General features: G+C 43.7%; 2 protein-coding genes and 1 non-coding gene across 5 annotated transcripts; all 3 read right to left on the bottom strand.

Moving 5' to 3' along the window:
* Positions 1–8,704: 8,704 nt before the first annotated feature.
* SLC38A1 (solute carrier family 38 member 1) lies at positions 8,705–97,663 on the bottom strand. Of its 3 annotated transcripts, none has more exons than XM_038740854.1 (17): positions 97,634–97,663; positions 97,084–97,256; positions 76,540–76,763; positions 62,891–62,966; positions 62,224–62,339; positions 36,344–36,417; positions 34,218–34,310; positions 33,336–33,417; positions 32,089–32,171; positions 28,017–28,075; positions 27,373–27,489; positions 24,492–24,571; positions 22,694–22,794; positions 19,101–19,219; positions 16,123–16,264; positions 15,927–16,024; positions 8,705–10,086 (listed from the first exon to the last, which is right to left on the bottom strand). In XM_038740854.1, exons 3-17 carry the CDS (start codon positions 76,659–76,661, stop codon positions 9,985–9,987), a joined length of 1,464 nt encoding a protein of 487 aa, XP_038596782.1. In that variant the 5' UTR covers positions 76,662–76,763; positions 97,084–97,256; positions 97,634–97,663; the 3' UTR covers positions 8,705–9,984. The 3 variants fall into 3 exon arrangements, with proteins under 3 accessions (XP_038596782.1, XP_038596781.1, XP_038596780.1); XM_038740853.1 differs by lacking the exon at positions 97,634–97,663 and adding an exon at positions 97,393–97,595; XM_038740852.1 differs by lacking the exon at positions 97,634–97,663 and having other exon boundaries at positions 97,084–97,589.
* Positions 97,664–99,632: 1,969 nt separating this feature from the next.
* Positions 99,633–105,423, bottom strand: LOC119944061 (hornerin-like). The gene is made up of 5 exons (XM_038765290.1): positions 105,271–105,423; positions 104,868–104,921; positions 104,254–104,378; positions 100,983–101,545; positions 99,633–100,930 (listed from the first exon to the last, which is right to left on the bottom strand). Exons 1-5 carry the CDS (start codon positions 105,421–105,423, stop codon positions 99,633–99,635), a joined length of 2,193 nt encoding a protein of 730 aa, XP_038621218.1.
* A 30,862-nt stretch (positions 105,424–136,285) lies between these two features.
* LOC119925030 lies at positions 136,286–136,423 on the bottom strand. The gene has a single exon (XR_005449703.1). It is a non-coding gene; the product is annotated as a small nucleolar RNA SNORA7 (small nucleolar RNA).
* Positions 136,424–144,179: the final 7,756 nt, after the last annotated feature.

Below are 144,179 nucleotides of genomic sequence, written 5' to 3' on the forward strand. Positions count from 1 at the left end.
AACTTGTACTTCCCAAGCGCTTAGTACAGTGCTCCGCACACAGTAAGTGCTCAATAAATACAATTGATTGATTGATTGATTCATCCTCATAGAGGTGGAAGTTGAAGCCAAGAGAGTGAATGAGTTCCCCAAGAGCGTGGATGTAGAGGGAGAAGAAGGGGACCCAGAACAGAACCTTGAAGGACACTCACATTTAGGGGGTGGGAAACAGAAAAGAAGCCCGGGAAAGAAACTGAGAATCAGTAGCCAGATAAGTAAGAGAACCAGGAGGGGACAGTGTCAGTGAAGCTGAGGTTGGATAATGTTTCCAGGAGAAGGGGGTGGTTGACAGTTTCGAAGGCAACTGAGAGGATCAGGATGCGCTAGAGGCCTTTGGATTTGGCAAGATGGAGGTTATCAGTGGCCCTTGAGAGGGTGGTTTCTGTGAAGTGAAGGGGATGGAAGCTAGATTGGAGGGAGTCAAGGAGAGAACAGAAGAAGAGGAACTTGAGACAGCAGGTGTAGACAACTCGCTCGAGGTGTTTGGAAAGGAATGGTAGGAGGGAGATGGGGCGATAACTGGAGGGAGCTGTGGGGTCCAGGGAGAGTTTTTTTAGGGTAGGGGAGACATAGGCATGTTAGAAAGCAGTGGGGAGCGAACAGTTGAAGATGGCATTTAGGGAGGAGAGCAGGAAGAGGGCAAGTGTTTTGATAAGGTCCGATGAAAGAGGGTCAGATGTGCAGGTAGAGGGTGTGGATTTTGAAAGAAGGCAGGAGGTCGCCTTTTAAGATACTGCTGGGAAAGATGGGAGAGTTGAAGAAGGGGCAGGAGGAGGAAGGGTCTTGAGAGAGACCCTTATATATAATAATAATGATAGCATTTATTAAGCGCTTACTATGTGCAAAGCACTGTTCTAAGCGCTGGGGAGATTAACAAGGTGATCAGGTTGTCCCACGGGGGGCTCACAGTCTTCATCCCCATTTTACAGATGAGGTAACTGAGGCCCAGAGAAGTTAAGTGACTTGCCCAAAGTCACACAGCTGATAAGTGGTGGAGCTGAGATTTGAACCCATGACCTCTGACTCCAAAGCCCGGGCTCTTTCCACTGAGCCATGCTGCTTCATATATATATATACCTGTATATATGTATATATGTTTGTATTTATTACTCTATTTTATTTGTACATATTTATTCTATTTATTTTATTTTGTTAATATGTATTGTTTTGTTCTCTGTCTCCCCCTTCTAGACTGTGAGCCCACTGTTGGGTAGGGACCGTCTCTATATGTTGCCAACTTGTACTTCCCAAGCGCTTAGTACAGTGCTCTGCACACAGTAAGCGCTCAATAAATACGATTGAATGAATGAATGAATGAGGGGCAGGAAAGAGCCAGGTTTCAGTGTTGGCGAGGAGGTGCAGCGACTGAATCAAGAACAGGTCGGGGATGAGGGAAGTTTCCCCGTGATGGAGTAGGTGGTCCACAGGTGCACTTCATCATCATCATCATCAATCGTATTTATTGAGCGCTTACTATGTGCAGAGAACTGTACTAAGCGCTTGGGAAGTACAAATTGGCAACATATAGAGACAGTCCCTACCCAACAGTGGGCTCACAGTCTAAAAGGGGGAGACAGAGAACAAAACCAAACATGCTAACAAAATAAAATAAATAGAATAGATATGTATAAGTAAAATAAATAAATAAATAAATTATTATGGCTGAGGCTGTTGGTAGGGCTGGTTGGAGAGGGGACAGTGCATGCTGTGGGGAGGGGTTGGAGTCATTCATTCATTCAATTGTATTTGTTGAGTGCTTATTGTGTGCCAAGCAGTGTACTAAGCGCTCGGGAGAGTGCAATAGAACAATAAACAGACATATTCCCTGCCCTCAGGGAGCTTGAGCTGATAGGGGCAGGTGCAGGGGGAAGGGGGCTGGGACAGGATGGTTGGGACGGGGTGGGGGATGAGGGACAGTGGTGAGCTCAGGGAAGTTTAAGGGTTCTAGGTGAGGTAATCAAGTGACATAGGCACCTGTTTATACTTTTTCATACTAGCTTCTCGAGTTGCTCTACAGTTCAATTAATAATAATAATAATAATGATGGTATTTGTTAAGCGCTTACTATGTGCAAAGCACTGTTCTAAGCACTGGGGAGGTTACAAAGTGATCAGGTTGTCCCGTGGGGGGGCTCACAGTTTCAATCCCCATTTTACAGATGAGGTAACTGAGGCACAGAGAATCAGATGTTCATCCATTCATTCATTCAATCATATTTATTGAGTGCTTACTGTGTGCAGAGCACTGCACTAAGTGCTTGGTAAATACAAATTGGCAACAGCAGTAGATGTCAAATCATAAAATCTCTCCACCCCCTGAATAGCTTGGGTACCGGAACACCTCCCTTGATGTGAAACCTCTATATTCGGCTCTTTGCCACATGATTCTGTTGAAATCAACCTTAATAATAATAATAATAATAGTGATGACATTTATTAAGCACTCACTATGTGCAAAGCACTGTTCTAAGCGCTGGGGAGGTTACAAGGTGATCAGGTTGTCCCCTGGGGGGGCTCACAGTCTTCATCCCCATTTTACAGATGAGGTAACTGAGGCACAGAGAAGTTAGGTGACTCGCCCAAAGTCACACAGCTGACAATTGGTGGAGCCGGGATTTGGACCCATGACCTCTGACTCCAAAGCCCGGGCTCTTTCCCACTGAGTCACGCTGCTTCTCACCTTGGCTTTAACCTTGTTAAAACAACTCTTTTTTAAAACTTTTAGCGGGCTTGGCTTTCTAGAATAGTTTCAAACAATGGTCTATTCTCCACTTCTCTGTAAAACATGTACCAGGAGGTACCCGGGAGATAATCTGGAAGACCTAGGTTCACTGTTGCAATTCCTGAGCGAGCTTCTGAACATATTCTTCTTTCTTGCTCTCTAAGTTTTTGTGACACATCTGCGTGGGACACCCAAATGTCCAAATTCCTTAGGCTAGCTGCCTTCAACACTGTGGACCATTACCTTCTTGACATATTATTCAATCTTGGCTTCACTGACACTGTCCTTTTCTGTCTCCCCCTCTAGACTGTAAACTCATTATGGGCAGGGAAGGAGTCTACCAACTCTGTTTTGTGCTAATCTCCTAAAACCATTGTTTGTACAGTGTTCTGCACCCAGTAAGTACTCAATAAATACAATTGACCGATCGACATTCTCACGGTTTGAATGCAGCCAATAATGTTAAAAGCTGAAATAGCCTTCACCCTGTTGGATTGCAGGCTGAGTTGCAAGCAGGACCAGACTTGCTGGCAATTATTCTTTTTCTTTTTTTTGGGGGGGGGGGGGGGGAATTTGTTAAGCGTTTACTGTGTGCCAGTCACTCTACTAAGTGCTGAGACAGATACATGATAATCAGGTTGGACACAGTCCCTATCCCACCAGGAGCTCAGTCTTAATCCCCATTTTACAGATGAGGTAACTGAGGCCCAGAGAAGTGAAGTGACTTGCCCAAAGTCACACAGTTGACAAGTGGTGGAGCCAGGATTTGAACCCATGACCTCTAACTCCAAAGCCCGGGCCCTTTCCGCTGAGCCACGCTGCCTCTCTGACAGCAGCCAGTAAACCAGGCTTTTCGGACACCCGTCTATGCAAGGGATAATAATAATAATAATAATAATAAATGGCATTTGTTAAGCGCTTACTATGTGCAAAGCACTGTTCTAAGCGCTGGGGGGGAAACAATGTGATCAAGTTGTCCCACGTGGGGCTCACAGTCTTAATCCCCCTTCTTACAGATGAGGGAACTGAGGCTCAGAGAAGTTAAGTGACTTGCCCAAGGTCACACAGCAGACTTGTGGTGGAGCCGGGATTCAAACCCATGACGTCTGACTCCAAAGCCCGTGCTCTTTCCACTAGCCACGCTGCTTCTCTATTCATCATCATCATCATCATCATCAATCGTATTTATTGAGCGCTTACTATGTGCAGAGCACTGTACTAAGCGCTTGGGAAGTACAAATTGGCAACATATAGAGACAGTCCCTACCCAACAGTGGGCTTACAGTCTCTATTCTTTAGGGATAACGAGGGGTGGAAGGATTTGAACCACAACTTGTATGGGAACGTGAGGCGGGGCTGGAGGATTTAAAAGGGCCACCGTCCCAGTCCCTGAACAAGCAGGAGAGGCGGCTGGCACACGGGCCGCCCTCTGCCAACCGTGGTATGCCCTTCCCTCCCTTCCAGCGCTTAGAACAGTGCTTTGCACATAGTAAGCGCTTAACAAGTGCCACCATTATTATTCCGCCCTCCTGTAACCCACCCAGAGCCATGCTAGCCCTCCGCAGGAGCCCTTGGAGCTGCTGGCACGTAGCAGCTCAGGGCCCACGCCATGGCCTCAGCCGAGGGACAATCATCATCATCATCAATCGTATTTATTGAGCGCTTACTATGTGCAGAGCACTGTACTAAGCGCTTGGGAAGTACAAATTGGCAACACATAGAGACAGTCCCTACCCAACAGTGGGCTCCTTGCCCACGTGCCAGGGATAGGGGAAGCCGGGCCGCTCAGCTCAGAAACAATTCAAGTCTGCTCTTATTCTTCTCCCAAGCTGTTCTGCTTTACTTTCATCCTAGGAAATAAATCTTGAGAGCAAGAACACCTTCCTAAACACGGCAGTGGGGCCTAGTGAAAAAGGGTGAAAAAGAGTGAAAAAGAGTGAAAAAGAGAGCAGCGCTGGGAGTTAGGAGACCTGGGTTTGAGTTCTGACTTCTCTGTGTGACCTGGGGTGGGCCACAACTTCCCAATGCCTCACTTTCCTCATCTGTAAAACGGAGATAAAATACCTGTTCTTTCTATCTCTTCGACAATACGGACCCACTTGTGACAGGGGCTCAGTGCAATCTGATTATCTCGTATCTTCCCTAGCACTTATCATACACGCTGAATAAATAGTTAGTATTACTCCTCCACAAATATTTATCGGTACCCACTGTGAATTTCAAATTATATCTAGCACTTTTTAACTTCATGTCATTCTAAATTGGGAATGGCAACATAGAGAGATGGTCCCGACCCAACAGTGGGCTCACAGTCTGGAAGGGGGACACAGACAACGTAACATATTAAACAAAATGAAATACATAGAATAAATATGTACAAGTAAAATAGAGTGATAAATATGTACAAACATATACACATATATACGCACACAGTAAGCGCTTAACAGTTAAGTCATGCAATCGTATATATTGAGCGCCTACTGTGTGCGGAACACTGGACTTGTACATATTTGCTATTCTATTTTATTTTGTTAATATGTTTTGTTGTGTTTTGTTGTCTGTCTCCCCCCTTCAAGACTGTACTGGACTTGTCTACACTGGACTTGTACATATTTACAATTCTATTCATTTTAATTTGTTAATATGCTTTGTTTTGTTGTCTGTCTCCCCCTTCTAGACTGTGAGCCCACTGTTGGGTAGGGACCGTCTCTAGATGTTGCCAAGTTGTACTTCCCAAGCGCTTAGTACAGTGCTCTGCACACAGTAAGCGCTCAATAAATACGATTGAATGAATGAATGAATAAATTGTTAGTGGCCACAGACTGAACAACAGTTGCTATCTTACTGCAATTTTTCAGAATTAAAAGTGAACTTGCCTTCAACTCAGTTTGTGAGAAGGTCTTAAATTCCTGTCAGATGGTGATGGATTCTCGTCCCTCTCCAAGGGGCTGCACCGAAAACTAAGGAAGGGCTAGGTATCTTACTATCAGTCCACTAAGCATTTTCTTGAATTTTAATCCGACACGTATTTAATTCAGACCAACTTTTAGCGAAAGAACAATCTGCATAATTTTAGTTCACATTTTAATATTTAAAAACTATATTGTTTAACATTGAAGAAGAAAACTTACATTTCTTTATTTACACACGCAACCTGAAAAAAACCCAAAATCTATTTTGTTAGCTATGAACAGTAAAGTGTGAGGTGAGTTTCAGGCACCTATCTGAAATTGAATTGTACAGCAATAAGACAGTAGTACTCAACATGTACTGAAACCGAGGGAAGCCTAAAATACATTGGACTAAATACGAACAAGTGAAAATTAAAGTTTTATGGAAAATTTAATGTAGACATTACTTGTTGGCTGCAACACTGAAAATAGGAGGTAACCATTGCAAGAGTTTTAAAAGCTCAGCAAAACAATGACCTTTAGGTTTCTCTTTCAAATTAGTGCTCCCATTAAAATAAAAGTTAAATTCAAGTTTTATATTTCCAAAGCTCCCCTAGTTTGGAAGAAGCAATGACTCCATTTTAAACTTTTATATCCGACTCTTGTTTTTCATAAATACTGCGTAATACATACTACCAGTGCTTAAATGAAAGCACAATGTAAAGAATTTAATTGGTCACTTTTAGGTATAGTGTCAGTTGCACCACAAAGTAGTTTTATTTAATGTAAACGATTTACATGTAGTTCAGAAAACTTTTTAAATAGCGAATTACACCTAGCAGGAGAAATTAACTGAACTCCTGGGAAAAATTCTGACATTTCTTTTCTAAAATAAGAAGTATGATTTTTAGTTCACGAGGCAACTATAGACTATGGGAGAGGGCATATATTGAGCTAGTTTGAAAACTAAATTAATATCCATAAAACCACTAATTCTTTATGCACAGATACTACTTAACACTTCTATTTCCTTGTGGATTAACAACTGCAAAAATATACAGCCTATTAATTTACAGTATATTTACATACAAAGGAAACGTCTCCTACAATAAACCACAGCTGCATAGATTCTTCCTTTTAAAACATATATTTAGGCTTGTATACAGGATGGGCCCAATCTCATATGCCTTCTATATTTAAAAATTTCCATGAAGGGGAATAATATCAGAACTTGTGTGTGAATTTTTACCTCCTCAAGAATTTATTTGCCCCTAAAGTCATAGGCATTTTTCATTTTAAACTTTTCCCTGCTTTTCAATGAAAACCTTTCACTGTGGGCAGGGAACGCATCTATCGACTCTATTGTATTGTACTCTCCCAAGTGCTTAGTACAGTGCTCTACACACGGTAAGTGCTCAATAAATTCAGTGATTGATTTTTCGATAATGATTATCATTGAATCATTTTTTGGGCATTCATTTGGAAAACGGTTTCTGCTAACGAGGGCTTCTCAGAATGTTGGTGTGTAAATGTTGCGGGTTTTACCAGGTGAATAGAAAGGCATTTGCTGGTCTCACTACACAATACAGACTCTTTTCCCTCTATTTTTATGCCATGTGAATTTTTTTGTAATTGACATTAAAAGTTGCTTTGATGGCCCTTGTATTGAGTAAGTATTGACTAACAATTTTGCTTTAAAGCCAAAATATAAGCATAACTCATTGTAACCTTAAACACATTTCTCCCCCCTGAAAGGTGCATTTACCATGCCATGTGACTTACAAACAAATGGAACACCAACTAGGTATTCCTACTGGGAGAGATCCCAAATTCCTTAAACAGAGGCAGAACTTCCCACAGGGAACTTCTCTTATTTAAGGAGGACAGAATTCACTCCCTTAGATAATGAAGATAAACCAGGAGAACAAATCCTTGATCCCAAACACAGTATTTCTTCCAAGGCTGTAATGCCAGAAATGTTTAAAATCTTGTATTTTTAAAGGCAAAAAGCTTCCTTTTCATTTCTCTCCAAAGCCAAAGGTAAAAGATATATCTCCAATAAGATTAGGACCCTGTTTGAACTAACCCCCCCCCCCCCCCCCCCCCCGGCACCCTACCCTTCCAATGTCTATCATTAAGTAAATTATGGATTTAAAATATCCTGTATCTAGAAAGCAGTTCTAAATCCAAACTACATTACTTGCTTGCACTGTTCACAAGAGTGGAGAACATATCTACCAAAAGAAAGCGTGTTGCCATCTACTATTATGACACAGTACTCTCAAATCTACTAATGTAGCAGAGGAGCTCCTATAGATCTTTACTGTTGCTGGAATTCTAGCTAACATCTGTGATACACATATTTTTGGCTACAAGTTCACTATTTTGAACAAAGAGAATAATAACAGTACACTTAACAGCTAATCTGGCCCAAATAATGCTATCCACCAGAGATATCTGACAAATGACACCAGGGTTCTGTTAAGAACAAATAAACTTTTAACATAAAAAGGAGACTTAAAAGAAATTCTGTATCACAGACATCAATGAACGTGTGCTTCTCCAACAAATATCTTTTAAATAATTAAAAAAACATGTACTACACACAAAATCCACAGATCCACTGACATCACGAAATATCCCACTGCTAATGACAGTGTTCTAAATTTACTCTGAGTGTGTAAAATTACTGTTAGAGATGAATGAGTCTTCAGGGAAATGTTAACTAGCACAATTTGAAATTTTTAAGGACCCAACTGTGTCTTTGGATAAACGGAGGAGGAAGAGGACATCAATGCTCAAGTTGTCTCATCAATATGAGTTTGACACGAGCGTCTGTGGGCAGAATTTTGCCGTTTTGGGTTTGTCCACATTACTCCTTCAGCTAGAGCAGAAAATAAAGTAACGTAGCAGGACAGTGATGTAGTGATTCCGTTTTTGATTTACATTCAGTATATAAATTCCTGCCTGTTTACTTGTTTTGATGTCTGTCTCCCCGCTTCTGGTGGGAGGGATTGTCTCTCTATCTGTTGCTTAATTGTACTTTCCAAGCTCCTTAGTACAGTGCTCTGCACACAGTAAGCGCTCAATAAATACGATTGAATGAATGAATCCTGACCGTAAACAGATAACCCTGTAGCAGTTTCTAAAATTCTGCTGTTCATTCATTCATTCTGTTCTTTTTAAGCAATATGGAAGGGCAGAATTGGAACTGTAAATAGCTTTGAATTCTCTGTATTTACTCTTGATGGAAAAATCAATGGAGAAGAGATAGAAAATGAGGCTTTTTTTTAAAAAAAAGGTACAGAATCTTGTTTTCCCATCACCTAAATAGACAGATACAAAAGAAGTTTTCTTAGGATCCCTGAAAAGTATCTGATATAAAACAGGAATTAGTCATCCAAGATCATCCTTAATTAGATCTCTATGAACAATTATTGTTAGTGACAAAGCTGGTGGAGATGAGTAGAGCTGCTGGGATTAGATTTTTTGACAGTTTGCTTTTTATTATTTTTTTCAAACAAAAACGGGTGTAGCGATGCTGGCCACTTTGAATCATAGAAGCCCCCAGGTTTCCAAGACATCTGGGGCGATAGAACTGATCTGGAGCAGATCAATGCTTATGACGGAAGGCAAAAAGGGCCCCCAGATTAATTTATATTGTTTTTCCAAGACAATCAACTGCAACATGGGTTTTAAAGAATGATCCAAATTTGAATCTGGTTTGAGGGTTCCCTCGCCATTACTTTGGGATACGGTGTGCTATTCGCACCACCCCGCGTCCCAACTAGCTAGCTTTCACAGGTTGACGCTGGTTTTGCCCACTAAATATCCTAGTGTGCTACACTGATCCAAAATAGGCTAATTATTTACCAAGGCATTGTCAAAGCAAAGTGAAATATTTATACAAATTAAGTTTGGTCAAGAAAGGGACAGTTTGGGTGAGCTGAAGAGCAAGTGGAAAACCGTTACTGAATAAGCTGAATAAGCAAACCAGTCCCCTGGTTCCAGCGATTGAAGATTGTGTTTTCAAAAGGTCCAAGAGATTACCTCTGGAACAACAGAATGTAAAAAAATGAAAAATAATTGATTGTGAGTAGCAACAAGGACAAAGGCTAGGTAAAACAGAGAATGCAGTCAATGGAATATTTAAATTGATCCAAGAGGAGATTCTGATACAACTGAAATTGGAACGGGATTCCATTTGGAAAAGGTGTGTAACCTTTCTCAATATTACATCTCATTTTGCTGGTGCAAACTGGCCAAGAAGAAGCGGGTTGACTTCGATGAGCCTCCAACAGAAATGCAGGGTTTTTTTCATTCTAGTGGGGTTTCAATGACCTTCGCTGTTGCTGGCTGAGCAGGCCCAATCATAGATGACCAAAGGAATGCTTACTAAGGAAAATAATACTCCCAGTCCCAGGAAGAGAGAGGCCTAGGACAAAGACAAAAGACATTGATTCTTTCAAATGAGGCAACATTTCAAAGTGCATCAATAGCAAAGCCTGTTTTCCTTCAGTTGAGGAAAAAATAGAATACTTTCCCTCTAAACCCGCCCTTTGAATAATCATAATCGTAATTGTGGCACTTTTTAGACACTTACTGTGTACTGAGCACTGTGCTAAACCCTGGGATTGAGGGGATCGGACCACAGTCCTTGTCCCACATGGGGCTCATGGTCTGGTCAGTCCTTCCCGAGATAACAGCAGCATGGTGTGAAGCAGCATGGCTCAGTGGAAAGAGCATGGGCTTTGGAGTCAGAGGTCATGGGTTCAAATCCCGGCTCCGCCAACTGTCAGCTGTGTGACTTTGGGCAAGTCACTTAACTTCTCCATGCCTCAGTTACCTCATCTGTAAAATGGGGATTAAAACTGTGAGCTCCCCGTGGGACAACCTGATCACCTTGTAACCTCCCCAGCGCTTAGAACAGTACTTTGCACACAGTAAGCACTTAAAAAATACTATCATCATTATTATGGTTTGGTGGCTAGAGCACGGGCCTGGGATTCAGAAGGTTGTGAGTTTTAATACCGGCTCTGCCACTTGTCTGCTGTGTGACCCCAGGCAAGTCACTTCACTTCACTTCTCTGGGCCTCAGTTCCCTCATCTGTAAAATGGGGAATAAGTGAGCCTTAGGCAGGACAGGGACTGTACTCAACCCGATTTGCTTGTATCCACCCCCAGCGCTTAGTACAGAAGCACTTCACAAATACCGTAATTATTATTACTATTATTGTAACAGCACAAGAGAACCACCAGGGCCTAATGGATAGAGCACGGGCCTGAGAGTCAGGTCATGGGTTCGTGGCACAGTGGAAAGAGCCTGGGCTTTGGAGTCAGAGGTCATGGGTTCAAATCCTGGCTCTGCCAACTGTCAGCTGTGTGACTTTGGGCAAGTCACTTAACTTCTCTGTGCCTCAGTTCCCTCACCTGTAAAATGGGGATGAAGACTGTGAGCCCCATGTGGGACTGTGAGCCCCATGTGGGACAACCTGATCACCTTGTATCCCCCCAGTGCTTAGAACAGTGCTTTGCACATAGTAAGCACCTTAACAAATACCACTATTATTATTATTATTATATGGGTTCTAATCCCGGCTCCACCATTTGTCTGTTGTGTGACCTTGGGCAAGTCACTTCACTTCTCTGTACCTCAGTTCCCTCATCTGAAAAATGGGAATTAAGACCGTGAGCCCCAAGTGGGACTGGGGCTGAGCCCAACCCAATTATCTTGTATCTACCCTAGCTCTTAGAACAGTGCCTGGCACACAGTAAGTGCTTAAAAAATATCATAATTATTAGTATTATAATGGAAACTTGAGTTCTTGATTATTAGAAGGATGGGCTATACTAGAGCCCAGGAGCCTCTTCTGTAGCATTCTAAAGAGGAATATCAACCCCCAAATCTAGATAATTTGGAGACTGGTTACTTTCAAAACCTGACCTCTATTTAACATGCATGTAAAGCATGCAGGATTACTTTGAAAAAAAGGTTCTAATTGTTTCCAGTAAGGAAGGAAATGACACCTGGGACTTTTTCAGCTTAGTATATTTGCATCTGAATCCAGAGCGTTGAATTTGCAAACCAAAATATTTTCTGCTTTGAGTATGTCTGAGAGAAGAAGATAAGGAATGAGCAAGGAGTCAGCAAAAATATAAACACCAAACACGAAATAATAATTGTGATATTTGTTAAGTGCTTACCATTTGCCAAGCACTGCACCAAGTACTGGGGTAGATACAACATAAGCAGATTGGACAAAGGTGGGGGGAGGAGGGGGAGAAAGAGTGGGTGGGGGACAGAGGGGAATGGGGAGAGATCATGTTGAGGAAGTAGAAGAAAAACGATAGAGAGAGAGTGTAGAGAAAGTGCCACTAGCACAAATCTGGCTGTGCCCACACTGGGCAAATTATTATTTTTTTTAGGAATTTTTTTTGGGGGACAAACGTCCATTTTTGGCTTCAATCTGCATAACGTAGCTTAATTCGTATGCATCCAACTATAATGGCCAAAGAGTTTTTATACAAGATGGGGTTTTTGGAGCTATATAATAATAATGATGATGATGACGGTATTTAAGCCCTTACTATGTGCCAAGCACTATTCTAAGCGCTGGGGGAGATACAAGGTAATCAAGTTGTCCCATGTGGGGCTCACAGTCTTTAATCCCCATTTTACAGATGAGGGAACTGAGGCCCAGAGAAGTTAAGTAACTTGCCCAAGGTCACCCAGCTGACAAGTGGCGGAGCCAGGATTAGAATCCAAGACCTCTGACTCCTGAGCCCATGCTCTTTCCACTGAGCCACGCTGCTTCTCTTCTATATGTCTTAGTCCCACATCTGAGCTGGTCCCTGAGCTGTGAAATCAGCTCATCTGCCTGAATAGTAGACAGTATATCAGGTTTTTCCATGTGCAGTTGTGGTGCCCACCCAAGCCCCGGAGTGTGATCCTGGGGCAACTGCCAGAGTGCGGGCATAATCTCCAGGCCCAGAATCTCCATTCCCAGGGAATCCCCAGTCCCAGAAGAGGGAATTCTCACAACAAAAATACCTTATCTGCACAAACCCAATCTAATACTGGAGAAGCAGCATGACCTAGTAGATAGAGCACAAGCTTTGAAGTCAGAAGGTCATGGGTTCTAATCCCAGCTCTGTCACTTGTCAGCTGTGTGACCTTGGGCAACTCATTTCACTTCTCTGGGCCTCAGTTCTCTCATCTGTAAAATGGGGATTGAGACTGTGAGCCCCATGTGGGTCAAGGACTGTGTCCAACCCAATTATCTTGTATCTACCCCAGCGCTTAGAACAGTGCCTGGCACATAGTAAGCACTGAACAAACAATAATAATGATAATAATAATAATAATGACATTTGTTAAGTGCTTACTATGTGCCAAGCACTGTTCTAAGTGTTGGGGGGGATACACGGTAATCAGGTTGTCCCATATGGGGCTCACAGTCTTAATCCCCATTTTACAGATGAGGGAACTGAGGCCCGGAGAAGTGAAGTGACTTGCCCAAAGTCACACAGCTGGCAAATGGCAGAGGTGGGATTAGAACCCACGACCTCTGACTCCCGAACCTGGGCTCTTTCCACTGAGCCACGCTGCTTCTCCCATACCATAATTATTAATACCTTTCAGTGTTAACAAGGGGAATGACCACAAAGGAAACTGTTCTACTATTAGGAAACCCAAAATGATATTAATCAGCTAAGAGCAGGGACATTTCCTTTTAGTAGTTTGTAGGACATTTCCCCTATTTATGTCAATCAATCATATCTACTGTGTGCTTACTATGTACAGGGCACTGTACTCAGGTCTTGGAAGGGTACAACACAACAATATAACAGACACATTCCGTGCCCACAATGCGTTTACAGTCTAGAGGGGGAAAAGAACATTAATATAAATAATATAAATATGTATGTAAATGCTATTTGGCTAGTAGGGCGGTGAATTAAGGGAGCAAGTCAGGGTGATGAAGAAGGGAGTGGGAAAAGAAGAAATGGGGCTTAGTCAGGGAAGGCCTCTTGGAGGAGAGGTGCCTTCAATAAGGCTTTGAAGGTTGAGGGGGCAGGATGGGAGAATAATTGTCGGATATGAAAAGGGAGGGCATTCCAGAAATCTAAATCTATATATAAATTCAAAATCTGAATATCAGGCCAACTTCATCCATTTCATCCATGCATGCTGCAACTGCCCTCTCCTTTCCCCACAAAATTATTTTTCTGCCCCTATTGACACCCATGCCCATCACCCTGGCCAGTTGTTCCAGACATTAACTCCCTCCTCGGGCCCCCTGTTCCCCTGCCTCCCCCATTCCTTGCCCCCAGTGACCTGGCCACCTGCTTTATTAAGAAAATTGACACTATCAAGCATGAGCGCCCCAAAATCTCCCATATCCCTCCCCATTCTGTCCTCCCTCCTGTCCCTTCTTCAACTCATCCTTCCCAGCAGTATCTCAAGAGGAGATCTGCCTTCTCTCAAAATCCACTCCCTCCACAGGTGCATCCAACCCCATTCCATCACACCTTATTAAAACTCTCACCCCCTCCCTTCGTCCCTCCCTAACAGCCATCTTCAACTGTTCGATCTCCAATGGCTTCTTCCCCAATGCTTTCAAACATGAACCTTATTCTTAAAAAACGCTACCTTGATCCCACGGCTCCCTCCAGTTATCAACCCATCTGTGTCCTACGATTCCTTTCCAAACTCCTTGAGAGAGTTGTCTACACCTGCTTTCTCAAATTTCACTCCTCCAATTCTCTCCTTGACCCTCTTCAATCAGGCTTCTGTCCCCTTCGCTCCAAAGAAAACACCCTTTTAAAGGTCATCAATGATTTTTTTGCCAAATCTAATGGCCTCTACTCCATCCTAATTTCTCCCCGACCACTCAGCTGTCTTGGCCACTATGGACCATCCCCTTCTCCTGGAAACATGATCCATCCTCGGCTTTACTGACACTCTCCTGACACTGTCTCCTGATTCTCCTCTTATCTCTCTGGCCATTCATTCCCAGTCTCCTTTGCAGGCTCCTCCTCTGCCTCCCACCCCCTAACTGAGGCGATACCTCAAGGTTCAGTTCGGGTCCCTTGGAGAGCTCCCTTGGAGACCTAATTTGCTCCCATGGCTTCAACTACCATCTCTCTGCAGATGATACCCAAATCTACATCTTTGGTCCTGATCGCTCTCCCTCTCTCCAGTCTCACATTTCCTCTTGTCTCAAGACATCTCTACCTGGATGTCCTCCTTTCACCTCAAGCTCAGCATTCCAAAACAAAACTCCTTATCTTCCCACCCAAACCTGTCCTCCCCCTGACTTCCCCATCACTGTAGATGGCACCCCCATTCTTCCTGTCTCACAAGTCCATAACCTTGGTGTTACCTGGGACTCCCCTCTTTCATTCTACCCACATATTCAATCCACCCCTAAATCCTGTCGGCCCCACCTTCACAACATCAATAAAATCTGCCCTTTCCTCTCCATCCAAACTGCTACCATGTTAATACAATCACTCATTTTATTCCGCCTGGATTACTGCATCAGCCTCCTTGCTGACCTCCTAGCTTCCTGTTTCTCTCTCCCGCTCCAGTTCATACTTCAATCTGCTGCCCGGATAATTTTTCTTCAAAAACGTTCAGGACACATTTCCCCACACCTCAAAAAACTCTAGTGGTTGTCCATTCACCTCCACATCAAACGAAAACTCCTCACCATTAGCTTTAGAGCACTTCAATCACTTTGCCCCCTCCTACCTCATCTCGCTACTTTCCCACTACAACCCAGCCTGCACACTTCGTTCGTCTAATGTTAACCTTTTCACTCTGCCTCGATCTTGCCTATCTCGCCACCAAACCCTGACCCACGTCTTGCCTCTGGCCTGTAAAGCCCTCCCTCCTCATACCTGACAGCCAATTACCCTCCAACTCTTCAAAGCCTTATTGAAGGCACATTTCCTCCAAGAGGCCTTCCCTGACTAGGCCTTCCTCTTCTCCCTCTCCCATCTGCGTGGCCCTGACTTGCTCCCCCCTCCCATCTGTAATTTATTTACTTAATGCCTGTCTCCCGCCCCCTAGACTGTAAGCTCACTGTGGGTAGGGAATGTGTCTGTTTATTATTGTGTTGTATTCCCCCAAGTGCTGAGTACAGTGCTCTGCACACAGTAAGGGCTCAATAAATACAACAGAATGAAGGAATGAATCTGAACAGTTGACTCAGGCTACCGAATCTCAACCTTAAATAAAAGAATTGAAGGGAAAGAAATAAAACCAACCCAAATCCTCTGAGTTCCTTTCTCTCCATCTTGACTTATGATTTTCAAATATAAAGATGAAGGAAGAATGAAAATCAACATATTGGCAGACGTCACCCCTGTAAAATGCAAAGCAGCATTGTATTAATGTACTGTGAAAGTCTAGCTTTCTGAAAGATTGCCGTTATTAAAAACGTTGAGTTTTAACAGCCTGTACCTACGACTCCAAAAATATCCTTCATGGAGGGTATGAAGATTACCAAGAGGTTGATGAATACCAGGAGGATGAGAGTAACCACGATATGGCGACATAAATTGAACTTGGTCTTCTTCGCCAGTTCAAACAAAGATGAACGTACCTGCAGGCGAAGAAAACAAGGATTACCACATAAAATTCAAGTGTTTCTCCCGGATCGTAGTGACATGATCCAACCCTGAGCTTCTTCACCAGTGGGGAGGTGGGGCCCATGCAGGCAACCTCGTGGCTGGGCCCTCCCCCATCCTCCTGATTTTTGCTGCAGGGGAGAAGCCGCCATCACAACACTGAAGATGTTGAGAAACTGGAGCATTTTGGCCCGGCCTGCACTAATGAGAAACTTAAGGAGCAGCAGCAGAAGTAATGGGTTTGACTGAGCACCCACATCCACTGTACTAAGTGCTTTGGAAAGTACGGAAGAATCTCTATTGCACTGCAATATCTCCCCCCTTTCAAAGCCATACTGAAGGCTCATCTCCTCCAAGAGGCCTTCCCAGACTAAGCCCCGCTTTTCCTCATCTCCCACACCCTGCTCCCCTTTGCTCTTCCCCCCCTTCCCGCCCCACACCACTTGAGTATATATCTGTAATTTTTTTAATTTGTATTGATGTCTGTCTCCTCCGCTCTAGACTGTGAGCTCGTTGTGGGCAGGGATTGGTCTCTCTTTACTGCTGTACTGTACTTTCCCAAGTGCTTAGTATAGTGCTTTGCACACAGTAAGTGCTCAAGAAATATGATTGAATGAATGAATGAATGAATTATACTCTCCCAAGCGCTTAGTACAGTGCTCTTCACACAGTAAGCACTCAATAAATACCATTCATTGATCGACTGATTCTATTAGGTGCATATTGTGCGCACTGTAATGAACAGGAACATGAGACTTGTGTTTAAGGAGATGAGGCTTATTCCCCCTGAGCAGTTATGCAATTATTTCTGCTGCTATGGCTTCTGAACTCTTTTTTATTCAGTTTGATACTTTTTCCTGTGAGTCTGTCCTTCCTTGCCCTGATTGTGAGCCCCTTGTGACTGAACCAGTGCCGGTAAATTCTCTTCCTACTTAATTCAGTGCTTGGCATATTATAAGTGCTTAATAAATATAATTGATTGATTGTTAATTCATACTATGGCCTCTCCCAAGACCAAATATGAAATTATGGATGGCTGCAGGCTGGACTTATTTTGAAGGCTCTGCACACAGTAAGCACTCAGTAAGTACAATTAAATGAAATCTGAAGTTGTTTGCTTTTTTAAAAAAATAATACTTGTTAAGCACTTACTATGTGCCAGGCACTGTAACTAAGCACTGGGGTAGATACAAGCTAATCAGGTTGGACATAGTCCATATAATAATAATAATAATGTTGGTATTTGTTAAGCGCTTACTATGTGCCAAGCACTGTTCTAAGCGCTGGGGTAGATACAAGGTAATCAGGTTGTCCCACGTGGGGCTCACAGTCTTCACCCCTATTTTACAGATAAGGGAACTGAGGCCCAGAGAAGTTAAGTGAGTTGCCCAAGGTCACACAGCTGACAAGTGGCGGAGCTGGGATTAGAACCCATGACCTCTGGCTCCCCCAGCCCGTGCTCTTTCCACTGAGCCACGCTGCTTCTCTAACGTGGGGCTTATGATCTTAATATCCACTGTACAGATTGAGGTGACTGAGGCACAGAGAAGTTCAGTTATTTGCCCAAAGTCACAGAGCAGACAAGGGGCGGAAGCAGGATTAAAACCTAGGTCCTCTGACTCCCAGGTTCTTGCTCTGGACACCAAGCCATACTGCTTTCCATATGATCTGTCTGATTCCTATGTGGTTTTTAATATATTATTTTTTCCTCTGAAGTCTGGATTACAAACCAATTTCTATTCGATTCTTTCCCTAATATTCGCTTCGGCTCCATGTCTGATCTTGAGTCTATTTCATTCAGTCATATTCATTGAGCACTTACTGTATGCAGAGCACTGTATCAAGTGCTTGGGAGAGTACAAGGAAACAATAAAGAGACACACTCCCTGCCCACAACAAGTTCATCTGCCTAGAAATCGATCAATCGTTCATATTCATTGGGCATTTGCTGTGTGCTGAGCATTGTACTAAGTGCTTGGGAGAGTACGATGTAACAGAGTTGGTAGACACGTTCCCTACCTACAAGGATCTTACAGTCTGGAGAGGAGAGAGACATTAATATACATAAATAAATTATGGACATGTAAATAGGTGCTATAGAAGTGCTTTGGTTGTGTGTAAAGGAGGGCAAAACAGTGATTCTATTTGTTCTGACGGTTTTGACACCTGTCTATATGTTTTGTTTTGTTATCTGTCTCCCCCTTATAGACTGTGAGCCCGTTGTTGGGTAGGGACCATCTCTATATGTTGCCGACTTGTACTTCCCAAGCGCTTAATACAGTGCTCTGCAAACGGTAAGCGCTCAATAAATACGACTGAATGAATGAACGAATGAAACCAAACACACATTAGAGAAGCATCATTGCCTAGTGGAAAGAGCATGGGCCTGGAAATAAGAGGACATGGATTCTAATCACGGCTCCGTCACGTCTGCTGTGTGACCTTGGCCAAACCACTTCACTTCTCTGTGCCTCTACATCATCTGTAAAATGGGGATTAAGACTGTGAGCCCCAGGTAAGACAGGGACTGTGTCTGACCTGATTACTTTGTATCTACCCCAGTGCTTAAAACAGTGCTTGGCACAGAGTAAGTGATTAACAAATACAACAATTATTTACAATTATTAGAACATTTTATGAACTATCATTTTCTTTGCAAAAGGCCCTTCACTTTCCTTACTGGGTCTGGTTTCTCAGTTGTACCAGCCCATGATACTTGCTCAATTTAGGTTCTCTCTGTGACCACCCTCCCACCCGGAGCTGAGAGGTAACAGCTCTGCTCTGTCTGACTGGAGAGCAGCATTTACTTACGGTGAAAAATAGCACTGGAACTGTGAGAATGACTGCAACGATGACAGCCAAGCGAACTGTCAGGATGAGAACGTCATCTTTACTCTGGTACTTGTGAAGCAGATCTGAGTGCACATTGTCTACAAAAGAGGACAGTAAAATAAACATTCTAGAACAGGTAGCAAAGTCAGGCCACATGTCTTCTTGAACAAGTGACTGCTCTTCAAACGAAAAGGCACACAATAAAACATCTTGAATTTCAAGCCAATTATTCTCAAAGCAAAACTTTAGCTCCGCATGACTCTTAAGACTGCTTAAGACTGCTTATATAGTCTTAACTAAGGGAATTGAAAAGATATTACAGTTTGATTTTTTTTTTAGTGTTTTAAAACAAACACTTAAAGACATCACATGTGGTGGGGAGACTTGGTTTAAATTATTCTAACTAGAAAAAAACAATTGAAAAACATTTCCAAGGGAGAAAAACAAAGCCCATTTTAATCCAGTTTTTCCTCAATGTCAACAAAAGATTCCCTGTATATACCAAATAACTGCTGGAATCCAGTCTTCCACCTGGCCCTTCCCTAGAGATCGAACTTCAAACACTCACAAATTGCCCATGGCCCAGATCTGGGCCTGCCTCAGTAGGTAAGCAAGTTGGCTAAGGCAGTTCCAAGAGTTAGCTCTCTATTGACACGCATGAAGTCCCTGTGACGCTACTGAAAAGGCAATTTTGGCAAGCCATGGGGATCCCCTCACAAGGACACCACAACAAGCTTGGGCAGCTCCATCCCTTTCCAGAAACGAGGTTCGGCTCAGTTGGGTATCTAACAGGCCTAGGTTGGGACAAACCAATCCACAAAGGTTTTGTAGAGTCCTTAGCAACCTGTGCGAAATCCCTGTTCTCTTTACTTTTCCCTATTCCTTTTCGATTTTAGGCGAAGTCCTGCTAACTGTGATGATGATGAGAGGAGCAATGTCTCACTTTCTTTACCAAAAGCCAATTTTCTCCCCAGACACTGCTTTCAGCTCTTGTTAGCTTTGGAGGCTAGGTTTTGTGCTCAGGATTCAAATTCCAATCTCGCACTTGTCAGTGTGTGAAGCTACTCCACCAGGCTCAGTCAGAGTTCCCCTTTCACAAAAGTAATAAGACATTTTGTGGGTAAAGGAAAAGGTGCCAGAGAGATAGCACTCTTTTAACAGAGTAGGTAAAACACATTTCTTTTAGCCTTAAAGAAAATGGTTACAACTGAGGAGGAAAATCAGAAGAGTTGAAACTGGAAAAAAGGGTGAGAAGAAGCTTCACTAAGTAGAGAATATAGTTTCTTTCAAATGGTATTTGTTAAGCACTTACTATGTGCCAGGCACTGTACTAAGTGCTGAGGTAGATACAACCTCATCAGGTTGGACAGAGACCCTGTCCCACAAGGGACTCACAGTTTTAATCCCGATTTTACAGATGAAGAAGGAATTAAGACACAGAGAAGTGAGGCGATTTGCCCAAGGTCACACAGCAGAAAAGTGTAGGAACACGATTAGAACCAAAGTCCTTAAGACACCCAGGTCCGTGCTCTATCCATTAGGCCACGCTGCTTCTTCACTAGTAATAAAGGTAGAAGTTCATTTAAATCCATAAAAGTAGCACTTTTAGTCCTCCTTTCAAATACCATTTATTTTATCGTCCCATTTTATCCTTTAAATATTTAGAATGATTAAGCATTTTGTGAATAATTAAACATTTTATTTATAATTTGAGAGGAGTGTCAGAAGTGTTGGCACCTGGTTCCTTCTCACTTTCAACATTGTCTCATTTTTCTATTAATGGAGTTTGCCCTAATTTGCAAAAGTCAGTTAAGTACACCTTTTCTGATCACTTATTTTAATGTCTGCACATTTTTGAGTGAAGAAAATAGTTTGCTAAAACCTGATTTCTCTTTTGGACGTTCTTCAAAGAGCGCAATATGGGATGTCACTGAAACTTGTTTTTGTTTCGTGGCTAGATATCACTTTTAACTTCAGAGGAAGGAATCAGAGAAGCAGCATGGCCTAGTGGCAAGAACACAGGCTTGGGAGCCAGAGGTCGTGGGTTCTAAACCCGGCTCCGCCACTTGTCTGCTGCATGATGCTTGGCAAGTCACTTCACTTCTCTGTGCCTCAGTTACCTGTATCTCATCTGTAGAATGGGGGATTAAGACTGTGAGGCCCAAGTGGGACATAGGGTGTGTCTAACTTGATTAGCCTGTATTTTTCCCAGTGTTAAACACTGTGCTGGACACATAGTAAGTGCTTAAAAAATCTCATCCTATCCCAACTGGATTACTGCAGCAGCCTCCTCTCTGATCTTCCATCCTCCTGTCTCTCCCCACTTCAATCTATACTTCACGCCACTGCCCGGATTGTCTTTGTGCAGAAATGCTCTGGGCATGTTACTCCCCTCCTCAAAAATCTCCAGTGCTACCAATCAACCTACGCATCAGGCAAAAACTCCTCTCTCGGCTTCAAGGCTGTCCACCACCTCGCCCCCTCCTACCTCACCTCCATTCTTTCCTTCTCCAGCCCAGCCCGCACCCTCCGCTCCTCTGCCACTAACCTCCTCACTGTGCCTCGTTCTCGCCTGTCCCACCGACGACCCCCGGCCCACGTCATCCCCCTGGCCTGGAATGCCCTCCCTCCGCACATCCGCCAAGCTAGATCTCTTCCTCCCTTCAAAGCCCTACTGAGAGCTCACCTCCTCCAGGAGGCCTTCCCAGACTGAGCCCCCTCCTTCCTCTCCCCCTCCTTCCCCTCCCCATCCCCCCCACCTTACCTCCTTCCCCTCCCCACAGCACCTGTATATATGCATATATGTTTGTACATATTTATTACCCTATTTATTTATTTATTTTACTTGTACATATTTACTCTTCTATTTATTTTATTTTGTTAATATGTCTTGTTTTGTTGTCTGTCTCCCCCTTCTAGACTGTGAGCCCGCTGTTGGGTTGGGACGGTCTCTATATGTTGCCAACTTGTATTTCCCAAGCTCTTAGTACAGTGCTCTGCACACAGTAAGCGCTCAATAAATATGATTGAATGAATGAATGAATGAATGAATGAAAAAATACCGTAAAAAAATGAATACAGGAGCAGAATGGCCTAGAGGAAAGAGCTTGGGCCAGGGTGGCAGCAGTCGTGGGTTCTAATTCTGCCTCTTCCACTCATCTACTGTGTGACCATGGGCAAGTCACTTCACTTCTCAGTGCCTCAGCTTCCTCACCTGTAAGATGGGGATTCAATGACCTCCATTCTACCTATACTGAGCGTCTCATGTGGGACACGGAATATGTCCAACGTGATTAATTTGTATCTGCCCCAGCACTTAAAACAGGGCTTGTCACATAATAAGGGTTCACAAATGCCATAATAATAATAATAATAATAATACATGACATTTTCACCTCATTTTTTTTAAAAAAGCAGAATCACATTAAGAGTAAAAGTAATTCATTTTCTAATATTTGAAGAAAATACCCCAAGAGTCATAAAGAAATTGTTATTTTCATACTATCTCTTTCGAATGATATTTTTCTCCAATGTATATATGTAAGAAGAGACGGGAGGAGGTATTTCCTTACCATAGAAAGTCAAATAGCCAAAAATTGCAGTCATGAAGTACATAACAAACATAGCGAAAAAGGAAATATTGGAAACCATCTGCATTTTCTTCTGTGAACGACTGAAAAGAAAATTAAAAACATCATAAAAGGATCTGAACAGTATTGACACTGAGCAATTCCTAAGTAATCTCCTTTCCCTCAGATTAAAGCAGGCTTACTCACCTATAATTTCTAGACTGACGTAGAGAAAAGCTTTCTAAGTGGAGTACTGCTGTACTGGTGAGTCACAGGAAGCAGCTAAATGTGTTCGGAAAACATTCTTTCTACCATTCCTGTAATTCCCCAAAAAGGTGCTTGCAGGGAAATAGAAAATGTCATTGTTCCTTGGCCCAATCCAGAACCTCATTTCCCTTGTTTCTTGTTTTCAAGGGTTCTTTGGGGTTTCAGAATGAAAAGCATGGAGAAGGAGGAGATCAGTATGCAATTAGCTTAAAACAATTGGGATGGGCTCTCCTATGAGGCTGGAGAAATATGGATGCTTGGAGAATACTACTTCAAGTAATCTGAATTCTCAGTTTAGAGGAAAGTATGAAAATCTTTCTAGAACTAAAAGCATTGCTTAAGTCTCAATTTTACCATGTCTGTGAACAAAATGATATTTAAATCCCAAGTTTCAGGAGAAGTCAGTGGCAGAGTTGGGGTCTGAACTCAGGTATTCTGTTTAAATCTGCCACCTTTTACCTGATATTCCCTAGATAAAAGTGAAGGGTAGTTGGCTGGACTCTCAACCAGTCGTCATGGTGCCTGCCAGAAGTGTGATGTGTCTCTGATGACAATGGACAGGGTCTTTTTAAAGCACAATCTTTGGTTTAGCTTTGGAAAGGTCACGCAATTCTTTGCATTGCCTGAATCAGAATGGAATGAGTGGTAACTCTACTTCTGTTCTCAGTCCTTGATCAAGGAATCTGCACAGCAGGCTGTGCCATAAAAACTTTAAGAGCTAGAAAGAAGAATATGTACAGAAGCTCGTTCAGAAATTGCCAAAGTGAAAATTTCACTATTAAATTTCATTATTAAATATCAAAGGAAAAGCTACACAAAGGCAATATCTCATGAAGTCATAAAAATTCCACAAATGCTTCCTAAATTTTTCTTTATTTAGAACTTAAGCTGATAAAAAGATCTTTATTCAATAATTCTATTTCTTTGATCCTTATCACCAAGATGCCTAAGCCACTTTTAATTTTTAATGAGAAAGACTAACATGAAATAGCTGGCAGGCAGTCAACTCCTGGACAATTTAGCCCTGATAATTACTCTTTCTCTTTTGGATGCCCTCTGCTTGACACCTCTGTTCAGCCTAATTAGGCAAAAGTTTTGCAAATTAACATCTATCAACAGCTTTAAACATACTAGCAGATTTCTGAAGCAGGCATGATTTAAAGTTCAAACTAATCTTGAAAATCCAAAATGGTTTAAGAAACACCAATGTATCACATCCCTCAAACCATTCTTTAATTCCTCCTTGAATATAACACTTTCTGTTCAACTCTATCTTTGAGTTCATTTAAATTCTTAATGACTACCAATCAATTATACTTATTGAGCACTTACTACTGTGTGTAGTAAGACCTTGGGAGAGTACAACATAACAATATAACAGACACGCTCCCACCCATAACAAACTTACAGTCTAGAGTGGGAGACAGACATTAATATAAATAAGTTACGGATATGAACATAAGTGCTGTGTGGCTGGGAGAGTACTGCAATAAAATAAGAAAAATAATCTGATATAAAAAATTAAATTTCTTACTCTTTCAGTTCACTATAAATCGGAAGCACTGATGGGTGGCAGACAAATGCAAATGCAATGGTGGGTAAAGCGTAGACCGTCTGTTAAAAGAGAGGAAAAAAAAAAGGATTAGGAAAATGGGACAATAAACCTAAGTGTATCTTCAGTTTTCAGCCCTTAAAACAGCACTATAAGGTGCTATTATTAGTATTACTTCATTGTCATTAAAAAGGATTCACTCAGCAATTAGGTTTGAGAGTTGCTTATTTGGCTAGTAAATAAGTGGTAAGGAAGGTATTTATTGAGCACCTACCGAATGCAGGGCACTCAAAGACTACGAGAGTTATAGTGGAAGGAGAAAACATACTCCATGGGGCACTTACACTTGAACAGGGGGGAACAAACAGAAATATCGACTATGTACATATCTGTCAGTGCTGAAGGTAGCCATAAGGAAAGGCATAACAGTACCAGTAAACTGGCTTCCATGGAAAATCCTCCTTAGTGTTTCTGAGAAAGCTGGTCACAATCTTTTCATGCAACCATTTCTGGTCCAACTCAGTGAGAGTATCCATTAACATTCAAGAGATCCCATATTTTCCTAAAAACACTAACTTCACAGTCTCTGCTCTGGGTGCCACTGATGGTGCATAAACGAAACAACCAAAACCCATTTGTCTGGCATGATGCAAAACTTAAACTCATAATTACATCAAAACTTCAGGCTGAAACGAGGGCAAGCATTTTTTTTTAAGATGTGAAATTCTGTGCAGATGGAACAGTCTGCCCTTGTTGAATGTTGCAGTTATGTTCTCGAGCAATGGGCCTTTAAGCAAAACTATGTTAAACAAATGCAACTGCCCTCAAACTAATTCATGTAAAACTGGGAGAGAAGAATGAGGTTCCAGGGAAAAGGCACTGTACGCATGTACGGTATAAGTTTTAAATATCTTGAATGAAGTTTTAAAAATGAACCTACTCTTGTAAGAGTGCCTTGTATAATTATAATAATAGTACTTGTAAGCACTTATAAGTATTTCAAGCGCTTAGTACAGTGCTCTGCACACAGTAAGTGCTCAATAAATACGACTGAATGAATGAATAGTACTTGGCACTTTACTATGTGCCAAGTGCTGTTCTAAGTACTGGGGTGGATACAAGGTAATCAAGTTGGGCAATCAATCAATCAATCAATCAGATTTATTGAGCACTTACTGTGTGCACAGCACTGTACTAAGCGCTTGGGAAGTACAAGTTGGCAACATATAGAGACAGTCCCTACCCAACAGTGGGCTCCCACATGGGGCTCGCAGTCTTAAGAGAAGCAGTGTGGCTTAATGGCAAGACCACCGTCTTGGGAGTCAGAGGTTGTGAGGTTGTGGGTTCTAATCCAGGCTCTGCCACTTATCAGCTGTGTGACTTTGGGCAAGTCACTTAACTTCTCTGTGCCTCAGTTACCTCATCTGTAAAATGGTGATTAAGACTGTGAGCCCCACAGGCAACAACCTGATTACCTTGTATCTACCACAGTGCTTGGCACACAGTAAGCACTAACAAATACCATAATTATTATTATTATTAAATCCCCTTTTACAGATGAGATAACTGAGGCACAGAGAAGTTAATTGACTTGCCCGAGGTCACAAAGCAGACAAGTGACAGATCTGGGATTAGAACCCACATCCTCTGATTCCCTAGCCCATGCTCTTGCCACTAGGCCATGCTGCCTCTCAGATGCCAGATATCAGTTACCTGTGAAAGTTACAAATTACATTATCAATCAATCAATCAATCAATCGTATTTATTGAGCGCTTACTGTGTGCAGAGCACTGTACTAAGCGCTTGGGAACAACAAGTTGGCAACACATAGAGACAGTCCCTACCCAACTGAAGGCATCAAGATATTTACTGAGTACTTACTATGTGCATATATGTTCCTATGGATAAACTTAAAACACCTAAAAATTCCTATATATAAACATCTAAGAATTAGGGATGTAGGGAACCCCAACCCCCCATGCACCTAACAGCAGGACTTTTCAATCAGTCAGTGGTTTAAGAAATGCCAATGTATCCCATCCCTCAAATCATTCTTTAATTCCTCCTTGAATATAACGCCTTCTGTTTAATTCTATCTCCCAATTCATTTAAATGCTTACTTTATGGAATACACTGACTGCTTAACAAGTACCAAATACAACTAACAAATAGAATATGTCTGTTCATTGTTGTATTGTACTTTCCCAAACGCTTAGCACAGTGCTCTGCACACAGCAGGTGCTCAATAAATACTATTAAATGAACTTATTGAGTGCTTACTGTGGCCAGAGCCCTGTACTAAGTGCTTGAATAAAATTAAGGACTGAGTACAAAGACTTTTCTATTATGCCCTTCTGGTCCATGGAAGGGGTGAATTGGACGGTGGTCTGGCAGAGGCTTGGTGCAGGACATATTTACAGCAGCCAAGCACTGGCTCTGGTAGCCTTCTACGTTGATTGTAATGGGTCTTTCCCAGCCTCTCACTTTTTTGTTCATTGTCTGCTCCCACTAATACCCACCTACTTAGAGGACTTGAGACACTTCCCAAGAGGTCTGTGATTGGAGCTTCCAGGGGTACAGCACCTGAAGATGGATGCCACTCTTCCCCTCTCCCTCTGCAAAAATATCGCCTATCCTCCAGGCTTCTGAGTGAACGCACAAATACCCTTTGCGATAGTCCTGCCCCATAGAAGAATTTCCAATCAACCAACAATACTGACTGAAAACCTGCTGTGTGGCGATCCCTGGTCTAAAAGCTTGGGAGAACACAAGGGGGGAAAGCACGATTCCCACACCTTTGCTCCGCCACAGAAGGAATTCCAGTAAATACTCATTAAATTAAGTGAACATCAAGCAACGCACCTTGGAGTTAAAGGTGACGTACTTCGGCGTACATGAGTCATCGTACGTTGCGCTGGCATTTGATGTTGAATTTGTGTACATTGAAATACACTTGATTTCAAATTTCTTGTAGATAACCTGGAATTAAATAAAACAATCATAATGGTAACGGGATTTATTAAGTGATTACTGTGTGCCAAGCACTGTGCTAAGGGCTGGGTAAAAAAAGAAGATAATCAGATTGAACATGGACCCTGCCCCATATGGGGCTCCAAATCTAAGGGGGAAGAAGAACAGGTATTTTATCCCATTTTTACAGATGGCTATTATTATGGTATCTGTTATGCGCTTACTATGGGTCAAGCCCTGTTCCAGATGAGGAAACTGAGGTAATGGGAGTGTCAAGTTACTTCTCCAATAACCTAAAGCAATCAAGTGGAGGGGCTGGAATTAGAACCCAGATATCCTGACGTCTAGTCCCAGGCTCACTGACACCCAATAGACCGTAAACCAAATTTACATTGGATGTACAATTATGGTATTTGTTAAACACTTCCTAAGTTCCAAGCACTGTTCTAAGTGCTGAGGTGTAGCCAAACAAGGATACGTGCTGAAAGAGAACTGTGGCAAGAAAACTCAAACTGATAATTTCAAGAAGAATTTACCACTATGAGAAAAAAAACCATGCAGCTCAGGGAAAATCCACTTGTATATCCAAGGTATCCTGGAAGGAGTACAAAAAAAAAAGTTATTATTTTAGCTTTATGGACTCTGTGATTCTCTGTTTCAAAACACTGTTAATTCATTCATTCATTCATTCAATTGAATTTATTGAGAGCTTACTGTGTGCAAAGCAATGTACTAAGTGCTTGGGAAGTACAAGTCGGCAACATATAGAGACGGTCCCTACCCTACACTTTAGGTCGTATAACGGTTACAACCCTGCCCAAGTGGGAACCCAAGTTTGGAAAGGGCATTGCAGAATCAATCAATTGATCAATCAATCAATCATATTTATTGAGTGCTTACTATGTGCAGAGCACTCTACTAAGCACTTGGGAGATTACACCGTAACAGAATTGGTAGACACATTCCCTGCCCATGACAAGCTTACAATCTAGAAGGGGAGACAGTCATGAACATAAATACATAAATAATGGAGATGTACATAATTGCTGTGGGGCTGAGGGAGGGGTGATTAAAGGGTGCAAATCCAAGTGCAAGGGTGATGCAGAAGGGAGTGGGAGTAGAGGAAATGAGGGCTTATTCACAGAAAGCTTCTTGGAAGAGATGTGTAGAAACCACTAGCAATGATGTGAAGTGACCCCTTCTAGACTGTGAGCCCGTTGTTGGGTAGGGACTGTCTCTATATGTTGCCAACTTGTACTTCCCAAGCGCTTAGTACAGTGCTCTACACAGTAAGCGCTCAATAAATACGATTGAATGAATGAATGAATGAACTCCTTCCTGCACAAGTTCTTGGTCCCCAAGTCTTTACAACCGAATTAAGGCTCATCCGTCCATAATAATAATTATGATGGCATTTCTTAAGTGTTTACTATATGTAAAGCACTGTTTTAAGCACTGGGGCACATGCAAGCTGATCGGGTTGGACAGAGTCCGTGTCCCACAAGGGGCTCACGGTATTAATCCCCATTTTAGAGACGAGGTAAATGAGGTCCAGAGAAGTGAAGTGCCTTGTCCAAGGTGGAGCTGGGATTAGAGCCCAGGTCCTTCTGAATCCCAGGCCCATGCTCTATCCATTAGGCCTTTAAACTCCATTGTCATCATCACCACCACCACCACTACTATTGAAAAGAATTTTATACAAGGATATTTCACAATGCTTCTTAAGTTTGACTTCAAGATTTTGTTAAAGTTTGATTCTCATGTCCTCTTTAGGATTCCCCTTCGTCAATCTTTAGGAAGGAATGACCACAAGGGCACCGACCTATCACCTGGCCTCAGCATGTGTGGATTTGATTCCCATTCTCACGATTTCTGCATATGCTTATTTATTTATATGCTTATTTATTGTATGTGTACAGTAAATAGTTTACTCAGTTATTTCCTCTTAATATATTTGTGCTACTTCCTGCTCTACCGTTGTTCTTCCTCATACTTCTACTTGTATATAATTTCTCTAAGCCTGTCTTCTCCACTACACTGTAAGCTCCTTGAGGGGAGGGAGCTTCTGTCTTCTGTCTTCCTTTCTCAAGTGAGAAGCAGCGTGGCTCAGTGGAAAGTCAGAGGTCACGGGTTTGAATCCCGGCTCTGCCAATTGCCAGCTGTGTGACTTTGGGCAAGTCATTTCACTTCTCTGGGCCTCAGTTACCTCATCTGTAAAATAGGGATTAAGATTGTGAACCCCCTGTGGGACAACGTGATAATTTTGTAACCTCCCTGGTGCTTAGAACAGTGCTTTGCACATAGTAAGTGCTTAATAAATGCCATTATTATTATTATTATTAATACAGCTTCTCAAGTGCTTCTCTTGTTACGAGAAGCATCATAGCATAGTGTATGGAGCATGAGTTTGAGAGTCAGAAGGCCATGGTTTCTAATCAGAGAAGTAGCGTGGCATAGTGGAAAGAGCCCAGATTTGGGAGTCAGAGGTCATGGGTTCTAATCCCGGCTGCGCCACTGATCAACTCTGTGACTTTGGGCAAGTCACTTGACTTCTCTGTGCTTCAGTTCCCTCATCTGTAAAATGGGGATGAACACTGTGAGCCCCACGTGGGACAACCTCATTACCTTGTATCTACCAGGGCTTATAACAGTGCTTGGCACACAGTAAGCGCTTAAGAAATGCCATCATCATTATTATTATTAATCCTGGTTCTGCCATTTGTCTACTATGTGGCTTTGGGCAAGTCATTTCACTTCTCTGTGCCTCAGTTACCTCATCTGTAAAATGGGAAGGCTGTGAGCTTCACATGGGACAGGGACTGTGTCCAACCCAATTTGCCTGTATCCACCCCAGTGCTTAGTACAGTGCCTGGTGCATAGTAAGCGCTTAACAAATACCATCATTATCATTATTAGTAGTAATAATGATAATGATGGTATTTGTTAAGCGCTTACTAAGCACTGCTCTAAGCACTGGAGTAGATAGAAGATAATCAGGTTGCCCCACGCGGGGCTCACAGACTTAATCCCCAGTTTACGGATGAGGTAACTGAGGCACAGAGAAGTTAAGTGGCTTGCTCAAGGTCAGACAGCAAACACATGGCAGATCCAGGATTAGAACCCATGCCCTCTGACGCCCAAGCCCCTGCTCTTTCCACTAAGCCACGATTATCAAAACAGCATCTAGCCCTTAGCAGAACCTCAGTAAATATCAGGGACTGATTGAGTGAGAAAGAAAGACTAGGCGTGGGTACTGTGAATTATTAATGAAAAGGAAATATTAACATTAAATGAAATATTTAAATGAATATTCAAATATGAAGGCCGCGTTATTTTAGGGAGAGATTTGGCCAACTTCTTGCTGGGGAAAAAATACTTTGGAATTCCAACGATTCATGAACTGATGCTAAATCACATTACTCACACACTGTGAAAAACTGAAGGTATCATTTTGCATTGGTTGTAGTGTGAAATGCATGGCTTTTTTAACGGTATGTGTTAAGTGCTTACTATGTGCCAGGCACTGCTCTCAGCTCTGGGAGATACAAGGTAATCAGATTGGACACAGTCCCTGGACCACATGGGGCTCACACTCTTAACCCCCATTTCACAGATGAGGTAACTGAGGTCCAGAGAAGTAAAGTGACTTGCCCAAGGTCACACAGCAGACAAGTGGCAGAGCTGGGATTAGAATACAGGTCCTTCTGACTCACTGGCCCACTTTCTATCAATAAATCTCTCCACTGTTTGCCGTCCCAGAGAACTTCCATTCATTCATTCAATCGTATTTATTGAGCGCTTACTGTGTGCAGAGCACTGTACTAAGCATTTGGGAAGTACAAGTTGGCAACATATAGAGATGGTCCCTACCCAACAATGGGCTAGCAGTCTACAAGCGGGAGACAGACAACAAAACAAAACATGTGGACAGGACTTCCACCCGCTGTGCAGTGTCAACATGGCTTAATGGAAAGAGCCCAGGCTGAGGAGAGGACAAGGGTTCTAATCCCGGCTCTGCCACTCGTCAGCTGTGACCTTGGGCAAGCCACTTAACTTCTCTGTGCCTCAGTTACCTCATCTGTAAAATGGGGATTGACTGTGAACCCCAAGTGGAACAACCTGCTTACCTTGTATCTACCCCAGCGCTTAGAACAGTGCCTCGCACATAGTAAGCGCTTAACAAATACTGTAATAATTATTATTGAAGATGCAAATGACATACATCTTGAATTTATTTCAAAAAAACTTTAAAAAACGCTTGGGTTCCCTGGAGTGTACTTTGTCACTCTGATTGAAACAACTGTTTCTTGCTTCCAGACATGAAAACTGCCACCCGTCCAGCAGTCCTCAGAGGAACTAGTCATCCCACCATCTGTGCTACTTGGGGGACCCCAACCATTTTTAGGGGGACCCCCATGGTGGCTTTAGCGCTTAACAAATACCATCATTATTATTATTATTATTTAGGTCCCTTTGGACTGTGTTCCAGGCAGAAACAGATGGAATCAACGATGATTTCCAGCAGCGTCAGTTCCGTTTAAGTTGTTCCTATGTTGCTAACCCACTGTGCCCTACCCTGAATCACCATGGCAACCGTGGCACACTTACCTAAATTCTTAAGGAGACACAAAGGGAGAATGATACAAAATGTCACTCCCACCACAAGGATTCGTCCATCCACATACCATGCCCTGGAAAACAGAGATCATAAGTCAAGACGGCTTCACTTCTTTCTGAAATATAATCTTCAACTCTATCCTATTTTCTCTTCCATCCTTTCAGATGGTCTCCTAATTTTCCCTAGTACTACTCTAAACACAGTGCTGGCAAAACTGAGGAAAACTGTTGGATTTTAAGGGATAAGAGGATACTTATTTCATGAGGGGGAAAGGGATATTTTCTTTCTCTCTGCTTGAAGAAGTGTCTTCCCTGTGAATAATTGAAGTGGTTTTACAATTGGACACACACATCACATTCTGTCAGGTTACAAGATGTCATCAATTATTTAAGAATATACTGCCTTTCTAGTTTTATGTAGCTAGCAATGTCGGCAAGAAGCAATTAAACCACACCCCGTGTTTCCTTTCTTTTGCTGCTTTATGCAGTAAACCTCTTTATCTTGAAACTAAAGGGATATCTATTTAGGGAACTTTGTTACCTGGACCTTTTTTAGTGAATGTGTAAATGTGTAAATCAAAAATGTGTAAATTGCACTCTGAATCTTAGGACCAGTAAAGAACTTCATTTTGCTAGGTGTTTTTGATTACAAAGAGAGCTACACAATTTATTCTATAAAAAATTTAGGACATTTATCTTGGTATTGAGAATTTACTCAGGAACTCAGTTCTCTGAGAAAATAATGAAAATCATAAATGACTACTAATGACAATAATTATTATGATCCTACAGATGATAAGCAAATGGCAAAATGTCAAAAATGCTCTTCTGAATTATCAAGGGCATATACGCCTTAAAAGACACAGTCTATCTAGGTCAGGAAAATTGGTTGATTCCCACAAGCAGTAGCCAAACTCCAGTGGCTGCATACTACATCTCTGTTTTAACATCTCTGCAATAGTGACTTCAACTTGCCCTCAGATATGAGAGTAATAACTATTCTATTTGTGTTCATTTTTCCACTTTCCTAAGAAAACCTACCAAGTGGCTCTGAGCATAATCAAAAACGGTTCACTTCTTGCCATTTAATCAAGAGAATGTAAGGGCCATAACTAGCTGCATACTTGGGTATCACATCTAACAGACATGGTCCCTGACCACAAGAAAACCAAAACTCTAATAAATCTACAGTGAAATTTAACTATGAAGTGAAAAGAGAAAAATTGCCATTAACTTACGAAAATGTCTCTTCTTTTCCCATAAGAAATTTTATAGCAGAGGGCAGTTCATTTTTGACTATGAAGAGGTAGCTCAGCATTGCTGTGGAGGAAAATTAAAGTTCTTAAAGAGGAAACTCCTCCATGCATATTCCAGACCGTAGAAAAGCTACAAACGGGCTGGCCACTGAGGCCATTCATTCATTCATTTATTTATTCAATCATATTAATTGAGCGCTTACTGTGTGCAGAGCACTGTACTAAGCGCTTGGGAAGTCCAAGTTGGTAACAGATAGAGATGGTCCCTACCCAACAACAGGCTCACAGTCTAGAAGGGGAGACAGACAATGAAACAAAACATGTAGATAGGTGTCAAAGTCGTCAGGACAAATAGAATTAAAGCTAGATGTCAAAGTCATCAGAACAAATAGAATACCAGACACTCCTTTGTGGGCCCACGAAAATGGATACTTGTTTATGCAGCAGGTGTTTCATCGGTTATGTAAGGAGTCAAGGCAGAGGTAGGTAGGGCCCTTAAAATACCAGATATAAAGTTAACCAGTGTCGTACAGGACAGGGTTCAGGCCAGCTGAAAAATCAGACCATCCAGCATAAAATGGACAAATGCCACTTTATCTACTATCATTTACCCCAAGCTTACCCTCAGTAACTCACTGAAAAATGCCTGGCAGTGTGGTGAGTTCTAAATAAATGACAACTGTTTATTCCACGGTTCGTTCTCATGTATCATGAAAGCAACAAAAGGATAGTGTTGATGGCTTGAAATATAATAAACTGTATGCAGTCTTCCAGAAGCAAGTCACATGCAGAAGAGGAATATTCTTTTCAACTATAAAGTTTAAAATGGCACATGACTGTTCCGAGTTTTTACATTCTAGTTACCTCCAATGTTCTGAAGAGAAGTGGCTCCAAATATAACCAGTTTTCCCGGGGTGCCAAAGACTTGCTCTCCAAGCTTTTCATAAACCATACAGCCTGTTTAAAATCAATACGAGGCAACATCAGAAACAACAGATGGCATAAAATCAAAACAGCTAAGACTCAGTTTCATTTGAGGGACTATTGTTTGTCTCCTCGCAAAATGAAACCAACAGGGTCCTTTTTTTTAAAAAAAAATGGAATTTGTTAAGCACTTATTGTGTGTCAAGCACTGTTCTAAGCACTGGGGTAGATACCAGTTAATCAGGTTGGACACAGTCCCTGTCCCACATGGGGCTCACAGTCTAAATCCCCATTTTACAGATGAGGTAACTGAGGCACAGAGAAGTGAAATGACTTTCCCAAGGTCACACAGCAGACAAGTGGTGGAGCCAGGATTGGTGATCGTAAACTTGTTTTAAATGAAACTCTTAAGCATAAATGTAAAACGTGACCAACACTTCTCACTTTTAAGTTGGCTTCAGAAGTAAAAAAAAAAATTAGACCCATTAAGTCATCTGGCCTATTTTTAAATACCTCAAGTAGAGAGGGGCTGGTACTTCCCTTGGAAAATTACTGCTCAGAATTTAACTGAAGCCAGTCTACACAGTTAGAACACAGCGGAGAGTTGATACAATTAACCTAATAATTCAAGCCAAAGTTAGACTTTTATGTGAATATTTTGGTGTAAATAAGCTATAGTTGATTTTTTTTTGCCAGGGTGGTAGCCATTTATAGCCTGTCCTTAAATGCTTCTTTCCCCCCTTGTTTCACTAAGTATTTGATTGTTAAATTTCATTTCAGTCAAGGGATTTATTCTTCTTAAATGAAATAGGACAGCTATAATCAGTAAGACAACACAATACAGATACTTTTGGAGGATAACGTCAATAAAGTTCAAGTCAAGCTATCCAAGGGGACCATAAAGGAAGGGAGTGGCAGTTCAAAGTGACAGAACATATACCAGCTATGTGAAAATTTCACTGTCTTTAACGTACTATTTCAATGGCTTCTGGTGTCTAATTCACTCATTTTTTTAAAATGTGATGTGTATTCATGACGTTAAATTAATTTAATACCTCATTGAATGCATGAATGTCAAGCCATTATTAAAACTTTATTGTTTAAATGGGCAGAAACCTGATGTTCAAACAAAACAATAGCTAATTCCTCAATTTGTTTCAGAACACTCTAAATAAAACACAGGTCCAGTAGGTTGGGGTTCAAATGGGGCTTTAGCTAATGAAAGAGGTGAAGCATTACGTATACAATTCAGGGTGTTATAAAAATGGTAAACAAACCTTTCAGGCATTACACTGCCCAGATTATAAAATAGAATTGCCTCATAGAGCATGCTGACACACCAGTTATTGGGTGAGTAATATTTTCTCTTTGGAACTTGCACAAATGAGAATAAATGAATAAATTCCATTTCATTTAAATCTCTTATTTCTAAAGCCTGGCTGTGGCACTAGATTTTGTGGGATATTGGCTCTGAATGTTTTACTATAGACTGGGGATTAAGTGAGCTTTCAAAATGAAGTCAAAGAAAAGCGGATATAAATGGAGGCTCACCATAATCGGACTGCTATTTGTAGATTGTACATACACCTCAATAATTTAGAGCAACCATGAGCAATTTTACTATACCTACACTGACTCTGAACACCACCAAATTTGCTGTCCTTTAAACAGCCATCCAATGTGTTTTTCTATCTTGAAATGAAATTGCTAAATATAAACCAAGGTCCAGGGAACACAATAGCACAATGAACATTTCTCATCCTGACCCTTTAACTACTAAATTAGATGTAGCGTGGCTCAGTGGAAAAGAGCCCGGGCTTTGGAGTCAGAGGTCATGGGTTCCCGACTCCGCCACTTGTCAGCTGTGTGACTTTGGGCAAGTCACTTCACTTCTCTGGGCCTCAGTGACCTCATCTGTAAAATGGGGATTAAGACTGTGAGCCTGCCGTGGGACAACCTGATTACCTTGTAACCTCCCCAGTGCTTAGAACACTGCTTTGCACATAGTAAGCGCTTAATAAATGCCATTATTATTATTATGATTATGTAGCATTTCCTCAGATTACCTGTTTCTTTTGAACATATCAAGAGGAGATTTATTGAGTAAATGGACAGCAGAGTCACTGAAGTTAAAAGTATCCTGAAACAGAATGAAAGATTAGTCTCATTATAATAGCTGAAAATGAAAAGGTTCCTGACATTGACAGAATGTTTTTTAGACACAGATTTATTTATATCGTTAGAATTGTGCTGCTAATGGCACCTAGAGTTTGTCATTTCTTAATCACCCCCTGTTTTGAGCCACAATAAAAACATCCCAACAAGTGCTGATCAGAAGCTGAGTAATCCAACATTCCAACTCCTTTGTCTAATTCAGAGTAAACAAATACTCATTCCTTAAATCTGATCAATGATTTAAACTGATCCCATGACCAATTAAAGATGTTACACAAGAGCGCTTTTATCAGTTTTAGTTTAAAGTTTGCATTGCCAATTAGTGCTTAATTGGAATTCCTTGAACTTTTTTAAACTGCACATTTGTCTCAGCTTTCTATTCCTAACCTTTAAAAAACGTTTAGAAAACACTCACATCTGCTTTATAAAGTTCCGTCATTAAACATACTCATGACTTCTCTGAAGTCGCACTAATATTTTAGTTTTGTACATCTAAACTCTTCACTATTTCCTTCTCTTGGCAAGCAATTCAGATGAATTGCCCTTGGACAACGGGGGTGTTTATAAAAGTAAAAGTCTCCAAAATAGCACCCACGTATTGTTTCTGCATGGATCATTTTGCTGAAGTAGACGCAATCATCTTTTTTAAGATAGAAAGATAAACACCAATAAAGTCTTCCACTTAAATTATTCACTTCCAGGCTCATGGAAAAATAATTGTTCATAAAACGGCCTATGACACACTACTTCTTATGCAATGGAATATGAACATCGAGGAATAATTTTCATTAGCCAAAGGGTATTTTCCTAGTAAGTGAATGCAAAGGTCTTAATGTAACACCCTGTAGAAAGGACAAAACTGGGGGTGGCTTTTGTTGCTATGATCTCAAGGCAGAGGAGGACATAGGTGAACAGGTGAGGAGGTGGTGGAAGACGTTAGAGGGGAACTTGGAAAAAAGCTGTCACCACACCTGCTTTCTGTCTCCCTCCCCAACTGGTCCTTTGGTTGGCTGCCTGACCTATACCCTCATCCCCCAAACCGTTTCAAGTGTTGTTGTTCTGTGTGAGCCAGACTGAAGTTCTCTTCCAAAGGATGAAAACGCACAAGAAATATTCTTCTCAGTTCTAGCAAGCTTCTGAGAGGAAGGGTTATGCTTTACAAATTGAGAGTGGAAGCTTTTAAGCAGGGTTTAGACTTTACTAAAATCCACACATGAGTATTATTTAATAAAACCCCATACATGGGAAGGTAGGATGGCCAAATGGATAGGACATGAAAATGGAAATCAGATCTGGGTTATAATCCTGCCTCTGCTACTGGGAGAATTACCTATCCTTTCTGTGTGAACTTGGGAAAGTCATTTAACTTCTCTGTGCCTCAGTTTCCTTCTCTGTAAAATGGGGACAAGATATCACCTCACTTTGCTAACCCCAGGTGGCTTAGGGACTGGGTCTGATCTGATTTTAATTATATTAATAATAATTAAGGTACTTGTCAAGCACTTATTATGTGCCAAGCACTTTTCTAAGCGCTGAGGTAGAGACAAGTTAATCAGGTTGGACACAGTCTGCCTCACATGGTCTAAGGAGGAGGGAGTAGGATTTAATCCCCATTTTACAGATGAGGTAACTGAGGCACAGAGAAGTTAAATGACTTTCCCAAGGTCACACAGCAGACATGTAGCAGAGCCAGGATTAGAATCCAGGTCCTCCAACCCCTGAGCCTTGGCAGCTAGTGCTTAACTCATTCCTTGGTACACTGGAAGATGCAATGATTACCAGAAGTTCCAAAAGAGAACTCCTTATCTTCCCACCCAAGCTTTGTCTTCTCATGGATTTTCCTGTCACTGTAGACAAACCACCACCCTTCCTGTCTCACCAGTTTGTACCCTTGGAGTTATTCTGGACTCTTCTCTCTCATTCAGCCCACATATTCAACTTGTCACCAAATCCTGTTGGACCCACCCTCACAACACTGCTAAAATATACCCGTTCCTCTCCATCCAAACTGCTACCAAGTTAATACAATCACTCATCCTATCCCACCTGGATCACTGCATCAGTGACCTCCCAGCCTCCTGTCTCTCACCACTCGAGTCCATACTTCGCTCTGCAGCCCGGATCCCTCCAGGAGTGGCCCATCTACATCCTCATCAAACAAAAACTCCTCACTACTGGCTTTAAAACACTCCACCACCTTGCCCCCTCCTACCTCATCTTGCTTCTCTCCTTCTACAACCCAGCCCGCACACTTCACTCATTTAGTGCTAACCTTCTCCCTGTACCTCCATCTCACCTTTCTCACAGCCAACCAGTCGCTTACGTCTGGACACCCTCCCTCCTCAAATCTGACAGACAATTACTCTCCCCCTCTTCAGAGCCTTTCCTCATCTCCCACTCCTTTCTATATATCCCTGACTTGTTCCCTTTGCTCTTCCCACCTTCCAGCCCCACAGTGCTTACATACATATCAGTAATTTTAGAGAAGCAGAGTAGCTCAGTGGAAAGAGCACGGGCTTGGGAATCAGAGGTCATGGACTGTAATCCCATCTTCGCCACTTAGCGGCTGTGTGACTTTGGGCAAATCACTTAACTTCTCTGTGCCTCAGTTCCCTCATCTGTAAAATGGGGATTAAGATGGTGAGCCCCACGTGGGACAACCTGATCACCTTGAATCCCAGTGCTTTGCACATAGTGCTTAACAAATACCATCATTATTATTATTATTATTGTATTGATGTCTGTTTCCCCCCGGCCCAGACTGTAGGCTCGTTGTGGGCAGGGAATGTGTCGGTTTATAGTAGTATATTCATCTAAGTGCTTAGTAATGTGCTCTGCACACAGTAAGCATTCAGTAAGTACAATTGAATGAATGAATGAGTGATGGTGAGGAGTAGTATTTATGCAGCATTATACTTGTGTGCAGAGTTGTATACTAGCGCTGGGAGAGAATGCCCAGGTGGGCACTTAGAACAGTGCTTTGCACATAGTAAGCGCTTAATAAATGCCATCATTATTATTATTGTTAATTAGACACAGTTCCTATCCCTTGGGGGAAGCCCACAATCTAAGAGATTATAATACATAAATGATTGGATGATTATAAGGTAGGCCAGATACTGCAGCGTGAATTTCTTACGGGTAATTTGATCACTTTGGAGGTACAATGATGGATTACATTACAAAGGCTGGATGCTGCCTTTGCCTATTATGGAAGGGCAGCCTATAGTAACTGTATACCTGTATTTTATCCCTAGCCTAGACTCTTCAGAAATGAAATTAAAAAGTGCTGGATCTTTGAATAGAGGCACTGTTGGATTTATACCCACACACTGGCTTGTCTAATGCCATCCTGTGCCCACACCCATCTTAAATATGTTGAATACGACAACATTCACAGGAGCTAACATTCCAGTACTAAAAAACTGAAAAAGCAACAGTAAGAATTGTACCTCAAATGAGATACTTTTAATGACTATGAAATAATTGTAGTAGGAAACATATGTTAAGGGACATTAGATCTTAAAATTTAAAATTTTTATGGAATATAAAATTTAGAACTCAAAAATTAAAAAATGAGACTACAGAAGAGCACTTAAATGACTTCTAGCTGTATTTTGACTACAGTGTCTTATCCTGAACGGTTTTATTTTTATATAATAAATGTAATTTATTTTGTAATTTATTTATATTAATGTCTGTCTCCCCCTCTAGACTGTAAGCTTGTGGGCAGGGAATGTGTCTGCTTATGATTATATTCATTCAATCGTATTTATTGAGTGCTTACTGTGTGCACAGCACTGTACTAAGCACTTGGGAACTACAAGCTGGCAACATATAGAGATGGTTCCTACCCATATCGTACTCTCCTAAGTGCTTAGCACAGTACCCTACACACAGTAAGTGCTCAATAAATATGACTGAGTTAGTGAGTGAAACACAAATCCAAGACAACACAAGAAACTATCATACCCAAGGCCAGAAATTGTTACCCTAATTGCTAAAGGATCAAGTCTTTGTTATCTCGTGTAAATTTAGGGAATCAATCAATCAATCAATCAATCATTCATTCATTCAATCAATCTTATTTATTGAGGGCTTACTGTGGGCAGAGCACATTCAACCAATCTGTGATATTTATTGAGCCCTTACTGAGTGCAGAGTATTGTACTGAGATCTTCTGAGAATACAATGGAATGCGCAGACATTATCTGTGTCTTCTAGGAGCTTATGATCTAGCAAATTCAGTAGCATAGCCTGTTGAGAAGAGTGGAGATCTCAGTTTCAAGTTCAGTACACAGAATTTCAGGAAATTTTCAGCCTAAATCCTGGCCAAAATCCTGGCTGCATGCTCTTTGTGGACAGGGAACGTGTCTATCAACTTTTAAATCATACTCTCCTAAGCGTTTAGTACAGTTGCTCTGGCCCACATTAAGCACTTGAGAAATATGACTGATTGATTGAAGAATACTTAGATCATTGGAGGAGCCCCTGGATCTGTGAGCCATTCCTGGGTTCTAAAGCCCTTCATTTTTTCCCTTCATTCATTCATTCAATCGTATTTACTGAGTGCTTACTGTGTGCAGAGCACTGTACTAAGCGCTTGGGAAGTATACGTTGGCAACATATAGAAATGGTCCCTACTCAACAACGGGCTCACAGTCTAGAAGGGGGAGACAGACAGCAAAACAAAGCATGTGGACAGGTGTCAAGTCATCAGAACAAATAGAATTAAAGCTAGATGCACATCATTAACAAAATAAATAGAATAGTAAATATGTACAAATAAAATAAATAGACTAATCTGTACAAACATATATACAGCTGCTGTGGGGAGGGGAAGAAGGTAGGGCTGGGGGGCATGGGGAGGAGGAGAAGAAAAAGGGGGCTCAGTCTGGGGAAAATGGGGCTCAGTCCGGGGTTCCCTTCTTGGGTTGGGCAGGATTTGAGGATCCCTGCTTAATGAACCCCCAAACTTGGCTCCTCTATAGCTGCCACTATCCCTTGTTTCAAGCCCAGGCATCTTCCTGAAGGCAAGGGAGAAGTAGCGTGTCCTGGTGGGTAGAGGATAGTCCTGGGAGTCAGAAGAATCTGGGTTCTAATCCCGCTCCACCACTCACCTGCTGTGTGACCTTAGGCAAGTCACTTCACTTCCCTGTGCCTCAGTTACCTCATCTGTAAAATGTGGATTAAGACTGTAAGCCCCACGTGGGACAACCTATCTTGTATCTACTCAGTGCTTAGTTCAGTGCCTGGCACATAAAAATAACTTAAATACCATAAAAAAATGAGGGGGGCCCATTCAGGGATCAGCCACCACCATCCTCCAGGGGCTGGCTACTGGAAATTTGTAGAGAGGGAGCTCTAAAGCTCTTCCCTCACTGAGAGTCTTCCTCCCCAGTTATCTGTCGCTCCCTCCTGGCACACCCAACATGCTTCCCAATCCTTCCCCTGACTGACTCCCTTTCAAAGTAATACGATATAGGGCATTACTAGCTGCTCAAGTGAATGCCTCCCTACTCGTTCATTCATTTAATCGTATTTATTGAGCTCTACTGGGTGCAGAGCACTGTACTAAGTGCTTGGGAAGTACAAGTTCACACCTACTCTTCAAGAACCTCCAGTGGTTGCCCATCCACCTGGGCATCACACAGAAACTCTTCACTCTTGGCTTTAAAACACTTAATCACCTTGCTCCCTACTTCCTCACCTCACTACTCTCCTACAACCCAGCTCCTCTAGTGCTAACCTTCTCAGTGTACCTCAATCTCGTCTACCTCACTGCCGCCCACTCGCCCATATCATCGTCATCATCAATCGTATTTATTGAGCACTTACTGTGTGCACAGCACTGTACTAAGCGCTTGTCCTGCCTCTGGCCTGGAACACCCTCCCTCCTCATGTCCAACAGACAATGACTCTCCCCGCCCTCAGAGCCTTATTGAAGGCACATCTCCTCCAAAAGGCCTTCCCTGTCTAAGCCCTCTTTTCTTTTCTCAACTTCCTTCTGTGTCGCCCTGACTTGCTCTCTATACTCATCCCACGATCCCAGCTCCACACCACCTATGTACATATCTGTTATAATAATAATAATAATAATGATGGCATTTATTAAGTGCTTACTATGTGCAAAGCACTGTTCTAAGCGCTGGGGGGGATACAAGGTGATCAGGTTGTCCCACGGGGGGCTCACAGTCAATCCTCATTTTACAGATGAGGGAACTGAGGCACAGAGAAGTGAAGTGACTTGCCCAAAGTCACACAGCTGACACTTGGCAGAGCTGGGATTTGAACCTATGACCACTAACTCCTGACCACTGACCACTGTTATCTATCTATCACTGTTATCTATCTATCTATCTATCTATCTATGATCTATCTACCTATCATCTATCTATCTATCTATCTACCTATCCACCCATCCATCCATCTATACAGACATTATATAGACAGTCACCCTCTAGACTGTAAGCTCACTGTGGGCAGGGACCGTGTATGTTATAGTGTACTCTCCCAAGTGCTTAGTCCAGTGCTCTGCACACAGTAAGCACTCAATAAATATGACTGACTGACTGACTAACTGAATTTCCTCCAGGGAGGGGCATTTAGGACTCCTTCGCTGGAGCTCCTCTCCCCTGTCCTGAGTTGGAAACTAGTTAAAGTGACCGCCACAGGCCATATTTTTATAAGATAAAAATCTGGACTGACATTTCATCCACAGACAAGAGAAGCGTAAAACATAAAACATGATAAAACAGAACCTTGAGCCAAAGGATGAAAGCTTCAGGCAAAGGGAAGATCTGTTCCATTCAGATGGCATTTAAATATTACATGTGAGGCAGTAGATCACTCTCAGTTATTAAAAAAAAACTTGGAGCTCAACAAGTGAACTTCTTGGAATTCACATCACTTACATCGTGAGTGATTTCTAAACTACGTGTAACTTTCCACTCTACAAAATAATAACAATGTTGGTATTCATCAAGTGCTGACTATGGGCCAAGCACTGTGCTAAGCACTGGGGTAGACACATGAGATAGTGAGAGAAAACAAAGGGTGGGACCAACAGCATGTTCATGCTAACTCTGTTCATAAGGCGATCATTTATTTTTCCCCTAGTATATACACTACTTTTTTGGTAGCACTATTTTGTTCTTCTGAAGGTTTGTTCCATTCTCCATAGTTACATGCTTCCATCTCCTTTCCCTCTTTTTGGATTTCAAATGCTGGCAGGCTTGGATGTGTCCCTTCCCCTTTATTTTTAACAAACAGGAATCTCGGTTGCCAATGAGTTTGGTGCCAGCTAAAAGACAACAATTTTCTCTGCATTTCATTTCTAAGGAAACATGACTATTACTCAAAGAATTTTGAAAATGAATAGAAAAGATTGACAGGGCAGAAGAGTAAAATGGAACACACAGACTTTCTGGGGTCCCCAATAAAAGCTGTATTCCTTTGCTAATTCCCTAAAGTTTTTTGTCCGAGATCTTATTTGATCTTTTCACAGCAGCAGAAAACCTTATATGCACTCACAAAGTTACCTAGAGAATTATTACTGTTTTTGACTCAGTTCATACTAACCCTATGTGGACATGATTCTTGTTTTGTAGACAATAACAAGAAATAAATGAAAAGCAAGGCCCATTCTGTAGGAGTTGGGTATTTGCCAGGACACCCAGCTGGAAGATTTTCCAATGAACCACGGGAACCCTATATTCTCAAGATAAGCAATGTTGCCTAGTGGATAGAGCACAGGCCTGGGAGTGAGATGGTCATGGGTTCTAATCCTGGCTCTGCCACTTGTCTGCTGGGTGACCTTGGGTAAGTCACTTAACTTCTTTGTGCCTCAGTTCCCTCATCTGCAAAATGGAGATTCAATACCTGTTCTCTCTCCTACCTAGACTGTGAGCCCCATGTGGGGCCTGATTATCATGTACCGACTCCAGCGCTTAGTACAGTGCTTGATACATAGTAAGTACTTAACAAATATTATTATTATTAGTCAGTCAATCATATTTATTGAGCGCTTATGGTGTGCAGAGCACTGTACTATGCACTTCAGAGAGTACAATATAATTACTATTATTATTATCCTCCAGCTTAGAGCAGCACATTTGGGGTGGGAATAGGGTGTGGCTCACTTTCCAAGAAAATATAATAATGAACAAATACTTTAATAAACAGTAATGCAAGGCCCCAGCACATAATTTTCCCAAAAGTGATTTATGCCCTACAAGCTGTATGAGAACATTGCAACAAAGTAAATGATGGGGGTGGGATTTCTGGTTTGGTTCAGAAGTGATTTATCACTAGAGTGGTGAGCTGCAAACACAAGAAGATGCTTCCCTTTAAAAAAGAAAAATGGGTGATGGAAGAAATAGTAAGTCAAGCCTAGTATTAAAAGGGGCATTGAATGAAGAGTAATAAAGGAAGATGTGTCAACACAGAATTATTTTAATCTCTCTTCACTATCACTTCTGTTGCTGAAAGGAAGGAGACAAGCTTTGCTTTGTAAATTCATGATTTAACATGGTTTTATAATCAATGACAGTATGATGACATTATTATTACTGATGATAATAATAATAATCACTACGGTATTTGTTAAGCATCTACTATGTGCCGAGCACTGGGTTAGATAAAATATAATCAGATTAGAGACAGTCCCTGCACCACGTGGGCTCTCAATTTAAGGGAGCTAGAGAACAGATAATCGCCATTTTACAGATGAGGAAACTGAGGCACTGAAAAATTAAATCACTTGTCCAAAGTCACACAGCAGGCACATGGCAGAGCTGGAATTAAAACTCTGGTCTCTGACTCCCAGTCCTGGATTCTTGTCACTGGGTCCACCTGCTTTTCTAATTTGCTCTCTATTTGTTCTCTGCTTGTCTGTAAATAACTCCCCAATTATTTACAAATTCTTAATTAATAATGAATGGACCATGCATGGGAAGGCCCACAGTGTGACAGCCTCACAGGTAGAAATTATGGTTAAATTATGGACCGAGCCGGAGAGGCAGGTGGGGAAGGGTGGGGAAGGGGGGAAGGAGGTCACTGTACCTATCTATTCTATTCTACTTATTTTATTTTGTTAATATGTTTTGTTTTGTTCTCTGTCTGCCCCTTCTAGACTGTGAGCCCACTGCTGGGTAGGGACTGTCTCTATATGTTGCCAACTTGTACTTCCCATGCGCTTTGTACAGTGCTCTGCACACAGTAAGCGCTCAATAAATATGATTGATTGATTGATTGATTGATTGATTGACCCTTCCTCTCCCCCAGCCCACCAGAGGCCTGGAACTTCATCAGAGGGAAGGGAAAAAAGCCTCTATGGTCCCTTCTCCACACATCAGGGGTCTGAGAGTAAGGGACCCCCTCTCCCCCCAAAGCCCCTTCTCTGAAGAGCCAAGGGGAGGGTTGCCAATTCCCTCCCGCCCTCCCAACCTCGCACACCCCTGGCCTGGAAACAGTCCAGAGGGAACTTTAACTGGTCCAATACTTTGGTTTTATTTTTGGAAACACTGTGATAAACATTTTAAATGGGTATAATGTCACGGAAATAATTCAGGTCAGGCATCCCTGCTTTAAAACAACATTCTTACATTTAGTGGTTTTGGATTTGGAAAATCAGAAGCAAATCTAGAGTGGATGGGTTAATAACTGTGGTACTTGTTAAGTGCTTACTATGTGCCAAGCACTCTTCTAAGCGGTGGGGTAGATACAAGTTAATCAGGTTGGACACAGTCCCTTTCCCACATTGGGTTCACACTCCTAATCCCCATTTTACAGATGAGGTAACTCGAGTGACGTGACTTGAGATCACTCAGCAGACATGTGGCAGAATCGGGATTAGAACCCAGGTCCTTCTAACCCCCAGGGCCGTGCTCTATCCCCTAAACCATGCTGCTTTGTTACACTTGCTTTCCAAAAACATTAGAACTGTAAGAAAAGTCTGATGCTCTGAAACTCTGAACGTAACCCACTGCATCCAGTTAATCACATGGAAGTGACCTCGATTGGACTGAAATCTAAGAGCGGGCTAATCTCTGTATCATCCCTTTGACCATGGTAAAGTTGAAGAGCTCCAACCAAAAATGAGCTGATGGTTTTATCTTCCACAAGTCTGGGTATTTTAAAGCCTTCACCATATGAATGATAGCTGACCTGATAACTCCCCACTGTTACAGTTCTCACAAATTCTCAGCCTAAAAATGTTTCCGGTCTTCAATTTTTGTTCAGGCACGGCTGACGGGTCTGATTACTCTGGTAGTGAAGTCATAATATTTCAATCAATCCCTTGAAAAAACAGAACTTCAAGAGTTTCAAAGAGGGCACTCTCATATTGTGTGTGTGGAAAATACAGACACTTAAAACAATGAAGCACTTCGGTAAATTTTAATCAGAAGCCCTACTTTTCCTGACCATATCCAAAGCACAGAAGTATTATGACCATCTTAGTTGTGTTTTTAAGGAATTAGGGCATGTTTTTATTGAAATAATAATAAGGTAATTAAATAATACTGATTTAAAAATATGGAAAAACATTTTTTTTAGCTCCAGAAAGAATTCACTTGAAATTTCAATTAACCATATGAATTTCAGCCAATCAGTGGTAAAGGTGTAGTGGATACAGCATGGCCCTGTGAGTTAGAAGGTCATGGGTTCTAATCCCAGCTCTGCCACTTGTCTACCGTGTGACCTTAGGCAAGTCACTTTACTTCTCTGCACTTCAGTTACCTCATCTGCAAAATGGGGATTGAGACTGTGAGCCCCACATGGGACAGGGACTGCATCCAACTCGATTTGTTTTTATCCACACCAGTGCTTAGTACAGTGCCTGGCACATAGTAAGCGCTTAATACCATCATTATTATTTATTGAGCACTTACAGTGTGCAGAGCAGTGTACTAAGAGCTTGGGAGCAGCGTGGCTCAATGGAAAGAGCACGGGATTTGGAGTTAGAGGTCATGGGTTCAAATCCCGGCTCCGCCAACTGTCAGCTGTGTGACTTTGGGCAAGCCACTTAACTTCTCTGGGCCTCAGTTCCCTCATCTGTAAAATGCGGATAAAGACTGTGAGCCCCATTCATTCATTCATTCAACTGTATTTACTGAGTGCTTACTGTGTGCAGAACACTGTACTAAACGCTTGGGAAGTACAAGTTGGAAACATATGGGACACATGGGACAACCTGATCACCTTGTATCCCCCCCAGCGCTTAGAACAGTGCTTTGCACATAGTAAGCACTTAACAAATACCATTATTATTATTATTATTATTATTGGGAGAGTACAATGGAACAATCTTACTGACACATTCCCTGCCCACAATGAGCTTACAGTCTGACACCAGGACCACCCAAACTGCTACCACGTTAATCCAAGCACTTACCCTACCCTGCCAGCCAGCCTCCTTGCTGATTTCCCTGCCTCCTGTCTCTGCCCACTCCAATCCATACTTGCTGCCTGGTCATTTTTCTACAGAAATATTCAGCCTATATTTCCCCACCCCTCAAGACCTTCCATTGGTTGCTCATCCACCTCTGCATCTAACGGAAACTCCTTACCACCGGCTTCAAAGCACTCAATCATCTTGGCCCCTCCTACCTTACCTCCCTGATTTCTTACTACAACCCACCCTGCATACTTCGCTACTCTAATGCCAACCTGTTATCACACTCTTCCAAACCAATGCACAGAGTAGGTGCTCAATGAATACTAATGATTGATTGAAAGCTGAGTGTTGAAACCCCACTAGTCTATATGACAGAACTACATGCCAAAACATCATTCCTGGGCAGAAGTTCCAAATGGAAGGGAGATCCAGGGTCTTCTCTGAGCTTCAGTTATCTCTTCTGCAAAATGAGGATTCAGACTGTGAGCCCCAGATGGGATATGGACTGTGCTCAACCTGATTAGTTTGTATTTACCCCAGTTCCTGGCACCTTGTAAGCACTTAGCAAATCCACTGAACTGCAAAATTCCTGCCAGTGTAAGGCAGTTTCCTGGGACACTCTACTCGGTTCTATCTGCTCTGACCAGACACTTCCCTTTCTCATCCTTAGGGAAACCTTTTCCCTACCCTAGAGTAACCTTTTAGGCACCTAACACCTCGATCCTGAACTTCAGCACAAACCACCTAGACCGAGACATGCTTTCAGGAATTTTCCCAGCCTGGAACACCTCTGCTGATACACCTCACCTTGGTGCATTGAGATGGACAAGCAAACAAGCTTCTTGAACTTCAGTTCTGTACACGTTTGTTTCAGGGTTTGTAAGTTACAGGGAGACTTTTTTTAATGGTACTTGTTCAGACCTTACTACTAACCAGGCACTGTACTGAGCATTGGGGTAGACACAAGACAATCAGGTTGGACAATGGGCTCACAATCTAAGTAAGAGGGAGTAGGGTTTAATCCTCATTTTACAGATGAGGTAAATTAGGCACAGAGAAGCGAAGTGACTTGTCCAAGGCCACACAAGCAGACAAGTGATAGAACTGGGATAAGAAGCCATACGTTTCTTATGGGGCCCATACCCTTTCTACTCTTTCCCATCAAACTTTGCATCATTTGGGGAACAGATTTACCTGGGCTGAAGCTAATATTGAAGTTTAAGTGCAGATCCTAAAGGAAGTGTCTCCAAACACACCACGGAGCAGGGTGAGCAGGGCAGTGTACTAAGCACTTGGGATTGTAAAACACAGTTAGGATCATTGCCCTGTAGGAGTTAACAATCTAGTGGTAGGTGGGAGAAGGCAGCAATAAATTTAATTGTAGATAGGTGGAAGAAGACGACAGAAAGATGGATGTGAGGCTAAGTACTAAGGGTGGAGTAAGTGAACACAGCAGGAGACTGAACTAATTCAGAACTGTATTTTCCAGAACTGGGAAAAAGGGTTAGCTAGAAGGCAGACGGGTAGTGAGATCATTTATGCCATGTGAAACAGGGAGCAGAGACCGTATGTGGAGATGCTTCAGACATACCATCTAGCTTTGCCCACACAAAGAAGGGTGCTGATGACGCTAAGTTGGAAGAATTCCCTTTTCTAATGAGCCAAAGTTTGTTTAAACTCTAGAATAGGAATAAGTCTAGACAAAGCAAATATTTTGTTCCTTGATTTTATTAGTTAAGAGCATGATATGCTCTTAACTAATGATGTGTTGTGGGCAGGGATTGTCTCTATTTCTGAACTGTGCTTTCCAAGCGCTTAGTACAGTGCTCGGCACACAGTAAGCACTCAGTAAATACGATTGAATAAATGTTAAACAAGCACTTAGTACACTGCTCGGAACACAGTAAGCGCTCAATAAATGCGACTGAATGAATGTTAAACGATAATTACTTGTTTGTTCTGAAACTAATTCCCTAATCCACATTTTTGCCCTTGATGAAGTGCTTTCATATGACACTTAAAAAAACCCAAACCCTGTGAGCATGCTGTTTTTCTAGGATATCTAGGCTGCTATTTTGTACTATGAGTCAGGGGTCATGGGTTTGAATGCCAGCTCTGCAATTGTCAGCTGTGTGACTTTGGGCAAGTCACTTAACTTCTCTGTGCCTCGGTTCCCTCATCTGTAAAATGGGGATAAAGACTGTGAGCCCCCAGTGGGACAACCTGATCTCCTTGTAACCTCCCCAGCACTTAGAATAGTGCTTTGCACATAGTAAGCGCTTAATAAATGCTATTATTATTATTATTATTTTTACTGGAATTTAGGAGAGTAAAGATGATAGAGAAAATAATGGTCAAAGCCCAACTGGGAAGTGGTATGGCCTAGTGGAAAGAGAACTGGCCTGGGAGTCAGAAGTTCTGAGTTCTAATCCTGGCTCAACCACTTCTCTGCTGTGTGACCTTGGGCAAGTCAAAGCTTCTCTGTGCCTCAGTTACCTCCCTTGTAAAATATGGATACAATACCTATTCTCTCTCCGACAGACTGTGAGTCCTACTTGGGACAGAGGCTGTGTTCAAACTGATTGTCTGGTATCTACCCAGTGCTTAGAACAGTGCTTAACGAATAGTAAATGCTTAACAAATACCATTAAAACCCCCCACAAAAACGGAACTCAAAGGGTTCCCATCACTGATTTAGAGAATCCTGTGGGTCCCTGGCCGAAGGAGTTTGCTACATCAAGACATTACAGTTGGAAATATTCCATAAAGCTGTGAGAAACACCAAAGACCTTGACTTGGAAAAACTGAAGTGGTCAGTATTTCAAAATCAATCGTATTTATTGAGCGCTTACTATGTGCAGAGCACTGTACTAAGCGCTTGGGAAGTACAAATTGGCAACATATAGAGACAGTCCCTACCCAACAGTGGGTTCACAGTCTAAAAGGCCCAATGGACAAACTAGCAGCAGGTCAAGACATAATTCCACATGAGACTTTCAGGGTCCATTTTTTAACTCAACAGTGGGATCCAAGACATCAATCAATGAGAGGTATGGTGGCCTAGCTGATAGAGCACGGGCCTGTGAGTCAGAAGGATCTGGGTTCGAATCCCGGTTCCACCGCATGTCAGCTGTGTGACCTTGGGCAAGTCACTTCATTTCTCTGTGGCTCAGTTATCTGGAAAATGAGGATTAAGGCTGTAAGCCCTATGTGGTACAGGGACTGTGTCCAACCGGATTATCCTACATCTACTTCAGCACTTCAGTGCCTGACACACAATAAATGCTTAACAAATACCACAAAAAATTTAAAATCTGTAGCATTTATTGAACCCTTTCTTATTCTGGGCAGAGCACTGTACTAGGGCCTTGGGAGAATACAATAAAGTGGGTAGGCATGATCCTTGCCCTCAAGGATCCTAAAACCTAGCTGCGTAAAAATAATGCTAATAATAATGATAATAATGGTATTTGTTAAGCACTTACTATGTGCCAAGGACTGAACTAAGTGGTCGAGTAAATAGACACTGGAGTAGACAGGCACTAAAATAAATTACAGGTAGGGCAAAGCAATACATATGTACATCAGAGCTTGGGTGGGGAGAGGCTGGTGTGAGTATGCATATGTTTAAGTGGTAATAATAATGATGGCATTTGTTAAGTGCTTACTATGTGCAAAGCACTGTTCTAAACGCTGGGGAGGGGAAACAAGGTAATGAGGTTGTCCCATGTGGGGCTCACAGTTTTAATCCCCATTTTACAGATGAGGTAACTGAGGCTCAGAGAAGTTAAGTGACTTACCCAAGGTCACACAGCAGACATGTGGAGGAGCCGGGATTCGAACCTATGATCTCTGACTCCAAAGCCCATGCTCTTTCCACTGAGCCACGCTGGTAGTCAAAGCTGTCCCCCTGGGACAAGGACTGTATCTAATTCCCACCTATGTTTTCTCTTCCTAGTATAACGTAGTGAGTGCTTAGTAAATATTCATTCAATCTATTGAGCGCTTACTGTGTGCAGAGCACTGTACTAAGCACTTGATAATAATAATAATAATGGCATTTATTAAGCACTTACTATGTGCAAAGCACTGTTCTAAGCGCTGGGGAGGTTACAAGGTGATCAGGTTGTCCCATGGGGGGGCTCACAGTCTTAATCCCCATTTTACAATGACGGAACTGAGGCATAGAGAAGTTAAGTGACTTGCCCAAAGTCACACAGCTGACAATTGGCAGAGCCGGGATTTGAACCCATGACCTCTGACTCCAAAGCCATGACCTCTGACTCTTTCCACTGAGCCACGCTGCTTCTCTAGTATTCGAATAGTATTGATAAATACTCTTCCTAAACTACTAAGTTAACCAAAACCAAGAAAATGCTGCTACCTACTACGCAGCACATTGATCAATAAAGGAAATAGAAAACACAACCAAAGATGCCAGCACATGCTTTGGGAGACTAACAGAGTTTGGGGGTAGGAGTGGAATCGGACTCCAGACTAAACTAAAAGTCTGCGGAACTGTAGTGTCATCCACTCTCCTCTCCAAGTGTGAGTCCTGACGCTCACACAGGTGCCACACCTGGCTCCTTGAGCATTTCCCCCCAGTGTCACCTACGGGCCGGACTCATTATCAAGTGGCAGGACAAGACCATGAACAATGAAGTTCTGGAACTCACTACATTCTCCAAGCATTGAGGCTATGCTCGCCTTAAAACAGCTATAATAATAATAATAATAATAATAATGGTATTTGTTAAGCACTTACTATGTGCAAAGCACTGTTCTAAGCGCTGGGGAGGTTACAAGGTGATCAGGTTCTGTTCTGTTTTGTTCTCTGTCTCCCCCTCTTAGACTGTGAGCCCACTGTTGGGTAGGGACCGTATATGTTGCCAATTTGTACTTCCCAAGCACTTAGTACAGTGCTCTGCACACAGTAAGCGCTCAATAAATACGATTGATGATGATGATGATGATGATCCGGTTGTCCCAACGGGGGCTCACAGTTTTAATCCCCATTTTACAGATGAGGGAACTGAGGCACAGAGAAGTTAAGTGATTTGCCCAGAGTCACACAGCGGACAGTTGGCGGAGCCGGGATTTGAACTCATGACCTCTGACTCCAAAGCCCGGGCTCTTTCCACTGAGCCACGCTGCTTCTATAATGGGAGGGACCTGAGAGGAGAATGAGCGACAGCAGGATGCACCAACAGCTGCTGTTTCAAGACTTGAAACTGGGACACTGAAAGCAAGGAGAGCAGAGGAAGCATTTTATGGACCCGATAAAACGAAGCCTCAGACAATACTGAAGCCTCTAGAAGGGAAGCTTGTTGTGAGCAGGGAATGCATCTGTTTATTATTATACTATACTCTCCCAAGTGCTTAATATAGCGCTCTGCACACAGTAAGTGTTCAATAAATATATGTATATATGTTTGTACATATTTATATTACTCTATTTATTTTACTTGTACATATCTATTCTATTTTATTTTGTTAATATGTTTGGTTTTGTTCTCTGTCTCCCCCTTTTAGACCGTAAGCCCACTGTTGGGTAGGGACCATCTCTACATGTTGCCAACTTGTACTTCCCAAGCGCTTAGTATAGTGCTCTGCACACAGTAAGTGCTCAATAAATATGATTGATTGATTGATTGATTGAATAAATACGATAGAATAAATGAATAGTACATTCCAGCTGAAAACTGGAAGGTAACTGCTGAGTACCGACCTGCAAGGCATACTGCAATCAAGCAAGGACTGACTCTCTTTGATCAAAAAACTTTCACACAGAAAGAGAGTAGGAGGCAAAAGAGAAAACAGCACCAGGTGCTCCAATCACTGTGCAAAACAACACAAGGGATAAACTAGCTTGTTATCGGCAGGGAACCTGTCTACTAATTCTGCTGTATTATACTCTCCCAAGCACTTGGTTCAGTGCTCTGCATATAGTAAGCGTTCAATAAATACCATTAATCGATTGATTGATTGTGCCCAGTGTGACCAGGACTCTTGTCCTGGCTTTTCACCCACACATAGTGAACTTCACCATTAGTGGTGTCTTTTTTGAATACTCAAGACAACTACGTGGTATTTTTTTAAATGGGATTTGTTAAGTGCTTACTATATATCAGACACTGTACTAAGCGCTGGGGTAGATACAAGCTAATCAAGGTGGTCACAGTCCATGTCCCACATGGGGCTCACAGTCTTAATCCCCATTTTACAGAAGAGGGGTACAGAGAAGTTAAGTGACTTGTCCAGAGTCACACAGCAGACATGTGGCAGAGCTGGGATTAGAACCCATATCTTTCTGGCTTCCAGGCCTGTACTCTATCCACAGGACCACACGTGTAAGAAATTTCATTCTTGGCAGGCAGGGAAATAGGATGGGAAGATAAGAGATCAATCAGGGAAGGCGGACTAAGGGAGATGCGATTTCAGAAGTAGCGTGGCTTAGTGGAAAGAACTTGGGCTTGGGAGTCAGAAGTCATGGGTTCTAATCCCGGCTCTGCCACTTAACAGCTATGTGACTTTGGGCAAGTCACTTAACTTCTCTGTGCCTCAGTTACCTCATCTGTAAAATGGGGATTAAGACTGTAAGCCCCATGTGGGACAACCTGATTACCTTGTATTTACCCCAGTGCTTTGAACAGTGCTTGGCACATAGTAAGTACTTAACAAATACCATCATCATCATCATCATTTCAGAAGGGGACTGAAGGTGGGAAGTGCAGTTGTCTGCTGGATGTGAAGGGGAAAGGATTTCTAGGAAAAAGGGAGGGTGTGCCTAAGAGGTCGGCAACGAGGGGGACGAGAGCCAGAGGCACAGTGAGCACGCTGGTATTAAAGGAGCAAAGCATGCAGGCTGGGATAGAGTGGGGGAGAGGTGACCATAATTAGGAATAAGAGAGCCGATTGAGTGCTTCAAAGTCAAAGGTGAAGAGTTTCTTCTTGAGGCGGAGAGGGTCTGACAACCACTAGAGGTTTTTGGGGAGTGGGAAGTCATACCTAATAGCCCACAGGGAATACAGGGTCATTCATCCATTCATTCAATCATTTTTATTGAGCGCTTACTGTGTGCAGAGCACTGGACTAAGCGCTTGGGAAGTACAAGTTGGCAACATATAGAGACGGTCCCTGCCCAACAACAGGCTCACAGTCTAGAAGGGGGAGACAGGCAACAAAACAAAACAAGTAGACAGGTGTCAAGTCATCAGAATAAACAGAAGTAAAGCTAGATGCACATCCTTAACAGAATAGAATAGTAAATATGTACAAGTAAAATAAATAGAGTAATAAATCTGTACAAACATATATACAGGTGCAGTGGGGAGGGGAAGGAGGTAGAGCAGGGGGGATGAGGTGGAGGAGAGAGGGTCATCACAAAGACATCTCATCTAAGTCACTGTTTCTTCCAAGATATCCACCTGTATCCCACAACAACTCTTCCCCAGACTAATCTCTCATTTCCCCTACTCCCTCTTCCTTTTGTGTCACCTATGCACTTGCATCTGTACCCTTTAAGTACTTGATATTCAATCCACCCTCAGCCCCATAGAACATTTTTTAATGTAAGTGCTATTTTTTACTTTAAGTGCTAACTACGTGCCAGGCACTGAACTAAATGCCGAGGTAGTTACAAGGTAATCAGGTTGGACACAGTCCCTGTCCCACAGGGGGCTCACAGTCTAAGTAGGATTTAATCCCCATTTTACAGATGAGATAACTGAGGCACAGAGAAGTTACATGATTTCCCCAAGGACACACAGCAGGCAAGTGGTGGAGCTGGAATTTGAATCCAGGCCTTCTGGCTCCCAAACCCACGTTCTTTCCACTAGGCAATGCTGCTTCACTTATGTATATACCCATAATTTATTTTAATGTCTGACTTCCCCTCTACACTGTAAGCTCCTTCATGGCAAGGAACATGTCTACCAACTTTATTTTACTGTCCTCTTCCAAGCATTTAGTACAGTGTGCTACACACAGTACATGTTCCGCTGTGTGACCTTGGGCAAATCACTTAACTTGTCTGTGCTTGAGTTTCCTCATCTGTGAAATGGGGATTAAGAATGAGAGCCCCATGTGGCACAAGGGCAGTATCCACCTGATTAACTTGTATCTACCCCAGCACTTAGTAAAGGGTCTGGAACATAATAAGCGCTTAACAAATACCATAAAAAATACCACTGATTGACTGAACACAGGATCCACCTGACACCCTAGTACTCCATGCCTCTTCCCCAATACATGTGTTATCTCATTTATCTGGATCTAAACCCCTCTTCATTATCATCATTATCATCAACCATCATCAACAATGGTATTTATTGAGTGCTTATGGTGTGCAGAACACTGTACTAAGCACTTACACTCCACTGACTTCCCATATATCAGGGCCAGTGCCTATTTTATTCAAATTCAAAACATAAATACTTTTGTTAATGGGCAAAGCTGGATAAGGAGCACTGAACCAAATTGAAAGGTGACCTGTGGCCAACTGATATAGCGATGCCCTTAAGCATTCCAATCAAGTCCAAAAAAACAAGTCCCACCCTCAGCTGAAAAAAACAAGTGGCGTCTTCAATAAGGTCCAAGAAAGTTTCCAAATGTTCGCAGTGAATAGATCACCAGTGGGCCCTCCAAGAGTCAATTGGGATTTTCTACTGTTGCCATTCAAAAGGAATTTGGCCCAGTTTGCTACCTCCAGGGCTGGAAAATGATTCTGGAAAAGTGCCTTCGACCTGTTGAAACCTGCCAGTTACATCTTGGCTTTCAGCAGTGGCATAAACAGTTGGCCTTCTAGTGACCACAAATCCAAAGCCATTTACATTAAGAGGGAGAAGTCTGAATTTGTATATCAGTTTTGTTTCCCTGTTACTACATATGTAAAGTTTAGCCGATGTCCACAGCATGGAGCCCTACCTGTTAAGGCTTCTTCTCTGAATCCTCAACTGCTCTCTCTGAATACTTCTTTCTTGCTGCCATCATCTCCCCCATCCTAAGAAGGCCACCTCTGGAATGCACTGTCCCAACGGGAGATCACCCCATCTTCTTCCTCCCATGTCTGTCTAAATTCTTCCAACAGGCAGAATATGTTCAGAACCCCCAGTTCCTCTCAAACATCTGTCTTTGAACCACTACTGCCTTGTTTATGCTCCCTTCCCTCCATCCACTAGGACCGTTCTCTACAAGGTCATCGATGACAGACCCCAGCTCTTCCCACCTTCAAAATCCTTCTGAAATCACATCTTCTCCAGGAGGCCTTCCCCGATTAGTTGTTAATCTCCTTCACTTACCACTTCAGCACTTCCATGTCATCTAAGAATATGGGGTATTCATTTCCCCCATAGCACGTATGCATATTTTTCCAATCTATCCTAAACCTCCTCGACCTTTCAGCTGCCTTTGACACTGTGGACCACCCCCTTCTCCTCAACACGCTATCCAACCTTGGCTTCACAGACTCCGTCCTCTCCTGGTTCTGCTCTTATATCTCCAGCCGTTCATTCTCAGTCTCCTTTGCAGGCTCCTCCTCCCCCTTCCATCCCCTTATTGTAGGGATTCCTCAAGGGTCAGTTCTTGGTCCCCTTCTGTTCTCTATCTACACTCACTCCCCTGGTGAACTCATTCGTTCCCACAGCTTCAACTATCATCTCTATGCTGATGACACCCAAATCTACATCTCTGCCCCTGCTCACTCTCCCTCCCTCCCTCCAGGCTCGCATCTCCTCCTGCCTTCAGGACATCTCCATCTGGATGTCTGCCCGCCATCTAAAACTCAATATGGCCAAGACTGAGCTCCTTATCTTCCCTCCCAAACCTTGTCCTCTCCCTGCGTTTCCCGTCACTGTAGATGGTACTATCATCCTACCTGTCTCACAAGCCCTCAACCTTGGTGTCATCCTCAATCAATCAATCAATCAATCGCATTTATTGAGCGCTTACTGTGTGCAGAGCACTGTACTAAGCGCTTGGGAAGTACAAGTTGGCAACATATAGAGACGGTCCCTACCCAACAGTGGGCTCACAGTCTAGAAGGGGGAGACAGAGAACAAAACCAAACATATTAACAAAATAAAATAAATAGAATAGATATGTACAAGTAAAATAAATAAATAAATAAATAGAGTAATAAATATGTACCAACATATATACATATATACAGGTGCTGTGGGGAAGGGAAGGAGGTAAGGCGGGGGGTGGGAGATGGAGAGGGGGAGGAGGGGGAGAGGAAGGAGGGGGCTCAGTCTGGGATGGCCTCCTGGTGGGGGTGAGCTCACAGTAGGGCCTTGAATGGAGGAAGAGAGCTAGCCTGGAGGATGTGGGGAGGGAGGGCATTCGAGGCAAGGGGGATGATGTGGGCCGGGGGCCGACGGCGGGACAGGCGAGAACGAGGCACGGTGAGGAGATTAGCGGCAGAGGAGCAGAGGGTGCGGGCTGGGCTGTAGAAGGAGAGAAGGGAGGTGAGGTAGGAGGGGGCGAGGTGATGGAGAGCCTTGAAGCCGAGGGTGAGGAGTTTCTGCCTGATGCGTAGGTTGATTGGTAGCCACTGGAGATTTTTGAGGAAGACGTGGATGATATGGAAGACAATCATTCAAAACAATCATCATTCATTCATTAGTATTTATTGAGCGTTTACCGTGAGCAGAGCACTGAACTAAACCCTTGGGAGAACGCGTTCCAAATGTGGACATGAATTATGAGGAGAAGAGGGTGAGTATAAGTAGGCAGGACAATTCTGACAGTGATTTTCTCTCCATGAGTGGGACAGGAACGGGCTCTGATTAGAAAACAAGCCACTCAACTACTCTATGCCTCAGTTAACCCATCTGTCTAATGGAGATTAAGACTCTAAGCCCCGCGTGGGACAATCTAATTACCTTGTATCTACCCCAGCGCTTAGAACAGTGCTCTGCACATATATGCAGAGCGCATAGTAAGCGTTTAACAAATGCCATAATTATTATTACATTCATTCACTCATTCAATCGTATTTATTGAGCGCTTACTGTGTGCAGAGCACTGTACTAAGCGGTTGGGAAGCACAAGTTGGCAACCCATAGAGCCGGTCCCTACCCAACAGCGAGCTCACAGTCTGGAAACTGCACGTGGCTCTGGACCCTTTAAGCACCCTTTAAGCAAATCAATGATGATTGATTTGAATGTTTGTCCACTCCATAATTCATTAATTTCTGTTAATGGCGGTCACCCCTTCTAGACAGTAAGGTCGTTGTGGGCAGGGAACGCATCTGTTTATTGTTACATCATACTCCCCCAACTGCTTAGTACAGTGTCCTGCACACAATAAGCGGACAGTAAGTACGATTGACTGACTGGCTAAAGTGGAAGCTCCTCATGGGCAGGGAACCTGGCTTCCAATTCTGCTGTGCCATCTTCTCTCATGTCCTTGGTTCAGCGCTCTGTCCACAGTAATAGCTCAATAAATACCATTTATTGTTTCTGTAACCCGATGCTTCACACAGTGCTTGTCACCTAGCAAGAGTTGAATAAATTTTCGAGCTCGGGAAGGGAAGGGCTCTACGGCACGAATCAGGGATTTTATTTCCTCTCCTCGACTCTGCTCTCTCGTTCACCCCACACATCCAATCCGTCACCAAAACCTGCCGGTCTCACCTCAACAACATCGCCAAGATCTGCCCTTTCCTCTCCATCCATACCACTACCTTGCTGGTTCAATCTCTCATCCTTTCCCTACTGGATTACTGCATCAGCCTCCTCTCTGATCTCCCATCCTCCTGTCTCTCCCCGCTTGAATCTACACTTCACTCTGACTCCTAAACGTGTGCTCTTTCCACTAGGCTTCTAAGAGAGGTCTAAGAGATGCCTTAGCCATTAGCAACTCCTACTGCCTCTTTGGTAAGAACACAGGTTGGCCACATGTCCTTCTAGCAAACAATATTTTGAAAAGCTGGATAAAGAAGAACCACCCACCATTGCTATAAAAGGGACAAAAGTATGAATGGGCAGCAGCAGAGCAAAAAAAAAAATCTCACAGTTTACTTCCTCCAGGCATAAAATCGGATATTTTTGAGTTAGAAAATGGAACAAACCTTCCTCAACAAGGCAACTGCCAACAGGTAGCATTCCAGTCACACTCAGCAGATAAAGGACTTGCACAATATGGAAAATAAACAACATTCTACACATCACAGTCCTAAAAGAAATCAAGAAAGCTAGGATAGAAATCAGGTACATTCAGTTCTGCCATAATGCTTACTTTCACTTTTTCAAATGCTGAATTCTTCAATGGTTAGGAGGAAAAGATTGAAAATTGGACAAATATAAAATTTCTCTAGTCACAAGATTCAGCCCTTACTATGAAGCATATTACAGCAATCTCAAAACAAGGCCTAGATACACTCGGTTCTCCACAGACAACAACACCATCTTTTCCTGTTTCAAATAAGCCTGTAAAGTTGGCATTATCTTTGATTCATTTCTCTCGCACAACCCACAAATTCGTTGTCATGAAATCCTATCGGTTCCGCCTCAAAACATCACTAAAATCCACCCTTCCCTCTCCATCTAAACTGCTACCTTGCTAATCCAAGGTCTAATCACATCCCTCCTTGATCCTCCTCACTGACTTCATGGCCGTCTGTCTTTCCCCACATCATACTTCACACTGCTGTCTGGATCACTTTTCTAAAGAAAGTTTAGTCCATATCTCCCCACTCCTCAAGAACCACCAATGGTGGCTCAACCACCTCTGCATCAAATAGATGCTCCTTACCACTGGTTTTAGGCACTCAATCAGATACTGCACCTCTTACCTTATTTTACCTCCTTATCTCCTACTGCTGCCCAATCAGCACACTCGGCTCCTCTAATGCCAACCTACTCTCTGTACCCCCAGCTCATCTATCCCGTTGCCAACCTCTTGCCCTCGTCCTCCCTGGGGACTGGAACTTCCTCCCTCTTCATATCTGACAGACCTCCGCTCTCCCTGCCTTCAAAGCTCCTCTAATAATAATAATTATCATCATAATTATAATTATGGTATTTGTTACGTGCTTACTATGTGCCAGGCACTGTATGAAGTGCTGGGGTGGATACAAGCAAATCAGATTGGACACAGTCCCTGTTCCACGTGGGGCTCAGAGTCTCAATCCCCATTTTACAGATGAGGCAGTAAAGTGAAGTGAAAGTGCAAGTCAGAGAAGTGAAGGGACTTGCCCAAGATCACACAGCAGACAAGTGGCAGAGCCAAGATTAGAACCCATGACATTCTGACTTCCAAGCCCATGTGCTATCCCCCATGCTGCTTCTCTAAAAGGCCTTCCCTAATGCCTCATTTTTCCTCTATCCAACCCTCCCCTCTGTGTTGACGATGAACCTCTTTCCGCTCCCCACAGCACCTGTATATATGCTTGTACGGATTTATTACTCTATTACTTTTACTTGTACATATTTACTATTCTATTTATTTTGTTAATGATATGCATCTAGCTTTACTTCTATTTATTCTGATGACTTGACGCCTGTCCACATGTTTTGTTTTGTTGTCTGTCTGCCCCTTCTAGACTGTGAGCCCGTTGTTGGGTAGGGACTGTCTCTATATGTTGCCAACTTGTACTTCCCAAGCGCTTAGTACAGTGCTCTGCACACAGTAAGTGCTCAATAAATACGATTGAATGAATGAATGAATGAATCTGGCTATCTAGCCCTAAAGCACTTTGATATTCACTCCAGCCCCACAGCACTTTTGCAAATGTTAAATATTCTTATATTCTACTATTTCCACTAAGCCTACTCGATTTTAAATAACTCCCCATAGAGACTGCATAGGCCTTGGGGGCAGGGATCACATCTCTCAACCATATTGTCCCAAGAGCTTAGTATCATGCCCTGCACACAGTAAGCCCTCAGTGAATATCACTGATTGATTGATTGATGGATCCTAAAATGTGGGGGGGTTATGGTCTTCATGAATCTGGTGTGAAAGACCATTCAAACTGCACCACGCATGCCTTCATCGTGCATACATATGCACAACCTCTTCTTTCAACATTGCATTTTGTCCACAAGGATGTACTGCTACCAGAGGAACGCTCCCTAATTCCCCAGCAACATTTTCTCCAAAAGTAAAGTGAAAATATGACTTAAAGACAAATTGAGTGTACCCTCCTTAAATGTAAGACTAAGTCTGTGTAACCTCTTCAGCAATTTCTATTTTGACTGCTAAATTTTTAGGGGTTTGTGACTTTTAAAACCATGAACTGGTGATTTACCTAGGTTAGTAAAAAAAATGCTATTCTCAATGGTTTATAAACACTCTATAAATGCAAGTAGTCTTAAAAATGTGATTTCAAGAGACAGTGCTTAAGCACTTACCAAAAGAGTACTTACAAAAAGAGCAGTATTCCTGTGTTTGCTAATGCGAAGGCAAGTCCTAAAATTCCACTGCCCATGATAGCATTGCTTAGATTAAAAACAGACATCCCTAATGAGGTGGTTCCTGGAATCTGTACAAAGGGAAAAATTATTAGGGAAAGTGCTTTGATTTTAGCAGTTCATATCCTAAATCAAATAAAAGCCTGAGTTACTGCAGAGAAAACAACCCAAAAGTGAAATTCAATGGAACCTTTCACAGAGAAACAATAAACCGTGTTCTGAATTATTGAATTATTGCATCATAAAAAATAACTACAATGAAGGAAAGATATTCAGGGAGACACTGTATTCAGTATAAAGCCAATCAGATGAACTTAGGTTATCCCAAAAAGCTGATTATCTGGCCTACGACTCCTTGAAATAACCCCAACAAATTTGTATAAAGGAATAAAGCAGTACACATTTCTGTTTCAGAAAGCCAAATAAAATAGGTTTTTTTAGTTACGATTGCCTAAATTAACTTCAGTTCAATTAACTGGGTGATCATTTTTCTTCTGCTTACATTGATGTTAGCTTTATACTGTATTAGGTCAATTACATATCCAATGGCTCCAGTAATTTAGAACCACATTCCCCTCTACACTGTAACAGAAATATTTGTAAATTAAGTAGTGGGACTTACATATTCATCACATTTCTTTTTTTCCAAGTGACTGTTGGTCAGACTTCTTCTACTCTCACGATCTGAAATAAACTTGCTGTAAAGAGAGATGGTCCATTTTAGTAAGGCAACGACAAAATAAGAATTGTAAATCTTGACTATTTAATGATGTATCATTTTCCAAAATAGACAGTACAAAATAGGATACAATTTTGTGACTGCATTTGTTAGGGAAACATTAAGTCCATAAAAACTATCTATATCACTTAAGTAAGAAATTTAAAAAACTGTTCCTATAAAAAAGCATGGTAATCAACTTTTAAATAGATTTTTATCTGAATGACAATGACATCATGCATAATTTAAAGACTTGTAAAAATACAGTCGTAATGCCTTAAAATGAAACAAATTTTTAAAGGCAGGCCTAAAAAGAATAAGTTTTACTAGGGATCGCTTTCCACTCATTTGTTCACCTTGAAGTCTTCTTTCTGCCGTCTCTTCACTTTATTTCTGATTTTTAGATGCTGCTGTTTTTCAAACAAAAATTCCTCATAACTGAAGTATACTTTTAACCGGAACTCAGCACTGCCTAAGAATTGAATTTGCATTTCCCTGAAACTAAACTGTTGTTTGGTCACTTGACAGGAAGTTATCACATGGCTTGAGTATTACCCATTAGAGGTGAAAAATACTCAAGCAAAAAGCAATGGCACAGGTGTTCCAAATGATTGAAAGCATGCTCAGTTCTTCCGTAACACATGTTTTTACTACACATGTGGGGAACCTTCCAATATCTCCCATCTTATTGGCGAGAACCTTATGCAACGTCAGAAGTGTATCTATAGTGTGGCCTAGTGGAAAGAGCAAGGGCCTGGGAGCCAAGAGGCCCTGGGTTCACTCATTCATTTATTCATTCAATTGTATTTATTAAGTGCTTATTGTGTGCAGAGCACTGTACTAAGCGCTTGGGAAAGTACAATACAACAATATACAGTGCCAATCCCTGTTGACAATGAGCTCACAGCCTACAAATAAAATTACAAAATAAATTTTAATAAATAAAATTTTATTTATATACATGTGTGTGATTTATACATATATAAATATATATACATATATTGGTATGTATATGTGTGTGTGTGTGTGTGTGTGTGTGTGTGTGTGTGTGCTGTGGGGCTGGCAGGGGGAAAAGCTAAGAGAGCAAGTCAGGGTGAAACAGAAAGGAGTGGGAGAGGAGATGAGAATCATGGCTCTCCACTTGCCTGTTCTGTGACCTCGGGTATGTCACTTAACTTCACTGTGCCTCAGTTTCCTCATCTGTAAAATGAAGATTCAATACCCATTCTCCTAATTAGACTGTGAAACTGAAGTGGGGCAGGGACTTTGTCTGTCCTGATTAACTTATGCTTACCCTGGAACTTGGTGTTTGAAACATAGAAAGCGCTTAACAAATACCATAATAGTACCCACAATGCGTGGAGCTCTGATCAAGGTTACATACTAAAGGGTGTGTTTCCTTTACGTGACATTCATCTGGAACAAAACCCCTGGAGAACTGCGGATAATGTTTCCCCAACCAGGGTTGCCTCAGTAGTGGGTTGTGTAAGTAGTGGCTCAATGGAAAGAGCACGGGCTTCAGAGTCGGAGGTCAGCGGTTCAAATCCCAGCCCCGCCACTTGTCAGCTGTGTGACTTTGGGCAAGTCACTTAACTTCTCTGGGCCTCAGTTACCTCATCTGTAAAATGGGGATTAAGACTGTGAGCCCCTTGGGACAACATGATCACCTTGTAACCTCCCCAGCACTTAGAACAGTGCTTTGCACATAGTAAGCCCTTAATAAATGCCATTATTTATTTATTTATTTATTTATTTAATGAGAAAGAAAAAAAAGCAAACCTGGTTTAAATGTATTCTCTACCTCACCTAGCAGGATTGTTTTTTGCAGGTAATTGTGACTAGGTAGAGTAATACTTCCTGCTGCAAACAATTCTGCCATGTTTCTATTGGCAGATGACCCATAGACTACTATTTTTAGCATTAGGACTATGAGATAGTTTGGGGATGTGTCTGTGATATAGCACATTCCTCAAGTTCCCTTTGCTGGAGGAAGAACAATGAACTCCTTGTGTGGTGGCCACACAGTTGATGGCCCAGAAAAAGGGGGAACTGAGTTTTAGCCACAAGCCCAGACATCTGGAGAGAGAATATATGACTGCATTAAGGTGATGACAAAAACTTCATTAAACCGTTTGCCTCTCAGAGCAGTTTTCTTTTCCTTCTGAAGATAAACAGCTCGTTGTGGGCAAGGAATGTGACTGTTTATTGTAATACGGTATTCTCGAGAGCACTTAGTACAGTGCTTTGCACACAGTAAGTCCTCAATAAATACAGCTGAATGAATGAATGTATGTTTATTGTTATATTGTACTCTCCCAAGCACTTAGTACAGTGCTCTGCAAACAGCATGCGCTCAATAAATACGATTGAATGAAGGTCACCAATGACCTCCTTCTTGCCAAATTTAACGGCTCCTATGTGAAAGTTTTCACGGCTCCCAAATGGTTAGTACAGTGCATTGCACCCAGGAGATACTTAATAAATACTACTAATACTGATATCACTACTACTACTAATAATAATAATGGCACTTATTAAGCGCCTACTCTGTGCAAAGCACTGTTCTAAGTGCTGGGGAGGTTACAAGGTGATCAGGTTGTCCCACGTGGGGCTCACAGTCTTAATCCCCATTTTACAGATGAGGTGACTGAGGCACAGAGAAGTTAAGTTACTAATAAGTACTACTACTACTACTATTACTACTACTGCTATCACTGAGAAGCAGCACTGTCTCTGACTTCCTAGTGCCTGGGAAGTCAGAGGACCTGGGTTCTAATTGTGGATATTCCACTTGTCTACTGTGTGACCTTGGGCAAGTCACTTAACTTCTCTGTGTTTCAGTTTCCTCATCTGCAAAATGGGGATTCAATACTGGTTTCCCCACTTAAGACTGTGAGTCCCTTGAGGGACCTGATTATCTTAAATGTACTTCAACACTTAGTACAGTGTTTGATGCATAAAAAGCACTTAACAGAAACCATATTAACTAAATAAACTACTTCTACTACTAACTCAATCTGAGGGTGAAGGGGAGAAATTCAGTCTGAATTACTGATAAATCCAAACTGATGCATTTTTTAAATGTAGTTTACAAAACTGTGGTGTAATTCTCTCTGTATGTCTATGGGTGTAGTTGTGTGTGTGTCTCTGTGTGTCTGTATATGTTTGGGGCTGTGTGTCTAAGCATGTGGTGAGTTCATTCATATCTGGCTGATGCTTCTATTGCTTTTTTTTATTATTTTACAACTCTCTGTCCACAGCTTAGTCAACAGGAAGTGCTCTAAGCATCTCTATTTCTCTGATTTCCCTAATGTTCCTTATATTTTCCGGTTGCTAGTCCAGAGCTTTATTAATCTCAGTATGCTAAGACTGTAAACCTGTTGTGGGCAGGGAACGTGTCCACCAACTCTTGCAATGTCCAGGCCTGGGAATGAGAGGTTTTAATCCCTGCTCTGCAACTTGTCTGCTGTTTGACCCCTGGCAAGTCATTTAACTTCTCTCTGCCTCAGTTCCCTCATCTGCAAAGTGGGGATCCAAACCTGTTCTCCTTCTTAGACTGTAAGCACCTTGTGGGACCTGATTATAAGGAAGGGTGGAGCCAAAAAAGAATCCCTTCTAGACTGTGAGCCCATTGTTGGGTAGGGACTGTCTCTATATGTTGCTGACTGTACTTCCCAAGTGCTTAGTACAGTGCTCAGCACATAGTAAGTTCTCAATAAATACGATTAAATGAATGAATGAATTATCTTTTATCCACCCACCACTCAGTAAAGTGCTTGGCACATAGTAAGCACTTAACAAATATTATTATTATAATCATCAACATCATCATTATTACTCTCCCAAGTATTTAGTATAGCGCTCTGCACACAGTAAGTGCTTAATAAATACCATTGATTGATTAATTACTAAAATATCTTAACCCTGAACAAGTATTTTGGGGGACAACAATGGACTGTAAAGCTCACTGTGTACACGGAATGTGTCCGTTTTTTGTTATATTGGACTTTCCTAAGTGCCTAATACAGTGTTTTGCACACAGTAAGCACTCAATAAATATGACTGAATGAATGAACAGCAGAGAGAGTAAAAAGAGGGAGCAAGAAGAGTGCCAAAATGAATGAAGTTCTACTGTACTCTGAAAAAAAATCTAAAAATCATAATGGGCCCTAAAGTGCAAATGAGAAGGTGTTTAGAAAGTGAGCCAGAGTATGACAGAGCATGAAGAAAATGAAAAAACTTGCCCTCTCAACTTAGGCACTACTCAGGTTCTTGCTGGAACAGTCTAATTTGGGTCTCAGGAACTTGAAAATGCTATGAAAAAGTTGGTGAGGGGAACAGAGAGCTAACAAAAGTGATTAGCAATAAGAGAGGATAAGACTCTCCTCATGTGGAGAAAACCCGAGGAGAGTCAGGAGACCCGGGTTCTCATTCCAGTTCTGCAAAACACCTGTTGGCTGAATGACCTTGGGCAAATCACTTAACCTTTCTGAATCTTGCTGTCCTCATTTATAAACGGCAAATAAGATACCTGCTCTCTCTACCTCTTCGACTGTGAGCTGCATGTGAGACCCAAAAGATAAACAGTATGATTATCTCCTATCTTCTGTAGCACTTAGCACAGTGACCCTTAAAAGTCACTGTTAATTTGAAAGATTGGGATTACCTCAGAGGAATTTAAGGGTAATATTGTTTATCTTGAAGAAGAGCAAGATAAGATAGGGAAGAGCAAGATTGGGAAGCAATGTGGTCTAGCGGAAAGAGCACAGGCCTGAGAGGCAGATGACCTGGGTTCTAATCCCAGATCTGTCCAATGTCTGCTTGGGCAAGCCACTTCATGTCTCTGTGCCTCAGTTATCTCATCTGTAAAATGGGGACTGAGACTGGGAGCCCCACGTGGGACAGGGACTGGGTCTAACCCAACTTGCTTGTATCCACCCCTGTCCTTAGTACAGTGCCTGGCACATAGTAAGTGCTTAAAAAATACCATTTACCTTGCCACCAGTTCTTTACTCAGGTCCTCCCTCTGACCTGGAACTCTATCCCCCTTCATATCAAACGGAGCATCACTTTTCCCCACCTTCAAAGCCAACCTAATATCACTACTCCTCCCAAAGTTCTTCCCTGAATAAGCCCTCCTTTCCCCCACTCCCTCTCCCTTCTGCATCATCTATGCACATGGTCTGTACCCTTTCAGTATTTGATACTGACCCAGCCTCAGTCAATCAATCAATCAATCACTCGTATTTATTGAGCGCTTACTAATCTACGTACCCACATACCTTATGCCTTCTCCCCTATCTGTATTTATTTCAGTCTGTCTTCCCCTCTAGACTTTATGCTCCTTGTGGGAAGGGATTGTGTCTATCAACTCTATTGTACTGTGTCAACCAATCAATGGTATTTATTGAGTGCTTATTGCCTATTGAGCACTGTACTAGAGTACAGTGTACTGTAAAGAGCATGGGCTTGGGAATCAGAGGTAATGGGTTCTAATCCCAGCTCCGCCACCTGTCAGCTGTGTGACTTTGGGCAAGTCACTTAACTTCTCTGGGCCTCAGTTCCTTCATCTGTAAAATGGGGATTAAGACTGTGAGCCCCATGTGGGACAACCTGGTTACCTTGTATCTACCCCAGCGCTTAGAACAGTGCTTGGCACATAGTTAGCGTTTAAAAAATACCATCATTACTATTATTATTATCATTATTACTAAGCACTTGGGAAGATAAACTACAACATATCATATTTTCCCAAGCTCTTAGAACAGCGTTCTGCATTCAGTAAGCACTCAATAAATACCACTGATTGATTCCCTCATAGTAAGGGTTTAATAAAGGATTAAATGTTGTTATTATTATTATTATTATTGTTACTATCACCATCATAATCAGTTGTCTTATGGTTCAGGGGAAGTGTGGGCTGTGATTCTGGCTGCCGGACCAGTTCCTGGGAGGTCTCAGGGGTCCAGCATGACTTGCTCTGGTAGCTCTTAGGGAGCCACAGTTCGGACCATCCCAACTTTCAGTCTGGTGGCCCTTCAGGAAAGCCCTGTGCTGCTGTCCAGGGGACCTCTTGGATTCCGAGACCTAAATTCTGCAGCCTAAGTTCACCAGCAAATTAAGCCATTTCTGCCTTCATTTTTGTGCTTTCCTTTGACTTCCATGTCTCTTTCGCATCAATCAATACGACTGATTGATTTCGCTGGCTTGGCCAAGGGAATGGGGGCTGCTAGAGAAGCAGGGGCCCTTGCCCTGAGACTTTTTCACTCAATCAGTGGCATTTACCATAAATACCATTGAGAATTTTGTGCAGTGAACTTTCCTAACCATTTGGGAAAGTAGAGCTGGTAGACACAGTTCTGGCTAATATGAAGTAGAGTGAGTAATAATAATAATAGTAATAACTGTGGTATTTTCATTCATTCAATCATATTTATTGAGTGCTTACTGTGTGCAGAGCACTGTACTAAGCTTTTGGGAAGTACAAGTTGGCAACATATAGAGACGGTCCCTACCCAACAACGGGCTCACAGTCTAGAAGGGGGAGACAGATAACAAAACAAGACATGTATTTGTTAAGTACTTACTATACACCAAGCAGTCATTCATTCAATCGTATTTATTGTATATATGTATATATGTTTGTACATATTTATTACTCTATTTATTTATTTATTTATTTAACTTGTACATATCTATTCTATTTATTTGATTTTGTTAGTATGCTTGGTTTTGTTCTCTGTCTCCCCCTTTTAGACTGTGAGCCCACTGTTGGGTAGGGACTGTCTCTATATGTTGCCAATTTGTACTTCCTGAGCGCTTAGTACAGTGCTCTGCACATAGTAAGCACTCAATAAATACGATTGATGATGATGATGATGATTTATTGAGCGCTTACTGTGTGCAGAGCACTATACTGTTCTAAGTGCTGGGGTGGATACAAGCAAATCGGGTTGGACACGGTCCCTGTCCCATGTAGGGCTCACAGTCTCAATCCCCATTTTACAGATGTGGTAAGTGAGGCCCAGAGAGGAGAAATGACTTGCCTAAGGTCACACGGCAGACAAGTGGCTGAGCCGGAATTAGGACCCATGACCTTCTATCCACTATGTCACGCTGTGGGTTTACATGGGGCTTGTCTTATGGGCTGCCTGTCGTCTGTCTCTCTTGGGATTTTTCAGGGTGGGCCTGGCTACAAAACAGAGACAAGAAGCCTCTTTTGGAGTCAGACGAGATCCAGGCAGAGCGGGAACAGAAAGCAACGTAAGCTATTTCTGCCTGCCTGTCTTCCCTAATGGTTTTGAAGACAGAGGTGGCCAGGTGAGAGATACAAACAGTGCCTCGGTGACCCGCTCCAAATCCGAGACCTCACTGTGGGCCAGAAATCTGAGGCTTGGCCCCATCCCCGCCTAGTCGGGAACGCAGCTGTTGTAGACACAGCCCCGCTGACTCGACATTATCATCATCAATCGTATTTATTGAGCGCTTACTATGTGCAGAGCACTGTACTAAGCGCTTGGGAAGTACAAATTGGCAACATATAGAGACAGTCCCTACCCAACAGTGGGCTCACAGTCGACATGGCCGTGCGGGGAGCCGGGGAGGGAGTCTTATGTCCTAAAAGGCCAGAAGATAATGCCAAATCTATACAGCGTTGAAATGAAAGCTAGAACGGCTTGAAACAAACCAGGACGGGCCCTGATCTAAGATGTGCCCTCCTTCCTCTCCCCCTCCTCCCTCTCCCCATCCCCTCTGCCTTACCTCCTTCCTCTCCCCACAGCACCCGTATGTTTGTACGTATTTATTACTCTATTTACTTTACTCGTACATATTTACTCTATTTATTTTATTTTGTGAATATGTTTTGTTGTCTGTCTCCCCCTTCTAGACTGTGAGCCCGCTGCTGGGTAGGGACCGTCTCTATATATTGCCAACTTGTACTTCCCAAGCGCTTAGTACAGTGCTCTGCACACAGTAAGCGCTCAATAAATACGATTGATTGAATGAACTTACACCTTATCAGATAGAAGTTTACCTTGGGTACTTTTGAAAACAACACAACCAAAAAACAAGAAGTAGAGTAAATGACGATGCTTCAATTCGCTCTAGAAGCAGTAAGGCTCTATGGAAACAGAATGGGCCCAGAAAGCAGGAGGCCTGGTTTCTAATCCCAGCTGTGCTGCTTGCCTGCTGTGTGACCTTAGGCAAGTCACTTAACTTCTCTGAACCTCAATTTCCTCATCAAAACATGATGACTAAATATCTGTTTTCCCGCTTAGATTATGAGCCCTTTGTGGGACAGGGACTGTGTCTGACCTGATTATCTTGTATCTATCACAGTGCTTGGCACATGGTAAATGGTTAACAAATACCACTATTATTATACTTCTGGCTAGAAAGCATTATTTTTTGTTGTGGGTCATTCACTTGTCAAACTCGATATTTGTCATAGCAGGAAATGGAAAAGAATGGCTTTTAGTTATAAGGAAGAACGTTCTATACACAGTAAACGAATCTACCATAAATTAGTCATAAACCACCCAAGTAGGTTAGCTTGTGGCATGACATGATATTATACGGAAATGCATTTTTAACTGCTGGACCTACAGGGTGAGGGAGAAAGAGTAGTTTGTACAAAGAGTTTTTATAGAATAAAGATTATTTCTACAGTTTATACTAAGGACAGCTTCTGCCTGTGCCCAAGCTGCCTGTTTCAAAAGACTCAGTGATGCTTAAAAATGTCCCAAAGTTCAGTGTTTATCTGAAACTTCTGAGACCACACTGTTTGAGCATAAACTCCAATAATAATAATAATAATGATAATAATAATAATAATAATAATAATAATAACCCCTCGATATATTTATGCATTTTCACTTTGGGTCTGGAGAGCCACCAAGAATTCTCAGGTGTGTCGAAATGGAAAAGCATGCTAGCTGAGCCACTGTGGACGCCAAAAAAGATTATGTTTCTTTGCATCTTGTTTGAAAAACATACTTTGTTTTTAATTTTTTCAGATTGATGCATCCATTCTTCACTTTGCTTTCCTCTGAGCTCTAGTTCTTGGTCATCATTTGACTTTACAGGGTAAATAAATCATGTCACATGAACATTATAAATGAAGATGGATGAAAAAGATGAAAAAGTGGGGGTGTACTGAAAAATATGCACAAAACAATAAGAAACAAGTGGTGCACACCCACAAACCCTCTCTATATCACACATATTCTTAATCACAGGTTGTGGAAAGGCGAGATCACTTTTGACCTAAATCCTGATTAAGTTAGGGATGAAGAATGAATCACCCTCTCACAAACAAGTGGCAATTGCAGACAAACCAAATAATTTTTGTTCATATTTAAAAGAACCCAGGATCTCAAGCAGCATAACTGGTAACCTTGGTTATGGCCACCCAAGTATAATCCAAAAAGGAAAAGTTAAAGGGAGACTTCGGAATTGAAATTTAAGCTTGGAGAATGATGCCAGCTTTATCCTGTAGATTTTCGACATTTAAAGTGGTTCTTGCCTTCGTCAATGGTCAGTTGCTGTGGGAATTAGAATTAGATCACTCCTTTGTAACTGTAGAGAATGAAAACTGCATTATATTTGACAGTCTAGGCTTCTCTATTCAAGCCTCTGGTGGTGCAATACATATTAATACCTAAAAATGTGAATGTCATTGTTGATCAATCAAAGACATTTATGGAGAGCGTACTGTGTGCAGAATGCTGTACAAAGCGCTTAGGAGAGTACAATACAGTAAAGTTGTTAGACATGACCCCTACCCTCAGGAAGTTTACAATCTAGTGAGGAAGACAGACCTTAAAATAGATTAGATAGGGGAAGTGGTAGAGGGAGGGGTGACTATCAAAGTGCTTGAGGGGTACACATCCAGATTCATTCAATCGTATTTATTGAGCGCTTACTGTGTGCAGGGCACTGTACTAAGCACCTGGGAAGTACAAGTCGGCAACATACAGAGATGGTGCCTACCCAACAACGGGCTCACAGTCTAGGTACTGACTGCTACAAATGCCCCAGAGCTACGGCAGTTTCCGTGTTAACTTTCAGCCACATAATCTAATGCTGAGGTGGAGGATTACTTACGGAAACTTCTAAGAAGCTAAAATAATGAGGGTACAGTGGTCTGCACACGGTAAGTGCTTAATAAATATGACAATGAATTTATTAAGCACTTACTATGTGTCAAGCACTGTTCTGAGAGCTGGGGTAGATACCAACCAGCTAATCAGATTGGACACAGTCCCTGTCCCACATGGGTCTCAGAGTCTTACTCCCCACTTTACAGGTGAGGTAATAATAATAATAATAATTATTATTATGGTATTTGTTAAGCGCTTACTATGTGCCAGGCACTTTTCTAAGCACTGGGGGAGATGCAAAGTAGTCAGGTTGTCCCACGTGGGGCTCACAGTCTTAATCCCCATTTTACAGATGAGGTAACGGAAGCCCAGAGAAATGAAGTGACTTGCCCAAGGTCACACAGCAGAGAAGTGGCAGAGCTGGGATCTGAGGCCAAGGTATCAGAGGTATCTAAGGCCAAGGTCATGCAGCAGACAAGTAGCAGGGTCAGGATTAGAACCCAGGTCCTTCTGACTCGCAGGCCTCTGCTCTATCCACTGGGCCATGCTGCTTCCCTATGACCCCTCCCTGTTAATAATAATAATAATAATAATAATAATAATAATAATGATGGCATTTATTAAGCGCTTACTATGTGCAAAGCATTGTTCTAAGTGCTGGGGAGGTTACAAGGTGATCAGGTTGTCCCACGGGGGGCTCACAGTCTTCATCCCCATTTTCCAGATGAGGGAACTGAGGCCCAGAGAAGTGAAGTGACTTGCCCAAAGTCACCCAGCTGACAAGTGGCGGAGCTGGAATTTGAACCCATGACCTCTGACTCCAAAGCCCGGGCTCTTTCCACTGAGCCACGCTGCTTCTCTCTTGCCTTAAAAGGAAACAAACATGACCATGAACATGAGTCGCCCTATCTGGCACTTGGAGGCATTTTAACACGGCTCCCTTTTCCCTCCCTCCCCACTGTCAGCCCGTCAGCCCCTCCTATGCATGACATCTCCAGAGAATATCTGGGAAGTCACGGAGATTTGGAGATGGACAGGTTGGTGTGTTAATAATAATAATTCATAGTAATGGTATTTGTTAAGCGCTTACCATGTGCCAGTTACTGTACTAAGCGCTGGGGTGGTTACAAGCAAATCGGGTTGGAAACGGCCCCTGTGTTACAGGGGGCTCACAGTCTCAATCCCCATTTTACAGATGAGGTAACTGAGGCAAAGAGAAGTGAAGTGACTTGCCCAAGGTCACATGGCGGACAAGTGGCAGAGCCAGGATTAGAACCCATGACCCTCTGACTCCCAGGCCTATCTGAGCTCTATTCACTACACCATGCTGTTTGTGGGGGGCAGAGTGTAAATGTAAAATGTGGGGTGGGGGTAACTAATGTACTTTAAGGCATGAGGTTTCTGATGCTGAGCGGGAGGAGAAAGGAAGAGGAAGGAAGGGGAGAGCAGGGAGGCTGATTTCCTAATCTCGGGCAAAATGGCACAGCTAAACTATGCAACATATAACCTCCAGTTAGGGACTGCGTCCAGCCTGATTTACTTGTATCCAAACCAGAGCTTAGAACTGCTGGACACATTTTTGTTCTGTTTTTTTTTTTAATGGTATTTGTTAAGCCCTTACCTTGCACCAGACACTGTATTAAGTGCTGGGGTAGATTCAAGTTAATGAGGCTGGACACAGTCCAGGTCCCACACGGGGCTCAAAGTCTTCATCCCCATTCTTGAGATGAATAGCTGAAGCACAGAGAAGTTAAATGACTTGCCCAAGGTCACACAGTAGACAAGTGGCCCCTTTAAGACCCCCTCCCCCCACTTTTAGACTGTGAGCCCACTGTTGGGTAGGGACTGTCTCTATATGTTGCCAACTTGTCCTTCCCAAGCGCTTAGTACAGTGCTCTGCACACAGTAAGTGCTCAATAAATATGATTGATGATGATGATGATGAAGTGGCGGGGCTGGGATTAGAACCCTGGTTCTTCTGACCCCCAGACACGTGTTCTATCCATTAGGCCATGCTGCTTAACAAATACCATAAAACATATATGTATATATATATAAAATATATATTTATATATATATATATATATATTCATTCATTCAATCATATTTATTGAGAACTTGTGTGCAAAGCACTGTACTAAGCACTTGGAAGAGCACAGTATAACAGTAAGAAGACACATTCCCTGCCCCAAACTAGCTTACAGACTAGAGAAAGACATTAATATAAATACAGTGAATAATAAATTTAATTTATTATATATAAATAAAACCATTCAGGATGTGACACGCTAGTTGAAATAAAGCTAGAAGTCATTTAGGGGCTTTCCTGTAATCTTGTTTATTTTTGAGTCTAAATTTTATATTCCATAAAAATCTTAACTTATAACATCTAATGTCCCTTGATATGTTTCCTACTACATCTACTTCACAGTCATGAAAAATATCTCATTTGCGGTACTATTCTTACTATTGCTTTTTTAGTTTTTTAGCATTGGAATGTTAGCTGCTGTGAATAATGTTGTATTCAACATATTAATTAATAATAATAATCACAGTTATAATAATAATTATGGTATTTGTTAAGCGCTTACTATGTGCCAAACACTGTTCCAAGCGCTGGGGTGGATATAAGGTAATCAGGTTGTCCCACGTGGGGCTCACAGTCTCAATCCCCATTTTACAGATGAGGTAACTGAGGTACAGAGAAGTTAAGTGACTTGCCCATGGTCACACAGCAGACAAATGGCGGAGGCGGGATTAGAACCCATGACCTCTGACTCCCAAGTCCGGGCTCTTGACACTAGGCCATGCTGCTCTGCATGGGTGTAGGGCGTAGGCACAGGATGGCATTAGACAAGCCAGTGAGTGTGTCAATATAAAATTAACAAAGCCTCTATTCAAAGCTCCAGCAGTTTTTAATTTCATCTTTGAAGATCCTAGGCTAGGGATAAAATACAGTTATACGGTTATTATACAAAATTGAAAGATTTGAAAGAATAAATAAATTACTCCTCTGTTTGCTTCATCTGCTACTGCTTTCTTTCCCCAACAGATGTCACATATGAATATGGATGGGGAAGCAGAGTGGTCTAGTGGCCTGAGAGGCAGAAGGACTTAGGTTCTAGTCTCGGCTCTGCTTTGTGACCTTGGGCAAATCACTTGACTTCTCTGTGCCTCAGGCTACCTCATTTGGAAAATGGGGATTGAGACTGTGAGCCCCATGTGGGATACAGACTGTGTCCAACCTGAGTACCTTATATCTACCCCAGTGTTTAGTACAGTGCCTGACACATAGTAAGTACTTAACAAATGCAATAAAAGTGTTTTAAAGTATGAAGTTCAGCATGGCTTAATGATGAATAATTCGGAAGAAAGAATGAATATCAGAATACTTAAAAAAAAGAATTTCTTGCACTGGATATAAAAGGCATCAGTTAAAAAAAACCTCACCTATTTATTTGTCCATTTTCAACTTCAGTAAAATCATTGGAGTCATTACTGACATTATCGTCTTCCGGAACAGTCATATTCTGCAACTCGGTTAATTCCAGTCCACTTTTAAAATGCATCATGGTTTTGGAAGAGTATGTTTCCAAAGTTTTCCTCAAAATTTTAGGGATTGTTATAGCCTGTATTTATCACAGGAGGGCACCAATCCTAAGCGCTTGATATACCTGAAATGCAATAAAAAATAGTTAAAATATTTTGATAACATTTCTGATCAGAAATAACTGAAACAGTAAAAAAAATTAATTTGTTTTCTTAAATAAACACAGTATTTAACCACTCTTTAAGGAAAAGGAAGACTATATAGGTAATAATAATAATAATGATGGTATTTGTTAAGTGCTTACTATGTGCCAAGCGCTGGGGTAGATACAAGGTAATCAGGTTGTCCCACATGGGGCTCACAGTCTTAATCCCCATTTTACAGATGAGGTAACTGAGGCACAGAGAAGTGAAGCGACTTGCCCAGTCACACAGCTGACAAGTGGTGAAACCGGGATTAGAATCCACGACCTCTGGCTCCCAAGCCCATGCTCTTTTTCATTCATTCGTTCATTCGTATTTATTGAGCGCTTACTGTGTGCAGAGCACTGTACTAAGTGCTTGGGAAGTACAAGTTGGCAACATATAGAGACGGTCCCTACCCAACAGCGGGCTCACAGTCTAGAAGGGGGAGACAGACAACAAAACAAAACATATTAACAAAATAAAATAAATAGGCTCTTGCCATCGTCAAGCCTCTACACTTTGCTCTCCCCTTTGAATGACGAAATGACATCTATTAGAATTTTTATTTTCTAAAGCCCTAAGAGTACCAGTTGCAGGCAGCACAGAAATATGCTTTGGTACAGTGCTCTGCACACAGTAAGCACTCAATAAATACCACTGATTGATCATTGGCAAGCTCCTTTTCAAGAAAATCTCTTTTAAAATGGCTTTGATCCAGTTATTTAATATGCAAGATCAAAACTTTGTATTTAATGGGTGAAAATTGCTCAAAAAAGTAAACATCTTCCTTGGGCATCCGGTCTTAATAAAAATGTAAATCCGAACTGAACAACATTGTGAGTAATCAAATTCAAACATGATGAGCAACCCAAGGTGGATAAATAGGTATTTTTAAACTCAGAAAATGTTTATATTCCAATGTAAGTGGTTAAATCAATCTCTTCAGTGGAATCACTCCACTTAAGAGAAACACAAATGAGCCCCAGAAGGATTTAGGATAATCCATCTGAAAATAAATTTATTCATAGAAATCTAAGAATATTTCAGAAACCACATTCTGCTGCAATCAGTTGATTTTTCCAAAGTAACATTCACTTGGTTTTATATTATATTGGGAAATACAAGTCTCTATTTCAAAAGTAGAAGTCCATATACTGAGATTGAATCACTACACCATTTCAGAGGTAGAAAATCTAGTCTTCCAGAATATAGCTGAGATATATTATTTTTGGAATATCATTCTGAAAGCCATGATATAGAATACATTTGTCTTCAAACAATAAATCAGAAGTCAGCATTTTCAGGAGCATATAACAACATACACATCACCCCATCTGGGTCCCCTTCCACTTTTCCTCTACACCCACTCCTTTGGAGAATTCATTTGCTCCCATGACTTCAACTATCTCCTCTATGTGAATGATTTCCAAATCTACATCTCCAGCCCTGATCTCAACTTGAATGTCCTGCTGTCACCTCAATCCTAGCATGTCTAAAACAGAACTCCTTATCTTCCCACCCAAACCCTGTCATCTCACTGACTCTACCATCACTGTACACAGCACCACCACTCTTCCTGTTATCCTTGACACCTCTCTCTCATTCAACCCATATATTCCATCCATCACTAAATCCTGTAAGTTCAACCTTCACACCATCGTTAAAATCCATCCTTTCCTCTCCATCTAAACTGCTACCATGTTGATCCAAGCACTTATCCTATCCTGGCTTGATTAGTGTTTCAAGCCTTTTTGCTGATCTCCCAGGCTCCTGTCTCTCCCCACTCCACTCGGCTGCCCAGATCCTTTTTTCTACAAAAATGTTCGGTCCATGTTTGCCCACTCCTCAAGAACCTCCAGTAATTGCCCATCTACCTACACCTCAAGCAGAAACACCTCACCATTGGCTTTACTACTCTCTTACAACCCAACCCACACACTTGGCTCTTCTAATTCATTCATTCATTCATTCATTCAATTGTAGTTACTGAGGGCTTATTGTGTGCAGAGCACTGTACTAAGCACTTGGAAAGTACAATTTGGCAACAGATAGACAGTCCCTGCCCAACAATGGGCTCACAGTCTAGAGGGGGGAGACAGACAACAAAACAAAACAAGTAGACAGGTGTCAATACCATCAAAATAGATTAATAGAATTATAGATATATACACATCATTAATAGAGTAATAAATACGTACAAATATACACCAGGTGCTATGGGGAGGGGAAAGGGGAAGGGCAGAGGGAGGGAGGCGGGGTGGTGGGGAGGGGAGGAGGAGCAGAGGAAAAAGGGGGGCTCAGTCTGGGAAGGCCTCCTGGAGGAGGTGAGCTCTCAGTAGGGCTTTGAAGGGAGGAAGAGAGTTAGTTTGGCGGATGTGTGGAGGGAGGGCATTCCAGACCAGGGGTAGGATGTGGGCAAGGGGTTGATGGCGGGACAGGCGAAAACGAGGCACAGTGAGGTGGTTAGCGGCAGAGGAGCGGAGTGTGCGGGCTGGGCTGCAGAAGGAGAGAAGAGAGGTGAGTTAGGAGGGGACAAGGTGATGGAGAGCTTTTAAGCCAACAGTGAGCAGTTTTTGTTTGATATGGAGGTTCACAGGCAACCACCGGAGATTTTTGAGGAGGGGAGTGACATGCCCAAGACGTTTCTGTAGAAAGATAATCCAGGCAGCAGAGTGAAGTATAGACTGAAGCGGGGAGAGACAGGAGGTTGGGAGATCAGAAAGGATGCTGATGCAGTAATCCAGTAGGGATAGGATGAGTGATTGTACTAACAGGGTAGCGGTTTGGATGGAAAGGAAAGGGTGGATGTTTTTAAAGGAGTTAGCCCAATGTCTTCATTTGAAATGTGTCCTTAAAGTGGGACTTTAAACATGCACCTTTTAGTTGATTTTAGGAAATAGTAAATTAAGAATTATGGCACTTGCTAAGTGTTAATTGCATGTTATGCGCTGGGGCCGATACAAGGCTATGAGATCTGAAATATTCATTTGCTCTCTAGACTGTTAAGCTCGTTGTGGGCAGGGAACATGTCTACCAATTCTGTTGCACTATACTCTCCCAAGTGCACTCTACACACAGTAAGTGCTCAATAAATACCATTGATGATGATGATGACAGAGTATTTTCAAACAACGAGGTGATCTGGATATCACCGATGCATGTTGTTTTCCTTCTCCAGCTACGTTCACCATCAATTTAATTGGCCTTGTTGGCTTTCTATTTAATAATAATAACAATAATAATAATAATGGAATTTATTAAGTGCTTACTATGTGCAAAGGACTGTTCTGAGCGCTGGGAGGGATACAAGGTGATCAGGTTTTCGCACGTGGGGCTCACAGTCTTCATCCCCATTTTACAGATGAGGTAACTGAGGCTCAGAGAAGTTAAGTGACTTGCCCAAAGTCAAACAGCTAAGTGGCAGGGCTGGGATAAGAACCCATGACCTCTGACTCCCAAGCCCGGGCTCTTTCCACTGAGCCACGCTGCTTCTCGTGAATTGTTTCTTCAGTTCTTAAACTATTTCTTCAGTTATTTCACAATTGACAGGAACAGATCCTTCCAATCATTATTCCTTGGGCCTGTCACTTGGTCCTTTAGAGATTTATTTCTAGCTCAATCTCTTTATTATTATTATGGTATTTGTTAAATGTTTATTATATGCAAAGTACTGTACTAAACGCTGGGGTGAATACAAGCAAATCAGGTTGGACACAGTCCCTGTCCCACATGGGGCTCACAGTCTTAATCCCCATTTTACAGATGATGTAACTGAAGCCTACAGAAGTGACTTGCCCAAGTTCACACAGCAGACAAGTGGCAGAGCAGGATTAGAACCCATGACTTTCTGACTCTCAGGCCCAAGCTTCATCCACTAGGCCGCTCTGCTTCTCTTGTAATGACAACTTTAATTCTTGAATATGTGGAAGCATTTTGCCCTCTAGACTCTAAGCTCATAGTGGGCAGGGAACATGTCTACTAACTCTATTGTGTCGTACTCTCCTTAGCACTTAATACAGTGCTCCGCATATAGTAAGCGCTCAATGAATACCACTGATTGATGTGATTGATTATATTGTACTCTCCCAAGCACTTAGTATAATGCTCTGCACGCAGAGAGTGCTCCATAAATACGATTGATTAACTGATTGATTTTCCTTTCCAATTCGGCTGCACCACTTCCAAATATACCCCATGTTCTACTTGCCATCAGTATTTATTGATTCTTCCCTGTTTGGTTCTCTAATACAACTGCAAAAGTTCTGGTGAGCTTCCATCCCCCTGCTTGACTCCTCTGAGCAGATCCAAACAATAAGGGCAACTGAACATTTTGATTTCAGTCACACAATCGTGCCTCATTTCCCCCTGAAAAACCTATGCCGCGAGTTAATTCCAGTTTCATCAATCAATCAATCAATCAGTCAATCGTATTTACTGAGCGCTTACTGTGTGCAGAGCACTGTACTAAGCGCTTGGGAAGTACAAGTTGGCAACATATAGAGACAGTCTCTACCCAACAGTGGCCTCACAGTCTAGAAGGGGGAGACAGAGAACAAAACCAAACATATTAACAAAATAAAATAAATAGAATAGATATGTACGAGTAAAATAAATAGAGTAATAAATATGTACAAACATATATACATATATACAGGTGCTGTGGGGAAGGGAAGGAGGTAAGACGGGGGGATGGAAAGGGTGGGCGAGGGGGAGAAGAAGGAGGGGGCTCAGTCTAGGAAGGCCTCCTGGAGGAGGTGAGCTCTCAGTAGGGCCTTGAAGACGACATTAAATTCTGATGAGTCAAAATGCTTTCTGCAGAGCTTCGTTGGCCCCCAAGACGTGCCGGTGTCCTAATTTTTGCATCACTTCCATTACCATTAGCCACGATAAGATGGGTGAGAGGGAGAAGAGAAGAGAATCAACAGATGGGAAGAGCTGAGCTATTGGATACCATTTCCTCTGGCCCTGGGGGCTCTTTGTAAAAGACGCCAGGCCTGTGCCGACAGGTTGTCCTGTTTTTTTGCAACCCACAAGCCTAAAAACCAACCAGGATTTGGAATTCTCAGAATTTTCAGTTGGCTGGCAGAATGAGTGAACGTGGTCACAAGTTGCAAATCTTGAACAAAATCCAGCTTGTTCTCTGACGGTATGCAGTCCGAGGTCATTATTGATGTGGTTACTCTGGTGAAGATTTTGTATATTTGTAAGAAAGTTACTGGATAGTAGTTTTGAAGGTCTTCAGAGTCTTCTTTCTTCATCAACAGTATTGTCCGTTCTTTTCCATGCAGTCGGCAGGCTGTCGTTCACAATGGGCCCATTGAAATGTTGTGCCAAGGCTTTTGAGGTAAACCTTCTGCTTTGAAACATTCCAGTCATATATCATTCCTTCCTGGGACAGTTTCTACATTTCACACACCGAACAGAATGTTCCACTTTTTCCCAAATTGCTTCTGGGACTGGTTCTTCATTTACTCAAGAGACTTACTGTGACTTTAGAGAAGTAGTGATCACTGTAAAATGTGATTTTGATCCTATTTGCCGTTCTTGGCTTTCAATTACTAGTTTCTGTGTTTCAGCCTTATATTTCTTCAACTCTTCTCAAGCTCTCCCTCATGTTTTGTTCTTAATCTCAACATATTTCCAAACAATTCTTGTCTATTCCCTGCCCTTCCTCCTGCCTCTGCCCACTTCAGTCCATATTTCACTTTACTGCTGGGATCATTTTTCTTTTTAACTATTCAGTCCATGTTTCCCCACTCCTCAAGAGCCTTCAGTGGTTGCTCATCCACCTCGGCATCAAAAAGAAACTCCTCACCATTGGCTTTCAATTCAAATCAATTCAATCGTATTTATTAAGCACTTAATGTGTGCAGAGCACTACACTAAGCACTTGGGAGAGTACAACAATAAACTGACACATTCCCTGCCCACAACAATCTTACAGTCTAGAAGTGGGGAGACAGGCATTAATATAAATAAATTACAGATATGTACATAAGTGCTGCGGGGCTGTGAGGGGGGAAGAAAAAAGGGAGCAAGTAAGGGTGACACAGAAGGGAATTGGAGAAGAGGAAAGTGGGGGGCTTAGTCAAAGAAGGCCTCTTGGAGGACATGTACTTTCAATCAGGCTTTGAAGAGAGGGGGAGAGCAGTTGTCTTGTAAGTAACTGTAAGTGTCTTATTCACTTTGATGTCCTGATCCAAATTCTTGGTCACTTTTTTTTTTTAATTCTGTGACTGCATTAAAGTCCCTTTTGTTCACCTCTTGAAGCACATCTTTGCACTGGGCTTTTCTATCTTCAGTATGCTGTGATGTCTGAATGGCAAACAGTGCCATAACTGTCACTCTCTCTACCAACACCCTTATGATCCACTTCACAATAAATCCAAAGCCTTTGCGTCTGATTTTGTAGTCTGCATTTCCATTAGACTGTAAACTCCTTGTAAGCAGGGAACAGGTCCTTTGCTACTTTCCCAAACTCTTAGTACAATGCACTGCACTCCAGAAGCGCTAAGTAAATACCATCATTACTTCTTTACTGTGGCCTACTTCCTTATTATGAGCTGATGGTGTTTGCTTAGAGCCATAGCATCTATGAGTAGCCCATCTCATGACAGGATTTGAAAATCTTGGCCTCCTCAAAGCAACTTGAGTCTTTCTCCACTGTATCTTGTGCAGCCCCAAAGGAAGTTGTTCTTTACTCTCATTTGCCAGTTCGTACCACTTCATTCCCCGCTCAGGATTGCGCCTGGAGAGTTTCCAGTACTGTTCCAGTCTTGGCTACGGGAGGGAGAGTCCAAAAGAGGCATACCTATTTCATTCCTAGCTTGGGCAGTGGCTAGAGATTGGAAGGCAATCTGCTACAGGTCAAAACTCACTTGTGCTGGGCAGCAGTGGCATGGGAAAGGGTCAAGTTCAGAGACCTCGTTTACTGAGTAAACCACTTCCATATTTTTACCAAGAAAGTTCTATGGATCCACTACCGGAACGATTGCTGATGGAGGTGGGGCGTTCTGAGAGAGAAGTGTCCACAGAGTCGCTATGGATTGGAGACGACTTGACAGCGTAAGACAAGGCCACTTCATTTGGCATTATTTGCCAATTTTTGCAGCGGACATCTATAGATGCCTAGCTCTGGATTCCATGATTGTGATAGTTCTCCCACTCTCACCAGGCTGGTCCTCTCATGACAGGGACACAATCATATATCTATAATTCTATTTATTTATACTGATGCCTGTTTACTTGTTTTGATGTCTGTCTCCCCCCTTCTACACTGTAAACCTGGTGTGGGCAGGGATGGTCTCTCCTTATTGCTGATTTCCAAGCGCTTAATATAGCGCTCAATAAATACGATTGAATGAATGAATGTGAGCTCGTTTTTGGGTAGGGACTGTCTCTATATGTTGCCAACTTGTACTTCCCAAGCGCTTAGTACAGTGCTCTGCACACAGTAAGCGCTCAATAAATAAGATTGATAGAATGAATGAATGAATGAATGAATGAACAATCAAAGTCACTAATGTTCAAGATCTTAACCTGACTTTTGGGTAGCTGGGCTCGACCTAACAGAACATACAGACTACCGAGCTTCTCACTATAGAGCTCCCACAACACCGACAGAGAGATTTTTTTTGTGAGTACAGCTTTATCTATAAAATTTATACTCTATAAAATCATTTTAAAATCTATTAAATGCTACACGATACACATAATAATAATTGTATTCATTAAGTTCTTATTATGTGCCAGACAGTACTAAGCCCTGGGGTAGATACAAGACAATCGGCTAGGACACATTGTCCCACACGGCGCTCACAGTCTTAATTCTCATTTTACAGACGATGAAACTGAGGCACAGAGAATTTAAGTGATTTGCCCAAAGTCACACAGCAGACAAGTGGTGGAGTCTGGATTGGAACCCAGGAATTCTGACTCCCCAGCCACTACTTCCCATGTAAATTTCTTGCATTACAGGTAACTCCTGATTACCCGGTAGGTTATAAAATTTTGCATTAGCCATAAAACTTGTTCTTTTTTCTCTCCTTCAATGGGAGAGATGTCTATGTCTCAAAACTGTTTAGACAGGTAGGTCACACCCAAAGCAAAATAGGTCTGGCTGAAAGAAAGCAAAGGAGTCGCAGGGGAGGAAAGGACAAAAACTACATTACGCAGAGATCGAAGGGCTGGTGTGCCTACATTTCCCGGAAGCTATTGGGGCATTCAGGGAGGAATCTGCCTTCTCTGCCAGAGGCAGTGAGTTCTTCCACTCTCTGGGAAAAGCTGAGGCAGAGTTTGGTTTTTTCCTAAGGGCTTGCTCAAAGGGAATCTTCTCTCAGCCTATCGCTTTTGCTCCAACTGGTAGAACACCTCTTTCTCTGGTTGCTGACTGCTTAGCCACATTCTGATCTGCCAGAAGATTTCCCGATGGTGAGATCGTTTATCCTGGCTACACCGAGTAATGTGACATAGTGAGAAGCAGCATGGCCTAGTGGAGAGAGCTTGGGTCCGGGAGTCTGAAGGTCATGGATTCTAATCCAGGCTCTGCCATTTGTTTGCTGTGTGACCTTGGGTAAGTCACGTCATTTCTCTGAACTTCAGTTACTCATCTATAAAATGGGGATTAAGACGGTGAGCCCCATGTGGGACAGGGACTGTGTACAAACATATTAGCTTTACCTCAGTGCTTAGTGCAGCGCCTGGCACACAGTAATAATACTAATAGCCATGGCATTTGTTAAGCGGTATCTGTACTATGTGCCAGGCACTGTACTAAGCGCCGGGATGGATACAAGCAAATCAGATTGGACACAGTCCCTGTCCTACATGGGGCTCACAATCTTAATCCCCAATTTGCAGAAGAGGTAACTGAGGCACAGGGAAGTGAAGTAACTTGCCCAAGGTCACACAGCAGACATGTCACAGAGCCGGGACTAGAACCCATGACCTTCTGATTCCCAGGCCCATGCTCTATTCACTACACCATAGTAATTGCTAAACAAATACCATTAAAAAATGTCTGTGGTAAAACAGGACAAGGTGATCTAATTTGGTGTTATTTCACTTTTAAACCTTTTCCACTCATTCATTCATTCAATCATTCAATCGTATTTGCTGAGCATCTACTGTGTGCAGAGCACTGTACTGAGCGCTTGGAAAGTACAATTCTGCAACATATAGAGACAGTCCCTACCCAACAAAAGGTCCTTCCCTAAGGAAAAGCCTTAAATGAAGAGAACCACGTTTGCTTTGTAGACCATAACCAAATAACATATTAAAACCTCTCTGCATCTCTTCTTTAATCCCTGGATCTTCAGTGACAAATCCCGGTGTTTGAATTTCTGTGCGCGTACCGTTTCCAACAATATTATTGGTTCCTCCTTAACTTTGGCCATTATTTTGTTTGAGGACCTTGTTAAGCTTTGGTTACCAGGGCTCCTGTAGAACTAGTTTCTCTACCCCTTCTTTTCCTCTGCGAGGTGCTGAATATAGGAGGGTACATTTCAATTTTCGTCCTTTTTCAGTGTTGTGCAGCAAGATGGCCCCATTCTTATGAGGCATGTGCTTTTCTGAATCTAATAGTACCTTACCTACTAAAATCAGTCATAAATCAGAAAAGCAGGGCTGCCTCATTGATGGAGCGTGGGCCTGAGATTCAAAAGGACCGGGGTTCTAATTCTGGCTCTGCCACTTATCTGCTGTGTAACCTTGGTCAAGGTTAACTTCTCTGCACCTCAGTTACCTCATCTGAAAAATGGGGAGTAAGACTGTGAGCCCCATGTGGAACATGGACTGTGTCCTACCCGATTAGTTTGTGTCTACTCCAGTGCTCAGTACAGTGCTGGGCACAGAGTCGCCACTAAACAAATACCGTAAAAAAAGGACTCTGATTGTTCAGTGATACTGACACTTTCAATCTGTCCCGATCATGTTACTCTCACAACTCAGATAGCTATTCATAATCAAAATAATTCAAGTAAATGTAAAACTCTAGTTGTTTTCCAGTCAGAAAGCACTGATGAAGAAATCAGCAAGAATGTGAAGGTCTGGAAGATGGAAGGGCACCAGTTTGAGGCAATGAGGAATCTCATTGTTTAAAAGCAGGAGTCCTTGCCTCATACAGTCACCAAATAAATTTTTCTAAAAGGAGAAGTTGATGAATTTAGATACAACTGGGTACTGGGAGTTGGTAACCAAGCCCTGAGGGAAACAATGCACATTGTTATGAAAGCCTTTGATATTCTTTGACATAAGCAGGCTTAAATTTCAATTTCAGGGCTTCTCAATATTGCATTTGAACGGATGTTTGCATCCATTTTGCCATTTAAAATACATAGAATATAAAAGGGGTATGAAAAGGAAATGAAGAAGATAACGAAAATGAAGAAGGAAATGAAAAGGTAATGGCAGGCAAGGGCAGTTCCATAATGGGGCAATAATAAATAAGTTAATCCTTGAATTAATTTTAGAAATCCAGACTGGTTTAACATCCTTTGATAGTGGTTAATTGAATGGTTCTTACAAATAGTTAAGAGACATTTGGCTCTTTCAATAACCAAACCATATATAGTAACTATAGGAACAATAAAAGAATTAATGGTCTAATATATCCCTACACCTAATCAATCAATCAATCGACGGTATTTATTAAGCACTTACTGTGAGCAGAGCACTGTACTGAGCACTTGGGAGAGTACAATTATTCATATTTATGTGTATCTCCCCCCTCTAGACTGTAAGCTTGTTATGGGCAAGGAACGTGACTGCTAATTCTGTTGTATTGTACTCTCCCAAGTAAGTACATATTAAGAGTTCAATAATTATGGTTGATTTATTGATACAATGCAACAGAGTTGGCAGAAACGTTCCCTGCCCACAAATAACCTATGGTCTAGAGAGGGAAGAAAGACATTACTGTAAATACATAATTTATAGATGTGTACCTAAGTGCCGTGGGGCTGAGAGTGGGGCAAAAACCAAATGCCCAAAGGTCACAGATCCAAGTGCATAGACCTAATTGTATGAATATAATCTTAAAAGTAACAGAAATCTAATCAAAAATGTTCATTCATGTGTGCCAAAAATGAACTGTAATTAATACACTTTAAAATTTAAAAGTCTTTTTTTAGTAGTAGCATTTATTTATTTTACCATTTACTGGGCACCCACTAGGTGTGGTGCACTGTACCGGGTGATCGAGAACATAAATTTGTTTTGGGCAGGGAATGTGTCTATTGTTATATTGGACTCTCTCAAGCACTTAGTACAGTGCTCTGCACACAGTAAGTGCTCAGTAAATACAATTGAATGAATAAGCTTCTGCATATGAAAATACATTGCTTATCCACGACCATGAATTCTTATGAAAAGCAAACAAAAGAAAAGAGACAAATACTAACTTCTGGGCCTTTCAACCAACTTTTATTAGAGTCACCCTGACTTTTTGACAGGACTTTGGTATCAATCAGTGATGTTTATTGAGTAGCGTGGCTCAGTGGAAAGAGCACAGGCTTTGGAGTCAGAGGTCAGGGGTTCAAATCCCAGCTCCACCAGTTGTCAGCTGTGTGACTTTGGGCAAGTCAATTCACTTCTCTGTGCCTCAGTTACCTCATCTGGAAAATGGGGATTAAGCCTGTGAGCCCCCCGTGGGACAACCTGATCACCCTGTAACCTCCCCAATGCTTAGAACAGTGCTTTGCACATAGTAAGCATTTAATAAATGCCATTATTATTATTATTATTTACTGTGTGCAGAGTAGTCTATGGGTGGGAGGGTGAGAGACAGACATCAAAGCAAGTAAACAGGCATCAATAGCATCAGTATAAATAAATACAATTATAGATATATTTACACATCAAAACAAGTAAACAGGCATTAATATGAATAAACAGAATTATAGATATGTACATATATACCCATACGCTGTGGGGCGGGGAAGGGGGGGTACAGCAAAAGGAGCGAACAGGGATGATGGGGAGGGGGACCTGAGGAAAAAGGAGGCTTAATCTGGGAAGGCCTTTTGGAGGAGGTGGGCCTTCAATTGGGCTTTGAAGGTGGAGTGGGTGTGATTGTTGTCCCATGTGGAGCACACAGTCTCAATCCCCGACTTACTTGTAACCACCCCAGCACTTGGTACAATGACTGGCACATACTAAGCGCTTAACAAATGCCACAATTATTATTATTATTATTATTATTATCTCTGCCCTCAAATAATTTACAACATAGCAGGGAAGACAGACATTGAAATAAGTTATAGGTAGGGAAAGGCAATCGATTATAAAGATGCTCTTTGAAAGCCCTACCTATACTTGTGGCCTTTTTATTTAGATCTTTATTAATTTTTCACCTTTTTGACACTACTTGGTCTCCTTCCAAGAGGAAAGCACGATCACCTAGTTGAGCCAACGAAACCAACCTATAACTCTATTATTGCAAAGAGAGATTTAGTCATAAAGTGCATATTATATTAAGAGCTAAATTAAATCAAGAGCCAGGGCAGTGTTGTCAATATGGCCAAAATTCACATGATGAAAAAATTGCTGGACTAATTTTAAGTCAATCAATCAATCAATCAATCGTATTTATTGAGCGCTTACTATGTGCAGAGCACTGTACTAAGCGCTTGGGAAGTACAAATTGGCAACACATAGAGACAGTCCCTACCCAACAGTGGGCTCACAGTCTAAAAGGGGGAGACAGAGAACAGAACCAAACATACCAACAAAATAAAATAGGATAGAAATGTACAAGTAAAATAAATAAATAAATAAATAAATAGAGTAATAAATAAATAGAGAAATAAAGTCATTTCTCACAACATACTTTTTGGGTTGAAATTAATCTGGATTTGTTTCTGACCCAAGGGAAATACTTGATTCTTTCTAAACTTAATCTAAAAGTATTCACTATGTGAATGTTTTAATGCTTCCACCAAATGAACTGCTGTGAAATTAAAATCACCCGGTCAAAATGTAAGCCACTGTACGTTGTCCTTTCCTCACCAAAATGGCCTTTTCTAGGAAAAACACAGGCAATGAATAATGCTTGAAGATGTCGTGCAGTGGCCAACATTAAAAAAAAAAAAAACTATTTAAATATGCCTTGATTGCTCATGGGTGATTCTTGGAAGTCATTTCGAAGTACGGAGAAATAGGGAACAGAGAGTGAGCCACTGGGGTTTTGGCTGAGGTAACGGTATAATTCAGTTCTGTATATCAGAGCTGGAGTGAGCCGCCTCTACAAGTGTCCTATTCATATTCCAACCGACTCTGCAACAGCCAGTTTTTACAGGAGGAGAGAAAGAAAGGTTCCCCCTCCAAGGATGCCCATGGCCATTTTGGGCAGCGGCTATTTCTCTGGCTGTGCTTGTAGCCTGTGAGCTCCAGAGGCGGGGACTGGGTCTAACCCGATTATTTCACGCACCTGCTGTGTGACCATGGGTAAGTCACTTTCACTTCTCGACACTTCAGAAGCAGTGTGGCTCAGTGGAAAGAGCTCGGGCTTGGGAGTCAGAGGTCATGGGTTCAAATCCCGGCTCCGCCACTTGTCAGCTGTGTGACTTTGGGCAAGTCACTTCACTTCTCTGGGCCTCAGTTCCCTCATCTGGAAAATGGGGATTAAGACTGTGAGCCCCCCGCGGGGCAACCTGATCACCTTGTAACCTCCCTAGCGCTTAGAACAGTGCTTTGCACATAGTAAGTGCTTAATATATGCCATTATTATTATTATTGTTCAGTTCCCTCATCTGCAAAATGGGGATTCATTACCTGTTCTCCTTATTTAGATTGTGAGCCCTATGTGGGTAACCTGATGATTTAGTATCTACCCCAGTGCTTAGTACAGTGCTTGGCACATAGTAAGCACTTAACAAACACCACTAGTATTACATCAATCTCAGCCCTTAGTACTGTGCCTGACACAGAGTATGGGCTTAACATAATAATAATAATAATAATAATGGCATTTATTAAGCGCTTACTATGTGCAAAGCACTGTTCTAAGCACTGGGGAGGTTACAAGGTGATCAGGTTGTCAATCAATCAATCAATCGTATTTACTGAGCGCTTACTTGTGTGCAGAGCACTGTACTAAGTGCTTGGGAAGTACAAGCTGGCAACATATAGAGGCAGTCCCTACCCAGCAGTGGGCTCACAGTCTAAAAGGGGGAGACAGAGAACAAAACCAAACAAACCACAGGGGGCTCACAGTCTTAATCCCCATTTTACAGATGAGGTAACTGAGGCCCAGAGAAGTTAAGTGACTTGCCCAAAGTCACACAGCTGACAATTGGCGGAGCTGGGATTTGAACCCATGACCTCTGACTCCAGAGCCCAGGCTCTTTCCACTGAGCTACACTGCTTCTCATGTCCCATAGTTGGTATTTGTAATACTTGACAAAAACAAAAAGAGGATTAATGTAAGGGGTGGAGGGTGGGGAATGGTTCTGGCCTAGTGGAATGATCACAGGACTGGGAATCAAGAGACCTGGATTCTAATCCCAGCTTCTGCCACGTGCCCTCCGTGTGACGTTGGGCAAGTCATTTCAACTCAGTGGGCCTCACCTTCACCTGTACAATGAGGAAAAAATCCCTGTTCCCCCTCTCCCTTAGACTTTGAGCCCCATGCGGGCCAGGGACTGTGTCCATTCATTCATTCAATCGTATTTACTGAGTACTTACTGTGTGCAGAGCACCGTACTAAGCGCTTGGGAAGTACAAGTTGGCAACATATAGAGACGGTCCCTACCCAACAGTGGGCTCACAGTCTAGAAGGGGGAGACGGAAAACAAAACAAAACATATTAACAAAATAAAATAAATAGAATAAATATGTACAAATAAAATAGAGTAATAAATATGTACAAACATATATACATATATACAGGTGCTGTGGGGAGGGGAAGGAGGTAAGGTGGGGGATGGGGAGGGGGAGGAGGAGGAGAGGAAGGAGGGGGCTGAGTCTGGGAAGGCCTCCTGGAGGAGGTGAGCTCTCAGTAGGGCTTTGAAGGGAGGAAGAGAGCTAGTTTGGCGGATGTGTGGAGGGAGGGCATTCCAGGCCAGGGGAAGGACGTGGGCCGGGGGTCGATGGCGGGACAGGTGAGAACGAGGCACAGTGAGGAGGTTAGTGGCAGTGGAGCGGAGGGTGCGGGCTGGGCTGTAGAAGGAATAATAATAATCACAGCATGTGTGAAGCACTTACTATGTGCAAAGCACTGCTCTAAGCGCTGGGGAGGATACAAGGTGACCAGGTGGTCCCACTCGGGCCTCACAGTCTTAATCCCAATTTTACGGATGAGGTAACTGAGGCATAGAGAAGTTAAGTGACTTGTCCAAAGTCACACAGCTGACAAGTGGTGGAGCCGGGATGTGAACCCATGACCTCTGACTCCCAAGCCTGTGCTCTTTCCACTGAACCACGCTGCTTCTCAGAATGTTGGTATTTGTTAAGTGCTTACGATGTGCCAAGCACTGTTCTAAGCACTGAGTACAGGGTACTCAGGGTACTCAGGTTGTCCCACGTGGGGCTCACAGTCTTAATTCCCATTTTACAGATGAGGTAACTGAGGCACCGAGAAGTTAAGTGACTTGCCCAAAGTCACACGGCTGACAGGTGGCGGAGCTGGGATTAGAACCCACGACCTCTGACTCCTAAGTCCATGATCTTTCCACTAAGCCACACTGTCTCTAATCACCCATTCATCAAGCCATTACCTGGAACTCTCTCCTTCCAATCTGCCAAGCCACAGGTAATTCATCTTCAAAGACCCACTGAAATCCCATCTCCTCCAGGAATGTTACACCGATCAATGGTATTTATCGAGCACATACTGTGGGCATAGCACTGTGCTAAGCGCTTGGGGACATACAATACAAAAGAGCTGGCAGGTATATTCCCTGCCCACAAGGAGCTAACAGCCTACATCAATCAATCAATCAATCAATAAATCAACCAATCGTATTTATTGAGCGCTTACTGTGTGCAGAGCACTGTACTAAGCGCTTGGGAAGTACAAGCTGGCAACATATGAACAAAATAAATAGAAAAAATTTGTACAAATAAAATAGAGTAATAAATACGTACAAACATATATACATATATACATGTATCCTAGTTACTTCCGTTAACTAGGATGACCAAGAGGACAAGGTGAATTTCCAAAATCTGGGACAGAACCACAACTTTGCCCTGTTTTCTGTCTCCAGTCATGCGTTCTCGACTACGGACTTGGCTGCACTGAGCACACTGGAGAATCTAATCCCCAAACAAATGCAAAATTGTTATGACAAATCAGTCCACCAGTTGCCAAGCACTGCTTTTATTTCCAATGTCCTTCTGACGTCAATTTTTTTAAAAAAGTTATTGTACCAATATGTTCCCTACTGTCAAGGTGACAAATGACAGACACACTATGCGCTGCCCTCCAGCAAACAACAGATTTAAAATCTCTTCCCCCAAGATCCGGATGATTTGAAACAATATGCCCGTGAACTAGCCCCCTGAACAGAGGTCTGTTTCAAATCATTTAAGGCTTTTGGGTTATCTTAAGTTTTAAGAGAAGCAGCATGGCTTAGTGGATAGAGCCTGGGAATCAGACGGTCATGGGTTCTAATCCCAGCTCTGCCACTTGTCAGCTGCGTGACCTCGGGAGAGTCACTTCACTTCTCTGTGCCTCAGTTCCCTGAACCGTAAAATGGGGACTAAGACTCTGAGCCCCATGTGGGACAGAGACTGTGTCCAACCCAAGTATCTTGTATCTATCCCTGCGCTTTGAACAGTGCCTGGCACGTAGTAAATGCTTAAAATACCGTGATAATAGCAATATATTAATTGATAGAGCTCCGGTGCGTTTCTGTTGGAGATCATATGGGAGGTTGTCCTGCGTCTGGGTCGTTTCCGATCTGTGACAGCAACACCGGCCTCGGTGAGGATTCACAGACACAAAGGATTTCAATTTTAGCACCTCCTTCCACGAATAGAAAAGAACCTTTCACAGTGCATGCTAGCATCGTGACGTTGACAGACAATTTTTTTTTTTTTGCCGCCATAATCTACTTCCTATCTTTTCGATTCATCATGAAAGCAGAGAGCAGCCCCTGAGTTTTCGATGCAATCTGGGAGAGAGCCAGGAGAGGGATCAGATCAGGAGGAAAGGATCCGTTTTAGGAGATGCTCCTGGAAGCACGGGGTGGGGAACGGGGAGAGAAAGTGTTTTCCTTCCCTTGAAAGCCTGGCTGGGTTTCGGTGCCTTTTGCAGAAGTCCCAGATACAGAATAGTTTGCCTTCTGCCTTTTGCAGAAAACAAACTCCCAACACAAATGAATGGTCGAGGAAGCAAGAAATATTAGGGAGCCCCGGCCCAATGACCGGAGCCTTTGTTAGTCAAAGGTGGGTGGATGGGTGAATCACCCCTTCCACAGTCACCCCGGCACCCCAGTTCCCCCTTTTTTCCTTGAAAATGACTTTTTTTTTTTCATTTAAAAGCATTTCTTCGGGGCAGGACAGGACGGTGAGTCACCATGGATGTCGTTTTGCAGTTTCCTCCACATCCTCCCACTCATCGAGCAGAGGGGGGGAAGGAAGGAAGGAAAGAAGGAAGGAAGGAAGGAAGGAAGGAAGGAAGGAAGGAAGGAAGGAAGGAAGGGAGAAAGAAAAAGGGAAAGGAAAGGAGAAAGGGAAAGAAGGAAGGGGGAAAGAGGAAAGGGAGAAAGGAGGGAAAGAAAGAAGGAAGGGAGGAAGGGAGAAAAGAGGGATGGAGGGAGGGAAAGAAGGAGGGATGGAGGGAGGGAAGGAAGGAGGGATGGAGGGAGGGAAGGAAGAAGGGAAGTGGGAAGGAGGGAAGGGAGAAAGGAGGGAAGGAAGAAGGAAGGAGGAAAGGAAGGGAGAAAGGAAGGAGGGAAGGGAGAAAGGAAGGAGGGAGGGAAGGAAGGAAGGAAGGAAGGAAGGAAGGAAGGAAGGAAGGAAGGAAGGAAGGAAGGACGGAAGGAGAAAGGAAGGGAGAAAGAAAAAGGGAAAGGAAGGGAGAAAGGGAAAGAAGGAAGGGGGAAAGAGGAAAGGAAGGGAGAAAGGAAGGAGGGAAGGGAGAAAGGAGGGAGGGAAGGAAGGAAGGAAGGAAGGGAGGGAGGAAGGAAGGAAGGAAGGAAGGAAGGAAGGAAGGAAGGAAGGACGGAAGGAGAAAGGAAGGGAGAAAGAAAAAGGGAAAGGAAGGGAGAAAGGGAAAGAAGGAAGGGGGAAAGAGGAAAGGAAGGGAGAAAGGAAGGAGGGAAGGGAGAAAGGAGGGAGGGAAGGAAGGAAGGAAGGAAGGGAGGGAGGAAGGAAGGAAGGAAGGAAGGAAGGAAGGAAGGAAGGAAGGAAGGAAGGAAGGAAGGAAGGTAGGAAGGAAGGAAGGAGAAAGGAAGGGAGAAAGAAAAAGGGAAAGGAAGGGAAAAAGGGAAAGAAGGAAGGGGAAAAGAGGGAAGGAAGGGAGAAAGGAAGGAAGGAAGGAAGGAGGGAAGGAAGGAAGGAAGGAAGGAAGGAAGGAAGGAAGGAAGGAGAAAGGAAGGGAGAAAGAAAAAGGGAAAGGAAGGGAGAAAGAGGAAAGGAAGGGAGAAAGGAAGGAGGGAAGGGAGAAAGGAAGGAAGGAAGGAAGGAAGGAAGGAAGGAAGGAAGGAAGGGAGAAAGAAAAAGGGAAAGGAAGGGAGAAAGGGAAAGAAGGAAGGGGGAAAGAGGGAAGGGAGAAAGGAGGGAAAGAAAGAAGGAAGGGAGAAAAGAGGGATGGAGGGAGGGAAGGAAGGAGGGATGGAAGGAGGGAAGGAAGGAGGGAAGTGGGAAGGAGGGATGGGAGAAAGGAGGGAAGGAAGGAGGAAAGGAAGGGAGAAAGGAAGGAGGGAAGGGAGAAAGGAGGGAAGAAGGGGGAGAAAAGAGGGAAGGAAGGTACAAAGGAAGGAAGGAAGAGGGGAGAAAGGAGGGAAGAAGGGAAGAAAAGAGGGAAGGAAGGTACGAGGAAAGGAAGGAAGAGGGGAGAAAGGAGGGAAGGAGGAAGGAGGGAAGGAAGGGAGAAAGGAAGGAGGGAAAGAAGGAAGGAAAAACGTGGTCCTTTTTGCGGGTCTCTGGCTGCACCTTTTCAGCAACGGAGGAGGGTCGGAGGATGGAGAATAGTAATAATAACGGCATTTGTTAAGTGCTTACTTTGTGCCAGGCACTGTACTAGGGGATGGGGTGGATTCAAGCAAATGGGGTTGGACACAGTCCCTGTCCCATGTGGGACTCACGGTCTCAACCCCCATCTTATAGATGAGGGGACTGAGTTCCAGAGAAGTGAAGTGACTGGCCCAAGGTCACACCGCAGACAAGTGGCGAGGCCGGGATTAGAACCCATGGCCTTCTGACTCCTAGGCCTTTGCTCTCCCCACAAACCAGCCTCCCTGATAACCCTGCCCCTTTCTAAATGCCCCTTGGGGGAAGCGGGGAAATTCCCCAAATTCCACGAACTGAAAGACTTTCTCCCCCCGCACGGATACTCGCTGTTGGCGCCCACACGGTCGGAGTCACATTCAGATTATTCACTCACAACGGATCTCTCTGTCTCGGGACCGGGATATTTATATTGCCCTTGGCTACTTAATTTGGTGCCCGCCTCTACTTGGACAAATCTTAAAAGACAACAACACCCCAACAGACCCAAAACCCTAAAAACAAAACCCAACCCAACAACGAAAACCAAAGAAAAACCCAGAAAAGCAAAAAGGAACAGCTCGCAACGTGCAGGTGAAGCATCCAGGCATTGTTTGATTCTTGCCAGAATGTGGAGGGAGGGGGACATAGGCGTGGACAGCACATTTCACCAGCTCTCACAAATGGTCCTTTTTCGGTGGGCAGCACATTTCAACAGCTCTCGCAAATGGTCCTTTTTCGGTTATATTTTCCGGGTTTGGAATCTCTAGATATTCACGCCTTCGTTTCACATCAGGAAAAATACAAGGGTTTTTCCCCCAGGTCGCCCACCTTGGCAAGATCCTCCGGCCTCCCCCGGGCTCTTTCATCCTCATCCTCCTCATCATCAATCGTATTTATTGAGCGCTTACCATGTGCAGAGCACTGTACTAAGCGCTCGGGAAGTACAAATTGGCAACCTATAGAGACAGCCCCTACCCAACAGTGGGCTCACAGTCTAAAAGGGGGAGACAGAGAACAAAACCAAACACACTAACGAAATAAAATAAATAGGATAGATAGGCACACCAAACGAGAAGAAAGCCAGAGAATGGAGGATCGCCCTACCTTGGCGAATAAAAGGCGAAGATGCGAGGAAAAAAAGGGCCTTCAAGGTGTCCTCCACATCCCCTCTTCTCTTCCCCCAGCCTGATGTCCTTTGTGAAAAGCTGAGGCCGCCTGGGAGTGGCTGCGAAGAAGACGCAGAGCCTTCTGATCTCTTAATCTGATCTCTTTTAATGCTGCAGAATTAAAAATAAAAATAAAAAAATAAAAAAAGACCCCCGAGGAGGTATTGTCCGCCGCCGATGCTGGGAGGGAAGGGGATGCTGACAGAAGGGGAGGAGGAGGAGGAGGAAGAAGGAGGTGCAGGTTGACCTTCAGTCGGAGCAGCGTGGCTGGGGACCGCCTGTAAATGTAGCCGATTTTGCACTTCCCGAGCGCTTAGTCCAGTGCCCTGCACGCGGTGGGCGCTCAGTAAGTACGACTGAAGGAGTGAGTGATGCCGGACGGAGCGTGCAGGCTCCCGGTCCTGCTCCCTCCTGCTGTCCGGGGCTGATGATTGCATCAGCAACGTCCCCCGCCCCGGCTCGCTCCCCTCCGCCCTGGGGGCCCTTACGGCGAGCGGCGGCGGCGGCGGGGTTGGCTGGCAGGTTGGCAGGCTGGCAGGCTGGCAGGCTGGCAGGCTGGCAGCGTGCCGGGCCTCCCCGGTTTGCAAGCCGTTGTCCCGGGCCCCGGGCATCCCGCCCTTCGCCCCCGCGCTCCGCTGGGCTCAGCCACAGACCGCCCCGCCCCGGCCCGCAGGCTCCCAGCCCAAGCGCCAGGTGGCGCTGTGGCTGCTCCGGGTGCTCCTGCTCCTCGTGCTCGCGCCCGCGCCCCCGCTGCTCCTCCTGCTCCTCGCCGCGCTCGTGCTCCTCGTGCCCGCGCTCCTCGGGCTCCTGCTCCTGCCCCCGCTGCTCCCGCTCCTCGCGCCCGCGCTCGTGCCCGCGCCCCTCGTGCTCACGCTCCTCGCCCTTCTCGCGCGCCTCGCGCCCGCGCTCCTTGTTCTCCTCGTGCCCGCGCCCCCCGCGCTCGTTCCCCCGCTGCTCCTGCTCCATGCGCTCGTGCCCGCGCTCCTCGCGCCCGCGCCCCCCGTGCTCGTGCCCCCGCTGCTCCAGAGGCTCATGTTCCGGCTCCTCGCGCCCGCGCCCCCGCTGCTCCCGCTCCTCGAGCTCCTCGTGTTCCTGCTCCTCGTGCTCGTGCTCCCCGTGCCCGCGCCCCTCGTGCTCCCCGCGCCCGCGCTCCTCCTGCTCCTCGCGCCTGCGCCCCTGCTGCTCCCGCTCCTCGTCGCGCTCGTGCTCCTCGCGCCCGCGCTCCTCGCGCTCGTGCCCGCGCTGCTCCTGCTCCCCATGTTCCCGCTCCTCGTGCTCCTCGCCCCAGCGCTCCTCGTGCCCGCGCTCCTCGCGCTCGTGCCTCCCCCTGCTCCTGCTCCTCTTGTCCCTGCTCCTCGTGCTCCTCGCGCCCGCGCCCCCGCTGCTCCTGCTCCTCGTCGCTCTCGTGCTCCTCGTGCTCGCGCTCCTCGCGCTCGCGCCCCCGCTCGTCGTGCTCCTCCCCGCGCCCGCGCTCCTCGTGCCCGCGTTCCTCGTGGTCCTCGCGCCCCTCCTCCCCGCGCTCGCGCTCCTCGCGCTCGCGCCCCCGCTGCTCCCGTCCCCGCTGCTCCTCGTGCTCATGTTCCTGCTCCTCCTGCTCCTCGAGCTCCTCGTGTTCCTGCTCCTCGTGCTCGTGCTCCCCGCGCCCGCGCCCCTCGCGCCCGCGCCCCCGCTGCTCCTGCTCCTCATGTTCCTGCTCCTCGTGCTCGTGCTCCTCGCGCTCGTGCCCCCGCTGCTCCCCGCGCCCGCGCTTCCCGTGCCCGTTCTCCTCGTGCCCGCGCCCCTTGTTCTCCTCGTGCCCGCGCCCCTCGCGCCCGCGCCCCCGCTGCTCCTGCTCCTCGTGTTCCTGCTCCTCGTGCTCGCGCTCCCCGCGCTCCTCGTGCTCCTCACGCTCCTCGTGCTGCCCGCGCTCCTCGTGCTGCCCGCGCTCCTCGTGCTCCTCGCGCTCGTGCCCCTGCTGCTCCTGCTCCTTGTGTTCCTGCTCCTCGTGCTCGTGCTCCCCGCGCTCCTCATGCTCCTCTCGCTCCTCATGCTCCTCACGCTCCTCGTGCTCCCCGCGCTCACGCCCGTGCCCGCTCTCCTCGTGCTCCTCGCGCTCGTGCCCCCGCTGCTCCTGCTCCTCGTGTTCCTGCTCCTCATGCCCGCGCTCCTCGTGCTCCTCGCTCTCATGCCCCCTCTGCTCCTGCTCCTGATGCTCCTCATGTTCTTGCTCCTCGTGCTCTTCATGTTCCTGCTCCTCGTTCTCGTGCTCCTCGCACCCACGCTCCTCGAGCTCGTGCCCCCGCTGCTCCTGCTCCGCGTTTTCCTGCTCCTCGTTCTCGTGCTCCTCGTGCCCGCGCCCCTCGCACTCGTGCCCCCTCTGCTCCTGCTCCTCATGCTTCTCCATGTTCCTGCTCCTCGTGCTCGCGCTCCTCGAGCTCGTGCCCCCGCTGCCCCTGGTGCTCCTCGTGTTCCTGCTCCTCGTGCTCGTGCTCCTCATGCCCGCGTTCCTCACGCTCGTGCCCCCACTGCTCCTGCTCCTCGTGTTCCTGCCCCTGGTGCTCCTCGTGTTCCTGCTCCTCGTGTTCCTGTTCCTCGTGCCCGGGCTCCTCGCGCCCGCACCCCTCGCGCTCGTGCCCCCGCTGCTCCTGCTCCTCGTGTTCCTGCCCCTGGTGCTCCTCGTGTTCCTGCTCCTCGTGCTCCCGCTCCTCGTGCCCTCGCACTCGTGCCCCTACTGCTCTTGCTCCTCGTGCTCCTCATGTTCCTGCTCCTCGTGCTCCTTGCGCTCGTGCCCCCGCGCCCGCGCTCCTCAGGCCCCCGCTGCTCCTGCTCCTCATGCTCCTGCTCCTCACACCTGCTGCTCCTAGTGCTCATGTTCCTGCTCCTCGTGCTCGTGCTCTCCGTGCTCCCACTCCTCGTGCTCCTCGCGCTCGTGCCCCCGCTGCTCCTCGTGCTCCTCATGTTCCTGCTCCTGGTGCTCCTCGTGTTCCTGCTCCTCGTGCCTGCGCTCCTCGCGCCCCTCGCGCTCATGCCCCCGCTGCTCCTGCTCCTCGTCGTGCTCCTCACACCCTCACTCCTCGTGCCCACGCTACTCGTGCTACTCGTGCCCGCGCTCCTCGTGCTCCTCGCACCCGTGCCCGCGCTCCTCGTGCTCCTCGCTCTCGTGCCCCCGCTGCTCCTGCTCCTGGTGCTCCTCATGTTCTTGCTCCTCGTGCTCTTCATGTTCCTTCTCCTTGTGCTCGTGCTCCTCACGCCCGCGCTCCTCGTGCTCCTCGCGCTCGTGCCCCCACTGCTCCTGCTCCTCGTGTTCCTGCTCCTCGAGCTCCTCGCGCCCGCGCCCCTCGCACTCGTGCCCCCGCTGCTCCTGCTCCTCGTGTTCCTGCTCTTCCTGCTCCTCACGCCCGCACTCCTCGTGCCCGCGCCCCTCGCACTCGTGCCCCCCGCTGCTCCTGCTCCTCGTGCTTCTCCATGTTCCTGCTCCTCGTGCTCGCGCTCCTCGAGCTCGTGCCCCCACTGCTCCTGGTGCTCCTCGTGTTCCTGCTCCTCGTGCCCGTGCTCCTGCTCCTCGTGCTCCTCGCGCTCATGCCCCCGCTGCTCCTGCTCCTCGTGTTCCTGCCCCTGGTGCTCCTCATGTTCCTGCTCCTCGTGTTCCTGCTCCTCGTGCTCGTGCTCCTCGCACCCGCGCCCCTCGCGCTCGTGCCCCCGCTGCTCCTGCTCCTCGTGTTCCTGCCCCGGTGCTCCTTGTGTTCCTGCTCCTCGTGCTCGTGCTCCTCGCACCCGCGCCCCTCGCGCTCGTGCCCCCGCTGCTCCTGCTCCTCGTGTTCCTGCCCCTGGTGCTCCTCGTGTTCCTGCTCCTCGTGCTCGTGCTCCTCACATCCTCGCACTTGTGTTCCCGCTGCTCCTGCTCCTCGTGCTCCTCATGTTCCTGCTCCTCGTGCTCCTCGCGCCCGCGCTCCTCATGCCCCCGCTGCTCCTGCTCCTCATGCTCCTGCTCCTCGCACCCGCTGCTCCTGGTGCTCATGTTCCTGCTCCTCGTGCTCATGCTCCTCACGCCCTCGCACTCGTGCCCCCGCTGCTCCTGCTCCTCGTGCTCCTCATGTTCCTGCTCCTCGTGCTCCTCGCGCCCGCGCTCCTCATGCCCCCGCTGCTCCTGCTCCTCATGCTCCTGCTCCTCGCACCCGCTGCTCCTGGTGCTCATGTTCCTGCTCCTCGTGCTCATCACACCCACACTCCTCATGCCCGCGCCCCTCGCGCTCGTGCCCCCACTGCTCCTGCTCCTCATGTTCTTGCTCCTCGTGCTCGTGCTCTCCATGCCCACGCTCCTCGTGCTCCTCGTGCTCCTCGTGCTCCTCGTGCTCCTCGCTCTCGTGCCCCCGCTGCTCCTCGTGCTCCTCATGTTCCTGCTCCTGGTGCTCCTCGTGTTCCTGCTCCTCATGCCCACACTCCCTCACCCCTCGCGCTCGTGCCCCCGCTGCTCCTGCTCCTCGTGCTCCTCATGTTCCTGCTCCTCATTCATTCATTCATTCATTCAATCGCATTTCTTGAGCGCTTACTGTGTGCAGAGCACTGTACGAAGCGCTTGGGAAGTCCAAGTCGGCAACATATAGGGACGGTCCCTACCCAACAACGGGCTCACAGGCTAGAAGAGGGAGACAGACAACAAAACACTTAACGAGAGCGCTCGGTAAATAGGACGATTTGACGGATTTATGAAAGCGTTCAGTGAATAGGCTGATTTTAGGGATTTATGAGACCGCTCAGTAAACGGGCTGATTTTAAAAAGTTACGAAAGTGCTCAGTCATTACGGTTTTAGGGATTTACGAGCGCTCAGTAAATAGGATGATTTGACAGATTCCCGAAAGCGGTCAGTGAACGGGAGGATCTTACGGATTGAGGAGCGCTCAGTAAATAGCTGACTTTACAGATTTATGAAAGCGCTCAGGAAATAGGCTGATTTTAAGGAGTTCAGTCATGACGATTTCTCAGCGCTTACAACAATGCTCAGCACCTAGTAAGCGTTTAACAAATACCACCGTTGACAAATTGCAAAAAGCACTCAGTAAATAGGAGGATCTGACGGATTTAGGGGCACTCAGTAAATAGACTGATTTCATTCAATCGTCAAATCCGTGATTTTACGCGCTCATGCCCCCGCTGCTCCTGCTCCTCATGTTCCTGCTCCTCGTGCTCGTGCCCCCGCTGCTCCTGCTTCTCGTGCTCCTCGTGCTTGTGCTCCTAAATAATAATAATAATGAGAATAATAATAATAATAATAATGGCATTTACTAAGCGCTTACTATGTGCAAAGCACTGTTCTAAACGCTGGGGAGGTTACAAGGGGAACAGGTTGTCCCACGGGGGGCTCACAGCCTTCATCCCTATTTTACAGTTGAGGGAACTGAGGCCCAGAGAAGTTAAGTGACTTGCCCAAAGTCACACAGCTGACAATTGGCAGAGCCGGGATTTCATTCATTCATTCATTCAATTGTATTTATTGAGCGCTTACTGTGTGCAGAGCACTGTACTAAGCGCTTGGGAAGTACAAGTCGGCAACATATAGAGACGGTCCCTACCCAACAGTGGGCTCACAGTCTAGAAGGGATTTGAACCCACGGACCTCTGACTCCAAAAACCGTGCTCTTGCCACTGAGCCATGCTGCTTCTCTAATAATAATAATGATAATAATGATGGTATTTGTTAAATGCTATGTGCCAAGCACTGTTCTAAGCACTAGGGTAGATAATAATAATAATAATGGCATTTATTAAGCGCTTACTATGTGCAAAGCACTGTTCTAAGCGCCGGGAAGGTTACAAGGTGATCAGGTTATCCCACTTGGGGCTCACGGTCTTCATCCCCGTTTTACAGATGAGGGAACTGAGGCACAGAGAAGTGAAGTGACTTGCCCAAAGTCACACAGCTGATAAGTGGTGGAGTCAGGATTAGAACCCACGACCTCTGACTCCCAAGCCCACGTTCTTTCCACTGAGCCACACTGCTTCTGCTTCTGCTCCTGGTGCTTTTCCTGCTCCTCGTCCTCCAAATAATAATAATAATAATAATAATAATAATAATAATAATAATGGCATTAATTGTTAAACGCTTACTATGTACCAAGCACTGTTCTAAGCGTTGGGAGGGGGGGAATACAAGGTAATCTGGTTGTTGCACGTGGGGCTCACTGTCTTAATTCCCATTTTACAGATGAGGGAATTGAGGCCCAGAGAAGTGAAGTGACTGGCCCAAAGTCACACAGCTGATAAGTGGCAGAGGTGGGATTAGAACCCATGACCTCTGACTCCCAAGCCCAGCCTCTTTCCACCGAGCCACGCTGCTTCTGCTCCTCGTGCTTTTAATAATTATAATAATGATTCATTCATTCATTCAATCGTATTTATTGAGCACTTACTGTGTGCAGAGCACTGTGCTAAGCGCTTGGGAAGTACAAATCGGCAACAGAGACGGTCCTTACCCAACAACTGGCTCCCAGTCCAGAAGGGGGAGACGGAAAACAAAACGAAACAAGTAGACAGACATCAATAGCATTAATATAAATAGAATTATACATATTTACACATCATTAATAAAATAGAGTAATAAATATGTACAAATATACACCAGTGCTGGGGGGAGAGGGACGGCGGTGGGGCAGTGGGGAGGCGGAGCTGAGGAAATGGAGGGCTCTGTCTGGGAAGGCTTCCTGGAGGAGGTGAGTTCTCAGTAGGGGTGTGTGTGTGTGTGTGTGTGTGTGTGTGTGTGTGTGTGTGTGTGTGTCTCTACATGCGCATGCACACTGGGGGTTGGGGGAGAGTTGGAAAGGTCTGGGCCGAATACGCTCCCGTAATACTGCTAATAATGCAATAATAATAATAATACTAATGTTGGTATTTGTTAAGCACTTACTATGTGCCAAGCACCGTTCTAAATGCTGGGGTAGGGAAGGCCATCAGGCTGTCCCACGTGGGCCTCACGGTCTCAATCCCCATTTTACAGATGAGGTAACTGAGGCCCAGAGAAGTGAACTGATTGGCTCAAGGTCACCCAGCAGACAAGGGGCAGGGCCGGGATTCCCATCGCATCCCATCCCATCCCATCTCCTGCCCGCCGGGGTGGCCCTGGACACAGGGCACTTTTCCCCCCGTTCCGGTTTGGTTTGGGGGCCGAGGCTGCGCTGCTGCAGGCCCTCTGCCCCGATGCCCCCCATGCCCCCTGCCCCGCTGGCCCTCTGCCCCAACGGCTCAGCGCCTCCAGGGCTCTGCGCCCGGGACCAGCCCAATAAGACTTTGTAGGGCTTCCCTTCAAAGCCCTACTGACAGCTCACCTCCTCCAGGAGGCCTTCCCAGACTGAGCCCCCTCCTTCCTCTCCCCCTCCTCCCCCTCCCCATCCCCCGCCTTACCTCCTTCCCCACCCCTCAGCACCTCTATATATGTATATATGTTTGTACGTATTTATTACTCTATTCATCTATTTTATTTGTACATATTTATTCTATTTCATTTTTGTTAATATGTTTGGTTTTGTTGTCTGTCTCCCCCTTCTAGACTGTGAGCCCGCTGTTGGGTAGGGACCGTCTCTATATGTTGCCAACTTGGACTTCCCAAGCGCTTAGTACAGTGCTCTGCACACAGTAAGTGCTCAATAAATACGATCGAATGAATGAATGAATGAAGGCCATGGCTGATGGATGGACCGATGAGCGGACCCACACGGGGAAATTACCCTCTCCTCTCTTCTCCCTCTCCTCTCTTCTCCCTCTCTTCTCTTCTCCCTCTCCTCTCTTCTCTCTTCTCTCTCTTCTCTCCTCTCTCTCCTCTCTTCTCTTTCCTGTCTCTCTGTCTCTCTTCTTGCTTCTCTCTTCTCCTCTCTTCTCTCCTTTTCTCCTTCTTCTTTCTCTTCTCTCTCTACTCTTCTGTCTACTCTTCTCTTCTCTCTTTTTCCTCTCCTCTCCCCTCTCTCTTCTCTTTTCTCTCCCTCTACTCTTCTGTCTTCTCTTCTCTCTACTCTCTTTTTCCTTTCCTCTCCCCTCTCTATTCTCTCCCCTCTCCCCTCTCTATTCTCTTTTCTCTCTCCTCTCCTCTGCACCTTTCTCCTCTCTCCTCCCTCCTTTGTCCTCTCTCTCCCTCCGCCTCCCTGCAGCTGGCATCACCTCTCTGCTTTTCTGCTTTCTGATTTCTCCCCTCTGCCTTTCTCCTCTCTTTCTCCCTCCCTCCCTGCAGCTGGCTTCATCCACTGGCGCAGGGGTTTTCGGTGTGTGGTTCCCTAAAATGGCGACAGGAAATCCCACCTGTCCATCAACCATCAACTCGGGGCATTACAGGGAGGGTTTGCAAGAAAGTTTTCCGTTGCACAGACAGGCTTGTTCTTTCTCCTTCAATAGGTCAGGCATCCGGTGACGTCCAAAACAGGAAGGAAAGGTAAACTACCAAGCTGCATCAAGAGATGAGAATGAGCCTGAGGATGTTCTCAGTGCTTCTTCGACCCTCGTGTTTGTCTCCGGCATCTGCCGACAGAAAATATAAGCTCCAACCTCAATGGCTCCTTTAAACTAGTCAAAACATTAATTAGGAAACATGGAGTTTTCTCCACTGAATAATGCAGATGAGTGAAATCTCTCTTGTAAACATTGGCCAACTTAAAAAGATGTGAAGGTAGAAAACATAGCGGTCAGTCTTCAGAGAGATAAAGCCAACCTTATTTTAAAAAAATGCTACTAAACACCTTTCTTACCAGTCAATCAGTGGTATTTAATGAGAGTTTACTGTGTGCAGACCGCTGAACTAGCCCTTGGGGAAAATACAACAGTAATAAATAACTGTGGTAATTGTTAAGCACTCACTGTGTGCCAGGCACTGTACTAAGCACTGGGATGAATACAAACAAATCAGGTTGGACACAGTCCCTGTCCCACATAATAATCATAATAATAATGATGGCATTTGTTAAGCGCTTACTATGTGCAAAGCACTGTTCTAAGCGCTGCGGGGGGGTACAAGGTGATCAGGTTGTCCCACATGGGGCTCACAATCTTAATCCCCATTTTACAGATGAGGTAACTGAGGCTCAGAGAAGTGACTTGCCCAAGATCACACAGCAGACAAGTGGCAGAGCCAGAATTAGAACCCAGGTCCTTCTGACTCTCAAGCCCATGCTCTATCCACTAGGCCACACTGCTTCACTACAACCTTACAGTACAAGGGTACAACAGATTCAGTAGATGCGACCCCTGCACACAAGGAGTTTACAGTCCTCAGGGGGAGACCGACATTAAAATAAGTTAGGGATTGACTAGCTCCATCTCATTTTTCCATACTTTGGACTGGGGCTCAAACTACTGGGTCTATTCTATTCCATCCTGGATTTTTGGCTGTGTAATTCCAATCTCCTGCATCCTCCTGATTGACTCAGGAGTTCCCTCAAAGGATAATTGCTTCCCTGAAATGCTGAGAGCTCACTGCTGCTCTGCTCATCCTGCTGCCCTCAATCAATCGACCAATCAGTAGTATTTACTGAATACTTAGTGCAGAGCACTGAACTCTCCTAGGAGAGCACAATAAGATTAAAGAAAGAGTACAGGAATGGGAGTCAGGAGCCCTGAGTTCTAATCCCAGCTCTGTCACTTGACTGCTGTGTGAAAGCAAGTCACTTGATTACTCTGTGCTTTACTTTCCTCATCTGTAAAAGGGGGATCAATCAATCAATTGTACTTCCTTCATTCAGTTGCATTTATTGAGCGCTTACTCTGTGCAAAGAACTGTACTAAGCACTTGGGAGAGTACAATATAACAACGGACACATTCCTGCCCACAACAAGCTCCCAGTCTAGAAGGGGAGTGCTGTGGGACTGAGGGTGGGGTGCATAAAGGGAGCAAATCAAGGTTACACAGAAGGAAGTGAAGCAGCGTGGCTCAGTGGAAAGAGCCCGGGCTTGGGAGTCAGAGGTCATGTGTTCAAATCCCGGCTCCACCACTTGTCAGCTGTGTGACTTTGGGCAAGTCACTTAACTTCTCTGTGCTTCAGTTACCTCATCTGTAAAATGGGGATTAAGATTGTGAGCCCTACATGGGACAACCTGATCACCTTGTATCCTGCCCAGCGCTTAGAACATTGCTTTGCACATAGGAAGCACTTAACAAATATCAAAATTATTATTATTATTAAGTGGGAGAAGAAGAAATGAGGGCTTAGAGAGGGGCTCTTGGAGGAGCTGTACCTTCAATAAGACTTTGAAGTTGAGGAGAGTAATTGTCCGTTGGCTATGAAAAGGGAGGGTGTTCCAGACCAGAGGCAGGACGTGGACCAGAGGTCCGGGGAGAGATAGATGAGATGGAGGTACAGGAAGAATGTTTGCGCCAGCGGAGCCATCCTTCGATTGTGAGCACAGTGTGCAGCAGAGACTGAATCTGATCTGACTGTATTGTATCTGTCTCAGGGCTTAGCACAGTGCTTGGCCCCATGGTAAGTGTTTAACAACTACTGTGATCCCTGCCCTTAAGGATCTTACAATCTAGCAGAAGAGACAGAAACTAAAATAAACTAATGATAAGGGGAAGCAACAGAATGTAAAAATGTACACATAATTAATAATAATAACAATAATAATAATAATGGCATTTGGTAAGCACTTACTATGTGCCAAGCACTGTTCCTACATAGGGATGGGGGAGGGCTGATCCAAGTGCTAAGGTGACTTGTAAGTAGTGGGCCCGGGATGGCAAGAGGCTGAGGGTCCAAGGCTAGGGTCTGGAAATAGCTCAAATTGGTCTTGTCTATCAGGTGATTCACAAATTAGGGTAAATATCGGCTTCCAAACACCCATAGTATAGTAAGTAAGGGCTTCCAAACATCTCAACATAGGTAGCATAGTCTTCAATTCTGGGGGGTCTGTCTCACTTCTAGACTGTAAGCTCCTTGTGGGCGGGGAACGTGTCTGTTATATTGTTAGAGAAGCAGCGTGGCTTAGTGGAAAGTACACAGGCTAGGGAGTCAAAGGTCATGAGTTCTAATCCCGCTCTGCCACTTGCTTGCAGTGTGACTTTGGGCAAGTCACTTAACTTCTCTTTGCCTCAGTTCCCTCATCTGTAAAATGGGGATTAAGACTGTGAGCCCCATGTGGGACAACCTGATCACCTTGTATCTGCCTCAGCACTTAGAACGGTGCTTGGCACATAGTAAGTGCTTAACAAATACCATCATTATTATCGTTATTATATTATACACTCCCAAGCATTTAGTACAGTGCTCTGTACACAGTAAGCTCTCAGTAAATGCATTTGACTGACTCCTGCTCTAGGTACCTTGGAATTAGGCTGTGGTTTAAAACAGGCCATTTCCCTTGAGACCACCAGCCCAGATAAAAGCAGCAGTCTTTTATGTAGACGAATCTGGCCAGCTTGGCCCTTGTCTCTACTTTCTCACTCTCTCCAATCTGACCTCTTTCATTTATTTCCTCTCTCTCCCCTTTTGTCCCTTTGCTGTCTCCTTTTTTCATCCTCTTCCTATCCTCTCTCTCCCTATCTCTTTCTTTTTCTTTTTCTTTTTGGTCCCACCCAAAGTGGTCAGATTTCTGTAGCTGTAAAGGTATAACCCACTCTTCCTGGCTCTTGCCACGCATTCGTATTTTGGGCCCGTCGTTATTGTGTCATGCGGATTCAGGCCATAAGAGGAATTTTCCACTAAAAAAAAAAAAAATTGGCACCGGCACAATGCAGAACCAACTATGAATTAAGAAGTTATTTCTGTAGGTAGTGACCCCTATCTGTTCCAAGTTATTTTTATGAACCTAAGTTTTACCCAGATAATTTCTAACAAGACTTTTTTTTTAATTGGGAAATTTTATTACTACCATGTTTAGTCATAACATGAAGGCTGCAAATGGATGCAAGTATGCCTACCTTTCTTCAACCAATGGGATTTGGGGGATAATTACAGCTCCATTTAAACCTGAAGATCATCATTACTAACTTTTCCCTTAAGTGCACAAGATATGCCTTCGGTTCCAAAAGCCCGCATCTATAAAATCCTGAGCTATGTCCTACACATATCGCTAATTTACTACGGGATCTCCAACTTTATGTCCAGCAATCCCTGCAATCAATCAATGATATTTTTTAAGCACTTAGTGTTCACAGAGCACTATATTAAGCCCTTAGGAGAGTGCTGTAGAGAAAAGAGACGTGAACTTTGCCCTTAAGGAGCTTACAGTCTTTAATTCCCTCCATACCTCTTCCTCCCTTTACATCACCTCCTCCCTGTCACTTCCCAAATTTAGCCTAATTCCTCCACTTTGTCCAGGATCCTGGGGGAGAGGTGCCAGATGTAGGGGCCAGATGGAAGGGACAGAGATCTTAGGCTTCTCTGCTCCCTTGATTCTATACTGCTGGAAATGGAAGGCTGAAAGGCTGAAATGGAAAAAATCATTATTTGATCATCCTCCTGCCTCGCCTCCTTCTCGTATCTCCCAACACACATTGGCTGTCCAGTTTCTCCATTTTATCTGAAAGCAGCACAGAATCGGGATGAAATAGGAGGGGGTGCCTAAATCCACCTAGGATCTCTGACGACTCTACTTCACCCCGATTCTTTATTGCTTTTGGATGAAACGAAAGCCCCCATTTCCCAATGTCGATGCTGGATGCAGAAGAGGTTGTGATGGCTTTCAGAGAAGCAGCGTGGCTCAGTGGAAAGAGCACGGGCGTTAGATTCAGAGGTCATAGGTTCGAATCCCGGCTCCGCCACATGTCTGCTGTGTGACCTTGGGCAAGTCATTTAACTTCTCTGAGCCTCAGTTCCCTCATCTGTAAAATGGGATTAAGACTGTGAGCCCCATGTGGGACAACCTGATCACCTTGTATCCCCTCAGTGCTTAGAACAGTGTAAGTTATGTTATGCACATAGTAAGCACTTAACAAATACCATCATTTTTTTTCACTAAGGCTAGAATCCTAGCTCCACCACCAGATGAAATTTTTGAATTAGAAAGCCTTGCATCAATTTTCAATACGGTAACTGAGGCACAGAGAAGTTAAGTGACTTGCCCAAAGTCACACAGCTGACAAGTGGCAGAGCTGGGATTAGAACCCATGACCTCTGACTCCCAAGCCCGTGCTCTTTCCACTGAGCCACGCTACTTTTCAGAGGAGACAGACATAATATGTATAAATAAATTACAGATACTTACATAAGTTCTTTGGGGCTCGGTGTGGGAATGAGTAAAGGGAGCAAGTCAGGGTGACAAAGAAGGGACTGGAAGAAGTGGGGAGAGGAGGGACTTAGGGAAGGTCTCTTGAAGGAGATGTGCCTTCGGTAAGGCTTTGAAGCTGGGGGAAGAGTAATCGTCTGTCAGATTTGAGGAGGGAGGGTGTTCCAGGCCAGAGGGAGGACATTGGCGAGGGGTTGGCAGCAAGATAGGCAAGATCAAGGCACAGTGAGAAGATTCACATTAGAGGGGCGAAGTGTGAGGGCTGGGTTGTAGTAAGAGAGTAGCGAGTTGAGATGAGAGGGGGCAAGGTGATTGAGTGCTTTAAAGCCAATGGTGAGGAATTTGTGTTGGATGCAGAGCTGGATGGGCAACCACAGAAGTTTCTTGAGTAGTGGGGAAACACGTCCGGAACGTTTTGATGCCTTTCACTGAGGCTAGAATCCTAGCTCCACCACCAGATGAAATCTTTGAATTAGAAAGCCTTGCATCAATTTTCAAGAAAGCAGATGAACTCTTAAAAAAGATTAAGATTAAAGCAAGCGCTTAGTACAGTGCTCTGCACACAGTAAGCACTCAATAAATACGATTGAATTGAAAAATTTAAGATAAAAACCCTGATAGCAAGGTAGCAAGTCCTGAACATTTTTGTAGAAAAATGATCTGGGCAGCAGAGTGAAGTACAGACTGGAGTGAGTAGAGACAGGAGGCTGGGAGCTCAGCAAGGACGCTGATACAATAATCAAGGCGGGAGAGGATAAGTGATGTATTAATTTGGCAGCAGTTTGGATGGAGAGGAGAGGGTGGATGTTAGCGATGTTTTGAAGGTGGAACTGACAGGATTTAGTGATGGATTGAATATGTGGATTGAATGAGAGGGAGGAGTCAAGGATGATCTGTAAAATAGGATTAAGCCTGTGATTCCCATGTGGAACATGGGCTGTGCCCTACCTGCTTACCGTATGTCTACCTCACGCTTATCCCTGGCACATAGTAAGTGATTAACAAATACCGTAAAAAAATAGAGTAAAATCATTACCACTCCTGGAAGAGCAAGCTTCTATGCTTGCAGACTCCTGCAATTGTATTACAACTCCTTATTTAGTTAATGTTGTGATTTTATGTTTTGAATTTATGTAATAGAGAGTAAATAGTAGTTTAGTGATTACAATTTTATATTATCTTTCCAGAGGTTCTGGAAAGTATCCCAATTTACAGCATGCAAGTCTCTGGGAAGATAGCCTAAATTGGGCTGGGATGCATTTGAAAGTGTAACGCGCTGTATGGTGCTTGCCGAAACTTGCAATCCTGTGGTTGAGCATCATTCTAGTTAATCGGTCAGGCTCTTCAGTCCATCAGTGGTATTTATGGAGTGCTTCCTATGTGCAGAGCACTGTACTAAGCACTTGGAGAGTTCAATACAAAAGAATAGAGACGAGCCTGGCCCACAAGGAGCTTACAATTAGACGGGAAACAGGCATCGAAATAACTTACAGAGAGCTATGAGCATAAGTGCTATGGGCTAGGGGATGGGTAAATATCAAGGGGCTTAAGGAGAACAGATGCAAGTGCTTCAGATGATGAAGGAGGCAAGGCTTAGACAGGGAAGTTGTAAATATTTTTATATTTTTTTTCTCTCCCGTTCCATGTATGCTTCTTGTGGGTCACCTTGTTATTTTGTTCTTCCCAACTACCTAATAGTAATAATAATAATAATAATAATAGCATTTATTAAGCTCTTACTATGTGCAAAGCACTGTTCTAAGCGCTGGAGAGGTTACAAGGTGATCAGGTTGTCCCACAGGGGGCTCCAAGTCTTAATCCCCATTTTATAGATAAGGTTACTGAGGCACAGAGAAATTAAGTGACTTGCCCAGAGTCACACAGCTGACAATTGACAGAGCCGGGGTTTGAACCTATGACCTCTGACTCCAAAGCCCGGGCTCTTTCCAATAAGCCACGCTGCTTCTCTGCTTGCCTAGTACAGAGTACTGGATTGGGGGGTGGAGGAGGGTGCTCTTTCCTCTTTTGAAGCCCACATCATCTGCCGCTACCACCCATCTACTGCCCACTGGATCCTACCTCCAATTTTCTGAGTGATTTTGATGGCTTTCTCCCCTTTTTTCTCTCCTCCTTCTTTCCACATCGATCCTTGAGGACTTCATATCCATGTGGATATTCCTGATGGCCTCCCAGATGCCAGCTTCCTCTCACTCTTCAATTCCACCAACCAGCTCCACCCTACCTTCCTTATTCACCAGCTCGGACACACTTTCCATCTCATTATCCCTAAGCACTGTACAATCTCTGACCTCGCCAACTCTGAAATCCCACTCCCCGACCATAGCCTCCTCCTCTGCCTTCTTCTCCACACATCTCCTGCCGGCTTGAGGAGCTCGTCTGCTCCCACAGTTTCAACTAGAAGTTTCAATGAGAAGGAGCATAGCATAGTGGATAGAGCACAGGCCTGAGTGTCGAAAGGTTGTGGTTTCTAATCCCGGTTTTGACACTAGTCTGCTGCATGACACTGGTCAAGTCACTTTATTTTTCTGGGCCTCAGTTACCTCATCTGTAAAACGGGAATTGGGACTGTGAGCCCCATGTGGGACAGGGACTGTGTCCAACCTGATTTGCTTGTATTCACCCCAGCACTTAGTACAGTGCCTGGCAAATAACGAGCACTTAAAAAATACCACAATTATTAACTACCCTCTTTGTACTGATGATTCCCAGATCTTCCTCTTCAACCCTGACCTCTCTTCGTACTTACGACTTCTCATTTCCTCCTGCCACCAGGACATTCATTCATGCATTCATTCAATCTTATTTATTGAGCGCTTACTGTGTGCAGAGCACTGTACTAAGTGTTTGGGAAGTACAAATCAGCAACATATAGAGATGGTCCCTACCCAACAAGGGGCTCACAGTCTAGACATCTCTACTTGGATGTCCAATTGGCACTTCAATCTTTTTTATGGTATTTGTTAAGCTCTTACTTATGTCTAACACTGTTCTTAGCACTGGGGAAGGTACAAGTTAATTAGGTTGGGCACAATCCCTGTCCTGCATGAGGCTCACAGTCTAAGTAGGAGGGAGAACAACGTCATACAACAAGCAACTGGTAGAGCCAGGATTAGAACCCAGGTCCTCAACAAATTTAAACTCAACATGTCCAAAACTGACTCTTCAACTTCCCTTCCAAATCCTCTCGTCCTGTTTTCCCATCACTGTTGGCAATACCACCAACCACTTCATCTCTCACAAACCCACAACCTCGTCATCATCCTAAACTCCTCTCTCTCCTTCAATCCGTCCATTCAGTCAGTCACCCAGTCCTCTCAGTTTTTTCTTCACGACATCTCCAGAACCGCTTCTCCATCCAAACTGCTCCCACACACTGGTCCAAGCAGTTGTCTTGATGGCTGCATCAGCCTCCTCGCTGACCTCACTGGCTCCAGCCTCTTCCTTACATCTAAACTCTGCTGACCAGATCATTTATTTAAAACATTATTCTGTGCAGGTCTACCCACTTCTCAAAACTTACAATGGTTACCCATCCTATGACTATTGATTGAGAAGCAGCGTGGCTCAGTGGAAAGAGCCCGGGCTTTGGAGTCAGAGGTCATGGGTTCAAATCCCCGCTCCGTCACTTGTCAGCTGTGTGACTTTGGGCAAGTCACTTCACTTCTCTGGGCCTCAGTTCCCTCACCTGTAAAAATGGGGATTAAAAGTGTGAGCCCCCCGTGTGACAACCTGATCACCTTGTAACCTCCCCAGTGCTTAGAACAGTGCTTTGCACATAGTAAGTGCTTAACAAATACCATCGTTATTATTATTATTATCCTTCACTACATCAAACAGAAACTCCTCACCATCAGCTTCTAGTCACTTAGTCAACTTTATTCTCCCCTATTTATCCTCACTCCTCGCCTCTCCAATCCAGCCACACACTTCATTCTTCTTTTGACGATCTCATTGCGCCTTGCTCCTGTCTCTCTTTCCGTCATCCTCTTGCTCACACCCTCTCTCCAGGAAACCTTCCCTTTCTAACTAATCTCTCATCCCCTCACCCTACCATCCCTTCTACTGTGTCACCTGCGTGCTTGAGTCCTTACCCACTAAGCACTTTGGTATACTCACTCCTGTCTCCCTGGTAGCACTGATGTACATATCTTTAACTATCTTGCTTTCCCCTACCTGAAATTTATTTCAGTATCTTTATTCCCACTCAACTGTAAATTCCTCAAGGTCAGGGATTGTGTCCACTAATTCTATTGTACTCTCCTAATCACTTAATACAGCCCCTCGAACAGAGTAAGACCTCAGTAAATACTAATGATTGATGGATTGATTGATTGACTATCTCTTTGGAAACTAAGGGAGCCAAGATGTCAGCTGGTTTTCCTTCCCCTGGCTTGGCAGCTTTAGGCCCTATCCTTAGTCAGACCCTGGCTCATCCTAACCAGCTTCATATCTGGACCAGAGATTTCTCTCATCCCTAGTCCATAAGCCCAGTGAGGTGGCCCTATTCATTCATTCAATCATATTTATTGAGCACTTACTGTGTGCAGAGCAGTGTACTAAGTGCTTGGGAAGGACAAGTCGGCAACATATAGAGACGGTCCCTACCCAACAACAGGCTCACAGTCTAGAAGGGGGAGACAGACAACAAAACAAAACATGTAGACAGGTGTCAAAATCGTCAGAACGAATAGAATTATTTGTCTATGCCTATGCCTGTCTCACCCCAGTCCCTAAGACATGGAGGATGCTTGAGGTAAGCTTCCACCTCTACATCAAACAAAAACTCCTCACCACTGGCTTTAAAGCACTTAATCACCTTGCCCGCTCCTACCTCACCTCGCTAGTCTCCTAATACAACCCAGACCTCACACTTCAATCCTCTAACGCTAACCTTTTCACTGTACCTTGATCTCATCTACCTCACCGCTGACCACTCGCCCACATCCTACCTCTGGCCTGGAACACCCTCCCTCTTTTTATCAGGTAGATAATTGCTCTCCCCCATTTCAAAACCTTATTGAAGGCACATCTCCTCCAAGTAGCCTTCCCTGACTAAGCCCTCCTCTCCTCTTCTCCCACTCCCTTCTGCGCCGCTCTTCCTTGCTCCTTCATTCACCCTCCCTCCCATCCCCACAGCAAATATGTATATATCTGCATATATCTGTAATTTATTTATTTATCTTTTTATTTATATTAATGTCTGTCTCCCCCTCTAGACTGTGAACTCACTGTAGGCAGGAATGTGTCTGTTGTTATATTGTACTGTCCCAAGGGCTTAGTACAGTGCTTTGCACACAGTAAGCTCAATAAATATGATTGAATGAATGAAAAGTAAGACAAGTGTTGGGGTTTCAGAGCTACCAATACAGCATGAATCTTTAGGGACCACTCTGCTTTCTAGTTTGGAGTGGCTGACTGCAGCACTTAGAACAGTGCTTGGCCCATAATAAGCTAACAGATACCATAATAATAATAATAATGATAATTAGCCAGGGCCACTGCTACTGCCACCACCATCACTTTAGCTTTCCACCCAGGGCTGGAAACCAGAACTTCTGCCCCTTGGCTGCTGATGGTGGTGGCGAAGGAAAAGATGGCGTGGCAGCAGAGAGTAAGTACTTTTTTCTCTTCCACCTTCTTCCTCCTCCACCTTCATAACTTCCTCTTTCAATCACTCCTCACTCTTGGCTTCAAGGCTGTCCATCTCCTCACCCCCTCCTACCTCACCTCCCTTCTCTCCTTCTCCAGCCCAGCCTGCACCCTCCGCTCCTCTGCCGCTAACCTCATCACTGTACCTCCTTCTCGCCTGTCCTGCTGTCCACCCCCGGCCCACGTCCTCCCCCTGGCCTGGAATGCCCTCCCTCTGCACATCCACCAAGCTAGCTCTCTTCCTCCCTTATAATAATAATAATAATGATGGCATTTATTAAGCGCTTACTATGTGCCAAGCACTGTTCTAAGTCCCTTGAAAGCCCTAATGAGAGCTCACCTCCTCCAGGAGGCCTTCCCAGACTGAGCCCCCTTTTTCTTCCCCTCCTCTTCATCCCCCCACCCTACCTCCTTCCCCTCCCCACAGCACCTGTATATATGTTTGTACAGATTTATTACTCTATTTATTTTACTTGTACATATTTACTATTCTATTTATTTTGTTAATGATGTGCATCTAGCTTCATTTCTATTTATTCTGATGACTTGACACCTGTCCACATGTTTTGTGGATAAAAAAAAGGGATAGATCCAAGTGCAAGGGTGAAGCAGAAGGGAGGAGGAGTGGGGAAAATGAGGACTTGTCGGAGATGTGATTGAAGACGGCTTTGAAAGTGGGGAGCATGATTGTATGTCAGATGTGAAGGGGGAAGGAGTCCTGGGCCAGAGGCAGGCAGTGGGTGAAGGGTCGACACTGAGCTCGATGAGATCGAGGTTCAGCAAGTAGGTTGGTGTTAGAGGAGTGAAGTGAATGTGCCAGGCTGTGGGAGGATATCAGTGAGGTAAGATAGGGTCAAGGTGATTGAGTGCTTCAAAACCAATTATAAGGAGTTTCTGCTTGACGAGAATAATAATAATAATAATAATAATAATGATGATCGATCAATCAATCAATCATATTTATTGAGTGCTTACTGTGTGCAGAGCACTGTACTAAGCGCTTGGGAAGTACAAGTTGGCAACATATAGAGACGGTCCCTACCCAACAGTGGGCTCACAGTCTAGAAGGGGGGCTCACAGTCATAATAATAATGATAGTGGCATTTGTTAAGCGCTTACTATATGCAAAGCACTGTTCTAAGTGCTAGGGTGGATAAAACGTGATCAGCTTGTCCCACGTGGGGCTCACAGTCTTAATCCCCATTTTACAGATGAGGTAACTGCAGCTCAGAGAAGTTAAGTAACTTGCCCAAAGTCACACAGCTGACAAGTGGTGGAGCCGGGATTAGAACTCAGGACCTCTGACTCCGAAGCCCGTACTCTTTCCACTGAGCCATGCTGCTCCAGCGTAACGTGGCCTAGAGGAAAGAGCACAGGCCTGGAGTCACAGGGCCTGGGTTCTAATCCTGGCTCTGCCACTTGTCTGCTGTGTGACATTGGGCGAGTCACTTCACTTCTCTGTGCCTGAATGACCTCATCTGTAAAATGGGGATTAAGACTGTGAGCCCCATGTGGGAAATGGACTATGTCCAACCTGATTAGCTTGTTTCTACTCCAGCACTTAGTACAGTGCCTGGCACATAGTAAGTGCTTAACAAAATGTTGCGATAATAATAATAATAACAATAATTGTGTTATTTGGTAAGTGCTACTGTGTACCAGGGACTGTACTAAGCACTGAGTGAATACAAGCAAATCCCGTTGGACACAGTCCCTATCCCACATGGGGCTCACAGTCTCAATCCCTATTTTTCAGATGAGGTAACTGAGGCACAGAGAAGTGCAGTGGCTTGCTCAAGATCACACAGCAGAGGAGGATGGGCAACCACTGGAGGTTCTTGAGGATGGGGGAAACATGGACTGAACCGTTTTGTAGAAGAACAGTCTGGGCAGCAAAGTGAAGAATGGACTCCTCTTCTCTTTCTAAGCCTACTTTCCCTCCCATCTGCCCCTTGTTTCTTCCCCCTCCCTCACCTCCATCCTACCCACATTAACCTATTTCTCAACATTCTGCTTCCACTGTGTTCTAGTGCCTAAAGTGAAAACTGGGCGCACACGATAAGAGAAGTTTACCAACATCCTGAAGTTATTTCTTAACGAAATGTGTGGTCAAGTGAATGTTGATGGACTTTTGACCAATTCATTTCCTATTACCTACAGATCTAGGAACATGGCGTATCGGGCCTCCACATTAGAAAAAGGAAGAAAGAATTTGCCCGTAAATCAGTCAGCTTCCATTTCCTGTTTATTGCAGTTGCCCCCTTTAAGCCAGCAGATGTTCTTATACGTTTAAAGTGTTTCATTTTATTTTAGCTGATGTGACCAGAGTCCTCTCTCTGATTTAGCCATCTTCATACCAAGGGAGCCCTTAATATCCTTTATGCCTCATCTGCATTTAAACATCAATTTTTTTACTTCTATCTGTGGCTGAGGACAAACAGAGAGTTACATTCTATTCTATGCACTGCTGTACAACATAATAATAATCATTATTATTATTGTGGTACTTGTTAAGTGCTTACTTTGTGCCAAGCACCGTTTTAAGCACTGGGGTTGATATAAAGTAATCAGGTTGGACACAGTCCCTGTCCCACAAAGTGCTCACAGTTTTAATCCCCATTTTACAGATAACTCAGGCACAGAGAAGTGAAGTGACTTGCCCAAGGCCACGCAGCAGACAAGTGGCAGAGCCAAGATTAGAACCCATGACCTTCTGTCTCCCAGGGCTGTGCTCTATCCACTTCTCCGTGCTGCTTCTGTTGTGGAGACCTTTTCATAAGTGATAGAGTCTATACAACATAATACCTAGCTATGTGATATGACATAATCGTCATGTTACATGCCTACTGGACACTGCACTAAACTCTTGGAAAATATATGTACAGAAGAAGCATAAAATGTGATCTCTGCCCTTAAATCAGTCAATTGTATTCATTGAGTGCTTAGTGTGCAGACATTAGGGAGAATACAACACAATATAACAGACACATTCCCTGCCCAAACTTAAAGAGTTTAGAATCTACAGGGGAAGATAAGCAGGAATAAGTTGGTAAGCAGACTTACTTGTTAGGTTTAAGAGTTTGAGAATCGATAAACAAAATAAACTGATAAATAAATCAACAGCAGGTAAGCAGCAAGTAATACCTGCAAAGGAGTGTTGAGATAACTGAGGGAAGAGCAAAGACAGGAAGGTGGGATTAATCAAGGATGGAGGACGTGGGTCCTCAAGCAGGGGAGGGATGTGGTTTGTTGGAAGGAAGGAGGAGGAAAGAGGAGGAAGGAGGAGGAAGGGTGTGAGCAACTCGGAAGGAGAGTTAAGATCAAAGGATGGATAAGAGATCGGTTTGGAAGGAGGGGAGAGAACAACAAGGTGAAGTAAAGAAACAGAGAAAAGAGAAAACTAGCCTTATGTGGGCTGGTTCAATCTCTCATCTTATCCCGACTGGATTACTGCATCAGCCTCCTCTCTGATCTCCCATCCTCCTGTCTCTCCCCACTTCAGTCTATACTTCACTCTGCTGCCCGGATTATCTTTGTGCAGAAATGCTCTGGGCATGTCACTCCCCTTCTCAAAAATCTCCAGTGGCTGCCTGTCAACCTACGAATCAAGCAAAAACTCCTCACTCTTGACTTCAAGGCTGTCCATCACCTTGCCCCCTCCTACCTCACCTCCCTTCTCTCTTTCTCCAGCCCAGCCTGCACCCTCTGCTCCTTTGCCTCTAACCTCCTCACTGTGCCCCGTTCTCGCCTGTCCCACCGTCGACCCCCAGCCCACGTCCTACCTCTGGCCTGGAACACCCTCCCTCCGCACATCCGCCAAACTAGCTCTCTTCCTCCCTTCAAAGCCCTACTGAGAGCTCACCTCCTCCAGGAGGCCTTCCCAGACTGAGCCCCCTTTTTCTCTCATCCTCCCCATCCCCCCGCCCTACCTCCTTCCCCTCCCCGCAGCACCTGTATATATGTTTGTACAGATTCATTACTCCATTTATTTTACTTGTACATATTTACTATTCTATTTTGTTAATGATGTGTACATAGCTATAATTCTATTTGTTCTGGCGATTTTGACACCTGTCTGCATGTTTTGTTTTGTTGTCTGTCTCCCCCTTCTAGACTGTGAGCCCGTTGTTGGGTAGGAACCGTCTCTATATGTTGCCGACTTGTACTTCCCAAGCGCTTAGTACAGTGCTCTGCACACAGTAAGCGCTCAATAAATATGATTGAATGAATGAATGAATGAACGATAAGCTTGGCGTGGGCAGGGAATGTGGCTTTTATATTGTTATATTGGACAGTGCTCTGCACACAGTAAGCGCTCCATAAATACCACTGAGGATTGATGGGGACTATGCCCAACCAAATTATCTTGTATCTACCCCAGTGCTTAATATAGCATAAGAAGCAGTGTGGGCTAGTGGATAGAGTGCAGGTTGGGAGTCAGAAGGACCTGAGTTCTAATCCCAGCTCTGCCACTTGTCTGCTGTGTGACCTTGAATGAATGAAGGGAGGAAGAGAGCTAGCTGGTGGATGTGTGGAGGGAGGGCATTTCAGGCCAGGGGGAGGACGTGGGCCGGGGGTCGACGGCGGGACAGGTGAGAACAAGGTACAGTAAGGAGGTTAGCGACAGAGGAGCGGAGGGTGCGGGTATCTCTATATTCCCCCCACCCCGCCACCATTCAGTGTTATTTATTGAGCACTTAACTGTGTGCAGAACACTCTACTAAGCGACTGGGAGAGTATAAGACAACAGACTTGGTGGACCCGTTTGTAAAATAAGGGACAATGAAATCTATTCCTCCCTTCCAGCTCCATGAAAGCATTTTCAATTCTTCAATAGCACATTGAATAGAACGAGAAACAGCTTTGCCAAGTGGATAGCACATGGGCGTGGGAGTAAGAAGGACCTGGGTTCTAGCTCTGCCACTTGTTTGCTGTGTGACCTTGCGCAAATCATTCAACTTCTCTGGGCCTCAGTTACCTCATCTGTAAAATGGGGATTAGGACTGTGAGCCAAGCAGCCTGGCTTAGTGGAAAGAACACAGGCTTGGAAATCAGAGGTCGTGGCTTCTAATCCCAGCTCCACCACTTGTCTGCTGTGTGACCTTGGGCGAACCATTTAACTTCTCTGTGCCTCAGTTACCTCATCTGTAAAATTGGGATTAAGACTGTGAGCCCCATGTGGGACAACCTGATTACCTTATATCCACCCCAGTGCTTAGAACAGTGCTCGGCACATAGTAAGCACTTAAGAAATACCAGCACTTAGTACAGTGCTCTGCACACAGTAAGTGCTCAATAAATACAATTGAATGAATGAATAGTAAATGCTTAAGAAATACTGCCCCCCCAAAAAGGTGCTCTACTGATGCAAAGATTTATGGTTTTCAACTCTGAGGTTTTATATGCATAGATTTTGTGGGCACCAAAGTGCAGCCCTTCAATTTTGTATTTATTGACTGATTTATTAGCCAAGTTTTCTTCCCCAGGTGTTAGGTAGGCAGCTATAGCCCTTACTTATAACAACTTCAGATAATTAAGAATAAAGAGAGCTTTATTCTTATAAAGAATAAAGAAAGCTTGCATCTACCCCAGCACTTAGTATAGTGCCTGTCACATAGTAAGCACTTAACAAAAAACCATTAAAAAACACTACAACCTAATATATCAAATTCATTCTTAAGTGAATTTCAAAACTTTGACAGAAGTCTTTGTTCTGCAACTGCAAATTCAAAACATTTCTACAGTTCAACTGAGCTTAAAATAAACCTTCGGTTTCAAAAGACGGAATTCAAGTCATTTTTAAAAAGACCTAGTCAGTGTTTACCTGGAAAGTGAAAAGAATGGTTGGCTAATTATCTGATTAAATTGGGCTTTGTAGACAAACCATTTGGAAAATTCAGGTCCCAAAATATCTTGGCTGAATTATTTAAATACTTTCCTTAAGTATTCATTTCTCTTTGAGTAAACAGGGAAGCAGCGTGGCCTAGTGGAAAGAACACGGGACAAGGAACCTGGAGACCTGATTCCTGATCCCAGCTTTGCCGATGGCCTGCTGGGCAACTTTCGGCAACTCATTGCCCTTTCTGGGTCTCCATTTCCTAATTTACCAAATCAATCAATCAATCGTATTTATTGAGCACTTACTGTGTGCAGAGCACTGTACTAAGCGCTTGGGAAGTACCTGTTGGCAACATATAGAGACGGTCTCTACCCAACAGTGGGCTCACAGTCTAGAAGACTGTCTAGAAGACCAAATGGGGTTAAGACACTTGTTCTCCCTACCTTTTACACTGTGAGTCCTACATAGGAGGTGTATTGTATCCACCCTGGTACGTGCTTTCAATAATTATCATCGTTACTAAAGATCTATAAATCTGCCTACAATTATCTTTCTGAAATGTATATTAAATTTCATGGTTCATTCATTCATTCATTCATTCATTTAATCGTATTTATTGAGCTCTTACTGTATGCACAGCACTGTACTAAGCACCTGGGAAGTACAAATTGGCAACATATAGAGACAGTCCCTACCCAACAATGGGCTCACAATCTAGAATGGGGAGACCTTCCCAGACTGAGCCCCTTCCTTCCTCTCCCCCTCGTCCCCCTCTCCATCCCCCCATTTTACCTCCTTCCCTTCCCCACAGCACCTGTTTATATGTATATATGTTTGTACATATTTGTTACTCTATTTATTTTACTTGTACATATCTATTCTATTTATTTTATTTTATTGGTACGTTTGGTTTTGTTCTCTGTCTCCCTCTTTTAGACTGTGAGCCCACTGTTGGGTAGGGACTGTCTCTATATGTTGCCAACTTGTACTTCCCAAGCACTTAGTACAGTGCCCTGCACACAGTAAGTGCTCAATAAATATGATTGATGATGATGATGATGATGAGACAGACAGTGAGTTCTGGAGAAATTACATCCATGGACTCGCTATGAGTTGAAAATGACTTGATGACACTTGATGAAACTCTGCATCACCTTGCCCCTTCCTACCTCACCTCCCTTCCTTCCTTCTCCAGCCCAGCCTGTACACTCCGCTCCTCTGCCGCTAACCTCCTCACTGTACCTCCTTCTCGCCTGTCCCACCATTGACCCATGGCCCACGTCCTACCCCTGGCCTGGAATGCCCTCCCTCCACACATCCACCAAACTAGCTCTCTTCCTCCCTTCAAAGACCTACTGAGAGCTCACCTCCTCCAGGAGACCTTCCCAGACTGAGCCCCTCCTTATCCTCCTCCTCCCCTCCCCATCTCCCCGACTCCTTCCCTCTGCCCTACCTCCTTCCCCTCCCTCAGCACTTGTGTATACTGGTACATATTTATTACTCTTTATTTTATTTGAACATATTTATTACTCTATTTTATTAATGATGTGTGTATATCTATAATTCTATTTATTTTGATGGTATTGACACCTGTCTACTTGTTCTGTTTTGCTGTCTGTCTCCCCCTTCTATACTGTGAGCACGTTGTTGGGTAGGGACTGTATATGTTGCCGAATTGTACTTTCCAAGCACTTAGTACAGTGCTCTGCACACAATAAGCGCTCAATAAATATGATTGAATGACTGACTGAATGAATGAAAGGCCAAATGACTCTACTTGGATTAGCGTATTTTGGACACATAATCAGGAGGACTAATTCTCCGGAGAAGACATTAGTGCTAGGAAAAGTCCAGGGAAAACGTGGAAGAGGCAGGCCGGCAGCTAGATGGATAGATCCTGCAACAACGATAATGGAAGAACCATTAGAAATGTTGCAGACTATGGAAGAGGACAGGGTGTTCTGGAGAAAGTACATCCATGGAGTCGCTATGCGTTGAAAATGACTTGATGACACTTGATAATAAGGCCATGTTGGTAAGTGCTGTGGGGCTGAGGGTGGAGTTAATATCAAGTGCTTGGAGAAGCAGCGTGGCTCAGTGGAAATAGCACAGGCTTTGGAGTCAGAGGTCATGGGTTCAAATCCCGGCTCCACCAATTGTCAGCTGTGTGACTTTGGGCAAGACACTTAGCTTCTCTGTGCCTCAGTTACCTCATCTGTAAAATGGGGATTAGGATTGTGAGTCCCACGTGGGACAACCTGATCACCTTGTAACCTCCCCAGTGCCTCAGTTACCTCATCTGTAAAATGGGGATTAAGATTGTGAGCCCCCCCGGGACAACCTGATCACCTTGTAACCTCCCCAGCACTTGGAATGGTGCTTTGCACACAAGTGAGCACTTAATAAATGCTATTATTATTATTCCACCTCCTTCCTCTCCCCCTCCCCATACCCCTGCCTTACCTCCTTCCGCTCCCCACAGCACCTGTATATATATATATATATATATATATATATATATATATATATATATATATATAGTTGTGCATATTTATTACTCTATTTATTTTACTTGTACAGATTTATTCTATTTATTTTACTTTGTTAATATGTTTTGTTTTGTTGTCTGTCTCCCCCTTCTAGACTGTGAGCCCGCTGCTGGGTAGGGACCATCTCTATATGTTGCCAACTTGGACTTCCCAAGAGCTTAGTACAGTGCTCTGCACACAGAAAGCGCTCAATAAATACAATTGAATGAATGAATGAATGAAGGCTTTGTACATAGTAAGCGCTTAATAAGTGCCATTATTAATTAATTAACTGATCTGAGTGCAAAGGCGATGCAGAAGGGGGGTGGGTAGGGGAAATGAGAGCTTAGTCAGAGAAGGCGTCTCAGAGATGTGATTTTAGGAGGGGTTTGAAGCTGGAGATGTGATTTTAGGAGAGCTTTGAAGGTGGGGAGAGTGATAGTGTTCGTCTCTCGGATATGAATCAATCAATCAATCAATCAATCGTATTTATTGAGCGCTTACTGTATGCAGAGCACTGTACTAAGCGCTTGGGAAGTACAAGTTGGCAACACATAGAGGCAGTCCCTACCCAGCAGTGGGCTCACAGTCTAAAAAGGGGGAGACAGAGAACAAAACCAAACATGCTAACAAAATAAAATAAATAGAATAGGTATGTACAAGTAAAATAAATAAATAAATAAATAGAGTAATGAAGAGTAATGAAGCAGGGAGGAATTTCCAGGCCAAAGGAAGGACATGGGCAAGGGGTTGGCAGTGGGAGAGATGAGATCAACAAACAGGGAGTAGGTTGATATTGGAGGCAAAATATGGGGGTTGGGTGGTATTAGGAGATCAGTGAAAGTAAGGTAGGAGGGAGGGAGCTGATTGAGTGCCTGAGGACAAGGAATTTCTCTTTGATGCAGAGATGGATGGACAACCATTAGAGGTTCTTGGGGAGTGGGGAAACATGGACTGAACGTTTTTGTAGAAAAATGATCTGGGCAGCAGAGTGTAGAATGGACTGGACTATGGAGAGACAGGAGGTTGGGGAGACAGTGAAGAAGTTGAAGCAGGCATGGTGAGACGTGATAAGAGCTTGGATTAGTGTGGTAAATAGTTTGAATGCAGAGGATGGATTCTAATAATAATAATAATAATTATGGTACTTGTTTAGTGCATACTATGTACCAGGCACTGTACTAAGCACTAGGGTAGTTAATCAGGCTGGGCCAAATCTCTGTTTCACATGGGGCTCACACTTTGAGAAAGAGCGTGGCTTAGTAGAAAGAGCACAGGCTTGGGAGTCAGAGGTCATGGGCTCTAATCCCACTCCACCTCATCAGCTGTGTGATTTTGGGAAAGTCACTTAACTTCCCTGTGCCTCAGTTACCTCATCTGTATAATGGGGATTAGGACTGTAAGCCCATCGTGGAACAACCTGATCACCTTGTAACTACTCCAGGGTTTAGAACAGTGCTTGGCACATAGTAAGTGCTCAGCAAATACCATCATTGTCATTAATCCCCATTTTACAGATGAAGCAACGGGGCCCAGAGAAGTGAAGTAACTTGCCCGAAGTCAAACAGCAGACATGTGACAGAGCCAGGATTAGAACCCAGGTCTTTCTGACTCCAGGCCTGTGCTTTATCCACTAAGCCATGCTGCTTCTAGAGAGTGAAGGATTTCTAGGCAGATTGAACATTCAGGTTTTATGAGAGAGATATTTAAGGAGACTGTGGAGATTAGGGGTTTATGAGACAGGGAAGATCACGATGTTATCTACAGTGCTTGGAAAGTTGGGGGAGGACAGGGTTTGGGTGGAAAGATGAGGAATTCTATTGATTTACAATACCGTAGTTAATTTACGATTCATATACATCACTCGGGGTCAGGTCAAGCCAACATCCTCCCACTTGCTTTTCTATTCAGTTACACAGGAGTTCAGTACAGTGCTCTGCACACATAGATGTTCATTAAATACTATCGACTGATTAATTGAGATAGGACCAGTGCAACAGGGATCGGGACAAGAAAGGACCCTTTCTTGAAAAAGGCAGGCAGTGTGGGCTTAGGGCTTGGCCGATGAGGGGAGAGTGGAGAGAAATGGGGTTGGGCATGGAGTGGGGGTGACTGAGGTCTCTTTAAAGCTATTGGGATATGGGGGAACAAGTTCCAAGAAAAATTTATAGTGGGGAAGATTGGGAGAGTGCAGGGAAAAGTCGCTGTCCAATTTCTCTCCGGAAGAGGAAATTTTACCGAGTTAATTCAGTGAATTAGAATGGGAGTGCCACATGGAGCAAGGACTGTATCTGATCTGTTTGTTATGTTTTTCCCCCAGTGTTTAATATAGGGCTTGATCCATCATAAGCTCTTTGCAGATAGTATATAAAAAAAAGTAATAATTCACCCGTCTGTGTCCAACCTGATTTTTTTATGTCTCCCCACAGGTGCTTAGTACAGGGCTTGGGATGTAGTAAGTGCATAACAAATGTAATAATAATAATAATGATAATAATAATTCATGCTGAGAAGAAAGAGTGGAGAATAAAAGAAGATATGACAGAAGAGAAAATCCAGGAGTGAATGGTAATGGGCTGTGAACAGAGAAAGCTCTTGGTTCTGATCTTCTACCTGACATCTGACTGATATTATATCTGACATCTGACCTAAATTCAGATTTTTCAGGAATTTGAGAAATACTGTTCTAGCTATTTGTCATTAAATTTTTTTTAAATCATTTTCCTTCTAGAAAGAAGTGTTTAGTGGTAAATAACTCAAAGTTTAAAATACATTTTATAACTTGTAATATGATTTTTTAATGGTATTTGTTAAGCACTTGGTGTCAAGCACTGTTCTAAGCGCATATTATACGTGGATCAGAGATACTCAGGCATAAAATGCAACACTCTTGAAGAATACGCAGGCAACAATTTGTCAGATCAAAACACATGCTTTCCTATCTTTTAAAAAGCATAAATTTACAGGGCATAAGTGGCTCTTCTTCACACCTCATTTGAAATAAATTAATTACCCCTTCATGTGCAAATGTATTCTTCCTGTTTTTACCGCCCACTGACGTCCAGAGTTGTTAGGCACGCATAAGGAAACTCAGTGGGATTAAGCTGGGATGACAGTGGTTGAGAAGTAGACAGTAATTCAAACTACATAATATTGTACCGGTTCATTTATAATTGTGTTTTTTCTTATTCGTGAATACTTAAAAGTGCTCTAATTCAAGATGAGATATTAACTCTGAACGTTGATATCGGATGAGAGACTTAGTTATCTCAACTGAGTAATAAGCCACTTTGTTCTGTGTTCAGGGCCACCTCAAGGGCTAAAGAATCAAGGGGCTCTTTTTTATGGTATTCAATCAATCAATCATATTTATTGAAAGATTACTGTGTGCACAGCACTGTACTAAGTGCTTGGAAAGTACAATTTAGCAATAGAGACAATCCCTGTCCATAATGGGCTTACAGTCTAGAAGGGGGGAGACAGACATCAAAACAAGTAAACAGGCATAATAATGATGGCATTTGTTAAGCACTTGCTATGTGCCAAGCACTGATAATAATAATAATAATAATAATAATAATAATAATAATAACAATAATAATGACATTTATTAAGTGCTATGTGAAAAGCACTGTTCTAAGTGCTGGGGAGGTTACAAAGTGATCAGGTTGTCCCACGGGGGGCTCACAGTCTTAATCCCCGTTTTACAGATGAGGGAACTGAGGCCCAGAGCAGTGAAGTGACTTGCCCAAAGTCACACAGCTGATAATTGGCAGAGCTGGGATTTGAACCCATGACCTCTGACTCCAAAGCCCGTGCTCTTTCCACTGAGCCACGCTGCTTCTCTATTGATGCTGTTGGCATCAATATAAATAAATAGTATTATAGATATATACACATCAAAGCAACTAAACAGGCCTTAATATAAACAAATAGAATTATAAATATGTACATATATACACAAGTGCTGTGGGGTGGGGGGGTAGAACAAAGGGAGTGAGTCAAAGCAATGGGGAGAGGAGGGAGAGCTGAGGAAAGGGGAGGCTTAGTTTGGGAAGGCCTCTTGGAGGAGGTGAGCCTCCAGTAGGGCTTTGAAGGGGGGAAGAGGGATTGGTGGATTTGAAGAGGGAGGGCATTCCAGGCCAGAAGTAGGACTTGGGCCAGGGTTCGATGTCGGACAGGCTAAAATGGTATTCATTAAGCACTTACTGTGTGCCAAACACTGTACTAAGCACTGGGGTGGTTACAAACAAATCCAGTTGCACACAGTCCCCTGTCTCACATAAGGCTCACAGTCTTGATCCCCATTTTACAGATGAGGTAACTGAGAAACAGAGAAGTTAAGTGACTTGCCCGAGGTTACACGGCAGACAAGTGGCAGAGTCAATCAATCAATCAATCGTATTTATTGAGTGCTTACTGTGTGCAGAGCACTGTACTAAGCGCTTGGGAAGTACAAGTTGGCAACATATAGAGGCAGTCCCTACCCAACAGTGGGCTCACAGTCTAGAAGGGATGAAAACCCATAAGCGCTTAATACAGTGCTCTGCACACAGTAAGCGCTCAATAAATACGATTGATGATGACTTTCTGACTCTCAGGGCCATGCTCTTTCCACTATGCCTTGCTGCTTTCCTCCTATTTCATTACACGGCAGACAAGTGGCAGAGTTGGGATGAAAACCCACGACTTTCCGACTCTCAGTCCCATGCTCCTTCCACTATGCCTTGCTGCTTTCCTCCTATTTCGTATTAGTCGAACAGAGGGAACAGAAAAGTTGCTTTCCGTTTTTGGAAATGAATAGAAGAAGTAAGAAAAGTAGGACAGAAATTCAGTTTGTCCAATCCTATTATTCTTCTATTCTCTAGTTAGAAGCAGCATGGCCTAGGGGATGAGCTCTGCTCCTTGTCTGCTACATGAACTTGGGCAAGTCACTTAACTTCCCTGTGCCTCAGATGCCTCATCTGTTAAAATGAGGATTAAGCCTGTGAGTCCCATGTGGGAAATGGACTGTGTCTATTATGTTTACCCCTGCGCTGCCATTGTAATAATAATAGTGATATTTGTTATAGTGGATAAGCAGTGTGGCTTAGTGGAAAGAGCCCAGGCTTGGGAGTCAAAGGTCATGGGTTCTAATCCCACTCTGCCACTTGTCAGCTGTGTGTGACTTTGGGCAAGTCACTTAACTTCTATCATTATTATTATTATTACTTGTTGAGTGCTATGTGCCAAACACTGTACTAAGCTCTGGGGTAGATACAAGGAATTAGGTTGGTCACAGTCCCTGTCCCATATGGAGCTCACATTCTTAATTAGGTGGGAGATGAAGTATTGAATCCCCATTTTACAGTTAAGGGAATTGAGGCACAGAGAAGTTAAGTGATTTACATAAGTGATTTGCACACAGCAGGTAAGTGGCAGAGCTGAGCTGAGCAGGCTGCTGCTCTTTCCATTAGGCCAAGCTACTAGGCATTTATTAAGTGCTTATTTTGTTCCATTATTCTTATTCTTTTTGTTCTGTTGATTTTGACACCTGTCTACATGTTTTGTTTTGTTGTCTGTCTCCCCCTTCTAGACTGTGAGCCCGTTCTTGGGTAGGGACTGTCTCTATATGTTGCCGACTTGTACTTTTCAAGCGCTTAGTACAGTGCTCTGCACACAGTAAGCGCTCAATAAATACGATTGAATGAATGAATGAATGAGTGAATTTTGAGCTAAATACTGGGGTAGATACAGTCAGATCCAAACATTATTCCTATCCTATGTGGGACTCACAGTCTAAGAGTTGGGGTGAGCAGATGTGCTCTCCCCATTTTACAGAATAATAATAATAATAATGATAATAATAATAATAATAATAATAATTGTACTTGTTGAGCACTTACTAGTAGTAGTAAGGGTATTTGTTAGTTAATCAATCGTGGCTTAGTGGCTTGAGCACAGGCCTGGGACTCTGAAGGTCATGGGTTCTAATCCCAGCTCTGCCATATGTCTGCTGTGTGACCTTGGGCATTTCACTTCACTTCTCTGCGCTTCAGTTACCTCATCTGTAAAAATGGGGATTAAGAGTGTATGCCCTAATCAATCAATCAATCGTGTTTATTGAGCGCTTACTGTGTGCAGAGCACTGTACTAAGCGCTTGGGAAGTACAAGTTGGCAACATATAGAGAGGGTCCCTACCCAACAGTGGGCTCACAGTCTAGAAGGGGGAGACAGAGAACAAAACAAAACAAAACATACTAACAAAATAAAATAAATTGAATAGATATGTACAAGTAAAATAAATAAATAAATAGAGTAATAAATACGTACAAAACATATATACATATATACAGGTGCTGTGGGGAATCAGTCAATCAATCATATTTATTGAGTGCTTACTGTGTGCAGAGCACTGTACTAAGCGCTTGGGAAGTACAAGTTGGCAACATATAGAGATGGTCTCTACCCAACAGTGGGCTCACAGTGGGGAAGGGAAGGAGGCAAGGCGGGGGAGATGGAGAGGGGAAGGAGGGGGAGAGGAAAGAGGGGGCTCAGTCTGGGAAGGCCTCCTGGAGGAGGTGAGCTTTCAGTAGGACCTATATAGGATAGTGACTGTGTCCAATCTGGCTACCTTGTATCTACCCCAGGGCTAGGATCAGGGGTAGATACACATAGTAAGTGCTTAACAAGTACTATAATTATTATTTTTAGAGAAGCAGTGTGGCTTAGTGGAAAGAGCACTGGCTTGGGAATCAGAGGACGTGGGTTCTAATCCCACCTCTGCCACTTGTCTGCTGTGTGACCTTGGGCAAACCACATAATTTCTCTGTGTCTCAGTTACCTCATTTGTAAAATGGGGATTAAGACTGTGAGCCCCATGTCGGACAACCTGATTACTTTGTATCCACCCCAGTGCTTAGACCAGTGCTTGGCACATAGTAAGCACTTAACAAATATCATTATAATTATTATTAATAACCAGTGGTGTTAATTGAACACCTACTATATGCAGAGCACTGTACTAAGCACTTGGGAAAGTACAATACAGCGAATTAACAGGTATGTTCCCTGCCCATAATGAGCTTACAGTTTTATTAAGTGGTTACTGTGTGCAGAGCACTGTACTAAGAGCTGGAAAAGAGCCCCTAACGAGCTTACAGTCTTTATTAAGTGATTACTGTGTGCAGAGCACTGTACTAAGAGCTGAGAAAGAGTGTGCAGTTGGCAATTAGTCACAAACCCTGTTCCTTGAGGGGCTCACCATCTCTTGCCTCACTTACTATGTGGCAACAACTATACTAAATACCGGAGTAGATACAGACTGGATTAATAGTAATAATAATAATGATGGCATGTGTTAAGTGCTTACTATGTGCAAAGCACTGTTCTAAGCGCTGGGGAGGTTACAAGGTGATCAGGTTGTCCCATGGGGGGCTCACAGTCTTCATCCCCATTTTACAGATGAGGGAACTGAGGTCCAGAGAAGTTAAGTGACTTGCCCAAAGTCACACAGCTGACAAGTGGTGGAGCTGGGATTTGAGCCTCTGACCTCTGACTAATTTGTTAAGCACTTACGATGTGTCAAACACTGTTCTAAGGGCTGGCAGTATTCATTCATTCCTTCAATTGCATTTGTTGAGCACTTACCGTTTGCAGAGCACTGTACTAAGCACGTGGGAGAGTACAGTACAACAATAAACAGAAGCATTCCCCGCCCACAATGAGCTTACATTCTAGAATGGTGGAGACTGACATTAAATGAATAACTAGATACAAGGTAACTAAATTGGACACGGTTCCTTGCCCGCAAAATGTTGTCTATTATTATGGGGATCACAGTCTTAAGTAGAAGGGAGAATGAGAGAACTGGGCACAGAGAAGTTAAGTGGCTTGCCCAAGGTCACACAGCTAGCAATTGGCAGAGCCAGGATTAGAACCCAGGCCCTCTGACTCTCAGGTCATTGTGCTTTCCATTAGGCCACATTGCTTCTTCCCTTCTCTCTTTATGGAATGCTGGATCCAGGGGTCCATTTGGGGGACACACATGAGCAACAAAGCTTTCCCACCCTACCTGCCTCCTTATTACCCAGGAATGTATATTCCTAGAGCTTTTGTATACCCAGGAGCTTTTTTACTCTATTTATTTATTTATTTAATTTATTTGTACATATCTATTCTATTTATTTTATTTTGTTAGTATGTTTGGTTTTGTTCTCTGTCTCCCCCTTTTAGACTGTGAGCCCACTGTTGGGTAGGGACTGTCTCTATATGTTGCCAATTTGTACTTCCCAAGCGCTTAGTACAGTGCTCTGCACATAGTAAGTGCTCAATAAATACGATTGATGATGATGATGATGATGATGATGAATGTTGTTTAGAATCAGCCTGAATTTCTCCCCTTGCAGCTGGAATGATGTAAGCAACCTGCTTCCTAAAAATCCATCTGTCACCCTTTCCTGGATTCTTTCCTTGAAAAGGAATTCCATCTGTGACCCCCAAAGGGGTCATAGAGCTTCTGGTCAGGGGATATGTCTGTTTATTGTTCTATTCTAATGATAATAATAATAATTATTATTATGGTGCTTGTTAAGCGCTTACTACATACAAGAGAAGCAGCATGGCTTAATAGATAGAGCCTGGGAGTCCGAAGGACATGGGTTCTAATCCTGGCTATGCCACATGTCTGCTTTATGACTTAATTTCTCTGTTTCTCAGTTACCACATCAGTAAAATGGGGATTGAAGCTGATCCCCACGTGGGACAGGGATTGCGTCCAACCTGGTTTGCTTGTATCTACTCCAGTGCTTGGCACATAGTAAGCACTTAACAAATACCATTATTATTATTACTATTCTAACTCTATTGTGTTGTTCTCTCCCAAGTGCTTAGTACAGTGCTGTGCATACTGTAATCACTTATAGTAATGGTAATCACCATTGATTACTATTATTATCACTATTATGGTATTTGTTAAGCACTTACTTTGTGCCAAGCACTGTTCTAAGCACTGGGGGAGATGTAAGGTTATCAGGTTAGACGCAGCCCCTGTCCCATGTGGAGCTTACAGTCTAGGTAGGAGGGAGATGGATTTCATCCCCATCCTAAAGATGAGGAAACAGAGGCTCAGAGAAGTTAAGTGACTTACCCAAAGTCATATAGCAGACAAGTAGCAGAGCTGGGATTAGAACCCAGGTCCTTCTGATTCCCAGGCCCATGCTTTTTCCATTAGGGCACATTGCTGCAGTGTTCTGCACATAATAAACATTCAATAAATTCAATCGATTGACTGACTGATGGCCACCCCCTCCTGCTTTACCCCTTTAGGCATGCCCTATTTCCCTCATGCAGAGAGCATTTGTGTTTGACCACAGTTTGCATGTGTTTGGGCAAGAAAGAGCCTGGGGGCTGGGGGATCAATCAATCAATCATATTTATTGAGCGCTTACTGTGTGCAGAGCACTGTACTAAGCGCTTGGGAAGTACAAGTTGGCAACATATAGAGACAGTCCCTACCCAACAGTGGGCTCACAGTCTAGAAGGGGGAGAAAGAGAACAAAACCAAACGTATTAACAAAATAAAATAAATAGAATAGATATGTACAAGTAAAATAAATAGAGTAATAAATATGTACAAACATATATACGTATATACAGGTGCTGTGGGGAAGGGAAGAAGGTAAGACGGGGCGATGGAGAGGGGGATGAGGGGGAGAGGAAGGAGGGGTCTCAGTCTGGGAAGGCCTCCTGGAGGAGGTGAGCTCTCAGTAGGGCCTTGAAGGGAGGAAGAGAGCTAGCTTGGCGGATGTTGGGAGGGAGGGCATTCCAGGCCAGGGGATGCTAGATTCTACTCAAGTATGGCCTAATGGAAAGATCATGGGCCTGGGACTCAGATGACATGGGTTCTAATTCTGGTTCTGCCACATGTCTGCTGTGTGACCTTGGGCAAGTCACTTAACTTCTGGGTTAAGTGTAAAATGGGGATTAAGACTTGCAAACCCCACATGGGACAAGGACCGTGTCCAACCCGATTACCTCAGTGCTTAGAGCATGCTTGGCACATAGCAAATGCTTAACAAATACCACAATTATTATTATGAATAAAATTGCTACTTTCAAGAGCTTTGCTACTAAAAGAAAATGAAACGATTCTGGAAATCTCTTGGTAATTTCCCTTCAAATATGACCTGTAAAAAACCTATTATCATAAACTGGTCCTGTTGAACGTTTTGTTTTCTTTAAAAGACCTGGGAGACGAGGCTCAGAATAAAGAGTTACTTGATGAAAATCATCAATATTTTTCCTTGAGAAAAGAACTGTTTTCATTTGTACGTTTGACTTTATTTCTTGTTGAGAATTTTGTTCCAGAAAAAAAAGGATTGGCATCATAACATAAAATATATTTCTTTCTGATGTAAGGAATTATAAAACATGTCTTGATCCAAAGTAATAGAGGTATTTATTGTTGCAAGCAGAAAAGATTAACCATTTTTTTATTATTCTCAGCAATTGTATGTTTGAGTATATCACAACTTTCCAGATAGGAATTTTTAAGGAAACAGTCGTAATGGTGGTAGTAGTAGGACATTCTTCTTCTTCAAGTGTCATCGATTCGTTTCCAACCCATAGCAGTTCCATGGACACAACTTCTTCAGAAGGTCCCAACTCCTATCCAAGTCATTCTGATATAATAATAATAATAATAATAATAATAATAATAATGGCATTTATTAAGCATTTACTATGTGCAAAGCACTGTTCTAAGCTCTTGGGAGGTTACAAGTTGTCCCACGGGGCTCACAGTCTTAATCCCCATTTTACAGATGAGGGAACTGAGGCACAGAGAAGTTAAGTGACTTGCCCAAAGTCACACAGCTGACAATTGGCAGAGCCAGGATTTGAACCCATGACCTCTGACTCCCAAGCCCAGGCTCTTTCCACTGAGCCACGCTGCTTCTCTGTGCCTCAGTTTCCTCATCCCAATCCTTCCTACTTCCACTGTGAGTCCCAAGCTGGTTGGGGACTGTATCAATCAATCAATCAATCAATCAATCAATCAGTCATATTTATTGAGCACTTACTGTGTGCAGAGCACTGTACCAAGCACCTGGGAAGTACAAGTTGGCAACGTATAGAGACAGTCCCTACCCAACAGTGGGCTCACAGTCTAGAAGGGGGAGACAGAGAACAAAACCAAACATATTAACCAAATAAAATAAATAGAATAGATATGTACAAGTACAAGTATCCAACCTGATAACCCTGTATCTACCCCAGTGCTTAGTTCAGTACTTGGCATACCATAAATCATTATTATTATGATGATGACAATGGGATTTCCTTGGCAGGATATGTGTAGTGAACATGACCTAAGGGAAAGAGCACAGGCCTGGGAATCAGAGAACTTGGGTTCTAATCGCAGCTCTGCCGCCTATCTGCTCCGTGACTTTGGGTAAGTCACCTAACTTTTCTATACCTCAGTTTCCTCATCGGCAAAATGCGTTTTCAGTACCCGTTTTCCCTCCTTCTTAGACTGTGAACCCCATGTGAGATCCGATTATATTGTCTGTACCCCAATGCTTAGCACAGGGCCTGACAGATAGTAAGCATTTAACAAATACCACACACACAAACACAAGTAATAGCAGTAGTACCATAGCGCTTGCACATAGTAAGCGCTTAATAAATGCCATTATTATTATTATTATTATTACCAGGAATCTTGTCTTATGCCATCGAGTTGTTTCCGACCCATAGCGACACCACGGATATATCTCCCCCAGAACCCCCCGCTCTCCTTCTGCAATCGTTCTGTTAGTGTATCCGTAGAGTTTTCTTGGTAAAAGTCAGGAAGTGGTTTACCACTGCCGCCTTCCCCACAATAAACTTGAGTCTACACCCTTGACTCTCTCCCATGCCTCTGCTGCCCGGCAGAGGTGAGTTTTGACTTGTAGCAGATGGTCTTCCAAGCGCTAGCCACGGCCCAAGCTAGGAATGGAATGGATATGCCTCTGCTTGATTCTCCCTCCCGTAGTCGAGACTGGTAGAGGACTGAAAACTCTCCAGGCACCACCCTGAGAGGGAGATTTACAAGAGTAATCAAAATAAATCGTGGAACTTGAGCCAGAATGAAGCAAAACCTATGATCAATCGTATTTATTGAGCGCTTACTATGTGCAGAGCACTGTACTAAGCGTTTGGGAAGTACAAATTGGCAACATATAGAGACAGTCCCTACCCAACAGTGGGCTCACAGTCTAAAAGACTGTACAAGTTTCTTTAATTTATAATTTCTATGATACAAGTTTCTTTAATTTATATGCTTCCCCCTTACCGCTCTTTTTTTTAATCCATAAGATTTGTCAATTAAAGTTTGAGACATATGGGTAAATCAGCATGGAAAATGCTAAAGGCCCTAGAATAGATGAAAAACTTAGACATGTCACCAGATATCCTGGATAAAATAATACCAATAAATTTCATCTGGAAATCACGATTTTAACTATATATTTTGTTTTTATTGGTGTCATTACTATTTTTCTTCACTAGAGAAGAGAACATACACTCTGATTTCAAAGGTCACTGAGGCGAGTACAAAAGTTCAACCTTTTCCAATGTCCTTCCTTTAAAAGCAGAGTGAAAAGCAAGGGACCGAAACAGCAACTTCCCTCCAACCTTACTCGAGAATTCCAGGGATGTTGCAATTTTGTACTGCCCATGTCCAGTATCAAATTTCTGATAGCAATCTTGTCTTTGGAGAATTAAATGCTTTCTGGAGATGTTGAAATATGCAAGATGACATGTGTTAAATCAGTAGTGAGCCTTTAATTAGAATAAATGAAAAAAACAAATCAATTTCTGGAGGTCTTTCTCTAATCGTGCCCCTAATTTTTCTATGCCTGGAGTTTGCTATGTCATCTTTACTTGTGCAAAAATTCTGCCAGGAAATGAAATGTGGGTTTTTTTAAAAAATGAAGAGATCTCTGATAAGACTGAAATTTGAATTTTTGATCTCTTTATAACTGTTCTTCTTTAAGGATTAATATTATAAAGCAAACCCTGGTCATATATGTGTTAGAAAAAGTCAAGTTTGATAGAAATACTATTGAGTTCGCAGGTAATATAAAGTTCCCAGTATTTTTTAATGGTACTTGTAAAGCCCTTTCTATGTTCTCGATACCGTACTAAGCACTAGGGTAATAATAATTCTGGCTTTTACTGTGTGTCTGGCACTGTACTAAGTGCTGGAGTAGATGGTAATTATGGTAATTGGGTTGGACACAGTTCCTGCCCCACATAAGGCTCACAGTCTTAATCTCCATTTTACAGATGAGGTAACTGAGGCATAGAGAAGTGAAGGTATTTGTGGTATTTGTTAAGCACTTACTATGTGCAAGGCACTGTACTAAGCAGTGGGGTGGATGAAAGCAAATCGTCACAGCAGACACAAAGCAGACAGGTGGAGGAAGCAAGATTAGAACTCATAACCTTCCAACTCCCAGGCTTGTGCTCTATCCACCTGGCCATTCTGCTTCTCATGTGATGCATTGTACTAAGCACTTGGGAAGTACAACAGAACTATAAACTATGTTTCCTGGCCCACAGATAGCATATACTCTGCACTGACTGTACTTAGGCCATTTTAGCTTAATGTCTCAGAAGAACTCTTAAATAGTTGTGGGGCTTGATTGTAAGTATGCAAAAACAGAATATATTTTTTCATTTTGGGGAGCAGCATAGCCTAATGGATAAAATACAGGCCTAAGAGCCAGAGGGTTTAGGGTCTAATTCCAGCTCTGCCACTTGCCTGCTGTGTGTCCTTGGGCAAGTATCTTCACTTCTCTGGGTTTCAGTTTCCTCAACTGTAAAATGGGAATCTGATACCTGTTCTTCCTCCTACTTGACTGTGAGCCCCATGTCGGGCAGGAACTATGTCCCACCTGGTTAAGTTGCAGCACCGGGAAAGTGGGTACGTGCTTAACAAACAACATTTACAAAAATTTCAGAAGAAACGTGTCTATTGATGAGACTGGGGAGTACATCAGCCTTTGCGCCTTCATACCGGAGACATTGCCTGGTTTTGCTGGTTACCTAGTAACTTCAACTGCTTATACTCATGCCGTGTGTATGCGAACATTTTGGCACCAGATTACATTGCTGAGTTCCATCTGGCTCACACATGAGGTACCCGGATTGAGTAGGGAAATGTCAAGGCCAAATAACAAAGCCCCAAAGTGGTTTTCACCTGGGAATTAGAGTTTGGGTAGGTTTGAAAAGTAGCTTTCAGGAGTGTTTCATAATGGGAATCCAGACACTTTGGATATGGTGGGGGAGGTCGGGGGTGGGGGGATGGTTTGTGAGTCAGAAGATCCTTATAACCAAATCAAGGGACATTCCAAAGTCTGGGAGTGCGCTGCTGTCTAGACTACGAGCTCCTTATGGGCAGGGAACGTGTCTACCAACTCTATTATATTCTCCCAAGAGCTTAGTACAGTGCTTTACAGATGTAAGCACTCCGTAAATACATTGATTGATTGCTGATCCTTATGAGAAGCAGTTTGACTTAGTGGAAGGAGCACAAGGCTGGGAGTTAGGAGTCCCGGGTTCTAATCTCAGCACCCCCACTTGCCTTCTGTGTGTTTGACCTTGAGCAAATAAATCACCTGACTTCTCTGGGCCTTAGTTTCATCATGTGTAAAATGGGGATTAAATACCCGTTCTCTCTTCTCTTCATTCATTCAGTCAGTCATATTTGTTGAGCACTTACTGTGTGCAGTGCACTGTACTAAGTGCATGGGAGAGTACAATACAACAATAAACAGACTCATTCCCTGCCCATGATGAGCTTACAGTCTTTAGTCTTTGTGTTGCCAACTTGTACTTCCCAAGCGCTTAGTACAGTGCTCTGCACACAGTAAGCGCTCAATAAATACGATTGATTGATTGATTGATTTAGTCTGTCAGCCCTGTGTGACACAGGAACCGTGTCAGATAAGATTACATTGTGTCTACCCCAGTGCTTAGCACAGAGCTTGGCACATAGTAAGCATTTATCAAGTGCCACAATTACTATTACATGGGGCTATTTTGGTTCCTTTTCAGACTGAGTTCTTCGTAATATGGAAGAAAACACCTGTTTGAGAATTAACATTTCAATGAAATAATTTCACTGTGTCTCACTGTGGGAAAACCTACTGCTTTGCATATGTTCTCCTCCACATCATTGAGCAGCCTTAATTTCTACCTATCATGTCCCAACCTGGCGGGACAGAGTAAAGCAGTCCAGCCTACTGCCACTTCCACAAAACCTTTTTTTCATGGTATTTGTTAACTGCTTACTATGTGCCAGGCACTGTACTAAGTGCTGGGATAGGTATAACCTTATTAGGTTGGAAGCAGTCTCTGTCCCACACAGGGCTCACAATCTTAATCCCCATTTTACATGAGGCAACTGAGGCACAGAGAAGTTAAGTGACTTGCCAGAAGTTGCACAGCAGACAAGCGGCGGGGCTGGGATTAGAACCCAGATCCTTCTGGCTCCCAGTCCCTTGCTCTATCCATGAGGCCACACTGCTTCTCCTTGGGAAGACTGTGGCATCTGCTGCTACAAGCAGTCACTATGGCCATGGTTGTAACTGTGGACTCTGAACGTCAAGGAGCCTAAAATCCAGCTCCACTATAGCCACAGCACCCTATAGATCTTTGGTTTTTGTCTTTATGCTATCAAGTGTTTTATTTCTTCTCTCCTTATGAGCTTATTTCCATTCAGTCAGCCGGTCAGTCAGTCATATGAGCCCCCTTTTTCCTTTCCTCCTCCCCATCCCCCCCACCCTACCTCATTCCCCACCCCACTGCACCTGTATATATGTTTGTACAGATTTATTACTCTATTTATTTTACTATTCTATACTATTCTACTACTATTCTATACTATTCTATTACTCTACTTACTACTATTCTATTTATTTTGTTAATGATGTGCATCTAGCTTTTCTTCTATTTATTCTGATGACTTGACACCTGTCCACATGTTTTGTTTTGTTGTCTGTCTCCCCCTTCTAGACTGTGAGCCTGTTGTTGGGTAGGGACCGTCTCTGTATGTTGCCAACTTGTACTTCCCAAGGGCTTAGTACAGTGCTCTGCACACAGTAAGTGCTCAATAAATACGATTGAATGCATGAATGAATGAATTAGTGAATAATTATTGTGTGCAGAACACTGTACTAAGCACTTGGGAGAGTATAATATAATAATAAAAAGACACATTCCCTGTCCAAAGTGAGCTTACTCCATTCTTTTTCTACAGATCATGAGCCCTTTGAGATCCAGGAACTGTGCATAATTCCTGTCTGTGTATTCTTTCCTAGAACTTGGTACATTGCTCTGCACACAGTAAGAACTTAGTAAATAGTATTACTACTACCATACAACTATGTTTCCTTTATTCTCTTTATGCTCCCTTTATTCATCACTCCCTCTCAGCCCCACAGAACTTATGTATATATCTGTAATTTATTTCTATTAATGTCTGTCTCCCCCTCTAGACTATAAGCTTGTTGTGGACAGGGAATGTATCTGTATATGGCACTCTCCCAAATGCTTAGTACAGTGCTCTGCTCAAAATAAACGCTCAATAAATACGATTGACTGACTGACTGATATGTGTGGCTTCATTCCTTTCATTTTGTTTGCCATGGTCTAGATATAAACTCAGAAAGAAAAAGATAGGAGTATGTTATTTAAAATACAATGAGATGTTTTCAGGTAACTTTTCCCCGTGGGTCTAGTTAATTTAAAATTGGTTTCTCTGTTTTTCTGACCACTGAAGTGAAAATATTTCTTGCATATGTCCAAAATGTCCTGCACGACGTAACACAGCGATGAGGAAAATCTCTGTTTTTATAAGCACAGTTTTTGTTCAGCTTCTCGAAAATATATCTTTTAAAATACTCTTGAAATCCTTAAGTTAATTTGAAAAATCAGCCCTTCAAGTGAGTGTCCCTTCAAGTGCTGTGTTCTATGATCTTTCATTAACCTCAGAGATTTATTTCCATTTAGGAGGTTTTTGTTTCCAGTCAAACTGGGTTTTCTGAATAAGCTCAATGTTTCTCTGGCTCAAGGATGTCTGATAAACTAAGGAATGGGGAGGATACATACCCTTCTGCTGAATCCCCCTGGATTGGCCTGAGCTGACCTGTCTGACTCATGTGTGGCTACTTTTCCTTAGAACCCCCTAAAGCGGTCTGAGAACAGTGATTCAGAGCGGTGATGGAAGTCCAGTACTTGATTTTCATCATGCAATTGGGTTGTCAGGAGAAAATCATGCCCCGCCAAAATTAGCCTTTTGGGAAACTGGGAAAGTCTCTCCAAAATCTCTCCACAACCTTGGAGCCATCCTAGAATGTCCACTGCCATGAGGTTCAGAAAGTGGTTGGAACTTTGCAGCTCAAATAGCACATCTCATAAACTACCTCAGCACTGAAGAATTCTTTGTTTCACAAACTAAAACAGATTCCAACGGAACACTCAACTCATAGACGGCTGGGCTTTTAGTTAATAGGAGCCTGGGTTAATGTGTAGTTATGATTGTCAGCTGAGTTTGGGATGAATTGCCCCTTCAGATGGCCCTCTGGGTTCCAACTGTGTAGTTTTGGTTAACTTTAGGAAGGTTTGCCGCCAGCCCGGCAGTCAATCAGTTGGCCAACAGGTTTGACTGAGCACGGAGGGTGTGCAGAACAGGACAGTGAGGGAGGTGGTGATCCAATTTGCTGATGGTGATTGCATCTTTGGAGGGAATAGAGGGTCACCTCTCTGGTTTCAATCTCGAGTTTCACTGCTATCCCCTGATAAACCACAACGAAGATCAGCCGGCCCATATTTAAAAGTACCAAGGGATGATATGGATTTAAGAATTGCACCCAGGATCTCATTAAAGCTGTAAAGGTTCCAGCGGCCATAATGGATGTATAAGGTGATCAGGATTCAAGAAACACAAATAATTTGCAATACAGAAGGAGAGGTTTGTGAGATAATCGTTTTCAGCTCCTGAAGGTTTTTAAGTCTGATTACCAGACAATACGGTGGGAGACAAACTTATTATACTCGGAGCAAAGGGTTTAGGCTACAGTGAACCACAAACCATGTTCCTGACCAAATGAAACCACACTAAAGTAAGCTTGGAGAGAGAGAAAAATCACTTTCAACATGCAATTGTTTTGATTTATTCTCTGAGTACAGGAATCAGGCCTGCTTCTTCGCACTAGTTAACACCTTAAAGACCTAAGTGTCTTCTTCTCAGCCCCTCCCTAAGGCTGTGGAGTTTTCCTCCATGCTGGCCAAAAATCAAGCTTTCCGGAATATCCCAGAGGACTTGAGGAGATGGGCAGGTCTGGCCTGAACCCATCTGGGAAACTGGCTGACAGTTGGATGCTTAGAAATGGTCATGGAAATGAGCTCAGAGGAATTGTAAAATGAGGGCAGATGAGACTTCACATAACTTTGTAATAATGATAATAATAATAATAATTGCAGTATTTGTTAAGCACTTACTCTGTGCCAAGTACTATACTAAGTGTTGGGGTAAATACAGGATAATCAGGCCCCACAAGGGGCTCACCGAGTAAGAACAGGTTTTGAATTTCCATTTTGCAGGTGAGGGAACTGAGGCACAGAGAAGTGAAGTGACTTGCCCAAGATCACCCAGCAGGCTGAGTCAGGATTAGAAGCCATGGCTAAGACTCTCAGACCTATGCTCTTTCCACTAAGCCCCGCTGCTTCCCTACCTCCATGCTCATAAAAATAAGGTACTGTGCTTTCCCAAGCACTTAGTTCAGTGCTCTGCACACAGTAAGTGCTCAATAAATACCCCTGATTGTTCAATTAATTCAAAATAATGGAATCATTCATTCATTCAATAGCATTTACTGAGGGCTTACTGTGTGCAGAGCACTATACTAAGCAATTGGGAAGTACAAGTTGGCAACATGTAGAGATGGTCTCTACCCAACAACGAGCTCACAGTCTAGAAACCTCAATGAACTTCTCCTTGGATGTTGTCATTGGTTTGGTATTTGAACTAGATCCCCATCAGGGAAAAGATAAATTTGAACTACTGAGTTTCGAACTATATTTTTAACAAAACTGAAAAATAAATTGGTGAGAAGATTGGAGTTGTGAACAGAGCCTAGAGCCCAGCAGAATTTTTAATATTAGAAAGTGATCATTAAGATAATAGTGAAAGATAATGCAAGAAATAGTTCCAGAAAATGGCCATGGTACATTTGTGGTAAATTAAGTTAGAATGTGTTATTTTAATGATTGAATCTATTTATTTCACCAAGGGAATAGTATAGCCCAAAAAATGAGATTGCATCACTAGTCAGCCCCTAACAGCCAGGACAGTTTGGGTGGTGGGTGTAGTCATCACTTGGAATTGGAATTCTACCCCTCTAGGTGGTAAGCTCACTGTGGGCAAGGGATGTGTCTGTTTTTTGGTGTATTGTACTCTCCCAAGCACTTTGTAATAATAATAATAATAATAATAATAATAATAACAATAATAATAATAATAATAATAATAATGGCATTTATTAAGTGCTTACTATGTGCAAAGCACTGTCCTAAGTGCTGCAATTCTCTGCACACAGTGAGCACTCAATCAATCAATCAATCGTATTTATTGAGCGCTTACTGTGTGCAGAGCACTGTACTAAGTGCTTGGGAAGTAAAAGTTGGCAACGTATAGAGACAGTCCCTACCCAACAGTGGGCTCACAGTCTAAAAGGGGGAGACAGAGAACAAAACCAAACATATTAACAAAATAAAATAAATAGAATAGATA

Source organism: Tachyglossus aculeatus, chromosome 2 (genome assembly GCF_015852505.1).
Source record: "Tachyglossus aculeatus isolate mTacAcu1 chromosome 2, mTacAcu1.pri, whole genome shotgun sequence".
In the NCBI taxonomy this organism is placed as follows: Eukaryota; Metazoa; Chordata; class Mammalia; order Monotremata; family Tachyglossidae; genus Tachyglossus; species Tachyglossus aculeatus.

Coding starts and splice junctions, on each gene's coding strand:
- SLC38A1 (XM_038740854.1), bottom strand. CDS start 76,661: ATGATGCATTTTAAAAGTGGACTGGAATTAACCGAGTTGCAGAATATG. Junction 62,967..76,539: donor GAAAATGGACAAATAAATAG/GTGAGGTTTTTT, acceptor CTCTCTTTACAG/CAAGTTTATTTCAGATCGTG. Junction 16,025..16,122: donor GGATATTTTTGGAGTCGTAG/GTACAGGCTGTT, acceptor TGCATTTTACAG/GGGTGACGTCTGCCAATATG.
- LOC119944061 (XM_038765290.1), bottom strand. CDS start 105,423: ATGGTTGATGGACAGGTGGGATTTCCTGTCGCCATTTTAGGGAACCAC. Junction 101,546..104,253: donor AAACCGGAACGGGGGGAAAA/GTGCCCTGTGTC, acceptor CATGAGGAGCAG/GAACACGAGGAGCACCAGGA. Junction 100,931..100,982: donor CGAGGATGTGAGGAGCACGA/GCACGAGGAGCA, acceptor CACGAGGAGCAG/GAGCAGCGGGGGCACGAGCG.